Source organism: Adiantum capillus-veneris, chromosome 2 (assembly GCF_014529385.1).
Source record: "Adiantum capillus-veneris isolate H3 chromosome 2, ASM1452938v2, whole genome shotgun sequence".
Lineage (NCBI taxonomy): Eukaryota > Viridiplantae > Streptophyta > Polypodiopsida > Polypodiales > Pteridaceae > Adiantum > Adiantum capillus-veneris.
In genome coordinates this window covers 103,767,240-103,882,168 of record NC_140932.1, presented here as the reverse complement: position 1 = coordinate 103,882,168, position 114,929 = coordinate 103,767,240, and the positions used below count along the sequence as shown (strand labels likewise).

The window sequence follows — 114,929 nt, the reverse complement described above, 5'->3', positions numbered from 1 at the left end:
ACCTACCATATCTGGTCAAAACACGAAGGGACTAAACTTAGTCACAACATGCTTTGCCTCATGGTAAGCAAACTCCAACTAGAGAGATAACCTTTCCAATTGGATTGCCAGGTGCTAACATACGCTTGGCATATCCTTTAGCACTGTCAAGATTAACACTTGTAATCTGTCTATCCTATCTAGATGAGTGGTAGTATTGAGGTGTGTTTCTCCGTCGTTTACAAACATCCAAAATGACTAGTAAACAGGGATATTCCTTGCAACATTGTTGAGTAATCAACGATGTTATGAACAACCAACTTGGTTAAGTTACTTTAGAGATTGAAAAAGTGGATTGAATAAACCATAGAAAGTTTAGTCAACTTATCTATCACCACCAAATTGAGCCATGACCTCAATTGGTGATTGGTAGGAGCTACTAATGTCATGAATGTACATGCCACTTCAAATCAACCTTTGCTAAACACTAGGGCCCATAACACCTAGTGTGCATGCAAAAATAGATCCGAACCTGCATATCTATTACTATATTAGCCAATGCTTATGGCTTACGTTATGCTCACAACTCACAAGCTGGAAAGAACCAAACACTTTCCCCTACAATAATGTGAAAGTCATGCTAACATATTTGGACCATAATAGAATCTAAAAATCAATCACATCCAGGAACCAAATGAAACATGTTCATTAACGGAACATAGCTTACGACATGCGAAAGCAACTATCCATTCAAGTTGCTTAGCAATACTTATAACCTTAACAAGTCTTACTAGCTATCCAACAGTTTTTGGCCACTAAATTTTTTTTTATACGATGTGCTCAGAGTGTTCCAACAAACGGATCCGATCAACACCTAGGAACTCTATCACGACACATAATTGGAATAATGGGTGCCGGTGTTAGTCCCAAAGACTCATATTCTCCACATGTGAAAGATGTACTTATGTGTGGAGTAAATTGTAAACACTCAACGGCATGAGTGAGAGGGGCCCTCATAACTCTTGTTCCACACTGGCTAAACCGAACTCCATGAGTTTCTAGACCATGTCATATCACTTGTGACAACATGTGCCAAACAAAACCCTATCATGTATGTCCATAACTGTAGGGCACAGACGTGTATTTGGTACACTTATGTCCCAAACATCTTTGCTCGTCCATGACTATGTCATGTGTTTGAAGAGAAAAACGGATAAAAGCATTCTAGCTTATACATCCTACTTGGAAAACTCAATCAAAGCATATGCAAAAATGAATAAAACCAAGTCATAGACTTACCTGGAGGTGGAAAACCTACCCCGAGTAAAGTGCACTATCCAAACATGAAAGGTAAAATCTAGAAGGTACGTTAGCAAAAATCTAGCCTAAAAGACTTAGTATGACGTGTGAAACACCAAATAAAAGATTAGTGAAAATCAAGCAATATTAAATCGGTAACCCTGGGTGTTGCTTTAGCAATCCAAAACCCCTTGTTTAGATTCTACAATGTCCAACCCCTTGGTTAGATTCTGCATAGAAACTGCTTAAAGTAGTAGTTAACGGTGACCAACACCGCGCATGTGTCCAATAAGGATTGTAATCAACTTGTGAATCTGTTGAACTTATCCACTACCTCTTGGCAAATTGAGGACTTCTTTCCTTGAAACTACAATTGTGAAGAGATCAATCAATGACCATTAACACTCATGGAGTACAATTATGAAGAGATCAATCAATGACCATCAACACTCATGGAGTGATTTGGCATTAGCTAGGTCATACCCCTGAAAATACCATCGCTATAGCCACAGTCAGTGCTATAAATTAACAGCAAATCCTCTCAAGTTGGAATCTTATTCACAACTAGAAGAGAAAGGTTTCCAAGCCCCCAAAGAAGGTAGTCGTACTAGATTTTCTTTATTGTTCAAATAAGAAATTACTTACTATGAGGCTCTCTTAGTTTATTCATTTTATCCCATGAATTAATTGCTTGATAGCAAGGCCATGCTTATCTTGCTAACAAAGATCATCATCTATATTGGATGCACCTTGTGCATAGAGCCAAAAGTGCTCATCATCATAGTCATATGTAATGATCTCAAGCAAATATACCACCTGCAACGGGCAACCCTTTAAACAACATAAAGAAGATAAGTTTCAAGAAAAATCATCAAAACAAATAAGATCTTATCTTGCCTTAAAAATTGAGCGAGTCTAGTGCATGTGGACATCACAACGAGTGGAATCTACTATGACTATAAAGTGTATAAGGATGTCCTTGACAGATTATTTGGTGTTATAGCGGACACATAAACAATGAACTAGTGGAATTGGTCCCACCATATTGGTATGCCATTCATCCATATCAAAAACATAGAGTGATAAGTCCTTGGCTTCAATGATAGTCTCAACAATTTGAGCTGATGCCCTACGTGCCTTGCACAATTTTTACCAGCATGGATACATCAGAGTTCCTTGTAGACAAATGTAAATTATGAGCTTATATCCTCTTATTGTTGCCTATTTTCCAAACATGTGCATTATCCACAATCCTATGTCAAGTGGTGGGTACAACTAACACGGAGTAGAAGCTTTGCTTCACGTTAAATATGTCAAAGTACTTTGCTTTGCACAATAGGAAAATCTTTTCCAAATAAAAGGTTAAAACACAAAAAAACAAGAAAAACTTGAAATTATCTAACCTTGTTGCCGTCCTGGGCCAGTTGCCGTTGCCTGAATCTGGTTCATAGCTAGGTAAACAGAGAAAAGAGAGTGTTATCGTATGAACCATGCATGCCCCCGTGGCCTAGTTCATATCAACCTCTAACGCGAAAAAACATTTAGACGTGTTGCAAAGTCTCCTGGTATTTTGTATACTGATAGCATATTTTAAATCTTGAAAGCTTCTATGCAATATGCCTAAAATTGAGGCTTTACTTTGCATACATCAAGAGATAAGACAAGAGGGATCCCGTGGTCATAGCCAACAGATGCTCCTACTGACAACAAGATGTCAACACAGAAGAGAATCGCGTATTGCTAGGTAACCTTGCTTGCCTACATCAGCTCAACGTAAGTCCCGATAAAGAAGTTTCACTTTGCCACATTTGAGCCCTTGTACCATCTAATCCTAATGCAGAATTGTATTCCACCACCATAGTGAAAATAGAAGATGTGGCCCTGGTATTGTATGAAAATATGCTCAAACGAGCCTTGCTTCAAGACCTGACAAGATCTAACAATTATTGGAATACCATCGGCCTTGCTGAATTCAAACCCATGCACTTGAAGTCCATGACCATAATTTTTGGTCTCTTGTTGACGGCCTTGCCTGAACCGCAACCCATCTCAAGGCTTTTCCTCGGCCTACACCAGCCATCGATGTTTGTACCCGCTATTGTGTGTGGCTAACCTGAAATCGTCGCAAATTTGAGGTAGCTAGCACTTGTGGAGCTCTTGCCAACTCTATTAGAGACCATGTTGCGATTGACCATGGGATGGGTCCCTTGGGTTGCCCCTTGGGCACCCAAAAAAGAATCAAATAATGTGAACAAAAAGATCCATGTAAGCCATGGCATTGGTGCCGAAGACAAATAGAGAGAACATGGTCAATGGCGGGCTTGACAATAGATGTCGTAGAGTCGAGCAATAATCCCTATGCCCCTATGCACCTAAAGATCCTGGTCTTGTTCGTTTTGGAATAGCACAAATTCTCCCCCCTTCTGGACTAGGAGGTAGTTTCTGCACCGCCCTTGGCCTTGCCAAGTTCTTCCATGGAAGGAACTGCTCCAGTTAGCCTGTCTGTTGTCAAACATGGAACCTTCAGAGAGAGAGAGAGAGAGAGAGAGAGAGAGAGAGAGAGACCATGCCAAGAATCTCCAAGCTTCTTCCCCCTCCTCCATGGATGCCATGTTGTCATAAAATCTAATATCTAGCTTTACCCAAATGATTTTCTCATGTTAAGCTGATCATTTAATATGGGAAGGCAAAAGGGAAACAAGAGCTAGAACATGGATATGTGTTTTTAAGCCAAACTCAGCACGGGGCCAAAAGGAGATGGTTTCATCTTAGCAAGTTCTCACAAGGAGATGGTCTACTGAAGAGCAATGTGTGCATATTAAAGCTTAAAAGACCTTATGGTTAGATTCATTAAAGACCTCCAAAGGTTAGTGTTAAAAGTTCTTAGACCTTAGGTTAAGCTAGGCATATGCTTGAGATGCTTGATGACAAAGGTGCTTGGTCAAGCTAGGCATGTGCTTGAAGTCAAAACCAATCCCTACAAGGAGGGGCGAGCCCTTGAAGCTAGGGACATGTGTGTGTGTGTGTGTGTGTGTGTGTGTGTGTGTGTGTGTGTGTGTGTGTGTGAGTGAGAGAGAGAGAGAGAGAGAGAGAGAGAGAGAGAGAGAGAGCTCATGCTCTTGCTAACCCCATGCATGATGACTAAGATTCTTGAGGTGCTTAAGCCACTAGAGGGCCAAGATGCTTGAGGTTCTTGAAAGTCAACAAGTGCCCTACAAAGATGGGGGCGATTCCCAAGAGTAGGAGGGTGGGTTGAATGCCTCCTCCTTCAGCCAAAGGGCACCCCTTGCTCAAAGAGGCAAATGGGACACATGTCAAGCCTAGCTAGGTTGCCCTCATAGTGTTCCTAAAGCCTATTGGTTGATCCCTAGAGGGGTCCAATGATAATTTAGCCAATTGAATTAATTATTTATGCATTATTCAAGCTCTCTCTCTCAAAGGGAAAATGAGGACACTTGTCCAAAGGCTACCTCTATTGCTAGTTGTGACCAAGGCTTGTGATTGGCTAAGCTTGAGAGAGCCGATGAGCCACAAGCATGAGCTAGAAAAGGGGATCCACCATGCAAGTAGAGGGCTAGCTTGAGGGGCTCCCACACACACACACACTCTCATTGTGTGAAGTGCTAAGTGTAAGGACTTCATATCCTTCTCCAAGTTTGTTGAGAAGTTTCCAACACTCTTGGCTATGGAATGCAAATCCAACCAAGATCCATGCTTCAATGCTTAAGCTTGCCATCTTCTTCATCATCATTACTATGCTATTATGCTATCCTAAGCAAGAAGAGTGATGATAAGTGAGGAACTATTTCTTTATTGTAAGAATGCTTCTTCTTACTCTTCCCTACTCTCATTCCCTGCTAACTCTTTCCACTTGTGAAGGTGTTTGAGGTCTTGGGACTGAGGCCGCTTGGGACAAGTTAAAGCTTTCATTTAGCTAAGTTACGGGCATAATTGTGGTGCATGAAGCTCTCTATCTTCATTGCACCATCAAGCTTTCAAGGAACACAAAGCTTGTATTCTACCAAGTCTCTCTTCATGGGAGAAATTATAATACAAAAGCCTTTTGGAGGGGGGACCGGCTCCACATAAATCCGATCCTCAACTGTTGTCAAGTTCTCTAATTCTCTCTCTTGCAAAGTATTGTTCATGCCAAGTTAATTAAGTATAATGGTTATGTTGCTACATCTAATTAAGTTCACCCTCTATTTTCTCAAAGTAGTCTCATAAAAATGCTCACTACAGTTTTCTTAATTTCGTTATTCTCAATGTTCATAGGCCATTTCCATTACATTTGTATCAGAGCTATTTGTTTCTCTTTTCTTGCTTAAGAAGAGAGGTCCTTAAGTTTTCCATGAAAGGTTGGACCTATTCATTCCAAGAGGGTAAGTGGGACAAGAATCTATTATCCTGATTGAAAAGGACTAAGTTCTAGGTATACCATTGGAAACTATAAACTTAATAATGGAGTTTCTCGTGGCTTGCCTTTGGCTTAGCCATTATTGAGCTACTAGCAAGCTCAACGGGAACCATTATCAACCGGGCAATATTAGACCCTCTCTACTATTCTTTGCAATCAACAGTCTCTAAACCACGGGTGTGGCTACTTGAGAATTAATTAAAGAAGAGTAGAACTAAGATTTTTGAGGGTACCAAAGCACAAATGTTTGTGAACTATCTTGTTACTAGGTTGCAACAAGCTATGGGTAACCCTACCTTGCAAGCCAAAGTTACCCAACAACTTTGTGCTTATGGGATTTCCATGCCTCTCCAAGAAGAGAGAGAGCTTAGGAAGCCTTTGGTTGAGACTTCCAAAAGAAGACTCTCTCCGATAATAGAGGAGGAGGAATCCAATGAAGGAGAAGGAAGTGAATCTCTGAATTCCTCTAGAGATGTGGCTCCACAGAGAGGGCGGTCTTGACAATCCCCAACTCCTCCCAAGAGGAAAAGATCATTTTATAGTCCTTCTCCTCGTCACTCCAAAAGGGAAGAGAGGAAAAAAAGGAAGAAAAAGGCAAGAAAGAGGTCACCCTATTCTCCTTCTTCTTCACTACTCTTCCGACGAAAACAACGGTTATTCTCCTAGAGAAAACAAGAGGAGAGGACATCGCAAATCCTACCCACCCTTCTTGGAAAATGTCCCAAAAGCTTAAGAAGTTCAAAGAGGGAGGAAAGAGTATCTCTTTTCTCACCTATGATGGCACCTTTGGTGCTACTGAGACAAAGTATTGGCCTTCATCCAGCAATTTGACGTGGCCTTTGGAGACAAGGGCTTCACAGAGTCCTCCAAGCTACACCATGTAGTTGTGCACTTTCAAAAGTTTTGCTCGTCAATGGTGGGCTAGTCTCCGCGGGAATGGCGAAGCCACAAGGTACCATGTTAGCCGAGCCCAAAATGAAGAGATTATGAACCGAGAGATGTCACAACAGAAAGAGGCGGTGTTCAACCTGAAGGAAGGTGGTTCATTGTGAAGTTGATGTGAGGTGGTGAGAGTGAAGCAAAGCAATTCCTTGCAAGTGACCATTACATGACTTAACAAAGAAGAACGTTAAGTACTCATGAACTACTAAAGAGCAAAATGCTTTTGAAAAGCTCAAGAGAAGCTTACCTCCTAACCAGTGCTTATGCTTCCGGATCTCTCAAAGCCATTTGAGGTCCAATGTGATGCTTGTGGTGATTGTCTTGAAGCAGTCTTGCTTCAAGAAGGGCATGCCAAAGCATATGAGAACCGATCAAGGCTCAATGCCGATGAACGGGTCTTGGGCATATATGAAAAAGTGCTTTTAGCTATTCTACATGCCCTAGACACATGGAAGCACTATCTATTCAGGACTCCATTTATTTTGCAAACGGACCACCAAAGTCTCAAGTACTTCATGGCGCAAACCAAGCTCTCCGAAAAACAAATGAGGTGGGAAAATTTTCTTTCGCAATTTTATTTTCATATTGCTCACATTGCTGGTAAGCATAATCTAGTGGTCGATGCACTATCGCGGCTACCGAGGGTAAATGCGACGTCTATAGCAACGCACAATGATCTATCTTCCATGAAGATGAGTACGATACACACCCTCATTTTAAAGACATAATGTCAGCCCTTGCCTTAGGGAAGAAAGAGGAACCATTCACCTTGTAGGATAGTTATCTTCTCTATGGCAATAGGCTATGTGTTACTCACTCCCTTCGTGAGAAAGTCATGTATGAATCCCATGCTCCTCCCTATGCAGGGCATCGAGGGATTAAACCTACTCTTCGAGGAGTAGAAACATACTTCTATTGGCCTACCATGAAAGTGGACATACAAGAGTATGTTTCCAAATGTTTGGTATGCCAAAAGACCAAGTATGATAGAGGGAAGCAACTTAAATTACTCCAACCATTGCCCATCCCTAATTTTCCATGGAAAAGTATATCCATGGATTTTATCTTTGGATTACCCAAGTCTATCCATGGGAATATGGGAATATGGACAATAATTGACACAAGCAAGCACACTTTATTCCTGTCAAAAAGACTATTCAAGCACACCAAATGGCAACCCTCTTCATATCACATATTTTCAAACACCATGGATTGCCAACATCCATCGTATTAGATAGAGATCCTAGAGTGACTAGTACCTTCTGGAAAGGTCTCTTTGAAAATTTAGGCACAAGATTGAATTTCTTTTCAGTCTATCACCCACAAACGGATGGCTAAAGTGAGATAGCCAATCTTATGATTCTTTTTCTACTAAAGACTTATGTTACAAAAGTAGATCAATGCTCACAATGGGAGAAGTACTTACCCCTTGTAGAGTATGCGTACAATAATATTGTCCATATGTACTACGAGAAAGACACCTTTTGTAATCATAGAGGGAAGACCAAAAAGTCCCTTGCTACTTAAAGTACATGGGAAGATCTTCCCTGCCGATGAGTGTAGCCGTTGTGAGCGGGATGAAAACACACACAGCGCCTCTATAACAACCCGACACACACTCTTGGAAGGATACACACACACACACACACACACACACACACACACACACACACACACACTATGGGGCACCACTCGGCTTACACAACACACCTGGCCGAGACAGGGAACACACCTCTGGAGTGAGAGGAGAGAAACTATCCACTTGTCCACTCCACACAGAGACACACACACACACACACACACACACACACACCCAAAAAACTCAGCTCAAAAGAGGAGAACTTCTGATGTTTAGATACAAATGAGCTTGGGCCAACACCAATGGGCAAATAGCTCACACAAAATGGGTAAAATATACCAGATACAATCACAAATTGGAGCAGAAGCTTCGCTCATAGGAGAAACTTACACAGCAAAAACAACAGAAAAAGATTGAGGAATTTGGCAAAATGGACAGCGCCATCGCGTCCGGAACGGCCCAAAACCCCAGTCTACAATGTCAAAGTGCTCAAATCCGACCTCGGATGAGCAGTTTACGGCCAAAACAGGCTCCAAAAACACCAAAAACACACCTGCGGCTGTTCCTCCTCTTCTCTCCACGTTTTTTCTGGTCTTCTCTCTTGTTTTTCAGTTCCCACACTTAGCTTTATTAGTTGGGCACCCTTGTCCTTTTAGATGACCTCAAACGGACCCCGAACAGGCCAAAAATTGACCTCGCAGTGCATAGTTGTCACCTTTTTGCATCATCCGCACACCTGGCACTCAGTTTTTCCCAATAATGCATCCCGCCACCACGTGAAGTGGCCCCAAAGTATGGTCCTCATGATGAATTTTTTGCATAAGTATCACAAGAAAACACCCACGTCGTGTCCGTCCTTATCCACGTGCAACTATTGACCCCATTCGGCCTCCTGACGCCACTAGATGCCATCTGACGCACCTGCTTACCTCATGTCGTCGGCCCGCGGATATCTTTCTTGAGAAGTTTTACGCACTACCAACTCCTCATTATTGTAGAAAAAACACACTAGTACTGGTAACGATGAAAATCGATGCACTATGTACATGATGTCCTACCTGTACACATGTGGGCCCCACATAACCACCTGGCTCTGGAAAATGGGCAATTCTTTATTTGATGCACCATGCATGTGTATGTACATATGCGCAATTCCTTGCTCCAAAAAACTCCTGACATAATTTGCCCACCCCCTAGCCTGCTAGAGCATTCATGCTCAGCAGCAGCACTAGTAGATGCTCATTCCACCTGGATCAAAAGGCCAAAGGCATATTGCCTGATTCACAAGAAGCATCATAACACCACACATATATTTGTCACCAATCAACCAAAATGCACCTAAGGCATATCCAACTAACACATCCGCCCTGTCTGGAGTGCCAAAAGCATAAATATTGCATGCCACATTCAACCCAACCGATAGAGACAACTCAAGTGACTCATCACCTGGCATCTTGGCTTCACCAGCCATAGCAACAACTTGCAAATCTGCACCCAAGTAGCTAAAATCATTGCGTGAAGGTAGAGTTGTTGATATCCAAAGCACAAAAGTATCCCCGCAGCACACATATCCCTAGCATAGGCATCCACATAGCTGAGATTGGACGCATATATGCCAAACCCCTTCTCATCATCATAAGCATACTCATCATCACACATAACTTTATCCACATCATAATCATGGCTAGCACAACTATCCATAGCTTCTAGCATGGGTTCATCAGTCTCCAAGTATACAGATCCCTGCTCTAAACCACAATCATGCTCATAAATCGGTTCAATCACTGCACATACATCAAAATATGGCTTCAAAACAGGCTCCACATCCAACAAATCCACAAAATGGCTCTCAACCTTGCCCTCTTCCCTAATTTCCAAGGAACTAGTATCCAAAGATACGTGCTCATCATCAATAACCTCGACCTCACACTCACACCCAGAATCACAAGGTACACAAGTAGCCAATGCATCCTCTTCAAGACTTTTCAATCTTGTATCCAAAGCATTACTCACCTCTTTAGGCTCTTCCATAAACCTGTCAACCTACAAGACCTCTTTACGCTTCACAATAGACCTTGGGAAGAAACGAGAAACATCATAGGATAGGCTACTTTTCACCTGCTTAGGCTTAACTTCATCTTCCATGTCAAATCCATCTTGCACATGCATACTTGTACTGATACCATGTTCCTCAAGACGCTTAAACTTCCATTCCTTGTGCTTTGCAATGCATACTGCATCTTCAAAAGACTCGGGCCTCTTCAACTCAACCTCGAACCGCAACCAAGGTGACAAACCATCAACAAAAAAACTTTTCTTCAATGAACAAGGGGGGGTCTCATCCTTAAGAGCAACACACCAACGAGTCCATAAATCTGTAATACCTTGTACATATGCATCGACACCTTGACAAAAACCTTGCTTAAGAGCATTGAGCTCATTCCATACTGCATTTGCATCTTCAAAAACTTGGAAACGCTCTAAAAAAGCTTCTATAAACTTGTCAAGACTCAAACCATAAGAAGAAGCCACTGCTTCTTTAGCTTCCAAATCCATGAACCAAACACAGGACTCATCTTTCAAAAGCAATCCAAATAGCCTCAAAATCTTGTCCTCATCACACATATTGTTGCTTATGCATGCCACCTCGACTTGCTCCAGAAAGTCTTCCGCATCTTCACCACTTCTTCCATGAAATTCCGGATAAGAGAAAGCCATGGCTACCCAAGTTACAATGTTTTGAGAACCCCTTCGAACACACGTGTAAGAACCCAAAACTTTTCACTACTCAATCCCCAGAAACTTCAATGGAGCTTGTCTTTAGATAAGGAAAAACACATGCACATCAAATGAGTTTTCATAGTTGATCATCGGAATTACAACAGGCAAAGGACATTCCAGGATCTCTCTTAATCTTCTTGGCCCGAACATAAAGACTATGCACTGCTGGAAAAAAATCTTCTTGGACACATGAACATTTATCTGGATTCTTTGAGTTAAATGAAAAGGAGTGAATTGAGGTCTGTTTTGATCATCCATCATTAAAGCCAACCATGAAGCTCCCAAGAAAGCACACCTGTCTTATCCTTTGATTTTGCCAAAATTTCAGCAGCATAACATCATAAATGCCTTAAAAGAACAAAAAACCAGCCATCATAACTTGGAAAAATTTTGACAGAGTTTTCCCAGAAGTAGAGCAGTAGGAACCCAAAATATAGATTGTATATGTATGCATAAACTGTCAACAATAGAACCCGAGCATCAAATAGGACTCACTAGTACATAGCCTATGGCGAGGTCACGAAAAGGGTGCTCCAGCTACCTGTATCACGAAAAGGATCTCCACATTTGAGAATCCCCCAGCTCAATAAAACCTCACGCTATCAACCCTCACACGAAGGCTAATGCAAATCGCGTATAGTCAAGTCTCAGAAATGACTATCTTCCAGACCAAGTCTCAGAAATAGTTGGGACTGCCAAATAAAACCCAAGTATGGCTCCACAAATGCGTACAATGGCAGTTTCCACAAGTAACGTACAATCCAGCAGACAATGCGCTCAAATAGGCGCCAAGTGATGCATACCCACAACAACTGCAAGTGACATCACTGCTAGTATATCACTGTACTCCAGCTACCTGTACCTGTGTGAATCACCTGTACCTGTACCTGTACCTGTACTTGTCCCTCTAACCTATAACATGTAACCTATAGTCTGCAACCGGTAATCCTGAATCTCAAAGCTTGAATCTCGAAGCAGAAGGTACTCAAAGAAGATACTCCGTGGGGGCGCCAAAAGAATGTGAGCGGGAGGAAACACACAGAACGCCTCTATAACGACCCGACAAACACTCTTGGAAGGATACACACACACACTAGGGGGCACCACTTGGCTTACACAACACACCTGGCCGAGACAGAGAAAACACCGATGGAGTGCGAGGAGAGAGACTATCCACTTGCCCACTCCACACAGACACACACACACACACACACACACACACCCAAAAACTCAGCTCAAAAGAGGAGAAATTCTGATATTTAGATACAAATGAGATTGGGCCAACACCAATGGGGCAAACAGCTCACACAATATGGGTAAAATGTACCAGATACAATCACAAACTGGAGCAACAGCTTCGCTCATAGGAGAAACTTACACAGCAAAAACAGCAGAAAAAGAGTGAGAAATTTGGAAAAATGGACAGCGCCATCGCGTCCGGAACGGCCCAAAACTCCAGTCTACAATGTCAAAGTGCTCAAATCCGACCTCGGATGAGCAGTTTACAGCCAAAACAGGCTCCAAAAACCCCCAAAAACACACCTACGGCCGTTCCTCCTCTCTTCTCCACGTTTTTTCTGGTCTTCTCTCAGTTTTTTCAGCTTCCACACTTAGCTTTATTACTTGGGCACCCTTGGCCTTTTAGATGACCTCAAACGGACCCCGAAGAGGCCAAAAACTGACCTCGTAGTGCATAGTTGTCACCCTGCTGCATCCATACGCACACCTGGCACTCGATTTTTTTCAATAATGCCTCCCGCCACCATGTGAAGTGGCCCCAACATATGGTCCTCATGATGACCTTTCTGCATAATTATCACAAGAAAACATCCACGTTGTGCCCGTACTTCTCCGCGTGCAAGTATTGACCCCATTCGCCGTCCTGACGCCACTAGATGCCATATGACGCACCTGCTTTCCTCATGTCGTCGGCCCGCGGATAGCTTCCTCGAGAAGTTTTACCGGCTACCAACTCCTTATTATTATAGAAAAAACACACTGGTACTAGTAATAGTGAAAATCGATGCACTATGTACATGATGTCCTATCTGTACACATGTGGGCCCCATGTAACCACCTGGATCTGGAAAATGGGCAATTCTTTATTTGATGCACCATGCATGTGTATGTACATATGCGCAATTCCTTGCTCCAAAAAACTCCTGACACCGTGACCTACAAGAATCTTTCAAAAGATTAAGGAAGCTATATCCATCTCTCAACAAATGCAAAAAACTACTATTGATAAGCATAGAAGGGCCTTAATGTTCAAAGAAAATTATTGCCCGAGGCTCGATTTAGAAAAACGACGGGTAAAAGTCTTACGGGCCATCAAATGTATTATGCTAAACTAGCAAAAAGGTACTATGTTCCCTTTCAAATCTTGAAGCCAATCAATGACATGGCTTATCAACTCAAGTTGTCCAACCATTGGCTCATACACAACGCTTTTCATGTGAGGCCACCAACAAACTCAATTATTGAAGACCCCCCCAAAATCGAAGATCAAGAAGAGGTGCTACAACTTGAAGCTATCCTTTGACATGAGGACAAGGTACTATGACATGGTAAGATTATCCAATGGTATCTTATTAAGTTCAAAAATTATCCTTTTGAAGATGTTAGATGGATGCAAGGAATACAACTTAAGGATAATATGAACCTTGTCAATGCTTACAATGCTACATTAGAGTAAGCAAATGTAAATGTTTCTTTTAAATGATGAATGTTTTTGTCTTATAAGACTAATTCACTTTTTATTATGCACAAATTTAAGTAGTATGCATGCTTAAGGTCATGTTTGTGGTGACGATGTCTCTCAAACGCCAAGTAGAATTTGTCACTCTGCTTTGGAACTATGATATGGACTAAAGAGCAGACATGCTTGCGGAAACTACATCTCCGAAACACCAAATGGACTAGTCATCCATTCTAGAGTGATGCCGTAGGGTAAAAAGGTATCTTCTATCCGCTATGAAAAATGGACTAATGACCAATACTTTATCTTCTCTACCTCATAGTCAAGGATGACTATGGTTTCAAGGGAGAGGTAATGTCATAAAATCTAATATCTAGCTTTACCCAAATAAGTTTATCATGTTAAACTGATCATGTAATATGGGAAGGTAAAAGGGAAACAAGAGCTAGAACATGGATATGTGTTTTTAGGCCAAACTCAGCATGGGGGCAAAAGGAGATGGTTTCATCTCAGCAAGGGCTCACAAGGAGATGGTCTATTGAAGAACAATGTGTGCATATTGAAGCTTAAAAGACCTTAGTGTTAGCTTTATTAAATACCCCCAAAGGTTAGTGTTAAAAGTCCTTAGACCTTAGGTTAAGCTAGGCCTATGCTTGAGATGCTTGATGACTAAGGTGCTTGGTCAAGCTAGACAAGTGCTTGAAGTCAAAACCAATCCCTACAAGGAGGGGGCAAGCCCTTGAAGCTAGAGGCATGAGAGAGAGAGAGAGCCCCAAGCATGATGACTAAGATTCTTGAGGTGCTTAAGCCACTAGAGGGCCAAGATGCTTGAGATTCTTGAAAGTCAACAAGTGCCCTACAAAGATGGGGGCGATTCCCAAGAGTAGGGGGGTGGGTTGAATGGCTCCTCCCTCACCCAAAGGGCACCCCTTTCTCAAAGAGGCAAATGGGACACATGTCAAGCTCCTAGCTAGGTTGATCTCATAGTGTGCCTAAAGCCTATTGGTTGATCCCTAGAGGGGTCCCATGATAATTTATCCAATTGAATTAATTATTTATGCATTGTTCAAGCTCTCTCTCTCCAATGGAAAATGAGGACACTTGTCCAAAGGCTACCTCTATTGCTAGTTGTGACCAAGGCTTATGATTGGCTAGGCTTGAGAGAGCCAATGAGCCATAAGCATGAGCTAGAAAAGGGGATCCACCATGCAAGTAGAGGGCTAGCTTGAGGGGTATACTCTCTCCCACACACTCCACACACTCTCATCGTGTGAAATACTAAGTGTAAGAACGATATGTGCATAACAATGCAAAATTGTTGGATACGATTGAATATGTACTTTTAATTTTTTGGCATAATCAGTTAATAAATTGTATATTGCACGTGTGATTAATAAACAAGATTAATTTACAAATTACAATTGTCTATTTTTTACAGATCTCTTTTGTGCATCATGGTTTCGTGGTCATGAATGGACGTAAGTGCATGAAATAGTGCCAGGACAAACTGCATCTCGATTGAAGTGCAAGTCTTGTCACCATGTGTTTAGTGGAAATGCTATGAGGATCAAAGAGCATTTGCTCAAAGTGCCAGGCAATGTCGGGCATTGTACCTTGCCTCCACAAGACATATATGAAATATTTCCGGATTATGTATGAAAAGTAAAGGCTGCCCTCGAGGACAAAAGTAAACGGGTAAGCAAAAATGATCGTACTATGGGAAGAGTAGATTCAATGGATGAAGAAGCTATTATGAATGAGGAGAGGAATCCGATGGAGACTGAGTATAGAGAGCAGAATTCCTTTAATCCTTTTTTTCGGAGTGGAGTGCACGGTACACCATCCTTTGACGTCGGGTCATCTAGTAACGCATCTAATCCAAAGAGAAATTGTATCGATGGTATTGAAAGAGGGTTATCTATGGATCAAACACTCCATCAAGCTTTTGATAAATAGTGGCTATACATGCTACATTTGAAGTGGACGCAAGAATTTCTCGCATGTGGTATTCCATTCAATGTAGTGTGGAATCCTATCTTCAAAGATGCATTGATGAGCACCACCAAAAAAGAATTTGTGATGTTAGATTATAATAAAATGCGCACAAAGTATGTTGAAAAAGTCAAAGATGAGGTAGAAAGAACGCTCAAACGTGCAATGTTGGAATATGTTCCTACTTTTGGATGCATTATAGCTTTGGATGGATGGACCAATTGTAAAAAATGTGTTGACTATGCCAATAGGGTTGGTATGTTTGGTGATCCTTGGCACACTGACGTCATAAATAAAGTAATTACAATGTGGTGGAGAAAAGATAGAACTGCAACACGTAGCTGTCAGAGTATGATTGATTGCTGCTTCAAGTGGAAGCTGCGAGAGAAATTGGTGTGCATTTGACTTCTTACACAGTAAGAAGAGAAATAGATTAAAACCAAAACAAGCTGAGGCTCTGATACATGTGTTTCATAATATGAGATTGTTGCATGCTCCAACCACAATTGCGATGAGAGCAACTGAACATTGTTTTGGTATAAAGCAAATGCATAAGGCACTTGTTGTTGAGGTGCAAAGTGATGGTGAGTCAAAGTGGGAGGTGGCTTCAGAATGTTCAGACATGGAAGAAGTTGATGACATGGTTCCGGTGTTTGATTGTGACGACATTGTTTAAAAACACCTTTGGTACAACGTACTTGTAATCAACTTGAGTTTGTTGGCCATATCTTATGATCTCTCTCTTTTTGCCATGTTACTTTGTGTTGTATGATTGTAAATTTTATTTTATACTTATTGTATAGAATTTATAACCAGGATGAACAAGAGACAAAGCGTTTAATATCAGAGTTGATTATGTAAAATGATTACACAAAGCTGGCTTGGATGATTACAGCAATAGAACATATAGCTTTTACAACTCAGCATAATGAGTGAGATCTTCCAAAATCTCATTCAAGAGAAATTCATCAGACCCGACAAATGTAGAGTTGGTTGGTGTAGCCAAAAATGCGTCGAGATTGGCTATAGCAGCTCTAACATCATCTTTTGCAAGGGGACCAAACTTCTTGTTGTACTTTGCAAGCTTGCTTTGAGCTAGTGTAAGCTCTCTTCTGGTGGCATCAAAGCTATGTCTCAAGCTCTAACACCTTCAACCTCAAAGCCTGTAGGACTTTCACCTTGGCTTGCTAGGTCAACTCCCTGGCTTGCCATCTCCACAATGATTTCATGCTCCTCTGGTAGAAGAACGATAGGACGTTTTCATGATGGCTGGGGTCTTTGCTCGTTTTGCATTGAAACCTTGTCAGCAATGCGGCCAAGCCCAATGCCAGTGTTAGGAGATTTATCATCCCAGTTGACTCTCTTGTCCACTATGTAATGTGCATAGCACTGCTGAATGAAGTATATGGAACTTTGATTATTTTTGGGGATAGCTCGTTGTTGCCGAATTAATTATTGGAGAAGAAATCAAGCTAAGCCTACATGTCGATTCAATACCAACCAAAAAAAGCAAGCATAGTAGCAGATGCCTTAAGTAGACAACTTCATGATGTGAATGAAACTTTTGTTACTCATTTTGTGTATTTTACAAAATAAAGCATGTTTACTTGAATCATATTTCAGTAGGTGAAGTGCAATTGTTCAATTCCATGTGTGACATGTATGTTGAGGATCCTTATTTTGCACGTGCATGGTCCAAAATACATGAACATAATGGTTTCCCCTTTGAGATTTACACTTTAGCAAATGATTTTCTATATTTTCAACAAAATCTATGCATCATCATAGCACCATTTGGGGAATTAGCATTGAATGAAATGCATGCACCACTCTACATGGGCCATTGAGGAATTCAATCTACACTTGCTACATGTAGAGATCACTTCTTTTGCAGTGATGAAGCATGATGTGATTAAATTGTTTCAGAATGTTTAACATGTCAACAAGTGAAGCGTAAACATGGCAAGTCTTATGGTCTTTTGATACAGCTTCCTATACCTAGTGATCCTTGGGAGAAAATCTTAATGGACTTCATCACACGACTCCCCACTATTTCCTCGCAGAATGATATGATATGGACATTGTTGACTGTTTTACCAAGCAATCATATTTTGTACCTTGCAAGAAGATCTTGCCTACACTGCAGGATACAAAACCCTTTCTCAAGGCCGTTTTTTCTTATCATAGCTTTCCCAAAGTCATTCTTTCTTATCGAGATGACTACTTTTTGTAATCACTTTTAGATTGCACTAGCTAAGGATCTCAAAAGAACTTCACTTCTATCTTTCACCCTAAAAGTAATGGTCAAAGAAAAGCAACCAATAGCACTATCATGGACCTCCTTAAATCATACACGACTAAGAACAATGCAACTTGGGATCACACCTCCCTATGCTTCAATTTGCTTGCAATAACACACCTCATTTTGCCACACGTCAAGCACCTTTTGAGATTGGTTATGTCTAGAAAATCCCCATCCCAGACTCTACCATTAGCAATGATGTCACAATAGACGCTTTGGAAAGAGACTACCATTTTACAAGCAGAGACTATATTAAACGAGCACAACAAAGGTACACATCACATGCAAACAATAAAAAAAGACTTGCACCTTCTAAAGAAAATGAACTTGTCTAGATTAGTATAGAAAAATGAAGATTGAAAAGCATAGAAAAACACTCTAAAGTAAAATTGGCCCCTAGCTTTTTATGGCCTATTTAGAATCCTTGAAAAGATCAGTGACAATGTGTTTTGCCGGGACATTCCCTCACATTAGAAAATGCATAATTTCTTCCACATTAGTTTTGGTAAGACCACACAAGGGAAATATTCCCGATACTCCTCTTGCCAATGACCCCCTTGATTGAGGACTGAACTCAGGATGATTGGACCATGATCTCCTCTCTCATCTATGGGTAGCACTCCGTTCTAGGAGGTGTCTTTGTACATACTCTCATGGTCTCCCTCACTCTTTCTACCTCCTACTCTGTCATGGATGTTGTACCAAAGTTGATAGTTGAGTGCAATCGGTAGTTTGTACATACTTATTGTGTTCTTTTTCAGGGCTGCTACGCTCCGACGACCCTGCAAAGATTAAAACAATATTCTATGAGCGATAAAACCAACCAATTTTCATACTTGATGAATTGTACAAATACACAATTGATAGAGAGTGAGGGAGAGCGTGACATGCGCACCTCCTAGAGTGGAGTGATATGCGCACCTAGAGAGTGACATGCGCACCTCCTAGAGTGGAGTGATATGCGCTCATGCAAGAGTGAGAAGGGGAAAGAGGAGAGTAGTGGAGAAGACAAAGGCATTGGGTACAATCTCCCCCATGCAAGAGTGAGCATTTCCCTTTTCAATGCTCAAATTATTACAATTGTCCAAACATAAAAATTACCATTGCTTATAAAGGGTTCTCATCGCATAAAAATGTCCATAAATCATACCACTGCTACAGACGGATAGCAAGGCATTCTTACAAATATACAAAACCATGCTAAAAGCAATAAAACCAACGAATTTGCATACCTAATGAAACTTACATGGACACAATCAAAGTTGTACACAATTTAAGAGAGATGGAGAGAGTGGCATGCACACCTCCTAGAGCATAGTGCTACATGTGCACGTGAGAGTGAGAAGGGGATAGAGGAGAGAAAAGGAAAAGAAAAAAATGAGCATTGGATAAAATCTTCGGCCGTGCAAGAGTGAGCAATTTCCCTCTTGTAGATGTTTGCTTATAGATTTCATTCAATGCTAAAAATTGATTACAATTGTTCGCATGCACATAAAATAATAGTTCTCCAATAATAAGGTGTCCATAGAGGCTACTGCTCAACCCAAAAATCAACTATGTTTTAGCACTGTCAGTGTTAGCAAATAGTTGTTGGTGCATCATAATTAAATCTCATTACGATAGTACCCAAAGCAACCCATTGTGAATCATTAAATGTGAGAATTCAAAAGCACTCAATGAGGGACATGGCCACATGCAACACCTCTCATAACTATTTTTGATGGCGCTTCTCACCTATACATCCATTGGTTCTCGTTTTCATCACCAATTGCTTGCCAACTATCTTAAGGGGGAGGGGGGAAGTGGGGACAGGGGAGGGGCGGCCGGGGAGGGGGGGATCACTATATATAAACCCGCTATATCACGTGTGTTCAAGGACAATGAAAAAAACCCTTTACCTATAGATTTTCGATGAATAAAATGCTCCCTTTTCCTTCAATTTGTGTAAATCTCCTTTACGGCATACCCTTTTGTATGTTAAATAAGGGTAAAATCTATGGTTAAAAAACCCTTTACGTTGAACTCATGTGCTATATAAACATATTTATGGGTGACCCCCCGAGCCAGCTATAGCTATTGTTGCTACGTGTGATCACGACCATGGTTCGTGCTACCTACTCTGAGCTTAGTTGCACACAATTATGCATAGTTATCAAGTGTAGCTTTTGCAAAGACACAAACATTATCAGGTAATTAAATTTTTGGCGTGACTCAAAGCACCATGCCAAAATGTCATGCTTCTAGATCATATGCTCCATACACACAAATTTTACGGACAAAGAGGTTCTAGTGGGCTCAAGGAGCTAATTAGGGAATGGACAAGTTGTTTGTACTCCAAAATAGCAAGCCGGGAAATGACATTGATTAGCAAAGAAATAGTGATGTAGTATACTACTACTAAAGGATTACTCTACTGTATCAAACATTGATGAACATCAACCTGCACCATCAATGCAGTAAAGAATATGAAACATCACAATTATGTCCTCTATGATAGTGGAAAATTTGCTAATAGGCAAAAATACTTTTTCCATGATTCAAATGGCAATAGTTGAGTGGCTTGAAAACCTTTGCTAGAAATAGGAAGGGATGAAGCAGAGGCCATTGGCATGATAGATGGTGCATCTCTCTCTCTCTCTCTCTCTCTCTCTCTCTCTCTCTCTCTCTCTCTCTCTCTCTCTCTCCATGTGTACCTTTGCAACTCTCCCTCGTTTTTTAGTAGTTGAGGATGTGTGTGTGTGTGTGGATGGTCAGGGTATGGGAGAGGCGAATGGAGGGGATCAGGGCGCTGTAAGACCGGGTTAGAAGCTGAAAAATATTTTCTGGGATCAGTGGCAACTATTGAATTGTAGTTGTTGCCATTATGTATGTGTGAAAATTGACAAAAGGGCTGCATAACAAAAGGTGTGGACTTTATACATGATTTTGAATTATTTCTCTCTTTTTGTTGTACTCACTCATAATATTGAATATTCTCTTTCGGTAGCAAAAGGGGTCTCACTCTCCAACGCTAACTTCTGACAATGGCTCGTTGTTCTTTTGATATCATGAGGGCTTTGGGGGATGATTTATTGTGGACAGGTATAGAACACTATTTCTCTTTGGTTTTTCTTTCTCGTCATTTTTTGCTCTCTCTCTCTCTCTCTCACACACACACACACACACACACACACACACAAAATTATTTTTCTATTATTCATTGATGAATTTCTTGTAAGCGTCATGAGTTTGGGGTCAGTGATAGAGAATCCACCTACAAATGCAGGGAAGAAGCATTATTTGCACAAGTCAAGCATAGATAGGAAGAGCACGATGATGAGTCAAAAGCAGCATGTTTTCTTTTTTGTCCGACTAAAAGCTTGTGCTTAGAAGAAGGATATGTACCAAGTCAATAGGATACACATTGAGTTGGGTTACTTCAAGAAGAAACATACTTAGAGACAATATTGTTGGTGTGTATGCTTGCAAGTGTGGCATCCTCACAAAAGCACGAGAAGTCTTCATGTCCAAAATATCATCAATTTTGAATGTGTTGATTGCAAGATATGCCCAACATGGTGTTGGAAAGGAAGCACTTTGCTACTTTCATGAGATATAAAAGAAAGGCCTCTCTTTTGATGCAATAAGCTATGCTTGCACCTTGAAGGCCTATGGCCTTACATAAGACATGAGAGAATTAGTGATGTATTGTTAGTTAGAGGAGATTATTGCAGAAAGAAGTGCTTGGTGATGCTTTGGTTAATATGTATGGAAAATGTGGTGCCCTCACCAAAGCATGAAACAAGGAAGCCCTTGAATGCTTTAACCAGATCTAAAGTGACGGTTTCTCAAATGAAGTCTTTTGGAGTGCTCTTATAGAAGAATATGTTGAGCAAGGGTTGGTTGAGGAAGCTCTAAATTCTTTTTATTCAATGCAAAGCGAGGGCACCTTGGAAACAAAAGGGTACATAAAAGTGTCCAAATTATTTTCTCACACCAACAATTCAGTGAAACAAATGCACTAAACATATCACACTGCGTTGGAATGGGACGTTCCCAAGTTGTATACAAACTGGAAAAAATTGTGCAAACTCCTTCATGCGAGGAAACTTGCAGGCTTTCTTTTGTTCCAAATATAAAAAGGGAACAATATTTCATTCAAAGATTGCATTAAAATTGGCCTGGATCATTGATCTAGATAAATTCTAAATCTTTACATGCTCAAATACATTCTATCCCATACATGTGCCCTTCAATTAGCTAACTTCTCACAACCATTCGTTGTGGTTGTCACCAATTCTATTGGTTCAGGCATAGTAGCTGTTAAAATGACTACCTTATTTCTTCTGAAAGCAAATATTGAAACCATCTAAAATCAAATACAACTTTTATGACAAAGAACTATTGGCAATAGTACATGGTTTGGATATTTCAAGAAACATCATCTCATGGAATGGAAAGTCTTAATGAAAATCGATCACGTTTAGCGTTTTAGATTGTCACATAAAATGGTCTGAGTTTATTCAAAACTTTCACCCAATGATTTCTTTTTTGCAGAACTCACAACGGTGAGTATATTATATTAGCATAACCAAAAAAATTACAAATTTAAGCTATGCTTGTATGAAGCAATGGCATCTCACAAATGGCATAGATGCATCGGCAATACATCCACTAATAAGGGGGCCACCCCACTACATGAGAGAGACATCGAAGCAATGACTGGTTGCACCGAGAGCAACCCTCAACATGAACAAGAGCCTATACACTCAAACATGTATGTCAATCATTTCTGCGTCAATTGCCCTCTTCCACTCTTTAAATTTCTTTAGTTTCCAAGTGGCAACAATCGCTTCCTTGCTTTCTTGAATAATATACATGAAACTAGCTATTTCCAAGATGTTCTCAAAGACCCGACGGTTCTTGTCCTTCCACACGTGCTTAGAATAGCAGAATCTGATAGTTTGTGTACAAATAAGCACGGATTGACTTTTCAACACCTTTCCTCCGAAGAAGAGATCATTCTTGAAGAACCCTATCTTCCATGTTTTTTGAATGCATTTGATAGATCTTTTTATTGTTCTTTGTGAGGTACATGTATCAAAATCAAGAAATTACAATCATAATGTATTGAACATGGTACAAAGTTACACAAAAAGGTAACGTGCTTTGATAAAAAAAACCACAAGCTCTCTCTCTCTCTCTCTCTCTCTCTCTTTGTGTCTCTTCAAGCTTTTCATTCACAGATGGATACTCTTGTTGAATGACACAACCACAAATTATTTAGCACATTCTTAAACAAAAAATGCACACAATAGAATGAGATTGAATGAGAGAAATAATGCTTCCACAAGCTGACAATAAATTTTATAAGATCTTTTCTTTTCTAATTCATTTGGCTTGGAACTAATGAAGCACTCTAATTTTTCCATTTTGTATGTATAAAATAAATACCTTGGTGACAAAAGGGTTGCATGTGAGGCCAAAGGGCTAGTAGGTACTAACCGGCATGGGGGCTGCCTTTAAGATAGAGCAAGAAGGCTCGATGGATCATGGGTCTCCATACCCTTTGGCCACTAGTATCAGAGCATCAATCCACATGGGGAAAGGGGAGCGTTTTCACATGGCATGCAAGGGTGTGGAGAGGACAAAATGGGAAGCCAAGCTCCCATGTGGGTAAGCATCCCCAGCACACACACCACATGCCATGGTGACCTTTATGAAATCAATCGTGCACGGGCTTGCTGAGATTACACGAGCATGAGCACCAAATCTTGTTCCATAGAGGAGCGCGGAAGCTCCTTGTTGCTCTCTTCCTCTCTCTTTCCTTCTCTCACTCATCATTTTTTGTTGGTGTTGCACCATGGTGGCCATTGGGTTCACGTTCATAATTACTTGGGTCCACCATTTGAGACTTTACCTTGGCCAAGGGGTCATTCCCCAACAACACAGGGCAAGCTTCTTTGAATGCATTTTCCACTTTTCAAGCTTAATCATACAGTCAAGCTGGGATACTCGTTAGGGACAATTTAGGAATTCCAATTACGTAATGGATTTGTCCCATCGGCAAGGTTAAGTCAGTTGTCATCATGCAAGGAATTTCTATCGGCATTGTTTCTAATTGGAGGCTACTATCACTTCTAATTGCTATCCGAAGAGGATTTCTGGAGTTGGTATTGTTTTCAATAAATTATTTTGTCGAGTGTTGTTTTGGCATGACTAATCGATGTCTCCTTTGCAATTGCTCATCCACAATTTGAAAAGCCTCACACGATGCTTGTGATACAAGATATTCATTTAGGTTCATTTCTTTTCTTACCATAGTACCGCACTATGGATTCAAGAATATACATGCATCATGCTTTTGACTTTGAGACACCTACACCTGTTAGGCCTGCTATTGTGCCACAACCATCTATTCTCATGGAGGGTGCTCGCACGACAATTAGCACGGATGACATCATTGAATTTCTTGATTTGTAGGAATGTAGAGCATTACAATCACGCATGTCTGTTATGAAAACAATTTTTGCACATTTGAATGAGAATGTCACTAACCTGTCTAATCTGGTCGTGCAATATATGCATTAGGATTTAATAGGCCAAGGGCCCATCAAGTGAGTAGATTGGGGTTTTGTTGGGCATCATGCCTACAAATTCTACTCCTTGCATGCTGGAGCAAGGCTCCAATCTAGATTCGCTGGCAATTATCACTCAAAAAGAGGTCGAGACGAGTTATTGAAAAACACAAAACCATCGACCTTTCAAGGGGAGGAGAAAGAACGTAACAAGGATGCACTAAGTATCTTCCTAAGTAAATGGGATGGTATTCATTAGTTGCGTCAGACTCCAAAATGCAGTCAACACACTGGAAACTAGTTTAACACTAGAAGGTAAAGCCTATAAATGGTAGATGTGGCTCAAGGAGAAGGGCATTGTGCCGTGCTCATGGGATGCCTTCGAGAATGTGTTTAGAAAGGAATTTACACCTACTAATGAGAAGGAGAGAAATTGGATTGCATGAGATAAGTACTCTATGCATAAGCAAAGAGCATTGCTTCAATATATATCGCATTATAGAGATGTCATCCTCAAGCTGGAGGGTTTAAATGCCTTCCAGTAGGTACATGGGTTCATCCGTGGGTTAACTCCTGAGCTTAAGAAGCATGTTAAAACCTAGGATCCCAAAACGCTTGAGGAATCTATCGTACAGAATCATATCCATGATGATTTAGAGGAGAAACTATTGCAAAGCACACACATGCTTGACACTTCAAATGCACATGCATCACATTGTTAATAAAAGGAAATTTGTGGTAGCTTCATTTGATGCGTCCAAAAAGACCAAGAGGCCTAGAGGCCAGTTGTCAAGTGAGGAATTTGAAAAGGCAAAGAAGGATAAATTATGTTTTAATTGCTTGGGAAGTGGAAATGTCAAAAAGAATTGTCCCAAGGAAAAATTTGTGTACATGGTGCATTGCTTCCCCTAGAATCCTCGTCTCACTATTCCAATGTGGAAGTAACACATATCGAAGCAGTTCATGAGTGTTGTACTATGACCTCTATGTGGCAACCAAAATTTGGACGACATGATCTTGTACTGAGAATGCATGGGTCTATCCAAAGTCACAAGTTGAGAATCCTAGTAGATGATGGAGCCTCTCACAATTTCATTAATTACAAGTTAGTGAAAAAACTCAATCTGCCCTAGATGGAGTATTGTACTACGACCTCTATGTGGCAATCGACATTTGGACGACATGATCTTGTACTGAGAATGCATGGGTCCATCCAAAGTCACAAGTTGAGAATCCTAGTAGATGATGGAGCCTCTCACAATTTCATTAACTATAAGTTAGTGAAAAATCTCAATATGCCCTAGATGTCTAGTTCCCACCACTACATGATAACTATGATAAATGCACATGATGCTGAAGTGTGGGATACACAAGTTAAGAGGGTACCTCTTGAGATTCAAGGGTATTTCAGAAAGCTTTGGATTTTCAAGTAATGAATATGGATAGAGTAGATGTGGTATTAAGTTGGCAGTGATTGCATGGGTTAGGATCATCATCATAATATGGATTTTCTAGTGATGAATATGGATAGAGCATATGTGATTGAATAGAGAAAATGTGGTGTTAAGTTGAGAGATTGCATAGGCTAGGGTTATCATCACATCTTAAGTATGAGCATAATAGTCTTATGTTTGAATCCAATGGTATGCACATGCTGCTATTGGGGGAAAATGTTGTGTCTTCTTCACCACTTATTTGTACGGATGAGCTTATGAAGCTCTCTTTGAATGATGAAATAAAGGAACTCTTTTTATGATACTCTTTGTGTCATATTTTATCAAATGTTAATAAGAATTCAATTATGGTTGATGATTCCTCAACGCTGCATGTTGCTACTTCTTCTTCTTCTTCTCCTTCTCTTGCTACTACTCTATCACTCCAACAAGCAAATGTTGCTAGTCAATTAAAAAAAAATTTAATTGAATACAAAGATGTATTTTGAAAAGATTTACCCCTTGGATTACCACCGACACGTTTTGTGCAACATGGTGTAGATGTGATTGCAGGTAGTAAGCCCATTAGTAAACCACCCTATAGAATGAGTCATTATGAGGCTATTGAGGTGGAATTTCAGTTTGTTGACTACCTTAGTAGGGGGTTTATTCAACCTAGCTCTTCACCATGGGAATTTCACATTCAAATGGTGAAGAAAAAGGATCATAGTATATGCATGTGCATAGGTTATCGTGGGTTGAATACGGTTACCAATGAGAATAAGTATCCATTTCCATGGGTGGAAGAGTGGTTTGATAAACTCATCCAGCTCGTAATTTTACGAAAATAGATCCGCGCTTAGGATATCATCGCCGAATTTAAATTCAGCTTGCTAATATACCTAACACTGCTTTGCGAACAAGGTCTGGACATTATGAGTTCTAACTTATGCATTTTGGCTTAACCAGTGTACCAGCTACTTTCATGACACTCATCACTAGTGTTTTGAAGCCATAATTGGGCATGTTTGTTGTTGTTTTTCTCAATGACATTCTAGTATAGTGCATCCCCAATGCATATGAAGAAGCGCACTCACAACATATGCAGTAGGTGTTTGAACTACCATGAAAACATAAACTATATGTTAAGGAATCCAAGTGTGGTTTTTGAAAAGCAAAACTTCACTATCTGGGGCCTGTAATTTCTTATGCCAGCCTACATTTGGATCAATCCAAGTGGATGCCATTTGTAAGTGGCCTTCTCCCAAAAATTTGAAAGAGATCTAGGTTTTCTTGGGATTTGCAGGTTTTTTATCGTATATTCGTTAAAGACTATGCTAAAATTGTTGTTCCTATGATAGACCAAGTGAAAGTCGAGGGAGAATCATTTCATTGGGGAGAAACGCAAGAGCAAAGCTTCAATGCATTTAAGGTTACTCTAGCTACTGCATGAATTTTAGCTATTGTGGATCCAATGAAACCTTTTGTACTAGAGACAGATGCTAGTGATTGAGCTATTGGAAAATTTCTTCTATAAGAAGAAATACCAATTGCGTTTGTAAGAAAAAAACTCAATTTTGATAGCAGAAGTGTTCTGCTTATGAAAGAGAACTTTATGCAACAATGTTTCCTCTGAAAACCTAGCGATATTAATTGTATGGTGATCAAAATGAAATAGTGTCTAGCCATGAAAGTATCAAGTGATCTATATAACAATCTGATTTGAAGGGTCGAAAATCTAGGGGATTGAGATTCTTCAAGACTATGATGCAAAGCTTGGGTATCGTAAAGGACGATACGATGTGGTAGTTTATGCTCCTAGTAGAATGCCTAAGATCAACTCTCTTCTCTTCACGGAACTTAAAAGTGAGTTTTTGTAATCTGTGAAGGGTATTTTTGTGAGCATGATGATGCACACTCCAAGGTGTAGAGCCATGTCAAAAAAAGGGGTTCTTCTCACTCCATTATTGGAAGTGTCTTTATATCCTCCACATATGAGTCTCCTCTTTTGAGTGATGAGCTAACTAGATGGAAGAATTTTTCTATAGATGATGGGTACCTACTCCAAGGGGAGAGCTTGTGTACCGACGAATGTAGACATTCGGCACCAAATTCATTATGAATGTCATGAAAGTCCCAGTGTAGGAGGGCACATAGACATAAAGAAGACTTATGCACTCATACAATGATAATTCTATTGGCCAAGCTTGCATGGCTATGTTCAAAACTATGTCTTAAAGCAAAGCGCCCGAAGGCAAGAGGTTTCTTGCATCCTTTGGAGATTCCCAACGGTAAATGAAAGAGTATCTTTATGGATTTCATTGTGGGTCTACCAACCATTATATGAGGTCATGAATCGATATGGGTGATTGTAGATAAATTGACTAAACTTTGTAAGTTTATTCCGATCAAGTTTACTATTAAAACTCCATAGTTAGCCAAGTTGTTTGTTACCAATTTTTACAGGTTATATGGATTGCTCAACAACATTGTGAGTGACCGAGATCCCAAGTTTAACAATCATTTTTGGAGGGCTGTGTTTAAACGGTGTGGAACACAACTCATATCAGTACTGCAGATCACCCAAAGATGGATGGACAAATTGAACGTGTTAATCAAGTGCTAGAGGATACGCTACGAGCATACATTAGCAAAAAGAAATCAGATTGGGAAGAGTATCTTTCTATTTTGGAGTTTGCTTTTAAAAGTGAAAAGCATATATCAACTAGGTTTAGTCCCTTCTTGCTTATGTATGGTTTTTGACATCGATCACAGATGGGGAGGCAATAGAAAAAGGGGACGGGGCGTGGTAGAACATCGGTGCTCAGTGATTGGAGCAAAAAGAAGTTTTGGAGTTCCTCACCCACCACCCGATGGGCGAGTCCTCCCCTCGAAAGAGAAAACGTTCCACCCAACTTTTCAACGTGAAACGTGGGGATGGTAGTTGATCTTTGATGCACTGGATGGAAGCCTTTGGTTCTTCCCCCATGCCATCACCCATAGCTATTTTGAATGTTTGTGCTGCCGCTCTATGTGAACGAAGAGGACGGAGGTAGAACTTTTAGCGAGGGATATAGTCGAACTTGTGTGAACCCAACCTATGATTCAGCGGGTCTCCACACTCTCTCACCTCTCATTAGAGAACAAAAAGTGTATATTTGTGGTGGTCGCTTTTTTAAAACATGCCACGTGGATCAATTTGGGGCAGCTACCACCTTTGGTATCTCTTGTGTCTGAGAGAGCGCGCTGCGCGATTGTGTTGGGGAATAGACACACAGAGAGAGAGAGAGAGAGAGAGAGAGAGAGAGATGGGGGCAGAAGCTGCGAATGCTGAAGGTGAAAATGTGTCGCCTCCCGTGTCTCTTTTTGTGGCAGGAGCTCCAGCACTTGCAACAGAACCCTCGCCACCCCCCACCGAGTCATCATCACCCTTCTCTTCCACAAGGAGCAATCCATCCGTAAAGAAGGCAAACGCGTCATCTCCAAATGAACAGGCCAACCCTAAAAAGCCAAGGCGGGGTGCTCGAATTGTTCTCACGAACCCTCCCTCTGCATTCCACCCAGATATTCACCCTCCATCTCTTGTTCGCGTCCAACGGGCCCTCCGTGCACACAACAAAGAAGAGCATCCCAGGAAACTTCATCAGCTAGCTCATCGTGCTCTTCCCGTTTCCCCATTTTGCGATGCACAGGGTCATTTTATCTTGCAAGGCAACTCTGGAGGTTTTTACATTGGCGACATGCTTGGTGGCCTACCGCATGGCCTGGGTCAACACCACATACCTCACCCTGTCTCTGGAAAAATGCACATGGTTTACAATGGCGAATGGTCATATGGTAGCAAGACTGGATTTGGGTCCGTTTTTTACACGAATGGTGAGGTACGATTGAAAACAAATCAGCAGATGATGATGATTATTTATCAAAAAAATGTAGCTTTTGAAGGCACCTAGTTTTCTGGTTGCTGTCAGGATTTGTTGAGGGTTTTAAAAGGAACTGGATTTTTTTCTTGAGTCTTTTTCATATCTACTCAGCAAAGTGTGTTTGTTTCGTGCATGAACAGGAATATAGAGGTGAGTTAAGAAACAATCAGCGGCGGGGCCGTGGCTGGATGAAGTACAAGGACGGCTCTTTTTATTGTGGAGACTGGCTGCGAGGTCGAAGACATGGAATTGGTTTGCATGTACGTTTTCCCCTCATCAAATGTTTCTCTCGTACTATAGGAGGCATGGGTCTCTTGTCATTTATAGGTAAGCCTAGGGCAGTATTTTTGCAATAGAGATGATCTCTGTAAACCTCCACAGATGGAGAAGGATGCAGACACAGACACAGGTATTCACAAATCCTGGTAAACCTTGGAGTATGTGCCAATTTCACACTAATACGTTAAACTGTATTGCATACAATATCATTTTGTGGTTTTGTTTGATTGAGGTAGTTTAGACGATGTGTTGAGTGAACCTATCCAGAGTAATCCATCACCAGCTTTGCCTATAATGGGTTTTGCAGTAAGCATAGAGACCCCTTGGTCTTCAAAATGTTGATTTTGATCATCACTTTGCTCTTTTGCAACTTGTTGAATGTGATGTAGTTTTAGGGACCTAGAGATTTCAAAGTTGAAGCTCGCTTTATATTTGGAGAATTGCACCATGGTGATCGATAACCATATCTCAGGATGCGTCATAGTTCAAGAAGAGAGAGTTTTGCATATCTCTCACCTTGAGACTCGAGGAGCGTTGAGAGCCACTCTCTCTATGGTGGATTTTAGGCATTCTGGTCTCTCTGTCTAGACTGGGCAGGTAATTGATCATTCTATATTTATGGAGACACAGACTCTCTTATAGAAAGGATGGTCCCTCCCAAAGTCCAAGTCATAGCAAGAATCTTCCGAGCCGCACAATGACTTTCTCTATAGATTCTCTCTTCTTTCACTACAGGGTGCTGATTCTCTCTTTGTAAAACCTAAAATTTACCTCTTTAACTTTCTCTCTTCCCTCGTAGAATTTTCTCTCTCTAAAAATCTATCCTGTTTTTTTCTCTAGAATTTACAACTCTCTCTCTCTCTCTCTCTCTCTCTCTCTCTCTCTCTCTCTCTCTCTCTCTCTCTATCCAAGAGTATGTGAATCAATCTGTCCTTGAAAAATTTCAACCATAACATTCACACATCTAAAGTCAGTCGGCAGAGTTTTGTCACCTTGTCAGCATCCCAAAAATGTCGAAGAGAAATTGGTTGACTCTATTTCATATGAGAGCACGCGTGTGTGGAAGAGAGAGAGAGAGAGAGAGAGAGAGAGAGAGAGAGAGAGAGAGAGAGAGAGAGAGAGAGAGAGAGAGAGAGAGAATAGACACAAACACTGGTATGGGGAAGAGGGGGCGATCAGGCCCCCCACTGACTACCGGAGCAAGAGATCCGTGCTATGATCAGATGATATATGAAATGTGTACCCCCTGGCCCCATATATATGAGTGCCCAAGGTGGGTGTCCAACTCAAGTGGGCGGCCAACCCCAAACTCGGGTGGTTGGACAAGGTACAACCTATGCTATGGGTGGCCAGCCCGGAGACACTAGCCGTACAATGAAGTGCCCTAGACCTGTGTGAAGCAGTAAAGTGGTGTAAATTTAACACATACGCCACCTTGGGTTGTGAGTGCGCGCATGTGCGGAAGAGAGAGAGAGAGAGAGAGAGAGAGAGAGAGAGAGAGAGAGAGAGAGAGAGAGAGACGCTGGTATGGGGAAGAGGGGGCGATGAACCCCCCATTGACTACCAGAGCAAGAGACCCGTACTATGATCAGATGATATATGAAATGTGTACCCCCCTGGTCCCATATATATGAGTGCCAAAGGTGGGCGCCCAACTAAGTGGACGGCCGGCCCCAAACTCGGGCGGCCGGACAAGGTACAACCTATGCTATGGGTGGCTAGCCCGGAGACACTAGCCATACAAGGAAGTGCCCTAGACTTGTGAGAAGCAGTAGAGTATAAATACTTGGCAAAGTTTAGAAACTATCCTGCTCTTGATGCAAAGTGGAGAGAGGAGAAGGACTTGGTAGATACTCCTCAGATACCACCGCTTTACCTTGCCAGATTTGGTTTAGCACCAATTATTCCAAAAATGCACGTCAAATAAGTAGGTTGAATCTGGGGCAGTGCATGCTACACAAGAGGGGAGCCACTCTACTCCTTTGTCACAGTTTGCGTAGAATGAAATGTTAGATTTACTTGGACTAGCCTTCCCTTCTCTTTCCTTTCCTTGTGTGCTAGGACCTGCTCATGTAAAAGAATCTCCTTACCTTTGGTTGCTCCTCTTGCTCCTTGTCCTCTGGCACTTCACCTTTGATAGGTCTCAATAGACTCACATGAACTGCATTGTGAATCTTCCAAGTATCTGACGTCTAAAGACTACATTGTTGATCTTTTTTGAAATCTGGGAGGGCCCATAGTATTGCATACTTAGATGTGGAAAAAAACTCCTTACCTACTTTTTCTAAGGCGTGCCTTTTCAAACATAAGAAACACCAGTCATCTTCCTTCGACTGCAAGTCACGGTGAAGCTTGTTTGCTGCCTTATACTATTCTTGAGACTTTTGTTGCAAAGCCTCCTTAACCTTGGCAGCAATTTCTTGATCCTGTACAAAACGATTTGCCCATAATATTTTGTCTTTGGTGCACAAGATAGGAACCTTCTTGCCACCCTTGATAATCTGAAATGGTGTCTTCCTCTTTGAATTATGAATAGTTTTGTTGCAAGCAAACTCAAATATTACTTCCATTAAGACTTATTTTTAGAGATGTAGCATTTCAACGAGGCTAACTGTCACAAATTGTTGACGTGTCAAGCCACTGAAGAACGGAGCTGACTTGCAGATCCCGGCCAAGGGGCCTAAACCCTAGAAGAAGCAGAAGCAGCAGAAGAAGTTTCACCAACACACAGAATGGCGTAAAGATTGATGTTGTGGCAGAGCTACACGGAATCCCGCATTTTATGCTGACATGATGACGTGGCAACTGTATGGATGCCTGAATTTCAAGCTGATAGGTGCTGACTTAGCAGTGTATGGATTTCCGCGTTTTGCATTGACATGTGCTGACGTGGCACTGTACAGATTTTCGTAATTTACGTTGGGAAACTTTTTGAGCACCTTCTTTTGGGCGACTTGCTTTTGAGTTAGAAAGATTTTCATGTAACTGCTTTTTATGGCCAAAGGCCTTTTGGAAATTTTATTAAAGAATCTTTCTGTCCTGACCCCAAACTTATTAGCCACTCCCACCCTTACTTCATCGTGCATCGGGCGTGCTCCTGTCTTCAACGCTCTATCTTACAGGGCATAAGCCATAAAGATCACTTGCAAAGAAGGATCAAGGATTTTTTGTTTTTTTTCAAGCCGCTGTTCTTCTCAGAGGTAGTGCCATGCAGTGGTGGATGTCTATAGCTACCAAGCCGCACACTCCAAGGACTTGGCAAGCTTTCAAGAAAATTTTTGCCTAAAGTTATATGGTTTCTAGCAGCTTCTGGCAGAGGGGGGTATCCTAAAATGCTTGCCGCGGAAACCCTAGTAGATTACAACTTGCAGTCTTTAGACATCTCTCAAGAGGTCTCTTTTTGATTACCTTGAAGGCCTGGTGTGATTGGTATATGTCACAAACTGGTGACGTGGCAGGCTTCCAAACACACACACACGGTGACTGCGGTAGAAATGCCACGTGGCAGCAGTACGGACCCCTGCAAAATGCGCTGGCAGGCTGACGTGGAAAACCCTACGGAATCCCACTTTTCACAGCGTTGATGACGTGGCAGCCTATATGGATTTCCGTAAATTGCGTTGGCTGATTTTTATGGCAGCTTTTGGGCAAATTGCTTTTGAGATGAAGAAGATTTTCGGTGTAGAGATTTTTGGGGCTCTGCTTTTGGGCATCCCTTGTACTAATAAATAAGTAGGCAGGGCCTCACTTCTCAGAGCATCTGGACGCAAAGTCTGAGAGTGAGCACTTGCCTACTCTCTTGTACTTTGAACTCAGATTAATACAAAAAGAAATACCGAAAGGGGCGCCAATCTTTGGGGCCAATACCTTTGGGCATGGAACTACTCCGGGCTGTGTCAATTTTGTGAACTATTTTGAAGCGATTCTCTATTGTGTCGCGGTAGAATCTTGACTTGGGGTGTCCAAGTTTGTTACAGTGGTATCAAAGCGCGACCGGGAAATCTGATCCTTTTCTCATGGCACTTATGGATTCCAACCAGAAATAGTCGACTTCTTCTGCATCTGCGAATGCGGGAGGAGATCACGAAGAAGATTCTCATGAGCAATCAGAAGAAGAGTACGGCCCACCTTGGCCTACTCAGTTCGAGATTGAAGAAATGGAACGTCAACAATTAGTTAACGAGGCAACAAAGCAAACGATTAAAATTGCAAAGGATCCAAAATTTGCAAATTTTTTGTCTCAGCAATCCCTCGCAGAAGTACACACCAGCCTTTACGCAGAAGTTCACACCCATTAAAGAGGCCATAGAACCACCCATTAAATCGGCAATCAAGAAACCTCCTTCTCCGAGGATGTTTACAGAGCAAGAATTACAAGAGGTGGTTTAGACACAGATGACCCGGCTTTTGGACGCAAACAACAAATCCAATAAGCACGATAAAAAGCACAAGAAAGGGACGGGTTATTTGGGCCATCAATCTTCTTTTGCATTGGCAAGAAAGCAAAAGAAGCGTGTACGATTTGAAGGACTACCCAGTTCTTCTTCTTCTTCTTCTTCTTCTTCTGGCAGTTCTTCTAGCTCTTCTCACTCGAGTGAAGAAGACAGAAAAGGCAAAAAGCGAAGCAAAAAGCAAAGCTTCGGAAAGGGCAAGAAAAGGCAAAGAAGCCTAAATTTTGCCCAGTTCTGACAGTTCTACAGAGGTGTCATCCTCAGACAGTTTGGACTCCGAAGATCACATGTTTTATGCAAAGAAGAAGCATTTGTACTAAGCCAACCAATTAGACTTCCTCGAAGATAAAAGCAAGAAAGTAAAAGAATTCAAAGAAGGTGGACAGTCAATTAAGTTTGACTCTTTTTCTGGATTCCGGGACGCTCTGAGGGCTTTGGCCTTCATACAGCAGTGTGACATAGCTTTCTCTCGAGGGCATTACTCAAAGCACTCCAAGATTAGGAGGGCTACATCTTTCTTCAAGGGAAATGCTCGAACATGGTGGTCCACCCTTCTTCTAAGAAAGGAAGCTCCAATTAAATTGTTGAAATTCAAAAGGCTTTTTATTTCTTCTTAGCTGATTCGGGAGTACGAACGAGATATACGATCTTCTCGGAATCATCTTCAGATGACCAAGGGAGATTCTTTGGACGTTATTGCGAGAGATTTTGGAACTCTTTTCTACCAGCCTCTTCATTTAAGAAGGTCTCATTTAAAGAACAGATTGAGCGGTTTTGCTGCGGACTTCCTACAGAGATCCGAGACTACTGCTTGGAACAAAAGTCAAATTCTATTCAAGAATTATGGGTCATGCGAAACAGGGTTTTGCGATACATTTGAGCAATTTGACTTACCCCACTGATGAGATTTTGACTCAAAGAACCCAACAGACTTCCAAAATGAACGTAGAAAGAGAAAAAGTTCCCAAGAAAAGAAAGACAAGGATTCATGACCCCGGCTCACTCTTCGAGAGAGGGCCAACTACATCAAAGAGGGGAAGTGTTTTGGATGTGGGGAACATGGGCACGTCTCCGCGAAGTGCCCTAAAAAGGAACAGCAAGAACAGAATGAAGACAAGCGAGAGAGTTTGAGAGCAACAGAGGAACGTGGCACAAAAGGCAAGAGGATTGGTTCCAGATTGCATGGATACTGACCCAAGCACGATTAATCAAAATATAGAACTTTGCCGAGCTTGGGGCAAAGTGAAAGATCAAGAAGCCCTGATTTTCTTTGATGGAGGAGCCAAGGCCAACTTCATTTCACCTGAATTGGCGGCTTGGCTCGAGATTACATCCGATCGGATGGGACCACAAGCAGAGGCAGCTCTAGCGGCACTCGGACGGGACATAGCCATTACACTTGTCATTGGCAAACTTCGGTTGCATTGTCAGGGTATTTGGCATATTTATAGAGGACGGAGGGGACGGGGCCTAGGGACGCATAACGGTTGTAACCGGGCCGGGGACGGAGGGGAATGGCAGGGAACGTATGGATTTTCATCCGACCGGCGGGAACGCAGGCTGCCGCGGACCGGGGACGGATGGGGACGGCCGGGAACGGGCAGATTTTTAAATGTTGAAAAAAAGACCGTTTTTAAAGGACAGAGGCAGCCAACGTCTATTTTTTTGGGGGGGCTTTGGCCCTCGGGAGGCTATAAAAGCACCCTTGGGCCTTTGGGTCTCTCAAGTTCCATGAAGGCTCAAGTGACAAGCCTCTCCTCTCTACCGTCTACTATCTAGACTCTACGCCATACGGTCTACCTTCGGGCGCTCAAGCTCTACCCTTGACTCTTGAGTCTCTCTACCCACTCTCTCCCTCTTCTACCTCTCAACTTTGAAGCTCTCCTCTACTCTGTCTCCACACAAGCTCTCCTCTTAGCTCTACTCTCTCTCCACCATCATGTCATCTCAAGCTAATTCCACTTCTCAAGCCGGCTCTTCTCGAAGGAGGTCCGCCGTGCAAACATGGTCGTGGTGTGATGAAGTCGACTCTAACGCGTGTGGTAAAGGTGGTGGTGCAAGACCATGGACGTGCAAGCTATGCCCATACAGGAGAATGGGTGGTGCAAACAAAGTGCGAGCCCATCTTCTTCATGAACCCATCACGAGGTGAAGTTTACCCTCGAGTGTCTCCCGAGAAGAGGTTGGAGCTTCTTGAGAAGCTCGCGGTGTATGAGGTCGCGGAAGCGGCCAAGAGGGGCCGTTTTGTTGCCATTGATCCCTCCGCCACGGGCCACGGCGACACCGCGAGAGCAAAGGGAGGCAAACCTTGACTCCACCTCTCAAGCGTTCAAGACAAATGCATCTACACCGTTCTCTTCCATTGCGCATCGCCAAAGCACCCTCAACGAAAATTGGAATCCTAAATTGAAAGAAGAGGTAGATAGGTCAGTTGCCCGATTCTTCTTCCACGACCACATTGCCTTCCATGCTTCGCGGTGAGTTTCCCTTGGCATATGCACATTGCAATTTCCCATTTTGTATTCATTATGGGGTCTGGACTCCGACTCTCCATACTAACACAACATGCTCATTTTGTGTGGATAGGTCTCCATACTTTCAAACCATGGTTACGAAATAGGGGAATATGGCTCCTCTTATGTGCCACCTTCATCGGAGAGGCTTCGCACCACCCTCCTTGACAAAGAGAAGCTTGCCATGGAGCAAGCAACCCAAGCAACAAAGGAGTTCTGGGAGACCAATGGTGTCTCTCTCCTTGTAGATGGATGGAGCGACACCCGTAAGCGGTCCACCATCCACGGAGTGGTGGCCTACTCTCGGGGGGAGATGTACTTTGTGGAGTCACATGATGCATCTGATAGTGGCAAGGCCGCGGAGATGCTTGCTGCGGAGTGGACAAGCACCATAGAGATCACCGGCCTGGAGAATGTCCTTTCTATAAATGCAGATGGAGAGGCGTCAAATAGGGCAGCCGGGGCTATCATTGAGGGCATGTATCCTAGCATCCATGTCACATTTTGCATGGTGCATTGCCTCAAAAACCTCCTCAAGGACATAGGGGGCTTGTCATGGATTTCACCCACCCATTGATGACGCCTCTCAAATTGTCTCCTTTGTGCTCAACCATCAAAAAGTGCGCCATGAGTTCTCAAAGAGGAGCCACTTGTCCTTGCTCAAATATTCAAAGACAAGATTTGCATTCAATTGGCTTATGCCAGGCCGCTTGTCTACATGTGGTGGAGCCTCAAGGGGCCTCTTTCTCAGTGATGAGTTCCAGGCCATGCCGGAGTCTACATCAGCAATAGGATTGAAATGCCGAGAATGGGCCAACGACGCCACTTGGTGAGAGGAGGTGAAGACTCTTGACGCCATGGTCAAGCCTATTCTACACCTACTTCGAGTTGTGGATGGGCTTGCAGCCATGCATCGACAAAGTCTACGAAGCCATGGATTGGATGATAGAGACACTTGAGAAGCTTGTGCCTGACTCTGTTCAGTATGCAGAGATTCATGGCTTGTGTGAGTCGAGGTGGAATGGATACTACTCTCCACTTCATGTGGCAGCTTATGTGCTTGACCCTGAGTTTCAAGGAAGGCGTCAAGAGACCGACAAGGAGGTGAGCAAAGGATGGCGGCTTGCATTGTTGCGCCTTGGGCCTAGCAGTGAGACTAGGCGCAAGATTAGAGACGAGCTACTCAACTACAGGCAAAATAAGGGCTCCTATGGATTTGTAGATGCACAGGTTGATCGCAACAAGATTGGCTCGGTTTTGTGGTGGGAGGACTATGGAGGAGATGTCCCACATTTGTAGCGCTTGGCTGTTCGTGTCCTTAGCCAAGCATTACCACTAGTTGCATGGAGCAACTATGGAGTGTGTACAGCCACATTGCCTCTAAGAAGAGGAATCACCTTGGGGTTCAGAGGGCCAATGATTTGGTGTTTGTGAGCGCTAACTTGCACATGCTTGCCAAGAGCGTCACACACAAGGCAGATCCCTTCACTGAGTGGGAGATGGCACAAGAGAATCCATCTATGGCCGAGACACTTTTGGAGGAGCTAGAGGAGGACTTCGAGACTCAATGCGAGCCTCGCGAGGCCTCATATGTCGCTGATGACCTTGACTACGACAATGATATGGAGATTCAGTAGGCGAGCACTTCTTGAGTTTGATGATCATTGGTCACTCTCGAGTCTAGAGTCTACTCCTCTAGAGTCTACCTAGCCCTTTGTACTTTTTGTTATCCTTGAGGCTTGTCCTAAGTCCTTTTTGAGCCCTTGTGGTACGCACTTTTCATTTTGTATCCATCGATGTTTTATTAGCACATTTGCCTATATGATTCGTGCTCTTTGGTCTATTTAGTGTAAATTTGTGGTCAAAGTGATGCTCTATGTGTGTTGCATGTGTGTAGGTCAAAAAATGCATTAAAAACTCTGTTTTTTTTTTTTCGTTCCGACCCCGGTCCCCGTTTCGTGACTTTTGCCGTCCCATCCCCGTCCCCGTCCCTGTCCCCGTTCTTGACCCCGACTCGCTGTCCCATGTAACTCTGGTATTTCGAGCACGAGGCCTTTTATATAATGCCCTTGGAAGGTTGTGATGTCCTCCTTGGAGTCCCTTGGTATCATAAGAACAACGCTCTGGTCGATTATCAGGCGAAGAAAGCGATGTTGGCAAATGAAAAGGGCCAAAAAATTGTACTTAATGTGAAATTGAAGGGCGAATCTATCCCTATTGTATCGACTTCGGCCGTTTCCAAATTAAGGAATCCAGTTTGTCTGTTTACTCGATCTATTTGAAAGCGTTAAATGATGAACACAGGACGAATATGCCTGAACTTGATAAAGAACGCCAAGATTTTCTCCACACTCATGCCGATTGCTTTTCTGAGGGCCTGCCAGGCGAGTTGCCACCATCTCGTCCTGAGGATCATACTATTGATTTGATACCTGGAAGCACACCACCGAACTGGCCATCTCACTGTGTGAGCCGAGCCCAGAATGAATAGATTATGAACCAAGTGAAAGACCTTTTGGAAAGGGGTCTTATCCAGCCGAGTACTTCACCCTATTTCTCTCCGGCGTTGTTGGTTTTAAAGAAAGAAGGATCTTGGAGAATGTGCATTGATTATAGAGCTCTCTATAAAATCACCATCAAGAACAGATTTCCGATTCCAAGGATCGATGATATTCTTGACAGATTACAGGGACCCTCTTGTTTCAGCAGGATTGATTTGAAAAGTGGATATCATCAGATCCGAATCACGCCGGGAGATGTCTACAAGACAGCTTTTCGGACGAGCTTCGGTTTATATGAATTTTTGGTGATGCCTTTTGGCCTTACCAATGCTCCGGCGACTTTTAACCGAATGATGGATAGGATTTTCAGAGAGTACAGATATTAGTTGGCACTTTCTTTGATGACATTATAGTCTTCTCCAAGGATGAGGGAGAACATAGACAACATCTGCTACAAGTCTTTCAGATTTGCGAGATCACAAGTTAGTAATCAATGTCAAGAAGAGTGAATTTTTCTTACCGGAGATACACTTTTTGGGACACATTGTCTCAGCGGCAGGAGTACAAATGGACCCAGCAGATTGGCCCGATTTGAAGAATGTTCATGAAGTTACAAGCTTCTTGGGCTTATGTTCTTACTACTGGCGGTTCATTAGAAAATTTACAGAGGTTGCTTCCCCTTTGCATATTTTGACACAGAAAGGAGTCCCTTTCTCGTAGGGACCCATAGAGGTGACTGCCTTTCAGACTTTGAAAGAGAAATTGACTACAGGACCAGTTTTGACTTTGTCGGATTTGCAAAAGTCGTTTGAAGTATATTGTGACTCTTATGGTCGTAGTCTGGGTTCGGTCTTAATGCAAGAAGGCCATGTCATTGCCTACGAGAGCCAATTGTTTTCAAGGCTGGAATTGACAACACAAATTTATGAGAAAGAGCTTTTGGCGGTTATCCGTGCTCTTACTCAGTGGCGACATTACCTACTCGGAGCCGATTTTACGGTCTTCAGTGATCATCAGAGTTTACGCTACTTCTTGTCACAGAAGCAGCTTTCAGAAAAGCAGATGGAGTGGGCTAACATCTTGTCACAATTTCACTTCCAGATTGTCCATGTACAGGGACAAAAGAACTTGGTGGCAGATGCTTTGTCCCGGAAGCCGTTGGTCTTGTCTATTTCTGCGATTCATCATAGAAGCTTCGAGGACATGGTCGATCAGTATGCCATAGATCCAAATTTTTCGGATATATTCAGTCGAATACAGAATGGGGAGGTAGTAGCAGGATATTTCATACGGGATGGCTCCTTGATGAAGAAAACGATGTTGTGCGTTACACGGCCGTTGAGGGAAAAAGGTTTAAACCGAATGCCACTGTCCACCATTTACGGGTCACCGTGGCATTGATACCACCTTGAAAGGTGTGGAGCGTTACTTCTTTTGGCCGAGACTCAAGAAGGACGTGGATGATTTTGTACGCAGTTGCTTGGTATACCAAAAGGTCAAGTTTGGCAAGCATAAAGCACAGGTATTGTTACAGCCTTTTCGAAGGCGATTACAATTCTTTCAAGAGGGGGGTATGTTACAAACTCGTGACGTGGCAGGCTTCCACACACACACACACACACACGGTGACTGCAGCAGAAATGCCATGTGGCAGCAGTACGGACCCCGCAAAATGCACTGGAAGGCTGACGTAGAAAACCGTACGGAATCCCGCTTTTTACGGCGCCGATGACGTGGTAGCCTATACGGATTTTCGTAAATTGCGCTGGCTGACTTTTATGGCAGCTTTTGGGCAAATTACTTTTGAGATTAAAAAGCTTTTACGTTTAGAGATTTTTTGGGCTCTGCTCTTGGGCATCCCTTGTATTTATAAATAAGTGGGCAGGCCCTCACTTCTCAGAGCATCTGGACGCAGAGTCTGAGAGTGAGCACCTGCCTACTCTCTTGTACTTTGAACTCAGATTAATACAAAATGAAATACCGAAAGAGGCGGTAGTCTTTGGGGCCAATACCTCTGGGCACGGAACTACACTGGGCCGTGTCAATTTTGTGAACTGTTTTGAAGTGAATCTGTGTTATGTCGTGGTAGAATCTTGATTCGGGGTATCCAAGTTTGTTATCTTGCGGCTATCATCACTGCCACAAGAACACTGTCTGTCGTGGTTTGTTTTGACTATTCAAGTGCTTATGGACCATGCTGCGGTCAGCTACGACCTTATGGAAGGAACCTAACCCTAATTTTTCGTGTAGGTTTTAGGATGGAAAGTCGGTCGACTTTTCGAGTTCGACTGATGTCGAGATTGCTTTTTACGTTTGAGTTTTGTTTGAGAACTTGTTTGGTGATCCTATTTGGAATTTGGTTGAAATAGATGGTATTTGTTTTAAACCTGTCTTGGTGCCAATTCGAATCGTTTGACTTTGGTTTTAATAATGGTTTCAATGATTGGTGATTTTACTTCCGGGTGGAGTAGTGAGAAATGATATTTGAGAATGCTTGTTCATACTCATGGCCCGAACCCTTGTGGTTATTTGCGGGGGGAGTATTTGTAACAAACTTGGACACCCCAAGTCAAGATTCTACCGCGACACAGCAGAGATTCACTTCAAGACACTTCACAAATCAAAAGAGAGTCGACACGGCCCGGTGTAGTTCCGTGCCAAGAGATATTGGTCCCAAAGACTGGCGCCCCTTTCGGTATTTCTTTTTATATTAATCTTTGAGCAAAGTACAACCGGCCCGCGGGTGCTCGTTTTCAGACTCTACGTCCAGATGCTCTGAGAAGTGAGCCCCCTTGGGTCACTTATAAAGGTTTTACAAGGGTTTATAAAAGGAGAGCCCCAAAAGCATTAAACTTCAAAAGCAATGTTTCCCAAAAGCTAGCGCTGCCAAAAGCAGCCACCGTAAATCGTGGAAATCCGTACAGCAGCCATCTTAGCATGCTCTCGGCTTCTTATTAATGGCACCTACGCCCCTCGGCAAAGGTCCATAAGTTGGACATGCCATGTCCGAAAAGTGCTCAAAGTTTACTGCCTGTCCTCCCTCTTTGAATTCTTTGGGCTTTTTGCCCTTTGTCGTCCAGGAAATCATATTGATTTGCTCTGTAAAAGTGCTTTCTTTTTGCATAAAACAGATGATCTTTCCATCGTTTCTTGCCCTTTTTGTTCTCATCACTTGAGTCAGAAGAAGAGAGTTGTCCGAGCTGTCAAAAGATGAGGACAAACTGGGAAATCCTTCGAAGCGTATATGCTTCTTTTGCTTTCTGGCGTTTTCAAAAGCGGATTTTTGACCCAAGTAACCAGGGAAATTAGTTCCCTTGTTACGTTTCTTTAGTTGCTTTTCCGACGGCTTCTTCGTCTCCAAAAGCTGATTGATTTGGGCATGGACTGCATCATGGAGTTCTTCTTCAGTAAACATCCTCGAAGAAGGAGGTTTCTTGATTGCTGGTTTGATTGGTGGTTTGGTGGCTTTCTACCACTGAGTATGCACTTCAGCCATGGATTGCTGAGACAAGAATTTTGCAAACAGAGGATCTTTAGCAAATTGAGGCATCTGCTTTGTGCACTCGTCAACCTGTTGTCGACGTTACATCTCTTGGAGTTCATACTGTGTAGGCCGAGGTGGCTGTAACAAACTTGGACACTCCAAGTCAAGATTCTACTGTGAGAGGACAGGAATTCACTTTAAAACAGTTCACAATTCACAATTGATTCTACACGGCCCGACGGAGTTCCGTGCCTAGAGATATTGGCCCCAAAGACTGGCGCCCCTTTCGGTATTTCTTTTTGTATTAAAATCTGTGTTCAAAGTACAAGGGAGTGATTGGGTCTCTCTCTCAGACTCTGCATCCAGATGCTCTGAGAAGTGGGAGCCCAAACCACACTTATAAAGAGTTACAAGGGATGCCAAAACCAGAGCCGAAAACCATACATCATAGCAGTCGCTCGCTGCTGCTGCTGCCGCACACCCCCCCCCCCCTCTCGCCATCGTTGCCCCCCCTGCCCTCGCGCGCCCTTTGCCTTCAACTGTTGCGCGCAGCCCCCCAGCGCGCCCCCCGCCCCACCCGCTGCCCAGCCCGCGCCTGCTCGCTACCACCCAGCCTGCCCGCTGCCTGCCTGCTACTTGCCCCACTGCCCACCCAGCCCGCTACCCACCCGTCCTTCGCCGCTATCCCACTCGCCTGCCGCCCCGCCATTCGCCTCAACCCACTAGCCCCGCCTCCCAATACCTCCTATCCCGCCAGCCCCGCCTCGCATCTCCGGTTTTCTGCGCTCGTCTTCTTCCTCGACGTACTTGGGTGCAGAAGGCCTCCTCTCGTCAACGACTTCGCCTTCTCTTCACAGTAGCAGACATAGATGGAGGCTTAAGGTCCGCCACAGAGGGACTCCTTCGAAGTCCCCTCGCCCGACCTCGCTGAGCCCACCATTCGACTTGCTCTTTCACCGACGGAGCAAGCGAGCCTAGCCGCAGAGGTAGAGCGCTTGCAGACGACTTCTGTCATCTGCAAGATTCTCGGCACCAGACCTAGCAGAGGAGAGCTGCGTGACCTTCTCCAAGCCCGCCTTCTTGCAGAGGTGGGCAAGATCTTTGACGTTTAGATCCTTGGACGAGTGTCACAAAGTGATGACGTGGCGGACATCAGAAACCCTAATTTTTGCCAAAAACCCTAAAATTCCTGCAAATCCTAATTTCTGCCAGAAACCCTAATTTCCGGAAATCGCGAAGGTTGAAATTTTTATTTTATTTTTATAAAAATGATGAGCGAAGCAAATTTTGCTTTTTTCTCTACGCAATGAGAAAGAGAGAGAATGCTTTTGCTTTCAAGTTTTGACTCTCTGTGAGAGAGAGAGAGCAATTGTTTTTGATTTGAAGCTTTTGGGGCTCTGCTTTTGGGCATCCCTTGTAACCTTTAAATTAGTGGTGAGACCCTCACTTCTCAGAGCATTTGGACGCAGAGTCTGAGAGTGAATCCCAACCCACTCTTTTGTACTTTGAACTGAGTGATATAAAAAGAAATACCGAAAAGGGGCGCCAGTCTTTGGGGCCAATATCTCTAGGCACGGAACTCCGCCGGGCCAGTGCAAATCTATTGTGATCTGTGAATTTTTTTGAAGTGGTTGTTTGGTGCTATCGCGGTTGATTCTTGACTTGGAGTGTCCAAGTCTGTTACAGTGGTATCAGAGCACGGCCGATTTCTCTTCTACAGGAAATCCATCCCCAATTTTTTTCCATGGCACCTATGGCTTCACGCAAGGATTAGTCAACTCCCTCTGCATCTGGAGATGTGGGTAGGGATCACAACGAAGATTCAGACAGAGTATGGCCCGCCTCGGCCTACTCAGGCGGAGCAAAGAGAGATGAAGTGTCGTCAATTGATCGGCGATGCAACAAAGATGATGCTCAATTTTGCGAAGGATCAGAAATTGGCAAAATATATAACCGAGACTTCTTTTCAGGAAGTGCATGCACAGTGGCAGAAAACCACTACACCACCCTTGAAACCCGCTCTCAACAGTGTACAGAGAAGGAATTACAAGAGGTAGTTGATGCACGGATTGCTCAGCGTTTTGACGCGCAAAAGAAAGGCAAAAAGCACAGCAAAAAGCAGAAGAAAAGCACTGACTTCCCAGGATATTTGGGTCGTCAGTCGACTTTTGACAAGGCAAAGAAACGGAAGAAGCGTGTTCGATTTGAAGGAGTACCCAATTCTTCTTCTTCTTCTTCCTATTCTGACAGTTCTTCTAGCTCTTCAGATTCGAGCGAAGAAGACAGAAAACGTAAAAAGTGAAGCAAGAAACAAAGCTTCGGAAAGGGCAAGAAAAAGGAAAAGAAGACTAAATCTCACCTAGAGACTGATAGTTCTACTGAGGACTCGTCTACAGACAGCTCAGATTCTGATGATGGAAACTTCTATGCGAACAAGAAGAATTTTTACAAAGCCAACCAGTGTGACTTTCTTGAAGATAAAAGCAAGAAAGTCCGAGAGTTTAAGGAAGGTGTCCACTTCATCAAGTTTGATACTTTTTCAGGATACTCAGATGCTTCGAAGGCTTTGTCTTTTATACAGCAGTTTGACATTGTTGTCGTGGGAGGACGCTATTCAGAGCACTCTAAGATTCGGAGAGCTGCCTCTTACTCTAAGGGGAATGCTCGTACTTGGTGGTCCACGCTTCTTTTAAACAAGACTGCGCCAGTTAAATGGCTGAAATTTAAAAAGCTTTTTATTTCTTCTTGGTTGACGCAAGAATATGAACGAGATATACGAGCTACTTGGAACCATCTTCGGATGACCAAGAAAGATACAATCAATGCTTATTGTGAAAGATTCTGGAGCTCTTTTCTACCCGCCTCTTCATTCAAGAAGATCTCGTTCAGAGAACAGATTGAGCGGTTCACCTTGGGTCTACCTACAGAGATCCGAGATCACTGCTTGGAACAGAAGTCAGCTTCTATTCAAGAGTTGATGAGTCATGAGAAGCGGGGCTTTGCCATTCACTCTCGCAGTCTGACCTACCTCACAGATGAGGCCATGACACAACGAGCCGAACAGACTTCTGGGAATGAAAGTAGAAAGAAAAAGAGCAACCCAGAGAAAAAGGATGCACGACCCAAGCTTACTCCTGAGGAGAGAGCTCGCTTCATCAGAGAGGGGAAGTGCTTTGGATGCGGGGAACAGGGACATATCTCCGCGAAGTGCCCTATAAAGGCGCAGAAAGAACAGAATGATAAAGACGACGATAGGCCTGAGAGTTCGAGAGCAGCTGAGGAACGTGGCAGAAAAGGCAGATAGAAAAGCAGAACTGGTATCACATGGCGTGGGACCTGCACCGAATCTAATGAATGAAAGTACAAACTTTGCCGCTTTGGGGCAAAGTGAAGGATCAGTAATCTCTTTTGAAGGAGCCAAGGACAACTTCTTTTCACTTGGAATTGGCGGCTCGATTTGGAATTACGCCCGATAGACTGACGCCACAGGCGGAGGTAGTTCGACTGGCACCCGGATGGGATGTTGCCATTACACCGAGCATTGGCAAACTTCGTTTGCAATGACACGGGTGTTCAGGGCACGCGAGTGACGTTCTACTCAGGATCCCTTGGTACCACAAGAACTATGCCGTGGTTGACTACCGGGCCGAGAAAGCGACTTTGATAAATGAAGGGCTTAGAGATTGTACTTGATGAACTTCAGTTTCTTACTCATTCTTTTGGGAGAGAACTGAACAATGGATAAAGGTTGAATATGTTTTGACCTGATCAAAAGAAAGCCAAGATTTCTCCACACTCATGCGAATTGCTTTTTAGAGGGCCTGAAGATCAAACTATTGATCTGATACCTGGAAGCGCGCCAGCGAACCGGCCACCTTACTGTGTGAGCCGAGTACAGAATGAAAAGATTATGAACCCAGTGAAAGACCTCTTGGAAAAGGGTCTTGTCCAGCATAGTACTTCACCGTATTGCTCTCCACTGTTGTTGGATTTGAAGAAAGACGGATCTTGGAGAATGTGTATCGATTATAGTGCTCTCAATGAAATCACCATCAAGAACAGATTTCCGATTCCTAGGATCGATGATATACTCGACAGGTTACAGGGATCCTCGTGCTTTAGCAGGATTGACTTGAAGAGTGGATATCATCAGATCCGAATTGCGCCGGGAGATGTCTACAAGACGGCCTTTCGGACGACTTTTGGGTTATTTGAGTTTTGGTGATGCCTTTTGGCTTAACCAATGCTCCTACGACATTTAATCGGATGATGGAGAGGATTTTTTCAAGAGTACAGGCTATTTGTTGGCTCTTTCTTTGATGATATCATTGTTTTCTCCAAGAATGAAGCAGAACACAGAGATCATATGCTTCAGAGATACATTTTTTTTGGGACACTTTGTCTCAGCAACAGGAGTGCAAATGGATCCGGCCAAGATAGTAACCATTTGTGATTGGCCCGATTTGAAGAATGTCCATGAAGTTGAAAGCTTCTTGGGACTGTGTTCGTACTACAGACGGTTCATTCGAAAGTTTGCAGAGGTTGCTTCCCCTTTGCATATCTTGATACAGAAAGGAGTCCCTTTCTCGTGGGGATCCACAGAGGTGACTGCCTTTCAGACATTGAAAGAGAAATTGACTACACGACCAGATTTGACTTTGCCGGACTTGCAGAAGTCATTTGAAGTATTTTGTGATGCTTATGGTCGTAGTCTGGGTGCGGTCTTGATGCAAGAAGGCCATGTCATTGCTTACGAGAGCCGATTGTTCTCTAGGCCGGAGATGACAACACAAATTTATGAGAGAGCTTTTGGTGGTTATCCATGCTCTTACTCAGTGGTGGCATAACCTACTCGGAGCGGATTTTACTGTCTTTACAGACCATCAGAGTTTGCGTTATTTCTTGCCACAGAAGCAGCCTTCGGAAAAGCAGATGCGGTGGGCGAACATCTTGTCACAGTTTCACTTCCGGATTGTCCATGTGCAGGGAGGGACAGAAGAATGTGGTGGTAGATGCTTTGTCTCAGAAGCCGTTGGTACTAGCTATTTCCGCGATACATCATAGGAGCTTCGAGGATATGGTCGATCAGTATGCCACATATACAGATTTTGCAGATATTTTCACACGGATACGGGATGGGGAGACAGTAGCTGGATACTCCCTTCGGGAAGGCTACTTGATGAGAAAGACTATGTTGTGCGTTACACAGCCGTTGCGGGAAAAGGTTATGACTGAATGCCACTGTCCACCTTTTACGGGTCACCGCGGCATTGCTACCACCACGAAGGGGTAGAGAGATACTTCTTGTGGCTGCGACTCAAAAAAGGATGTGGAAGAGTTTGTGTGCAGTATGCCAGAAGGTCAAGTTTGACAGGCATAAGGCACAGGAATTGTTACAGCGTTTACCCATACCCACCTGCCCCTGGGAAAATATTGAAATGGATTTCATTTTTGATCTCCCGAGAACACAGAATGATCACGATGATTTTCCGATTACATGGCACGTCTGAGACGATTGTCTCCGACAGAGACCCCAAAATTATGAGTTTGTTTTGGAAGGCAATTTGGGAGAACATTGGCACGCGGTTGCGGTTCTCGTCATCGTTCCACTTGCTGACTGACGGGCAATCTGATATTGCCAATTCAGTGGTTTTAGATTTATTGAAGTCTTGTATCTCGGATCAGAAGACTCAATGGGAAAAGAACTTACGTTTGGTGGAATTTGCCTACAATAACAAGATACACTCTTCGACGGGGAAAACGCCATTTGAGATTGTTGAAAGTGCTGCGAAGGTTCCATCCTTCCTGAGCACGAAAGATTAGATATTTGAAGCGGATGAATATTCGCAAGATTTGGATACAGCTTTTGCCAAGGTTCGCGAGACTTTGCAGAAGTCTCAAGAACGACAGAAAAAGGCAGCGGATCGCCATCGTAGCAACTTGAAACTGAAGGAGGATGATTGGGTGCTCTTACGTTTTGAGAAGGCACGCCTAAGAAAGAAAAAAGGGAAAGGAGAGGCTTTTTCCAAAGCTTAGTATGCGATACTACGGACCTTTCCAGATTACTGAAAAGATAAATGATGTCTCTTTCCGATTGAAACTGCCAGATACTTGGAGGATTCACAATGCATTGCATGTGAGACTCTTGAAACCTGTTAAGGGTGATGTGCTTGATGATGGGGAGCCTGATGAGCAACCCGAAGTGGAAGAAAACGAGGAGATCCTTGTTCCTGAACAGATTTGGCACATAAGGATACGAAGACTAAAGGTAAAGTCCGAAGGCGGTTCTTGGTTAAGTTCAAGAACTTTCCTGCATTTGATGCGAAGTGGATGGAGGAGGACCTAGCAGATACTCCTCGGATTGTGAAACTTTACCTCGATGTTTTGGTTTGGCATAGTCTACTCCAAACGGAACCCAAAAATTCAGCTTGGCCGGAGATCTGGTGCAGTGGGATGCACAAGAGGGGAGTCACGCCACTCCTTTGTCAACAGATGCCTCGATTTTGATACTTAAAGTCACTGATGTCTCTTTGAGCTTCAGGGATACTGAGAGCTTACAGTAGTTTGCTGGATGACTTTATGAAATGGAATTCCTGATTATGATACTGATTTGTTCTTGACTTCTTGTGAGTGCAGGAACTGATAGACGAAATGACTGCAGCATTTTGGTCTACTTGATCTCGAATAGACATGGTTGCAATAGGGGTTAGCCAATCGGACATCGATGAGGTCCCGATTGGACCTAGATGTGATTGCTAGCTACATTGCCGATAAATCATGGTCTAAGATCCGAATGAATGTTGAATGTCCTGTGATGTCTGGTGATGTCCTGTGATGTCGTGTGATGTGACTGTCGATTTTGTACATGTGCTAGATGTGTGTTCCTAGTACGTAGGTACTAATAGTCAGTGTCTGCTAAGACGGTTTATGGCTATTGTCGGTTTTGCAGGCGTAATCGGGGTCGATTACAATGCTTTCAAGAGGGGGGAATGTCACAAAGTGATGACGTGGCGGACAGCAAAAACCCTAATTTCTGCCCAAAACCCTAAAATTCCTGCAAACCCTAATTTCACCAGAAACCCTAATTTCCGAAAATCGTGGAGGCTAATTTTTTTAAATTTTTTTTGATGAGCGACGCAAATTTTGCTTTTTCTCTACGCAATGAGAAAGAGAGAGAATGCTTTTGCTTTCAAGTTTGACTCTCTATGAGAGAGAGAGAGCAATTGTTTTTTATTTAAAGCTCTTGGGGCGCTGCTTTTGGGCATCCCTTGTAACCTTTAAATTAGTGGTGAGGGCCTCACTTCTCAGAGCATCTGGACACAGAGTCTGAGAGTGAATCCCGACCCACTCTCTTGTACTTTGAACTGATTAATATAAAAAGAAATACCGGAAGGGGCGCCCGTCTTTGGGGCCAATATCTCTAGGCACGGAACTCCGCCGGGCGAGTGCAAATCTATTGTGATCTGTGAATTGTTTTGAAGTGGTTATTTGATGCTGTCGCGGTCGATTCTTGACTTGGAGTGTCCAAGTCTGTTACAACGAGGCTACTATTAGATCGGTTTGAGACCTCCGAGATGGCGTCCAAGGTCATCGCCATGAGCCCCTTCACCATCCGAGCAGTTCGAGCCCACTTTCGACAGTGGAGACATGGTTTTGGCCCTGCTTCAAATCTGTTGGTAGAGAAGGCAGACATTCCCATCTCCGTCTGCTTTCTTGGTTTGCGGAGGGAGTACCTACCACTTTTGTTTAGGATAGGCTCAGTGATTAGGACTGTCTTGGAGACACCTCGCACACAACCTCGGTAGCTGCCAAGGCGCCCAGCATTCCCTCAGTTCGCGTTTTGGTTAGGGATACTCACACTCTCCCGAAGGTCATCCTCCCTCCTCAAAATGAGTGGGGGTTGGTTTAGACAGAGCGTGGAGTATTCGGGCCTCCCAAACCAGTGCTTCATTTGTCGACAGATGGGCCATCTTGCGAAGGCCTGCCCATAGAGGAGGCCCCGACCTACACCACAGACTCAGCCCCAGCCTGCAAGGGCTGGCTAGCAGCCACATGCAGAGACGCAGGGGCTCCATTGGAGGAGGGATGATAGTAGGTTCGTGGTCGACGCCGGTAGGGGCCACAACGACAGCCTGACACTCAGAGTGATCCTCAGGCGTCTTCCCAACAGCAATGGGTTCCCACGGGAAACCAATTCGGTCCACTTGAGCAGGACGAGGTCCCTGCTCCAGCCCCCACCTCAGCTTCACCCTCGACAGCCCCTCCCCCCCCCGAGTTCCCCCCCTCCTCATCAGCCTCCCCCCCGCCTCCTGTTCCCGCCGCCTCTCCCCCTCGCCCCTCTACCTTTTCCGGTCCCCGCCGCCCCTCTTCTCCCCCACCTCCCCTTTCTCCTTCACCCCTCCCTCCCGCTCCAGTTCCACAGTCGACTTAGGGGGCAAGGCCATCTCCGGCTCCTAGGAGATCTCTTGGCAGCGCCTTTGCCATGAGTCGCTTGGTGAGAGAGGGACAGCCTTTCTTGCGACCCCCTTTATAGGTATAGACGTCTCCCTTTGTAGCAGTTTCTCGAGGTCTGACGAGCTTTGACATTCAGCGCCGATGGGACTTCTTTGCCTACGACTTTACACGCTCTCTCGGCGACTCTTCATCAGACCTTGAGGCAGCCTGCTTCAGGGTTCATGTGCTCTTCCTTGCAGCCAGGGGGATAGAGGCCTTGAACTGCTTATCTTTTCCTCTTTGCGGCAGGGACCAGACTGAGTGGACCCTTGACTCAGTGTTGGAGTGGCTGCATACACAGGCCCTAGAGTTCTCTCACCACATGGGATACCTAGGAGTTACAGACATGCTTTTGACTCTATGGCCATTGGCCAAGTTTGCGGTGACTCCCCCAGATGCAGCAGGATGTAGACACATTGTGGTTCACTTCTTTGCTGATACTCAGTGCTTGCCATGCTATGTATACATTCATGAGGACTCCTGGACAAAGGAGGTTGCTTTACGTATGGCTCGGGCTACTTGGGCGCAGTCACGCCTATCTAGAGGACGCTCGAATGCGGAATACTCCCCATCCAAGCCAGCCTCGAAGATAGCACGTTTAGCTGTTGCGGCAGCATCTGTTCTTTCTCGCTCCCCATGAGGATCGTCTCATGGAACGTGTAGGGACTAGGTGGCCCTAGTTTCAGCGTCAGAGGGGCCGACTACGTCAGGAGCTTCAGCTTTGCCTTGTGGGAGGAGAGATTGATCTCCTTATGCTACAGGAGCATCATCTGTGTGAGAGCCGAATTAGACGTTGTGGTCACTCTAGCTTTTGGACCTGGAGGCATCCTGTCACAAAGTGATGACGTGGCGGACAGCAGAAACCCTAATTTCTGCCAAAAACCCTAAAATTCCTGCAAACCCTAATTTTTGCCAGAAACCCTAATTTCCGGAAATCGCGGAGGCTATTAAATTTTTTTTTTTTTGGAAAATGATGAGCGACGCGAATGTTGCTTTTTTTTATAAAAAAGAGAAAAGACTCTCTAAGAGAGAGAGAGAACTGATGCTTTTTATTTTAAAAGCTTTTTGGGGCTCTGCTTTTGGGCATCCCTTGTAACCTTTAAATTAGTGGTGAGGGCCTCACTTCTCAGAGCATCTGGACGCAGAGTCGAGAGTGAAACCCTAACCACTCTCTTGTACTTTGATCTGATTAATATAAAAAGAAATACCAAAAGGGGCGCCAGTCTTTGGGGCCAATATCTCTAGGCACGGAACTCTGCCGGGCCAGTGCAAATCTATTGTGATCTGTGAATTGTTTTGAAGTGGTTATTTGGTGCTATTGCGGTCGATTCTTGACTTGGAGTGTCCAAGTCTGTTACAGTGGTATCAGAGCACGGCCGATTTCTCTTCTACGGGAAATCTGATCCCCGATTTTTTTTTTCCCCGCGGCACCTATGGCTTCAGGCAATGATCAGTCGACTCCCTCTGCATTTGGAGATGCGGGCAGGGATCACAACGAAGATTCCGGTAGAGAGTATGGCCTGCCTTGGCCTACTTAGGCGGAGCGGCGAGAGATGGAGCGTCGCCAGTTGATCGGCGATGCAACAAAGATGATGCTCGATTTTGCCAAGGACCCGAAGATGGAAAAATATATGAACTAGACCTCTTTGGAAGAGGTACAGATGGAGTGGCAGAGAACCACAACACCACTCCCGAAACCCGCTCTCAAGAAACCTTCTGCCTCCAAGAAAATATACGGAGAAGGAACTGGAGAACGTGGTTGATGCACGGATTGCTCAGCTTTTCGACGTGCAAAAGAAAGGCAAAAAGCACGGCAAAAAGCAGAAGAAAGGCACTGACTTCCCGGGATATTTGGGTCATCGGTGGACATTTGACAAGGCAAAGAAACAGAAGAAGCGTGTTCGATTTGAAGGAGTACCCAGTTCTTCTTCTTCTTCTTCTGACAGTTCTTCTAGCTCTTCAGACTCGAGCGAAGAAGACAAGAAAAGCAAAAAAGCGAAGCAAGAAACACTCGGAAAGGGCAAGAAAAAGGCAAAGAAGGCTACATCTCACCCAGAGACTGACAGTTCTACCAAGGACTCGTCTACAGACAGCTCAGATTCCGATGACGGAAACTTTTATGCGAACAAGAAGAATTTTTTTAACAAAGCTAACCAGTATGACTTTCTCGAAGATAAAAGCAAGAAAGTCCGAGAGTTTAAGGAAGGTGACCACTCGATCAAGTTTGATACTTTTCCAGGATACTCAGATGCTTCGAAGGCTTTGTCTTTTATACAACAGTTTGACATTCGCTTTCGCAGGAGGACGCTATTCAGAGCACTCCAAGATTCGGAGAGCTGCCTCTTATTTTAAGGGGAATGCTCGCACTTGGTGGTCCACGCTTCTATTAAGCAAGACTATGCCAGTTACATGGCTGAAATTCAAGAGGCTTTTTATTTCTTCTTGGTTGACTCAAGAGTTTGAGTGAGATATACGAGCTGCTTGGAACCATCTCCGGATGACCAAGAGCGATACAGTGAATTCTTACTGTGAAAGATTTTGGAGCTCTTTTCTACCCGCCTCTTCATTCAAGAAGATCTCGTTCAGAGAACAGATTGAGCGGTTTACCTTGGGTCTACCTACAGAGATCCGAGACCACTGCTTGGAACAGAAGTCAGCTTCTATTCAGGAGTTGATGAGTCATGCGAAGCGGGGCTTTGCCATTCACTCTGGCAGTCTGACGTACCCCACAGATGAGGCCATGACACAACGAGCCGAACAGACTTCTGGGAATGAAAGTAGAAAGAAAAAGAGCAAACCAGAGAAAAAGGATGCACGACCCAAGCTTTACTCTTGAGGAGAGAGCTCGCTTCATCAGAGAGGGGAAGTGCTTTGGATGCGGGGAACATGGACATATCTCCGCGAAGTGCCCTAAAAAGGGAGAGAAAGAACAGAATGATAAAGATGACGACAGGTCTGAGATTTCGAGAGCAGCTGAGGAATGTGGCAGAAAAGGCAGATGGAAAAGCAGAACTGATACCACATGGCGTGGGACCTGCACGGAATCTAATGAATGAAAGTACAAACTTTGCCGCTTTTTGGGGCAAAGTGAAGGATCAGGAAGCCCTTTTGAAGGAGGCAAGGCCAACTTCTTTTCACTTGGAATTGGCGGCTCGATTTGGAATTACGCCCGACAGACTGGCGCCACAGGCGGAGGTAGTTCGACTAGCACCCGGATGGGATGTTGCCATTACACCGAGCATTGGCAAACTTCGTTTGCAATGACAGGGGTGTTCAAGGCACGCGAGTGACGTTCTACTCAGGATCCCTTGGTACCACAAGAACTACGCCGTGGTTTGACTTCCGGGCCGAGAAAGCGACTTTGATAAATGAAGGGCTTAGAGATTGTACTTGATGAACTTCAGTTTTCTTACTCATTCTTTTGGGAGAACTGAACGATGGATAAAGGTTGAATATGTTTTGACCTGAAGAAAAGAACGCCAAGATTTTTTCTCCACGCTGATGCCGATTGCTTTTGAGAGGGCCTGAAGATCATACCATTGATTTGATATCTGGAAGCACGCCACCGAATCGGCCACCTTATCGTGTGAGCCGAGTACAGAATGAAAAGATTATGAACCAAGTGAAAGACCTCTTGGAAAAGGGTCTTGTCCAGCCTAGTACTTCACCGTATTGCTCTCCAGTGTTGTTGGTTTTTGAAGAAAGACGGATCTTGGAGAATGTGCATCGATTATAGCACTCTCAACGAAATCACCATCAAGAGCAGATTTCCGATTCTTAGGATCGATGATATACTCGACAAGTTACAGGGATCCTCGTGCTTTAGCAGGATTGACTTGAAGAGTGGATATCATCAGATCAGGATAGCGCCAGGAGATGTCTACAAGACAGCTTTTCGGATGACTTTTGGGTTATTTGAGTTTTTGGTGATGCCTTTTGGCTTAACCAATGCTCCTACGACATTTAACCGGATGATGGACACAATTTTTCGAGAGTACAGGCTATTTGTTGGCACTTTCTTTGACGACATCATTGTTTTCTCCAAGAATGAGGCAGAACACAGAGATCATCTGCTTCAAGTCTTTCAGGCATTACGAGATCACACACTAGTGATTAATGCAAAGAAAATTGAATTTTTCCTACCAGAGATACACTTTTTGGGACACAGTGTCAGCAGTAGGAGTGCAAATGGACCCGGCCAAGATAGCGACTATCTGCTATTGGCACGATTTGAGGAATGTCCATGAAGTTAGAAGCTTCTTGGGACTGTGTTCGTACTACAGGCGGTTCATACGAAAGTTGCAGAGGTTGCATCCCGTTGGCATACCTTGACACAGAAAGGAGTACCTTTTTCGTGGGGACCCACAGAGGTGACTGCGTTTCAGACATTGAAAGAGAAATTCACTACAGGATCAGATTTGACTTTGCCGGACTTGCAGAAGTCATCTGAAGTATTATTGTGATGCTTGTGGTCGTAGTCTGGGTGCGGTCTTGATGCAAGAAGGCCATGTCATAGCTTACGAGAGCCGTTTGTTCTCTAGGCCGGAGATGACAACATAGATCTATGAGAAAGAGCTTTTGCGGTTATCCATGCTCTTACTCAGTGGCGGCATTACCTACTCGGAGCGGATTTTACTGTCTTTACAGACCATCAGAGTTTGCGCTACTTCTTGTCACAGAAGCAGCTTTCGGAAAAGCAGATGCGGTGGGTGAACATCTTGTCACAGTTCCACTTCGAGATTGTCCATGTGCAGGGACAGAAGAATGTGGTGGCAGATGCTTTGTCTCGGAAACCGTTGGTTCTGGCTATTTCCGCGATACATCATAAGAGCTTCGAGGATATGGTCGATCAGTATGCCACAGATACAGATTTTGCAGATAATTTTACACGGATACGGGATGGGGAGACAGTAGCTGGATACTCCCTTCGAGAAGGCTACTTGATGAAAAAGACTATGTTGTGCGTTACACAGCCGTTGAGGGAAAAGGTTATGATTGAATGCCACTGTCCACCTTTTATGGGTCACTGCGGCATTGCTACCACCATGAAAGGGGTAGAGAGATATTTCTATTGGCGGAGACTCAAGAAGGATGTGGAAGAGTTTCTGGGCAGTTGCTTGGTATGCCAGAAGGTCAAGTTTGACAGGCATAAGGGAGAGGGATTGTTACAGCGTTTACCCATACCCACCCGCCCCTGGGAGAATATTGAAATGGATTTCATTTTTTTTGATCTCCCGAGAACACAAAATGATCACGATGATTTTCCGATTACATGGCACGTGTGAGACGATTGTCTCCGACAGAGACCCCAGATTTATGAGTTTGTTTTGGAAGGCAATTTGGGAGAACATTGGCACGCGGTTGCAGTTCTCGTCATCGTTCCACTTGCAGACTGACGAGCAATTTGAGATTGCCAACTCAGTGATTTTAGATTTATTGAAGTCTTGTATCTTGGATCAGAAGACTCAATGGGAAAAGAACTTACCTTTGGTGGAATTTGCCTACAATAACACGATACACTCTTCGACGGAGAAGACGCCATGTGAGATTGTTGAAAGTGCTGCGAAGGTTCCATCCTTCCTGAGCACGAAAGATTAGAAATTTGAAGCGGATGAATATTCGCGAGATTTGGATACGGCTTTTGCCAAGGTTCACGAGACTTTGCAGGAGTCTCAAGAACGACAGAAAAAGGCAGCGGATCGCCATCGTCGCGACTTGAAATTGAAGGAGGATGATTGGGTACTCTTACGTTTTGAGAAGGCACGCCTACGAAAGAAAAAGGGAAAGGAGAGGCTTTTTCCAAAGCTTAGTATGCGATACTACGGACCTTTCCAGATCACTGTCAAGATAAATGATGTCTCCTTCCAATTGAAACTGCCAGATACTTGGAGGATTCATAATGCATTGCATGTGAGTCTCTTGAGCCCTGTTAAGGGTGATGTGCCTGATGATGGGGAGCCTGATGAGCAACCCGAAGTGGAAGAAAACGAGGAGATCCTTGTTCCTGAACAGATTTTGGCACATCACGATACGAAGAAAGGTAAAGTCCGAAGGCGGTTCTTGGTTTAGTTCAAGAACTTTCCTGCATTTGATGCGAAGTGGATGGAGGAGGAGGACCTAGCAGATACTCCTCGGATTGTGAAACTTTACCTCGATGTTTTGGTTTAGCATAGTCTACTCCAAACGGAACCCAGAAACTCAGCTTGGCCGAAGATCTGGTGCAGTGGGATGCACAAGAGGGGAGTTACTCCGCTCCTTTGTCAACAGATGCCTCGATTTTGATACTTAAGTCACTGATGTCTCTTTGAGCTTCAGGGATACTGAGAGCTTACAGTATTCTGCTGGATGACTTTATGAAATGGAATCTTGATTATGATACTGATTTGTTCTTGACTTCTTGTGAGTGTAGGAACTGATAGACGAAATGACTGCAGCATTTTGGTCTGATTGATCTCGAATAGACATGGTTGCAATAGGTTAGTCAATCGGACATCGATGAGGTCCCGATTGGACCTAGATCTGATTGCTAGCTACATTGCCGATAAATAATGGTCTAAGATCCGAATGAATGTTGAATGTCATGTGATGTCCTGTGATGTCTAGTGATGTCCTGTGATGTGACTGTCGATTTTGTACATGTGCTAGATGTGTGTTCCTAGTATGTAGGTACTAACAGTCGGTGTCTGCTAAGACGGTTTATGGCTTTTGTCGGTTTTGCAGGCGTAATCGCGGTCGATTACAATGCTTTCAAGAGGGGGGTATGTCACAAAGTGATGACGTGGCGGACAGCAGAAACCCTAATTTTTGCTAGAAACCCTAATTTCCGGAAATCGCGGAGGCTATTAATTTTTTTTTTTTGTTTTTGGAAAATGATGAGCGACGCGAATGCTTCTTTTTTTAATAAAAAAGAGAAAAGACTCTCTAAGAGAGAGAGAGAACTGATGCTTTTGATTTTAAAAGCTTTTGGGGCTCTGCTTTTGGGCATCCCTTGTAACCTTTAAATTAGTGGTGAGGGCCTCACTTCTCAGAGCATCTGGACGCAGAGTCGAGAGTGAAACCCTAACCACTCTCTTGTACTTTGATCTGATTAATATAAAAAGAAATACCGAAAGGGGTGCCAGTCTTTGGGGCCAATATCTCTAGGCACGGAACTCCGCCGGGCCAGTGCAAATCTATTGTGATCTGTGAATTGTTTTGAAGTGGTTATTTGGTGCTGTCGCGGTCGATTCTTGACTTGGAGTGTCCAAGTCTGTTACACATCCAGGGTGGGGTATGTATGACTATTGCGGATTCTTTGCAGCAGGCCATTGTGGACAGAGGGATTATTTGCCAGGCAGGGTTTAATGGATCACTATGCAGGTTCAGGGTTGCCTTGTGGGCTTTCTTAACATATATGCGCCCAATGTGGCGAGTGCACCAGCAGAGTTTTGGTCAGAGATTGTTGAGTCTTTGCCGCAGGCAGAGCAGTGGTGCATAGGAGGTGACATCAACATGTTGAAGGACCCTTCTGACAGGATTGGTGTTAACCATGCTACTGTGCATGGAGTTGAGCTAGCAGCTTGGGAGAGGTTTTGTACGACTCTGAGGGTTTCGGATGTGTGGCAGCACTCTAGCTTTGTGAGGCCCCCAGACAGCCTGGCCTTCTCTTGTTTTGACCGCAGAGTGGGAGGAGTGAATCTATCGCAGATAGATCGCTTCTACACTAGTGACCATTTTTGTGACTTGGGTGGGACAGTTGGCATTCTGGCAAGGACTTCCTTCTCGGATCTTGTACCTGTGATCCTCATAGTGGCAGATAGACAGAGGAGGGGGAGCACGATGCTTCGCATCCTTGAGAGGGTCTTGCTGGACTCTGCACTTAGAGAGCGAGTAGAGGCTCTCTGGATAGAGAGCTTGTACATGTAGGATTCTCCTGCTGACAGAGTGGCCTCAGGACTAGCTCAGCTTAGTCGCTTCTTTCTCGAGGAGTCTTTGGCTCGCCTGGCTGCAGCGAGAGAAGAGAAGCAGCGTCTTAGACGAGGCGCTGCTTCCTTGCAGAGGATGCAGGAGTAGCATCTAGACAATCCTTGGTTGGAGGAGCAGTTACAGCAGGCTCTCCAGGAGCTGGTTAGCACAGAGGAGTGGCGCCATGAGTTTGCTTTCCATCGACAGGTCTGAGACGCTGTTTCCTTGCAGAGGATGCAGGAGCAGCATCTAGACAATCCTTGGTTGGAGGAGCAGTTACAGCAGGCTCTCCAGGAGCTGGTTAGCACAGAGGAGTGGCGCCATGAGTTTGCTTTCCATCGACAGGCATCTCAGTGGACGCAGGTGGGTGACAAAGTGACTGGTGCTTTCTTTGAGGCAGTGGGACCTCGGCATACGCATGCCAAGGTCAGTCAGCTGAGGAGGGTCTTTCTTGAGATTTCTGCAAAGCCTCCTGGACCTTGGCAAAAGCCGTGTCCAACTCCCCGTGTACTGGTCGGCTTCAAAAATCTTATCTTTCGTGCTTAGGAAGGGTGGAACCTTCGTAGCACCTTCAATAATCTCAAATGGCGCCTTCCCCGTCGAATATGTATTGTGTTATTGTAGGCATATTCCACCAAAGGTAAATAATTTTCCCATTGAGTCTTCTGATCCGAGATGTAATACTTCAATAAATCTAGTACCATTGAATTAGCAATCTGTGATTGCCCATCAGTCTGCGGGTGGAACGATGAAGAGAAATGCAACCGCGTGCCAATGTTCTCCCAAATAGTCTTCCAAAAGAAACTCGTGTATCTGGGGTCTCTGTTGGAGACAAACGTCTCAGGCATGCCATGTAATCTGAAGATCTGGGCCACAAATAGTCTCGCTAAGTGATCTGGCTTGACTGTTTTCTTCACTGGAATGAAATGAGCTTGCTTGCTAAATCTGTCAATAACAATCCAGATACCATTGTGACCACTCTGTGGGGATATCAAAAATGAAATCTATTGCAATACTTTCCCAGGGGCGGGTGGGTATGGGTAAAGGCTGTAACAATCCCTGTGCTTTATGCCTGTCAAACTTGACCTTCTGGCATACCAAGTAGCTGCATACAAAATCGTCCACATCCTTCTTGAGTCCCGGCCAAAAGAAGTATCTCTCCACACCTTTCAAGGTGGTAGCAATACCGCGGTGACCCATAAAAGGTGGACAGTGGAATTTGGTTAAAACCTTTTCCCTCAACGGTTGTGTAACGCAGAACATCGTTTTCCTCATCAAGTAGCCATCCCGAATGGAATACCTCGCAACTATCTCCCCATTCTGTATCTGAGTGAAAATATATGCAAAATCTGTATCTGTGGCATACTGATAGACCATATCCTTGAAGCTCCTATGATGTATCGCGGAAATAGCCAGAACCAACGGCTTCCGAGACAAAGCATCTGCCACCAAGTTCTTCTGTCCCTGCACATAGACAATCTGGAAGTGAAACTGTGACAAAATGTTCACCCACCGCATCTGCTTTTCCGAAAGCTAATTCTGTGACAAGAAGTAGCGTAAACTCTGATGGTCTATGAAGACAGTAAAATCTGCTCCGAGTAGGTAATGTCGCCATTGAGTAAGAGCATGGATAACCGCCAAAAGCTCTTTCTCATAAATCTGTGCTATCAATTCCGGCCTTGAGAACAATCGGCTCTTGTAGGCAATGACATGGCCTTCTTGCATTAAGACCGCACCTAGACTACGACCACAAGCATCACAATATACTTCGAATGACTTCTGCAAATCCGGCAAAGTCAAAACTGGTCCTGTAGTCAATTTCTCTTTCAATGTCTGAAAGGCAGTCACCTTTGTGGGTCCCCACGAGAAAGGGGCTCCTTTCTTTGTCAAGATATGCAAAGGGGAAGCAACCTCTGCAAACTTTCTAATGAACCGCCTGTAGTATGAACACAAGCCCAAGAAGCTTCTAACTTCATGGACGTTCTTCAAATCGGGCCAATCACTGATAGTCTCTATCTTGGCCGGGTCCATCTGCACTCCTGCTGCTGAGACAATATGTCTCAAAAAGTGTATCTCGAGTAGGAAAAATTCACTTTTCTTTCCATTAATCACCAACTTGTGATCTCGTAATGCCTGAAAGACCTGTAGCAGATGATCTCTATGTTCTGCCTCATCCTTGGAGAAAACAATGATGTCGTCAAAGAAAGTGCCAACAAATAGTCTGTACTCTCGAAAAATCCTGTCCATCATCCGGTTAAATGTCGCTGGAGCATTGGTTAGGCCAAAAGGCATCACCAAAAACTCAAATAGCCCAAAAGTCGTCCGAAAAGCTGTCTTGTAGACATCTCCCAGCTCGATTCGGATCTAATGATAACCGCTCTTCAAATCGATCCTGCTAAAACACGAGGATCCCTGTAGTCGGTCAAGAATATCATCGATCCTAGGAATCGGAAATTTGTTCGTGATGGTGATTTTGTTGAGAGCTCTATAATCGATGAACATTCTCCAAGATCCGTCTTTCTTCAAAAACAACAACATTGGAGAGCAGTACGGTGAAGTACTAGGCTCTTTTCCAAGATGTCTTTCACTTAGTTCATAATTTCTTCATTCTGGGCTCGGCTCACACGGTAAGGTGGCCGGTTTGGTGGTGTGCTTCCAGGTATCAGATCAATGGTATGATCCTCAGGACGAGCGGGTGGTAACTCGCCTGGTAGGCCCTCTGAAAGGCAATCAGCATGAGTGTGGAGAAAATCTTGGCGTTCTTTATTAAGTTCAGACATATTTTTCCTATTCTCATTATTCAACTCTTTCAAAAAGATCAAGTAAACAAACAAACTGGATTTCATTAATTTTGAAACAGCTGAAGCGGATACAATAGGGACAGACTCGCCCTTAAGTTTTACATCAAGTATATTAGTTCGGCCCTTCTCTGTAGTCAAAGTTGCTTTTCTCACCCGATAGTTGACCACGGCGTTGTTCTTATGGTACCAGGGAATTTCCAGGAGGATATCACAACCTTCCAAGGGCATTATGTAGAAGTCCTCGTGCCCCAAATATCCCTGACAATGGAACCGAAGTTTGCCAATGACAGGTGTAATGGCTACGTCCCTGCCGGGTGCCGCTAGAACTGCCTCTGCTAGTGGTCCCATCCGATCGGTTGTGATCTCGAGCCGCGCCGCCAATTCAGGTGAAATGAAGTTGGCCTTGGCTCCTCCATCAAAGAAAATCAGGGCTTCTTGGTCTTTTACTTTGCCTCAAGCTCGACAAAGTTCTGTACTCTCATCTATCGTGCTTGGGTCAGTATCCATGCAATCTGGAACCAGTCATGCTTTCATCTTGCCTTTTCGTCCACGTTCCTCACCTGCTTTTGAACCCTCAGGCCTTTCTTCATCTTTGTCATGCTGTTCTTTCGGTGCCTTTTTAGGGCATTTCGCGGAGATGTGCCCAGTTTCCCCGCATCCAAAGCACTTCCCTTCTTTGATGTAGTTAGCCCTCTCTCGAAGAGTGAGCTTGGGTCATGCATCCTTTTCTTTCTTTTCTTGGTTGCTCTTCTTCTTTCTACTTTCATTGTTCGAAGTCTGTTCGGTCCTTTGCGTCATGATTTCATCTGTGGGATAGGTCAAATTGCGTGAATGGTTAGCAAAACCCTGTTTCATCAGTTCCTGGATGGAATCTGACTTTTGCTCTAAGCAGTGATCTCGGATCTCTGTAGGAAGTCCCAAGTTAAACTGCTCAATCTGTTCTTTGAATGAGATCTTCTTAAATGAAGAAGCTGGTAGAAAAAAGCTCCAGAATCTCTCACAATATGCGTCCAATGAATCTTTCTTGGTCATTGGAAGATGGTTCCAAGCAGTTCGTATGTCGTGTTCGTACTCCCGAGTCAACCAAGAAGAATAAAAAGCCTCTTAAATTTCATCCATTTAACTAGCGCTTTCTTGTTCAACAGAAGCGTGGACCACCAAGTTCGAGCATTTCCCTTGAAGAAAGAGGTAGCCCTCCGAATCTTGGAGTGCTCTGAGCAATGCCCTCCAGAGAAAGTTATGTCAAACTGCTGTATGAAGGCCAAAGCCTTTGAAGCATCTCGAAATCCAAAAAACGTGTCAAATTTAATTGATTGTCCACCTTCTTTAAACTCTCGGACTTTCTTGCTTTTATCCTCCAGAAAGTCATACTGGTTGGCTTTATAGAAATTCTTCTTCTTTGTATAGAATCTGTGATCATCGGAGTCCGAGCTGTCTAAAGACGAGTCCTTTGTAGAACTGTCAGAAACTGGGTGAAATCTAGGCTTCTTTGCCTCCTTCTTGCCCTTTCCGAAGCTTTTCTTTTTGCTTCGCTTTTTTCCTTTTCTGTCTTCTTCGCTCGAGTCAGAAGAGCTTGAAGGACTGTCAAAAGAAGAAGAAGAAGAACTGGATACTCCTTCAAATCTGACATGCTTTTTCTGCTTTCTTGCCAAGGCAAAAGAAGATTGACGACCCAAATAACCCGGGAAGTCAGTTCCTTTCTTCTGCTTTTTGTCGTGTTTTTTGGCTTTGTCCGGCGCATCAAAAAGCTAGCTAATCCGTGCAATCAACCACTTCTTCTAATTCTTGCTCTGTAAACATCCTTGGAGTAGGTGGTTTCTTGAGTGCCGGTTTGAGGGGTGGCTCCGTGGTTTGCTGCCACTGTGAGTGCACCTCGTCGAAGGAGGTCTGGGTGAAAAATTTTGCAAGTTTAGGGTCCTTCGCAAAATTCATCATCAGCTTTGTCGCATCATCGACCAATCTCCGATGTTCCATCCCTTCAAGCTCCGCCTGAGTAGGCCGAGGCGGACGCGTGAATCTTCTTTGTGATCTCTTCCCGCATCTTTGGATGCAGAGGAAGTCAACTGTCCTTTGCTTGAATCCATAAGTGCCGCGGAAAAAGGATCAGATTTCTCAGTAGAGGAGAAATTAGCCGCGCTTAGATACCACTGTAACAAACTTGGACACTCCAAGGCAAGATTCTACTGTGACTCGACAGGAATTCACTTCAAAACAGTTCATAGTTCACAATTGATTCGACATGGCCCGGTAGAGTTCCGTGCCTAGAGATATTGGCCCCAAAGACTGGTGCCCCTTTTGGTATTTCTTTTTGTATTAAAATTTGTGTTCAAAGTACAAGGGAGTGATTGGGTCTCACTCTCAAACTCTGCGTCTAGATGCTCTGAGAAGTGGGAGCCCAAACCACACTTATGAAGAGTTACAAGGGATGCCAAAAGCAGAGCCCCAAAAGCTGTCAATTAAAAGCATTCCCAAAAATAAAGCAGTTCATCTCACAAGCTTAGTAAAATAAAGCAATGAATCCCCAAAGCTTTCACTTCCGTAGAGAAAATCAACGTAGCTCAAAAGCTGTTGTACGCTACTGCCTCTGTGAAACACGCTGTAAAATGCGGAATTCTGTACATGTCACAAAGTGATGACGTGGCGGACAACAGAAACCCTAATTTCTGCCAGAAACCCTAAAATTCTTGCAAACCCTAATTTTTGCCAGAAACCCTAAATTCCGGAAATCGCGGAGGCGGATTATTTTATTATTATTATTTTTTTTTGGAAAATGATGAGCGACGCGAATTTTGCTTTTGCTTTTTTTTATAAAAAAAAGAGAAAAGAGTCTCTAAGAGAGAGAGAACTGATGCTTTTGATTTTAAAAGCTTTTGGGGCTCTGCTTTTGGGCATCCCTTGTAACCTTTAAATTAGTGGTGAGGGCCTCACTTCTCAGGGCATCTGGACGCAGAGTCTGAGAGTGAAACCCTAACCGCTCTCTTGTACTTTGATGATTGATTAATATAAAAAGAAATACCGAAAGGGGCGCCAGTCTTTGGGGCCAATATCTCTAGGCACGGAACTCCGCCGGGCCAGTGCAAATCTATTGTGATCTGTGAATCGTTTTGAAGTGGTTATTTGGTGCTGTCGCGGTTGATTCTTGACTTGGAGTGTCCAAGTCTGTTACAGTGGTATCAGAGCACGGCCGATTTCTCTTCTACGGGAAATCCGATCCCCGAATTTTTTTTCCGCGGCACCTATGGCTTCAAGCAATGATCAGTCGACTCCCTCTGCATTTGGAGATGCGGGCTGGGATCACAACGAAGATTCAGACAGAGAGTATGGCCCGCCTCGGCCTACTCAGGCGGAACAAAGAGAGATGGAGCGTCGTCAATTGATTGGCGATGCAACAAAGATGATGCTCAATTTTGCGAAGGACCCAAAGATGGCAAAATATATGAACCAGACCTCTTTGAAAGAGGTACAGATGGAGTGGCAGAGAACCACCACCACTCCCGAAACCCGCTCTCAAGAAACCTTCTGCCTCCAAGAAATATACGGAGAAGGAACTAGAGAACGTGGTTGATGCACGGATTGCTCAGCTTTTTGACACGCAAAAGAAAGCCAAAAAGCACGGCAAAAAGCAGAAGAAAGGCACTGACTTCCCGGGATATTTGGGTCGTCGGTCGACATTTGACAAGGCAAAGAAATTGAAGAAGCGCGTCAAGTTTGAAGACCTACCCAGTTCTTCTTCTTCTTCTTCTGACAATTCTTCTAGCTCCTCGGATTCGAGCGAAGAAGACAGAAAAGGTAAAAAGCGAAGCAAGAAGCAACGCTTTGGAAAGGGCAAGAAAAAGGCAAAGAAGGCTACATCTCACCCAGAGATTGACCGTTCTACTGAGGACTCGTCTACAGACAGCTCAGATTCCGATGACGGAAAGTCTTATGCGAACAAGAAGAATTTTTACAAAGACAACCAGTATGACTTTCTCGAAGATAAAAGCAAGAAAGTCCGAGAGTTTAAGGAAGGTGGCCACTCGATCAAGTTTGATACTTTTTCAGGATATTCGGATGCTTCAAAGGCTTTGTCTTTTATACAACAGTTTGACATCGCTTTCGCGGGAGGACGCTATTCAGAGCACTCCAAGATTCGGAGAGCTGCCTCTTATTTTAAGGGGAATGCTCGCACTTGGTGGTCCACGCTTCTATTAAGCAAGACTGTGCCAATTACATGGCTGAAATTCAAGAGGTTTTTTATTTCTTCTTGGTTGACTCAAGAGTTTGAGCGAGATATACGAGCTGCTTGGAACCATCTCTGGATGACCAAGAGCGATACAGTGAATTCTTACTGTGAAAGATTTTGGAACTCTTTTCTACCTGCCTCTTCATTCAAGAAGATCTCGTTCAGAGAACAGATTGAGCGGTTTACATTGGGTCTACCTACAGAGATCCGAGACCACTGCTTGGAACAGAAGTCAGCTTCTATTCAGGAGTTGATGAGTCATGCGAAGCGGGGCTTTGCAATTCACTCTGGCAGTGTGACCTACCCCACAGATGAGGTCACGACACAACGAACCGGACAGACTTTTGGGAATGAAAGTAGAAAAAGAAAGAGCAACCCAGAGAAAAAGGATGCACGACCCAGACTTACTCCTCAGGAGCGGACTCGCTACATCAGGGAGGGGAAGTGCTTTGGATGTGGGGAAACTGGACATATCTCCGCGAAGTGCCCTAAAAAGGCACAGAAAGAACAAAATGACAAGGACGATGAAAGGCCTGAGAGTTCGAGAGCAGCCGAGTATCGTGTACGAAAAGGCAAGATGAAAACAGGACTGGTTCCAGATTGTGTGGGTACTGATCCCGACACCATGGATGAGAGTACAGAACTTTGCTGAGCTTGGGGCAAAGTGAAAGATCAAGAGGCCCTGATTTTCTTTGATGGAGGAGCCAAGGCCAACTTCATTTCACCGGAATTGGCGGCGCGGCTCGAGATTACTCCCGATCGGATGGGACCACTTGCAGAGGCAGTTTTAGCGGCACCCGGTAGGGACGTAGCCATTACACCTGTCATTGGCAAACTTCGGTTGCATTGTCAGGGGTATTTGGTGCATGAGGACTTCTTCATAATGCCTTTGGAGGGTTGTGATGTTCTCTTAGGGATTCCCTGGTACCACAAGAACAACGCCGTGGTCGATTATCGGGCGAGAAAAGCGACTTTGACTACAGAAAAGGGTAGAACAATTGTACTTGATATTAAACTGAAGGGCGAGTCTGTCCCTATTATATCGGCTTCGGCCATTTCAAAATTAATGAAATCCAGTCTGTTTGTTTACTCGATCTTTATGAAAGAGTTGAGTGATGATGATAGGACAAATATGTCTAAACTTGATAAAGAACGCCAAGATTTTCTACACTCTCACGCCGATTGCTTCTCAGAAGGCCTGCCAGGAGAGTTACCACCTGCTCGTCCTGAAGATCATACCATTGATCTGATACCTGGTAGTACACCACCGAATCGGCCACCCTACCGTGTGAGCCGAGCACAGAATGAAGAGATTATGAACCAAGTGAAAGACCTCTTGGAAAAGGGTCTTGTCCAGCCTAGTACTTCACCGTATTACTCTCCAGTATTGTTGGTTTTGAAGAAAGACGGATCTTGGAGAATGTGCATCGATTATAGAGCTCTCAACAAAATCACCATCAAGAACAGATTTCCGATTCCTAGGATCGTTGATATACTCGACAGGTTACAGGGATCCTCATGCTTTAGCAGGATTGACTTGAAGAGTGGATATCATCAGATCAGAATAGCACCGGGAGACGTCTACAAGACAGCTTTTCGGACGACTTTTGGGTTATTTGAGTTTTTGGTGATGCCTTTTGGCTTAACCAATGCTCCTGCGACATTTAACCGGATGATGGATAGGATTTTTCGAGAGTACAGGCTATTTGTTGGCACTTTCTTTGACGACATCATTGTTTTCTCCAAGAATGAGGCAGAACACAGAGATCATCTGCTTCAGGTCTTTCAGGCATTACGAGATCACAAGTTAGTGATTAATGCAAAGAAAAGTGATTTTTTTCTACCAGAGATACACTTTTGGGACACATTGTGTCAACAGCAGGAGTGCAAATGAACCCGGCCAAGATAGAGACTATCCGTGATTGGCCCGATTTGAGGAATGTCCATGAAGTTAGAAGCTTCTTGGGACTGTGTTCGTACTACAAGCGGTTCATACGAAAGTTTGCAGAGGTTGCTTCCCCTTTGCATACCTTGACACAGAAAGGAGTACCTTTTTCGTGGGGACCCACAGAGGTGACTGCCTTTCAGACATTGAAAGAGAAATTCACTACAGGATCAGATTTGACTTTGCCGGACTTGCAGAAGTCATTTGAAGTATTTTGTGATGCTTGTGGTCGTAGTCTGGGTGCGGTCTTGATGCAAGAAGGCCATGTCATAGCTTACGAGAGGCGTTTGTTCTCTAGGCCGGAGATGACAACACAGATCTATGAGAAAGAGCTTTTGGCGGTTATCCATGCTCTTACTCAGTGGCGGCATTACCTACTCGGAGCGGATTTTACTGTCTTTACAGACCAGCAGAGTTTGCGCTACTTCTTGTCACAGAAGCAGCTTTCGGAAAAATAGATGCGGTGGGTGAACATCTTGTCACAGTTCCACTTCCAGATTGTCCATGTGCAGGGACAGAAGAATGTGGTGGCAGATGCTTTGTCTCGAAAACCGTTGGTTCTGGCTATTTCCGCGATACATCATAGGAGCTTCGAGGATATGGTCGATCAGTGTGCCACAGATACAGATTTTGCACATATTTTCACACGGATACGGGATGGGGAGAGAGTAGCTGGATACTCCCTTCGGGAAGGCTACTTGATGAAAAAGACTATGTTGTGCGTTACACAGCCGTTGAGGGAAAAGGTTATGACTGATTGCCACTGTCCACCTTTTACGGGTCACCGCGGCATTGCTACCACCATGAAAGGGGTAGAGAGAGATTTCTTTTGGCGGAGAATGAAGAAGGATGTGGAAGTGTTTGTGCGCAGTTGCTTGGTATGCCCGAAGGTCAAGTTTGACAGGCATAAGGCACAGGGATTGTTACAGCCTTTACCCATACCCACCTGCCCCTGGGAAAATATTGAAATGGATTTCATTTTTTTTAATCTCCCGAGAATACAGAATGATCACGATGATTTTCCGATTACATGGCACGTCTGAGACGATTGTCTCCGACAGAGACCCCAGATTTATGAGTTTGTTTTGGAGGGCAATTTGGGAGAACATTGGCACGTGGTTGCAGTTCTGGTCATCGTTCCACTTGCAGACTGACGGGCAATCTGAGATTGCCAATTCAGTGATTTTAGATTTATTGAAGTCTTGTATCTCGCATCAGAAGACTCAATGGGAAAAGAACTTACCTTTGGTGGAATTTGCCTACAATAACACGATACACTCTTCGACGGGGAAGACACCATGTGAGATTGTTGAAACTGCTGCGAAGGTTCCATCCTTCCTGAGCACGAAAGATTAGAAATTTGAAGCGGATGAATATTCGCGAGATTTGGATACGTCTTTTGCCAAGGTTCGCGAGACTTTGCAGGAGTCTCAAGAACGACAGAAAAAGGCAGCGGATCGCCATCGTCGCGACTTGAAACTGAAGGAGGATGATTGGGTGCTCTTACGTTTTGAGAAGGCACGCCTACGAAAGAACAAGGGAAAGGAGAGGCTTTTTCCAAAGCTTAGTATGCGATACTACGGCTCTTTCCAGATTATTGAAAAGATAAATGAAGTCTCCTTCCGATTGAAACTGCCAGATACTTGGAGGATTCACAATGCATTGCATGTGAGTCTCTTGAAACCTGTTAAGGGTGATGTGCCTGATGATGGGGAGCCTGATGAGCAACCCAAAGTGGAAGAAAACGAGGAGATCCTTGTTCCTGAACAGATTTTGGCACATAATGATACGAAGAAAGGTAAAGTCCGAAGGCGGGTTCTTGGTTAAGTTCAAGAATTTTCCTGCATTTGATGCGAAGTGGATGGAGGAGGAGGACCTAGCAGATACTCCTCGGATTGTGAAACTTTACCTCGATGTTTTGGTTTAGCATAGTCTACTCCAAACGGAACCCAGAATTCAGCTTGGCCGGAGATCTGGTGCAGTGGGATGCACAAGAGGGGAGTCACGCCACTCCTTTGTCAACAGATGCCTCGATTTTGATACTTAAAGTCACTGATGTCTCTTTGAGCTTCAGGGATACTGAGAGCTTACAGTAGTTTGCTGGATGACTTTATGAAATGGAATTCCTGATTATGATACTGATTTGTTCTTGACTTCTTGTGAGTGCAGGAACTGATAGACGAAATGACTGCAGCATTTTGGTCTACTTGATCTCGAATAGACATGGTTGCAATAGGGGTTAGTCAATCGGACATCGATGAGGTCCCGATTGGACCTAGATGTGATTGCTAGCTACATTGCCGATAAATCATGGTCTAAGATCCGAATGAATGTTGAATGTCATGTGATGTCCTGTGATGTTTGGTGATGTCCTGTGATGTCGTGTGATGTGACTGTTGATTTTGTACATGTGCTAGATGTGCGTTCCTAGTACGTAGGTACTAACAGTCAGTGTCTGCTAAGACGGTTTATGGTTTTTGTCGGTTTTGCAGGCGTAATCGCGGTCGATTACAATGCTTTCAAGAGGGGGGTATGTCACAAAGTGATGACGTGGCGGACAGCAGAAACCCTAATTTCTGCCAAAAACCCTAAAATTCCTGCAAACCCTAATTTTTGCCAGAAACCCTAAATTCTGGAAATCGCAGAGGCGGATTATTTATTTATTTATTTATTTATTTTTTGGAAAATGATGAGCGACGCGAATTTTGCTTTTGCTTTTTTTTATAAAAAAAAGAGAAAAGACTCTCTAAGAGAGAGAGAGAACTGATGCTTTTGATTTTAAAAGCTTTTGGGGCTCTGCCTTTGGGCATCCCTTGTAACCTTTAAATTAGTGGTGAGGGCCTCACTTCTCAGGGCATCTGGACGCAGAGTCTGAGAGTGAAACCCTAACCGCTCTCTTGTACTTTGATGATTGATTAATATAAAAAGAAATACCGAAAGGGGCGCCAGTCTTTGGGGCCAATATCTCTAGGCACGGAACTCCGCCGGGCCAGTGCAAATGTATTGTGATCTGTGAATTGTTTTGAAGTGGTTATTTGGTGCTGTCGCGGTTGATTCTTGACTTGGAGTGTCCAAGTCTGTTACAGTACATCGTGTCTGTACACTGCTGGCATGTCAGCACTACAACGCGTTCTGCGGCGGAATTTCCGGAACTGTCCATGCCAAGGGAGGGTTTGTGTGTGTATGTACTGGCTGCCACGTCACAGGTTTGTGATAGTGGCTTGTACTCTTCTCTTCTTAAGTCGTTTGATATGAGCACCTCTCTCTGTAATCAAATCCTCGTCTCTCTACACTCATCATATCAATTGTTCTGGCTGTGGGGACATGCCTTTAATGCTGCATCATGTAGCGTCTTTGTCAGAATCTGGGTGAGCTCATCTAGTGGTCATCCTGGCTCCTGAGTGCATAGCTGCCTGTATATCTCATTAGTGTACACGTGATCCGTCTCCCTCGTGAAGGTATACCGAGTATGTGTGGAGGCCTCTCCCAATGGAGCTGTGTTGAACTGGAACGATAGAGTGAAAGACAAGATAGCACGATCAACTGCTACCCCAACTGGCCTAGTTCCCACCACAAAATCTTGAAAGGAAGGAAAGAGTCCTGGCGGAGCCATAACATAATCCACTCATGCCGATGTGGAAAGCATGTAAAACCACCAGCTGCTTGCAGGGAATCTCTGTAGGCCATTCAAAATGGCCAATCCATGTGCAGTCCCCATATCAATCAAGTATCTGCCATACTCAGTGTGCTCCTCATCCTGTGATAATCTAGACAGGCCCATTTCTGTAATATCAAGCTCTCGCATCAACTCATCTGAGGTATCATAGAATACTGCCTTGTGATGGGTAGTCCTAGCATTGAAATCCCCCAAGATAATAATGTCGCCATCTCTGGAAAACTCCCATATATCATCATCTAAGATAGAGAAGGGGGACTGTCCTCTAGGTGATGCATATACTGACGTACTAGGAGGGAAATAGCAAATAGCGATGTAGAGATATCTGCTTGTCTCTGCCTTCAGTCTCACCCACATGTACCTAGCATGCTCATCACTCCGAGCTATATGTATCAGAGACTGTAACTCCTCCTTGAATAAGACTGCCACTCCTCCTGGACCTCGTCCTCTGCGCTCTGATCGGGTCTCCTGTCTGAAGGTTGTCTCCCATTTGTATCCGCTCACATGGGGCATGGAATGCCCCGGGGCCTGATGCGTCTCAGAGTAGAAAATGATGTATCTCCCTGTGAAACTATCCTCAAAGGCCCCTACATCAAGGCGCAAAGATCCATTACAATTCCATCTAGCCACTCTGAGTGTGGTCCCACAGGTCTCGCACCGTCATGCGGGATGCTTCTCCAGAATAACCACTCGTCCATCCTTGTAGAAGGCCACTTTCCCTTTGTCTGGAGCTCTCATTATCTCGGGCATAACTTCTTGCATATGAGCAAGCTATGTGAGTGTGAGGTCATCTCCAAGGAATATGCCCGTTTTCTTTACTGTAGGACGCTTCATTTCAAGAAGTCCTTTGCCTCCATGGATGGGAAGCGCATGATTAGGGCTCTTTCTTTTGAAGTCTCCCCATTTCCTTGTGTCTTGTTCCCTACCCTCCATGCCTTTGTATGAGTAGCCTCACTACCCATCATGTGGAGAAGTTCTTTGACTTCCCCTTCCACATCATCTCGGTCTTTTAGACTTGTTATTCGTATGTGCAAAGCTCTAGTCTTCCTTCCCTGCTCTTCTTCTAAAGTCATTTTGATGATTGTAGGAGTAGGGATAGATGCGGTTTCTTTCCCTTTCCCTTTCTTAGCGACTTCTATCCATTTCTCGGCCTCATCCGCCTTCTTCTGTGTCTTCGTGATTACATCCACCCACGAAGACGTCTTTGCCCCATTCTGTTTCTCTTCCTCTTTGATCATCCGTACCTGTTCCTTGATTACCTTGATTTCCTCTATCATCGAGGGTTGGAATTCCCTTCCTCTAGTCCATTGCTTCCTCTATCAGCAAGTTCTCACTTGAGGGCTGAGACCTCTTCTTTGAGTGCTTGTGGATCCGCCTTAAGTGCTTGTATCTCTATGTGCAGGTCCTCTTTCTCCTCCTTCCATTGCGTGCCTTCGTTGAGGAACATTTGAAGAAGGTTGGCCTTCTCCTTCCACCATCCTTCCATCTCTGATTTCCATTCCTTCATCTCCCTTTCCACGTGTTATCCGCTTGTTTGTAAGCATGAAGGTTGCCTTCGTACAGGACTTGCAAATTGGTGAAGCGCTCATGACCTCCATAGGAATGGCCCCTGTTATGCAGGCCCTCGGTTCTGCTCGTGTTTAGTAAGGTTGCTGAGTACTGATGGTGTTCTGTTGCTCCAACTCGCACTGGCTAAACGCGATGGTGACCTAGCTCTGTTGCAAATAGACCCACCTTGTCGCGACCCGCTGCGCAAACTGTCCCACGTCTGCTGCAAAGCCCCGTACACCACTCACACTGTACAGCGTGTGCTGTCTGCTTCACGGAGAGAGAGAGAGAGAGAGAGAGAGAGAGAGAGAGAGAGAGAGAGAGAGAGAGAGAGAGAGAGAGAGAGAGAGAGAGAGAGAAATGAAATGATATATTAACGTCTACAAGAGGCCAAAATGACCTATGAGACCAACTGATTACACTGATGAGTCTAGTACCAAGTCTGGGTACAAACAAGAAAACTACAAACAAAGAACTGATAGGAGTGCTACCGACTCCTATGGGTGGCTGGTAGGCTGAGCAATGGTATCATGCCATAAAGGTACAAAGTGGGGATAAGTGTCACCATGATACAATATAGCAGTAGCATGAAGCCTATCTCGATCGACATTCTGGGTGTCGTGCTAGAATCCTGTGGATCCTCTGCCGCAATCTCCGCCGGTGCTGCGTGGCTCCCCTCCTCAGTCGCGGTCGTCTCGATCTCCCTAACTCTATAGCTCGATCAATGAGAGTACCGCTGATGTGTGTATGGGTGGGAACTGAGCTCTCTGGTGGTGGTGTCCCCTCTGACTCTGTGGTACTCAGACTGAAGAAATCTGAGATGCGTCTCTGGGACTGTCTCTGTCTTTGCCCATTCAATAGAGCGTCTCTATGTCTCTGAATCTCAAGTAGGAATAATCTGAGACATCTTTGATCCTGATATCTCATGACTCTGTCTAACGAGTCAAAACCATCTCTGAATAGACAATGAAAGCATCCCCGTATCTCATAGTAGACTGTGCAGCAACATATGTAGTGAAACTCTGTCTCTGGTTCTGCATGGCATAACTGACATATCCTACTGTATGCTGGTATGCCTCTGAATCTACCTGTCTCAATCCCAAGCTGGTGTGAAGATGTGCGAATCTGGCCAATAGCACATGTAACTGGGCCGTGTGGCAAATCCGTCTGTCGTGAGTTGAAGAAGATGTTCTCTATAGAAAACCCTCTTCGTACCCAACTCCCGTGATGGTTCTATCCATGTCCTCTTGCTATCAAGCTGGATAAGATCCTGCCGAATGAGTCTAGTAGTCTCCATCCGTGTAAGAGCCAAGGATGGTGCATCAATAGAATACTGGAAAGGGGGCAGCCTGTCCATGCTGAAACCATGCCTCTGAAACCATGAGCTCATCTGTGCATACCAACATGATGTATCTCCCTGTAATGCCAGCTGTCTGGATGACTCGAGAGCAAGCCTGGCATACCTGTCCCTGGTGGTGTCCCATAAGCTGTGTACAAATGATACTGATCTGGTGAGTGCCTCAACCTCCATAGGTGGGGCAGCCAGCTCCGCTCGTATGATGTCATGTGGGACTGAGGCCTTGGCTCTAATCAGCCTAGAAATCATAGATATCAGGGGTCTCTCCATATTAGTCCATCCAGCACTGTCAATAGACGGTCCCCAAACCTGAACCGCGTAGTGCATAACTGAAGCGACCAAAGTATCGAAAAGCCAGAGCTTTGTTCGAGGTTCCTGGAACTGAACTTGCGAACAAATCCTCTCTAAACCACCTAGGGCTGCATAGGCACGAGTCAATCTAGTGTCTGCTGCCACTTTCAGTGTGAACCTCGGTCCACTAAAGACCACCCCAAGATATGTGTATGCATCAGTGTACTCCATACTGTCCTGTCCATATGTGAAAGTAGGTGCTGATCTCCTAACCCACTGTGGCGTGGTATTAAATACCATGACCTTGGTTTTACGAAGGTTGAGAGACAATCCACTATCCTCTGCAAAACTATGCAATGCGTCCAAATGTCTCTGCATACCCTCTGGCGATTCTGATATCAACACGATATCGTCAGCATACAATAAAAGAGGGATCCATGTCCCTGCAAGCTGAGCACCTCTATCTCCTCCTCTGTCAATATAATCAGAGACCCCATCAACATACATACCAAATAAAGTAGAGGACAGTGGGCATCCCTGTTTCACTCCGATGGTGGAGTGAACTATGTCGGATATCCCCTCTGATGTGCGTACATGACCCATCACTGAACTGTACAATGCCATGATCCCCCACATCAGCTCTGTGGGTACCCCCAATTCCATAAGCCGGTGCATCAATCTGGCCCTCGGCACTGTGTCAAAGGCTTTGCAAAAATCCACAAAGCTGCAGTATATCCGTCTACCATGTGCTCGACCCTCCTCAATGATAGCTCTGAGTGTAAAGACATGATCTAGTGTGGAGAAACCCCTTCTGAAACCAGCCTGCCCAGGTGCTCGTATGCCCATAATCTCTGCCCAACTGCTCAGCCTATGCTTGAGGATGGATGCATATAACCGTGCCAATGTGTGTCCTACCATGATAGTACGGTAATTCCCCGGCACTGTGGGGTCACCTGTCTTGAAGATAGGTACAATAGTAGATAATCTCCAAGACTCAGGGAGACCCTCACACATGACACGGTTGAATAGCCGTGCAAGCATCTCTGCCAACAAATCCCCAGCATGTATAATGTGCTCTGCTACCAAACCCTCATGATCCTGTGCCCGTCTGGTCTTCATCCTGTCAATGGCCTCCTTTACCATCTCAGTGGTAAAGAAGGTGCTCGTAGCTGGACATGGCTGTGGTGGGTCTGGTAATGGTGGTTGTCCAGGTACAGTGTATAAAGATGTTGCATACTGCCCCCATATCTCTGTAGAAGTAATCACTGGTGGGGGAGACTTCTCATGGAATAGACGCCAAGCCTCTCCTGAATCTCTACTAAGGAAGAGCTGATATAAATCTTGCTCCATCTGGACCAAGAAAGCTCGCTTCTTCCGCCTCACTAGTCGTCGTGTAGCAATGCGAGACTGTCTATAGGTGATCACTCCCAATGTAAGGTCCCGCTGTATCTGAGCTCTCCTCTGTCTACACTCCTCATCATACCAGTTGTTCTGAGGCATGTGCCCAGAAAGACGTCTCTGCCCCGGCTGAGTGTGTGGATATGCCTCTGTCGCTGCCCCATGTAATGTCACTGTCAGCATAGATGTGATCTCCTCCACTGTGTATACTGGCTCTGATGTGCATAAAAGCCTACGTATCTCCTCTACATAGACTGAGTCAGTCTCTGGTGTAAAAGTATAGCGTGTATGTCCACCACCCCGTGAGGCCTGAGATGTATTGTACTCAAAGGAGACTGATAATGTTAAAAGTGCATGATCTACTGCTATCCCAACTGGCCTGGGCCCCACTGTGAAATCCTGAATGTGAGAGATAAAGCTCGGATGTGTCAGAACATAGTCTACAGTGTTGGACCCATGTCTATGTGGAAAACAAGTAAAACCTGTAGACAATGGGAAAGTCGTTAAGCCATTCAGTATGGCTAAACTGTGAGTAGTCGTCATCTCTCTCAGGTATCTCCCATACTCTGTATGCTCTCTGTCGTGTGAGCATCTCTCAAGTCCCAACTCCTCTGGCTCTAGCTCTCTAAGCATCTCCTCTGATGTGTCATAGAAGACTGTCTGTGAGCTGCCTGTACGGGCATTGAAATCCCCCAGGAGTATGATGTCTCCATCTCTGGAGAACTCCCAGATATCATCATCAAGTGCAGAGTAAGGAGACTGTCCTCTGGGTGAAGCATATACTGAAGTGCTGGGAGGAAAATAGCATATGGCGATGTACAAGAAACGTCCAGTCTCTGCCCTCAGCCTCACCCACAAGTATCTGGCCTGATCATCTCTCCGAACTATGTGCAATAGTGGTTGGAGCTCCTCTCTGAAAAGAACTGCTACACCTCCTGATCCTCTAGTCCCATGTGCAGTTCTGGTGCATGTCCTACAAGCTGTCTCCCATCTGTATCCTGATATGTGCGGCATCAACTGTCCTGGAGCCTGATGAGTCTTTGAGTAGAAAACAATGTCTCTGTCTCTGAAGCTATCCTCAAAGGCCCCCACATCAAGTCTATACGAACCATTACAGTTCCAAACTGCCATCCTGAGAGTGGTCCCATAGGTCTCGCACCGTCATGTAGAGCGGTGCTCTGTAATCACTACTCGTCCATTTCTGTAGAAAGCTAACTTCCCCTTCTCCCTTGCTGCTATAATCTCTGGCATGACCTCTCTCATATGTGCAAGCTGTGAGAGCGTAAGATCATCTCCTAAAAAGATACCTGTTTTCTTGAGGGTTGGCCTCTTCTTTAAAAAGTCTTTCTTTTCTTCCATGGAGGGAAAGCGCAAAATGAGAGCCCGTCCTTTTGAACTCTCCCCATTACCTTCACTCTTCTTGCCCACTCTCCAAGCTTGTGTGTGCGAGGGCTTCTCCACCCCCATCATGGACATGAGGCTCTTCACCTCTTGGTCCACCTTATCTGAATCTTTTAGGCCGGTCACTCTCACGTGTAGAGCGCGTACCCTTCTTCGTTGTTCCTCTTCTAGTGTTTTGTTGATGATGTCGGGTGTAGTCGGAATTTCCTTGCCCTTTCCCTTCTTGACAACTTCAATCCATTTTTCAGCCTCGTCCATTTTCTTTTGCGTTTTGGGGAGAACCTCCACCCATGAGGTCTTCATTTCTCCTTCCTCCTTTATTTCTTTGACTTGTGCTCGTATACTATTCAGCTCGTCAATCATTGATGGCTGAATTTCCCCATCTTCAAGGCGTCTTCCCTCTTTGGTTTCGTCGTGTTCCTCCCGAAGGGCTGAGATGCTACTTTTTAAAGCTTGAATTTCATCCCGGAACTCCTTGCGTTCTAGTTCCCTCGCCTGTTCCTCCCTCTTTTTCCATTCGAGAATTAAATTCTTCTCTTTCTTCCACTCATCCATGTGAGCTTTGCATTCTTTCAACTCCTTTTCAATGGCTGTCATCCTCTTGCTTGTGACCATGTAGTGCGCCGCCATTTGTCTTGCCTTATTTGTTTCACTTTCTGAGAGAGAGGAGAGAGCAACCTATACGCACCGCATTATGCATACATATGTTTCCCCATTCAGCCTACATGGCATATGTTTGCTTTCTGTATGTGTCAATTTGCAATTTCTGTGAGCTTTGCAGTTTTCAAATTCCTTGCAAATAAATCCCTGCAGATTTGATGAACGTTGCAAGCCGGTAAAGCTGGTGGGCACTGCAGAGGGTGACGGCGATGGGAAGTCTAGCACTGTGTTGATAAAGAGAGAGAGAGAGAGAGGGTGCGCCAGTGACCTGCTCCCTTTTCGTTTCTGCAGACCTGTACTTTCAACAACCCCAACCTGCCTTAAAACCTGTGCGCTGTGGTACTGAGGCTGAAAACTTGCGCACTGTGTTGCTGAGGCCGAAATTTGCGCGCTGTGGTGCTGAGGCTGAAACCTGCGCGCTGTGGAGCTGACTGAAACCTGCGCGCTGTGGTGCTGAGGCTGAAGCAACGTTGACAGAGTCTCCCAGTTTCAAGGTTCGCACTTGGGATGGGGCGGTGGAGATTTTGCTACCGCTGGAGAGAGAGAGAGAGAGAGAGAGAGAGAGAGAGAGAGAGAGAGAGAGAGAGAGAGAGAGAGAGAGAGAGAGAGAGAGAGAGAGAGAGAGAGAGAGAGAGAGAGAAATGAAATGAAATGAAACGTCTTCAAAAGGCCAGAATGACCTATGAGACCAAACTGATACAAAAGTGGTGAATCTGTTACAATGTCTAGGTACCTTAGTACTAAAGTACTAAGTTTGAAAAGTGTGAAACTAAATGTGAAAAAACTAAATACAAAGTATTAAATAAACTTCTTAGGAGCATTTTGGGTGTCTGGCTAGAATGCTTCTAATCCTTTGTTGTAGTCTCCTCCGGTGAAGTGTGCTTCTGCATCTTGGTCGTGGTCGTCTCGATTTCCTAAGCTCAATTGCTCCGTCAACTATGGTGCCTTTGGTATGAATGTGGGTACTCCTTTGTGTTGGCTGCTGGCCTCTTGCTTCCCCTTCCACTCCTACTTCTCTGGATCCGAAGAAGTCTGTGATCTGCCTCTGAGGCCGTAGTGCTCTTTGTCTTCTCATTAGATTATCCCTGTGCCGATGTAGTTCCAGTAGGTACAAGCCTAAGCATCTTTGATCTTGGTATTGCATGATTCTATCTAGAGGTCCAAAGCCTTCTTTAAAGAGGCAATGAAAACGCCCACGTATCTCATAGTATACTGTGCAGTGGCATATATAGTGTAATTCTGTCTCCGGCTCCATTCCGCATAACTTGAAAATTCTGCTCTCAGATGGGATTCCCCTAAATCTTCCAAATTCAATTTCCAACTGGTGTGAGGATGTACGAATCTGACCAATAGCACATCTCAAACCATGAGACAGGTGGGTATCCATGTAACTCGGGCGAATCACAAATCCATCTTCAGATAGTTGTAGGAAGTTTTCTTTGTAGTCGGCCATCTTCGTGCCCAATTCTTGTGTAGGGTCTACCCATGTCCTCTTAGTATCCAACTGTATAAGATCCTGTCGGATAATTTTATTAATCTCCGTTTGTGTAATTGCCAGTGATGGAGCCTCAAGAGAGTAGTGGAAAGGGGGTAATCTTTCCATACTGAACCCGTGTCTCTGAAACCACAAGGACAATTGCGCATACCAGCATGATGTATCCCCTTTCATTGCCAATTGTCGAGAGGATTCGAGGGCCAGTCTAGTATATCGGCCATTATTTGTATCCCACAAACCATGTATAAAGGAGACTGATCTGGTAAGAGCTTCAATTTCTATTGGAGGGGCCGCTAGTTCCGCTCGGGTAATCGCGTGTGGTACGGAGGCCTTGGCTCTAATCATGCAGGAAATCATAGATACCAAAGGTCTCTCCATTGACTTCCAACTATCCTGATCCATAGATGGTCCCCAAATCTGGACCCCATAAAGCATAGCCAAAGCCACCACAGTATCAAAGAGCCAAAGTTTTGTTCGTGGTTCCTGAAACTGCACTTGTGAACACATCCTCTCCAACCCTCCCAGGGCTGCAGAGGCTCTGGATAATCTAGCATCCGCTGCTTTCTTAAGAGTAAACTTCGGTCCTGCGAATACCACCCCAAGGTATGTGTATGCATCTGTGTACTCTACTGTATCCTGGCCATATGCAAATGTAGGTCCGATCTCCTAACCCACTGCGGTGTGGTGTTAAACACCATAACTTTGGTTTTACCCAAGTTTACCGACAGTCCACTGTCCTCCGCGAATTTATGTAATGCATCTAGCTGCCTCTGCATTCCATCTGGTGATTTTGCTATCAATACAATATCATCTGCATACAACAACAAAGGGATCCATGACCCTACAAGTTGAGCACCTCTGTCACCTTCTCTATCAATGTAATCTGATACCTCATCTATGTACATACCAAATAAAGTGGGGGACAGTGGGCATCCCTGCTTTACTCCAACGGTGGAGTGAACAATGTCGGAATACCCTTCTGGAGTATGTACATAACCAGTTACTGACCCGTATAAGGCCATGATCCCCCAAATAATCTCTTTGGGGACCCCTAACTCTTGCATCCTGCGCATCAATCTGGCCCTTGGTACGGTATCAAAAGCTTTCCGAAAATCCACAAAGCAACAATACATCCTTCTCCCGTTTGCTCTTCCTTCCGCAATAATGGCTCTGAGCGTAAGAATATGATCTAAAGTGGAATAACCCCTGCTGAATCCAGCTTGTCTTGTTGCCCTTATGCCCTCATTCTCTGCCCATCTACTCAATTTTTGTTCAAGAATGGATGCGTACATTCGGGTCAAAGTGTGACCTACCATAATGGTACGGTAGTTCCCGGGTATCATAGGATCCCCTGACTTGAAAATAGGTACGATAGTAGATAATTTCCAAGATTCAGGTAATCCTTCACACATGACCCGATTAAACAGACGAGCAAGGACTTCTGAAAGTAGATCCCTGGCATGGATCAGATGTTCTGCTACTAAACCATCATGATCATATGCTCTTCTTGTCTTCATCTTATCAATGGCTTTTTCCACCATTTCCGTAGTAAAGAAAGTACTAGTAGCAGGGCATGGCTCTAGCGGATCTGGTATATGGAGGCTGTCCAGATACCATATATAATGATGTTACATATTGACCCCAGATCTCAGGAGAAGTAATCGTCGGAGGCGGTGAGTGCTCGTGAAATAAGCGCTAAGCCTCATGTGAGTCCTGACTCAAGAAGAGCTGATATAAATCCTTCTCCAGTTTGGCTAAAAATGCCCTTTTCTTGCGACGTACTATACGCCGAAGAGCAATCCGAGACTGCTTATATGTGATGATCCCAAGTGTAAGCTCTTTCTGGACCTGGGTTCTCATCTCTCTGCATTCCTCGTCATACCAACTGTTTTGAGGCATGTTCCCAGATCCTCTCTTCTGATCAGGTTGAGTATGTGGGTATGCCTCTTGTGCTGCTCCATGTAGTATCTCTGTTAATTGAGAAGTAATCTCCTCTACAGTATATACTGGCTCGGCTGTCCACATCCTATTATAGATCTCTTCCACATAGACTGAATCAGTTTCTGGCGTGTGAGTATATCTTGTGTGTGTCTTCTTCCTTTGTACTTGAGAGGCATTGTATTGGAAGGAGATTGATAAGGTCAATAGAGCATGATCCACTGCAATCCCAACCGGTCTGGGTCTCACCTTAAATTCCTTGATACTAGAAATAAAGCTTGGTGAAGTCATGACATAATCCACTGTACTGGCCCCATGCCTGTGCGGGAAGCATGTGAATCCCCCAGATAACGGGAAATTCTCTAGACCATTAAGTATGGCCAAACCATGTATAGTTGCCATCTCCATGAGATGTCTCCCATATTCAGTGTGTTCTTTATCCTGTGAGTTTCTAGTAAGCCCCCTCTGTGATAAATCCACTTCTCTGAGCATTTCCTCAGAAGTATCATAGAATACTGCTTGAGAGTTGGCCGTTCTGGCATTAAAGTCTCCTAAGAGAACGATGTCTCCATCTCTAGCGAACTCCCATATATCATTATTCAATATGGAGAAAGGGGATTGTCCTTTAGGTGAGGAGTAGACTGAGGTACTCGAAGGGAAGTAGCATATAGCGATATATAGAAATCTACATGTCTCGGCTCTCATTCTCACCCACATATACCTTGCTTGCTCATCTTTCCTGATAATCTGTAGTAGTGGTTTCAGCTTCTCCTTAAATAAGACTGCTACTCCTCCTGAACCCCGGCTACCCTGTAGAGATCTCTTGTCTGGTCGACCAGCTGTTTCCCATAAATAACCCTTCACATGTGGCATACGCTGTCCCGGTATCTGGTGTGTCTCTGAGTAGAAAACTATGTCTCTGTCCCTAAAGCTGTCTTCAAAGGCACCTACATCTATCCTATATGATCCATTACAATTCCACACCGCTATCCGGAGCGTCACCCCATAGGTCTCGCACCGTCATGCTGAGCGCTTTTCCAGAACCAGTACTTTCCATCCTCTATAAAAGGCGATTTTCCTGTTTTCTCTTGCTTCCCTGATCTCTAGCATCAACTCTTGCATGTGTGTCACTTGTGCCAATGTAAGGTCATCTCCCAGGAAAATACCGGTTTTCTTAAGAGTTGGCCTCTTTTTTAGAAATTCTTTCCTTATTTCTATATTCGGGAATCGGAGAATAAGTGCCCTATCCTTTACGTTTCCCTTCTCATCGATTCCTTCCTTGCCCACTCTCTTTGCACTTGTGTGAGTAGGCTGTGTGATGCCCATGCGTTGTAGCAATTCCTTCACTTCTTCATCTACATTCTCTTTGTCTTTGACTCCTGTGACCCGCACATGCAGAGCCCGAGTCTTCCTTTGCTGCTCTTCCTCAATGGTCATATTAATAATGGTAGAAGTAGGTGTGGTCTCGAGCATCTGGGCCTTCCCTTTCTTCGCATCCTCAATCCATTTCTCTGCTTCATCAACCTTTTCTTGTGTCTTATAGAGAGAGAGAGAGAGAGAGAGAGAGAGAGAGAGAGAGAGAGAGAGAGAGAGAGAGAGAGAGAGAGAGAGAGAGAGAGAGAGAGAGAGAGAGAGAGAGAGAGAGAGAGAGAGAGACCCCTTGCCTTTCGCTACAGATTCGAGCAATGGGAGTCGGGCCATCTCGGTTGTTTGCCGCTTAGATTCCCATCTTTTACTTTAACTCATTCTCTTTAGTGGATGATGATAATGCAAGAAGAAAGCCCCTTTGCGACCTGCAAGTAGAGAAGTAATACAATGAGAAACTGTAGATTCTCATACGATTGAAACCATGTTTCGATCGTAGCACTACCTATGGCGCACAACATATTCTTGTCCTGCTTGAGAGAGAGAGAGAGAGAGAGAGAGAGAGAGAGAGAGAGAGAGAGAGGAAGGCAGAGTTCCTTCCCTAGAAGCGTTGGCCCTCAACACGAGCGTCCCCGAAGGGTATTTCTTTTATATTGCAAAAGATGGTCAATACAAGTTGTTGTCACAAGTGTTTGAGGCTTTCTTGATCTTCACAAGTGCTCAAGCCTTCGTCATCTTCAAGAAATCTCAAAGCCTTGATTGTCTTCACAAATTCTCAAAGAGAGAGATCGCCCAAAAAGTAATGATCTTGTTTTGCAGATGTAATCGTGGACAATTACTCTTCTTTCAAGAAGGGGGGATGTCACAAATTGTTGACGTGTCAAGCCACTGAAGACCTAACGAGTTAGGGTTCCCTGAGCCTAACCCTAGCCAACTTGCAAATCCCGGCCAAGGGGCCTATACCCTAAAACAGAAGGAGGAGTGGTCTTTACCAACCCGGCCAAGGGGCCTATATCCTAGCAGAAACAGAAGAAGAAGTCGTCTTTACCAACTTACAGATCCTTACCGAGTGGCCTAATTATTAAAGAAGGGTAAGGATTAAAATCCTAACCCCCAACCAACTTATGGGACCCCTGTTTGATGGGGCCTCAAATAATAAAGACACACACCACTCATGGTGTCAGCATTGTAAGCTTGCTTATGTGAGTTAGTCAAGTCGCGTGCTGCTCATACACATTGCACTACAGTAGAGAGCACGACACATCATTGCCACTACAACCATTGGCTAGAGTCATGAGATATCAAGATCAGAGATGCCTCGAGTTATTTTTGCTAGAGCTGCGGAGACATAGGGAGAGTGTGTTGAGGAGATCAAGCACTGGGAGACATTCTGAAATTGGCCCGTAGGGCGGTAGACTTTGGCTTTCACCCGAAACGTTACTTTAGACTTTAGGACACAGAGAAACTTTGCAAATAAAACCTGTAACTGGAATTAACACTTCGAACACACACGGCTTGGAAGCTAGAGTGCTCCAAGCAAACGCGGACAAGCTATTGGCCCCAAAGACTGGCACCCCTTTTGGTATTTCTTTATTCTTATCAAAAAGGGAATAAAACCTGCGATTTCCTACGCGCTGTCCTGCATAATCCGGGCTGAAAAAGACCTGTCCTGGCCTGATTTCGGCATCATAATTGTACTAGGAAACTTCACAAACAAAATCCCCACACAATGGATGACTTTCTAGGCGCATACAGACACTTTACAAAACCTGGCAAGAATCTGCAACACGCTGAATTCTCTGTTTTCTGCCCTGAAATTGCGCCAAATCACCTATTTATCGATCCCCTCGCTTCTCCGGACCTCCTGGGGGTATTAGGGACCGATTATGGTCGAAACCCTAGACCTGCAAATTTACACAGCAGGCTGTAATTTCCTGTTTTGGGCTTCGTTTCGTGAGCCGAATGCATCCGTAGAGAGCCCTCATACTCCGGCACCTATTGGGCTACTTGCCCTCTGAATCGGACAAGATTCCTCGCGAGAAATCTCTCCGATTTCACCTGTTCCTGCGGGTGATTAGCAATTAGTTATTACCTGGACAAGAGGCTCTTACCTCGGCATACGCGCATGAACCCACATAACTGTACATATAGATGAGTAGCCCTCGAGCGGGGTATCATGATTCTGTATTCAAAAGGGGAGAGAGTTGCGTGAGAGCGGAATCATCACGCTACATAGTGCAAGGGAGAAGGCAAGCTTTCCATTAAAGCTTCATCACCTGCGCCAACTACTTACACACACTCTGTAGGTCACACTAAGTAAAAATCAGCCTCCTCTCTCATTTTGGGGCCCCCCTCTTCAGCTGGACTTGGCAAAATCATATGGAGCCGCTAAGTGTTCACTTTGCCTCTTTTGAGTTAATTTCCTAGTATCCACCGACTTGTAAGTGTAGCGAGGGGCGTAAATGACTTTGAATTGAGCCTAGACATACTTTTACTGCTTGGATTCTAGTGCCGGTCAGCCCGACCAACTCGTGGCAACAAGGCCTTCCCGTCTGCGGGTGAAACTCTCGGCCGTCCACACTAGCATACAATGTCCGGCCATTTTCAAGTTCAAAAGAGGGTCCCAAAAATTAAATAAAATCATTGGAAAGAAACCAACAACTAATGTTAGCAGTTGCCGTGTCCTCGTGACATACCCCCCTCTTGAAATCGCAAATGTCCTCGATTGCATGCCATTGATGATCTTGTGTTGTTAACACCCTTTAATCATCGCATGTACCCCCAAGAAAGGTCATAACACATATATACAAATGACTTAATGAGACCTTCATACTTTTGTCATTTCCATCTATTATAGAAGTGAACATTGTACCTTTAACACTTGAAGAGTGATGCATACTTCTATTACACTGAATCCATATGTACACTTGATGTGCTAGCTCTACGTGGGTTGGGGCATACATGGGCTGTAACCCAAAGGCCTCAAGGTAAAGTTGCAATACATTTGGTGACTCTGACAGTTCATGCTCTTCCATCCACTTTGCATCCATAGGTGGATAGTTCTTGAACTTCACCAAATAGGGTCTTGCAACCTGTTTATTAACTTTTCTTTCCTTATGTGCCAAAATTTTCTCAGGAACCAAAATCCAACTTCTGGTTGATCCTCTTGTGGCATATCTTCTGGCACATCACCCACAAAGGGTCTTAGAAGACTCACGTGAAACACATTATGAATCTTCCAGGTGTTAGGAAATTTCAGACTATAAGCAACATTGCTCATTTTATCAAGCACTTGAAAAGGCCAATAGTAACGCATACTGAGCTTAGGAAACAACCGTTCCTTGCCCTTCATCTTCTTTAACCTTGCCTTTTCAAGCCTCAATAGAACCCAATCACCAGGTAAAAACAACAATTCGCGTCGATGACTATGAGCAACCCTTTTCTGCTTGGCCCGAGTCTTCTCCAAGGCAACTTTGATTTTCCACCTCAAAGATCTTGTCCTTTGTATGCAAAATGGGAGGAACCTTTTGCCACCTTCAACAAAAAGGTGCCTTGCTTGTGGACGAAGGCACCGTATTGTTGTACGCATACTCAAGCATAGGCAAATACTATTCCCACTTGCCCTTATTATCTGATAGACAACATTTCGGCAGATCCAAGATAGTAGAATTAGCCTCTTCTGACTGTCCATTTGTTTGTGGATGAAACAAAGACGAGAACTTGAGCGTATTGCGCATATTCTCAAACAATCCTCTCCAAAAACAAACTCGTCATGCGAGGATCACGATCATTGACACATATTCTTCCTGACAAGAATGAAATGGGCTTGTTTTCTTAACCTGCAAATAATGGTCTATATACCATCATTCCCTGTTGGCGTTATTGGAAGATCAAAGATAAAATCCATAGCAATACTTTCCCATGGCTTATCCGGAATCGACAATGGCTGTACCAACCTTGGTGCCTTTTGCCGGTCAAATTTGACCTTTTGGCAAATCACGCATGCTTGCACAAAGGCATCCACATCTCTCCTCAAAGTAGACCAATAAAAGAATGTCTCTATCGCTTTCACTGTCGCATCAATTCCACGATGCCTTGCATATGGTGGGACATGACTTTCTACCATGACCTTATGTCGCAATGGCCTAGTGACACATAGTGTGCCATGCATCATCATAAAACGTCTCTAAGGAGGTAGTGCTCATGACGTTGTCCTTCTTGCAACTATTCAAAATTCCTTGTGAAATCTCCATCTGTAGCATATTGCTGCTACTTCATGTCATCAAGCTCATGATGATAAGGACTTGACACAACTGAAATTCGTGGCTTTCTTGATAACACATCAGCCACAACATTCTTCTTGTCTAACACATGCATAATCTGGAAGTGGAACATAGAAAGAATGTTTGCCCATCGCATATGCTTTTCGAACAACTTTGACTGTGTCAAGAAGTATCGCAAGGTGTGATGGTCTGTCTGGACAACAAAATCAGCACCTAAGAGGCAGTGCTTCCAACTAGAAAGCGCATGAATCACGGCCAAAAGCTCTTTCTTGTAGATTTGCATAGTCTTCTTTGGCCCTTGCAAAACCTGCTTTCATAAGCTACTACCCGTCCATCTTGCATTAGCACTGCTCCAATGCTATTGCCACACGCATCACACTGGACCTCAAATGACTTCCTAAGATTTGGTAAAACAATCACTGGATCTGAAGTCAACTTTTCCTTTAAGAGACTAAAAGCTAAAATCTCTTTTTGGGTCCATCTGAAAGTGACCTCTTTCTTTTGCAAAGCGTGAAGAGGTGAAGCTCTCTCTGCAAAGTTCCTGATAAACCTTCTATAATAAGAGCACTGTAGCAGGGCTACAATGTCACGGACATGGGACAGGCCGTTAGTCATAGTTGGCCCGTGTTTCACACTGGACGGTCGGTGACTGTGACACGTGGCAGGGATACGGGTGGTGGTCCAGTCGACACCGTGGCCAGCTCACCACCTCATAGTTCAGAGATAGGCTTAGCTGGAGTGGATATTTTACAGCTGTTTGTGGCTCTTCATGTTTGTATATATCCGCAGCTGTTTGGGGTTTTTATCTACTTTTGTGTGGTCATTTATCTAGAGTCTCTCATTATCTCATCTAGAGTTGTACATAGCGCATCTGCACCATCCCTGCACAGTTGAGCCTCGACACCCCCACTGTACCTATGAGATCTCGACTGGAGCTAACTGTGCTGCCATGCCAGAGTCTATATCGGTTTCTTTGAGTTTGTCGATGTTCATGCTGTTCATGTTCAGGTTCTGCTGAGTCATACTGTTGTTGCTCTGTTGTTCTTTGTCTTCTGTGTTTGCATTTTGTGGAGTGAGATATCACGCACATTGCATTGAGGAGCACCCACTATAGAGGGCACGACACATATCTCCGCTACAGATGCTCTCATTTTTGGCACGCCCGGTGGGACCTCAATTGAAATTTCACTCCACTGTGCCTACAGGTCGAGGAGCTAGCTCGTTTAAGCTCTCGCCTGTGTTAGTCTGGACTAGCTTAGTCCAGCTTGGTCTGTCCAGCTCAATACTAGACCAGCTAGTCTAGTCACTCGTCTTGGTCTAGTCCCTCTCATCCAAGGTCTGGTCTAGCCAGAGTAGGCTGGGTCTAGTCCTCTCTCGTCCAGGTCTAGCCAGAGTAGGTTGGGTCTAGTCCTCTCTCGTCGAGGTCTAGCCAGAGTAGGCAGGGCCTAGTCCTCTCTTGTCTAGGTCTAACCAGGAGGTCTAGTCACTCGCCCTGGTCTAGTGGAGTCTGGTGCAGTAAGTGAAGGTCTTCGTGCTCAAGGCTTGGGTGGGCTTGTGGTTACTGTATGACACATACAAGGCAATCAAAAGAGCGGCAAAGCCCACTACTAAGTCCCTTGAAGTACTACCACAGCGTCAACCCTTTGTGCCAAGCAAAAGTCCACCAGCACCATTACCCTACCTTCTCCCTCAACCAGTTCTATACCTCCCCAGTCATCCCCATCAATAAACTTCTCACCCACTATATTACAGCAAGCTTCGGTGCAACAAGCTCCTGCACAGACAACCATGGAAGAGCTCACAAGTTTCCTAGCTAAGGTGAATATTAAGTTTCCGACTTTCAAAGGTCTCTCCACAGAGGATGCTGACGACCATGCCCGGAGGTTTGTTTCTCTCTGCAGAGGTCGTGGCCTCAACTGAGAAGATGCCTACTTAGTACTCTTCCGATCTACCTTGGATGGATTAGCAGACAAGTGGTACAGTCAGTTTGCAGAGAACCACTTTACTACTTGGGCTACATTAAGACAACAATTTTGTGAAGCTTTCAGACCAGGCGATTTCCAAGAAAAGGTTCTAGATGAGTTGGCCAATCTGTTGCTTCAGCCCAAAGAGACTTTTGCAGAACTCCTGACCCGAACAAAGTCTCTGGTCGCCAAGCTTCCTCAACCACCAGGTGAGTTCATGGTGAAGAAATGGGTAGAGAAGGCTCTTCCAAAGACTTCTCAACAAAAACTGAGAGAGAATCTCCGACCTGATGCCACCTTGGAGGAGTTTGTTGCGGTTGCTACTAGGATAGAGGGGGCAAGGAAGCTGTTTACCAACTCTTTTCAGGTAGAGACTACCTCTGTACCCTTGGAGAGTCCATCTGACCCTTTGACTTCTCTACATAGGGAACTTGAAGCCCTGAAACTACAACGCGCTCTTCAAGAGGAGAAATCAATCTCTCTTAGACAGGAGAAGCCCCCGTATCACGAGGCTTTGGATCAAATCAAGAGAGAGCTAGAAGAGCTTAGGTCTCAGCAGGAGACTAAGGCTATGGTATGGTGCAGCTCATGCCGCTCTCCAGGACACCCTCCACAGGACTGTTCCCTTCGTGCTTATTGCCACTTCTACGAAAAGTCTAGACATGAAGACAAGGATTGCTACTATATCAAGGGATTGCGGCAAATACAACAAAGTCTCGGTCCTTCTCTCCAACAAGGGCTAGCACCAACATCCAATATGGTTTCCCCCTATGGCCATCCATATTACATGCCACCTTTGCTCAATACCACTACTGTCCAAGGTATGTCAAGTACTTTTCCGTCTCAAAATTTTTATACCCATGCTGCCTCAGCCCCTTAGAGCTTCTACACATTAGCCTCCAACTCCATGCAACAAGAGCAAAGACCACCTCGTCCCCCGTTTCGTCCATCAAATCGGCCCATCTTATGCTACATATATGGAGAATATGGGCATTACCAAAGCAAGTGTCCTTTACCTGAAGGGTCCCCTCCTTGCCATCATTGCCCGGAGTCTAAGGACCACTACAGTAAGGATTGTCCCAAGCAAAGGGCATCCTCATCTTTAGTCCCAACTTAGAACCAACAAGAATTCACATTCTCGAAGATCAATCTTGATTGCAGTGAACACCATCCCTCAACCATCACCTGCTACTCATACGGTTAGGCCACAACAAGTGGGGGAGTCTGCTGGCGTCCTCACTCGGGCACAAAGAGCAGCTCTTGGTCTCAGCTTGCCAATAGGTCCATCTCGTCCATCTCCACTTCCACAACCCGACCCTACTGACGAGCCCTTCATTGGTGCTCAGAGCAGGGCAGTCTCTATGCTATCGGACAGTGATGGAGCCTTCTTGGAAGCAGTGGCTGACTTGGAACAGGTCAAAGTTCCAGAGGAAGCCCAAATTAGAAGCTACGCCCACAGCGGAAGCAATCTTGAAGAACACATTTCAGCAAGTATCCCTTTACGATATGCTCCAGCTCGATGCAACCCTCAGAAGTGAAACCCTCTCAGTCATTCAATCTCTGTACCTATTCTTGGGCATCAATTCTCCGGCGTCATAGTCGATGGTGGATCTGGGATCAATCTGATGCCAGTGTTCCCTATGTTGGCTTTAGGGTTGCAGTCTACTCGCCTTGCTCCATTCACTGTTACATTGGACAACCAGAGGACAGTCTATCCAGTGGGCATGATAGACGAGGTGCCTCTGAAGGTACAAGACTTCACCTTTAGCTGGTGGTCAGTCTTCCCCAGGTGGAGGGGGGATTTCCTTTGCTTATTGGTAGACCATGGTTGCGGCATACTAAGGCACTTCATGATTGGGGAAACGGCGCCATGTGGATACATACTCTTGGCTCCCCCATGCAACCAATTCGACTCGAAGGAGGTATGGATCCAGTAGTTCATCACAGCTTGTTGTCAGTACAGTCCAACCTCGCCGACCTCGAGCAGCCTTCCCCACCTGACGGGTCTGACGAAGACCTGCTGCAGTGGTTGGAAGCTACCACATCAATGCCGTGCTATGTGGTCTCTATTCAAGCCTCACCTGTGAATACACTCTCTCCCTTGGATCCTCAGGCTGACACTAGTGACCCAAGTCGTACAACAGAAAGTGTGCCAGTCCCAGAAGCAAGTGTGTTAGTCTCTGATGACCATGATTCAAGTGTTTCTCTGATGGAAGTCGTCGGCCTTGGTGAACCTATAACACACCACCAAAGGGGAAAGAAATCTCCTCTGCATGAGTTCACCAACGTTCCACCTCTTCCTTTAAGATCCCCCGCCGGGTCTGACGCCCCGCCCACTCAAAAGCACTCTACTGTGTCTGAAGACCTACCCTTCAATGAGCTTCCACCAGGATGGTTACAAGAGGAGTATGCAGAGTTTCCAATCGATCAAACACCAGCCCATGATGTCTCGAAGCTCCAAGAGGCAGCTCACTCTTCATCTTCTGAGGCGCCCTCTCCAGCTACCCCTCTTGACCCGGTCAAAGAAGTCAACCTAGGCGACCCTGACAACCCTCAGGACATCCTCTTAGCAGCTTGGTTATTGGAGAATCCCGCGCTACTCGATCAGGTAGTCTCTTTCATGCACTCTTTTAAAGATGTTTTTGCTTGGTCCTACAAGGATTTGGAAGGGATCCCACCAGAATTGGGTGTCCATACTATCCCTCTGGTTGAAGGGACTAAGCCTGTCAAAGGCCGAGCTTATAAGCTCAACCCAAAGTATGCAGAAGCTGTCAAGTCAGAGCTAGAAAAAATGCAACAGGCAGGGATCATTATACCTATGGAGCACTCTGAGTGGTTATCACCCATGGTGATAGCGCCTAAGAAGCAGTCCAATAAAATCCGTGTGTGCGTAGATTACCGTGTTCTGAACAAGGTAACTATCCTAGATGGTTTTCCCACACTTTTCACTGAGCGTGTGCTAGAAGATGTAGCACGGCATGTATTGTACAATTTCATGGATGGGTTCAGTGGATACAATCAGTTGGGCATCCATCCAAGGGATCAGATTAAAACAGCTTTCGTTACTCGCTGGGGTATTTTTATTTACACTAGAATGTCGTTTGGGTTGAAAAATGCTCCACCTTTCTTCAATCGCACAATATATCTCATATTCTGTCCTTGCTTACGTAGACAATTTTTCAACCTTCTCGGGTGCTCAGTGTCAACCCCAGTGGAGAATCTAGAGGAGCACCTCGCTCAGCTCTCTGTGTCTTTCTCAGGTGCAGAGAGGCACGCCTGAAGCTCAATCCGAACAAATGTCATTTTTTGGTCACTGAAGGTACACTTCTAGGCCATGTAGTGTCTGCTAAAGGTTTAGCGCCAGACCTAAAGAAGATAGTAACAATCTTGAAGTTACCGCCTCCAATCAACCCTAAAGGTGTTCAGAGCTTTGTAGGCCATACAGGGTATCATCGCAGGTTTATATGCATGTATGCACAGGTGGCTCAACCACTTACCTGACTCACTAGTGTTACTGTACCCTTCCAATGGTCCAAACCTGAAGCTGAAGCATTTGCATATCTCAAAAAACGCCTCACTGAAGCACCTATTCTAGTGGCTCCTGATTGGTCTCTTCCTTTTCATGTGCATAGTGATGCCAGTCAATTGGCTGTGGGTGCTGTGCTGATTCAGCATAGTAAGGAGTACAACTTGGATCGCCCTGTTTACTATGCAAGTCGCCTGCTCACCAAAGCAGAGCGCAACTATAGCACCACAAAAAGGAAAGGTTTGGCTATTGTGCATGCCTTACAAAAATTTCGCCATTATTTATTAGGGGTCCACTTCACAACTATTACTGATCACCATGCCCTGCGCTATCTGCTTAATAAGCCGCAAGTTGCAGGTCGAGTATGGCGATGGCTACTCTTGTTTGATTTCGAAGTGGTACTCAAACCCGGCAAACATCATGTTCTTGCTGACCACCTCTCTCGCATTCACACAGGTGAAGAAGCACAGGGGTTGCATATGACTTTCCGGATAGCAATCTCTCTAAGGTGGATACCACTCCGGAATGGTACGGCGATGTCTTGCATTTGCTATCTACTGGTCTATACCCTGAGAATGCGTCTCCACTACAGAAAAGAAGATTGCTTTTAAAGTCTAGGCCATTCACTTTGATTGGAGGCCAGATCTACAAGTCAGGACGAGATGGTGTTCTGAGACGGTGTGTCTCTCCTCATGAGGTTGAGAATATTCTCGAAGATGCCCACAGTGGTCCCACTGGTGGCCATTACCTGGTCACATCACCGCCCAGAAGATTCTACAGAGTGGTCTATGGTGGCCCTATGTTTTTCGGGATGCAATTGCCTATGTGAAAGTATGTGATGTGTGTCAGCATTGTGGACCTAAACCAAGCAAGCAGTCCAACCGTCCTCTGCAAGTCTCTATGTTATGGCTGCCCTTTGAGCGATGGGGCATGGATTTTGTGGGTCCAATTGCTCCTCCGGCCCAACCAGGTAACCGAAAATATCTACTGGTGGCTATAGATTATGCAACCAAGTGGGCTGACGTACTGGCGATAACTGATTGCACTAGCAATACTATAGCCAAGTTCTTGTATGAAAATGTTTTGTGCAGGTTTGGATGTCCCCTAGAGATCACTAGTGATAGGGGCAGTCACTTTGTTAACGAAATGGTTTCAACCTTGCTCGCCAACTATAAGATTTTTCATCGTAAGTCTTTCTCTTATTACCTAGAGCAAAAGGGCAGGCCGAGAGCACCAACAAGGTTCTGATAGCCCTTCTACGGAAAGCATGTCATCTCCATCCGGCGTCTTGGGCTCAAGCTATCCACGGCACCCTTTGGGCATATTGCATTTTCTCCAAAGCTACAACCCAATCACACCCCATTTGAGTTAGCCTTCGGTTTGGAAGCAATAGCACCCTTCAAATTCAACTCTGGATCTCCGCGAGTTGGCAGTCTGCGTGCCAATGGGGGTTTGGGGTCTGCCTCTCTATCTCGTCTCAACCTATTGGAAGAAATCCGCCGTTTGGCTTCTCAGGCTCTTGAAGTAGAGCAGCTTCATCGCAAGGCATGGCATGATCGCCATCTTCACAAGCCAAAAATAATGACAGGACCACTAGTGTTGTTGTACCAAGCTAGATATCAGAAAAAAGCAAAGAAGTTGGTCCCCGCTTGGCAAGGACCATTCATAGTACAAGAAATTCTACCACACGAGGCAGTACAGTTAGTGACTCTGGAAGGTATTTCCTTGCCGTTGGTAAATGGCTCTAGGATTAAATGCTACTACCCTTCACCATAAGCCTTAAGTCACCATAAGCCTTAAGTCGTCGTCTCTTCTTCTAAGGTGTCCTCCATTGTGTCCCCACTAGTTGTGTGTCCTACCTATTCAGCTCACATCTTTAACTTGCCTTCTCAGAGTCCTTCCTCACCCTCAACGCTGTTCTTTTCGACTATGTTCCAGTTTTTCCATGGATTGCTCACCTTAAACATTGTTCTTCCGACCTATGTCTATCTTCTGATTCAGTTTTTTTTTTTTTTTTTAAATCACTCTGCTATGTCTACTTCATGATATACTTTCATAAAGCATTCTTCTATTGGTGTGTAATCCTTACAGTGTAATCTGTAAAGCTATTGGAGCTGTTGGATGCATGAGTCTCCATATCTTTAGTTGCAAATCTCTTCCAGCCAAAGGGTCCCAACACAATTTTCAAGCCCCCTACCTCCCCTATCTAGCAAATAATCCCTTTGCCCCTACATAACCCGGCTTGCCCTTCAATCCCCTTGCCCTCCCTACCCACATGAGAACCTACTCCCAATTCGCCCATTCCCCCCCCCCCCCCCCCCCCCCCCCCCCCCCCCCCCCCAAACTTGCCCCCCTTCCCAATTCGTCCCCCTCACAACTCGGCCCCCCCCTCACAACTCGTCCCCCTCCCCAACTCGCCCCTCCCCCTTTCCAGTTTCGTTTCCTATCCCCAACTTGCCCCTCCCCTTACCCATTCCACCCCTTCCCAGTTCGTCCCCCTCCCCCACTCGCCCCTCCCCCTTCCCAGTTTCGTCCCCTATCCCCAACTTGCCCCTCCCCTTACCCAATCCGCCCCTGCCCTTCACAACCCAGCCTTCCCTAATTCGCCCCTTCCCCCTTCGCAATTCGTCCCCTTGCCCTTCCCAATTCGTCAACCCCAATTTGACCCCTACCCCTTCAATTTTCGCCTTTCCTTCAAATTGCCCCTTTCCAAATTCTTCCATTACCCTTCTTTATTCGCCGCTACCTAAAGAATCCACTTTCCCTCCAAAGCAACCCTAATTACAACCATCTCTCGCCTCTCTACCCAATTCGCTCGCTCTGCCCTCCCTTCGGCTTCTTCCGCTTCGGCTCCTTCCGCTGCGATAAATATAGACAATTATCTAGAGGGTGAAATTGAAATTGAGGAGTTGCCAATCTGTATGCATGCATAGAAAAATTGCAGAATTGATAATATGTATGCAATTGTGGATTGTGGATCTGTACTGTACAAACATGTATGCAATTGAGGACTAACTTCTTTTTAGCTTTTGAGTGTATGAACGTTTTTCTGTGCTTTTGAATTTGGGAACAACCTCAGTCAGTGAGCGTGTGGCCTATACACATCAGTTACTACGTCAGAAGTTTTACAATTCCCATGGCGGGTAGCAGCAAACATTCCAGAAAGGCAGGATTAATAAATAAGCCACCATTGCAACCGTTGAGTTCTGCTGAGGAGGAGGATGACGTAGAAACTAGTTGCCATGATCTGGATGACTTCACTTCTAGTAATCCCAGCGGCGAAAGTTACAAAGCCTCGCCAAACTCGAAGCCGGATTGTGAAGCTACCTTTGAATGGGACGCTTCCAAAGAAACAAATATGAAAGTAGCAGGTAAAAAGAAACGCAATCATTAAATCATCAGTCATGAGATCAATCGGCCAGCTACATCTAAAAATCGCACATCATTCTCTTTGGCTGTTTATCTATAGCGCCTCGACCATCTCTAAGCGAAATCCTCTCCAAGGCCCAGCTACAGACTTTGGGTCTCACAACACTGGCTGATGGCGATCTACGAACTACTGTTCCTGTTGAGATGGTATATGATCTTTTGAACAATTTTCCAAGGTCAAGGGCCACAAACTCACTGCTACACGGCTAGGCCATGCTATGGGTATGACCACTTTTCCATCTGTGAAGCCTGCTACCTGTCACAAACGGGAGCGCATAGCAATATAAAATATACTCGGATAAATAAAATTTATCACTTAATATTGAAGCCAGAGGATATAGAGAGAAATAGATAGAGAGAGAGAGAGAGATAGAGTGAAAAGATCGACACAGTACTGGGGACCAGAAGATGGGCTGGTCCCCCCCTCGTAATAGTATCTTTATTACTGAGGAGAAGTCTACACAAGCACTTGAACCGAACGTATTGCCACGTTCGTTCTAGAATAAGACTTGATGGTTCCCGGAAGCCTCAGCTTCCGATTCCTAGGGCAAAACCCTATTCCAAGGAACTTCCGTTCCTAATTCCAATTCCTCGAGAATCAAGGTTCTCGCCTCTGGATCCCACCTTCCAGACTCAGGGCATGACATCCCTGCAACTCTTTTCTAACTCTGTTTCCAGAGTCCTCTTCCTGCAGAACAACTCTGCTTTCCCGGACACGAAGTCCTTACTTGGGAATCCCAACTTCCGGATCACAACTTCAGAGACTACCTCTCTCTGATCCGTGGATCTACTTCCCAAACTCGGGTACGAAACCCTTGGGCTGATCTGGCTCTAGTTCCTCAGAGCGCTTTTCTCCTGCAGAGGCTCATGCCTTCCTCTGCTCCTACTCCCTCACGAAGAGGAAGTACACTTGCAATCAAATACTCAAAGATCATAACATGAAAATCGTTACCTTCAAAGTCTCGACGCTCGAAACGCAACTCGATTCTCGAAAAGCAATTCCCCGGAAGAGATCTCTACATAGAAAATTCCTCTCTTCCAATCCTACACACAAAAGAGGTGTGTTCTCGGGTTCCTTCTCGTAAATCAGTCCCGTCTACGATGTTTATGGATTGAAAACAAAGAAAAACAGAAGCTTGTCGCGATGGAAACACGCTCCGTAGGCACTTCTTTGCGAGGGAACTTGCGCACTGAGTCTTGGCGACATCTGGTACATTTGGGGCAGCCATGGGCATCACCGGCAACGTCTTCTTTACGGCTTAAATCTGCAACAACATCTTCTTCTTGCAAAGATTGGTCTTCCTCTCTGAGTGAGGGCATGTGATGCTTATATAGCTCCTAGCCACGGGCACGAATAGCTGCTCGCGTAGAGATCACGGCCGTTTTTTTATTATTTTAATTATTATTTTTTTTTCCATTTTTTTTTTCTGTTCTGCCAGAAAAAGAGAGAGAGAAAACGCTGGCTGATCTGTTGTCTTATTTATCAGATGGCTGCCCACTTATTAAGTGGACGGCTCGCGTATTTTAAAAAATAGTCTGAACCTGCCCAAAAACTCAATAAAACCTTAAGTTAAAAACAATGCTTTCACAGCACTTCCCAGGCGTCCCTGGATGCAATCACATGCACAGTTGCAATGCAGACATAGACTTCCTCGCGGGAAAGCATTTGCTTTCCCGAAAAGCAATCCCGCTTTCTCAAAAAGCATCTGTTTTTCCTCAAAGTTTCCTCTGAACCCATCTTCATTCAAGTGCTTTCCTTGTGCACAATTCTAACACAGTTCGGAATTTCCTCCCGACTATGGATATTCCCTTTCCGATGCACCCGTCACCCACCTTGTGACGCATCAAGAATACCCATCACCTAGTCCTTTCCTACCGAACTTACGGTACAATCTCCTTCACGATGCTCTATGTCACCCATCCTATGACGCATCAGAGATGTCCGTTCCCGGATGGTCGGATACTTCTTTCCGATGCTCCCTGTCACCCATCCGATGTGACGCATCAGAAGTACCCGTTCCTGGTGGCCTTACAGATATTCTCGTTCTCAGTGTTCCCGTCATTACTTTAAATGACGCACTAGGAATACTTTGTACTCGGATGTCTCCAGTGAGAAAAGCCCTCTCACTTAAAATTCCAATAATTCATTTAGAATTATTTTTTCCTTGGTGTTCCAAGCGAGAAAACCCTCTCACTTATAAATCCAATAATTCATTTAGAATTATTTTTCTATAAGATAAAGCCAATTTAGCAACACTACCCGAACCTTCTCTCAACTTTCCAAGGATGCTACAATTCAGGCATGTTAGGAGATGCTCAGTACGGATCACCCAGATCACGAAAGAAACAAAGAGCTCTTTAGATACTACTTTTTGGCTAGAGATGCCAAAGAAGATAAGGGAAAATGTGAACTGCCCACTACATTTTCACATTGGGACGGCCTTTACTGTTTGATCCACATCCAACCATGTGGATTCCACCAGATTCTTTTTTCATCATTACAGTCTAGGGCCAAAAGGTTTTGGGCCCAGGTGAGGTCTGTGTAGTTCACCTTCAAATGTTTCGTAGCACCTCTCTTGACGTGGGTCATAAATATACATGTTACACCTGACGAAGTGGATGAGGATACACGAAGTGTGCAAGGGAAAAGGAAATCTTTAAACATTCAGGTTGATCCTAAAATCACGAAGAAAAAGAAGATCAAAGCAAAGGTGGCGAAAGATACAGCAGAGTCTCTACTCTCTTTGCCAATATCTGAGAGCCAACAGACTAAGGTGACACATCTTCCGCGGCGCTCTCTGTCTGCTTCCACCCCTCTCTCTACTGGGCCAGTGTCTACTTCCAAACTTCATGACAAGTCGGTGGCTTCTCCCTCGGAGATTCCTCTCCCTTCTTCCCCAATATTCACCCATACTAACGCCAATATATCACTGACTCCACCTGTGGCAACCATCTCAGCTCCCACTCCACCAGTGGTATCTACTCCTAGCGAGCCAGCTGTGCCACTTCAGAGTCCTCCAGTATCATCTTCAGGGGTGACCGACTCTACTTCTCTGCTATACCTTTCGGAGAAAATATTACAGGACTCCAGGAATGCTATCGCCACCATAGAGCTTGGAGCAAAAAGTTAGCTGCCACGCACCAATGCCACTCTGCCTTATACGCAGCTATGGAGGGATCTCTGAAGGTCGCCGAGAGTGCCACCTCGGATCAGGATGCTACGATTTTCGCATTGCAACAAGCTTTGAAAATAAAGTCAGACATCATTGAAGACCTTAAAGCACAAGTACAAGGATTTCGAGATAGGTCCACCCAGTCTCAGGTTCGATTGGCGTGGGGTTTGGATGGATTGGATCAGGGCCAACAATGCAGACTGCAGCAACAGGTCAGACTCAGGCTCAGGCTCAGGCTCCGGTTGACGTGGGGTTTGGATGGACTGGATCCGGGCCACCAATGCATACTGCAATTCTTCAGCAATTTATGGGACTCTACACACAGCCTCCAGTTCAGTACTACAACGTTTCTTGCTGCAACGGTGTTGCTGGTGCACACCGCCATGGCTGTGTCACTTGACGTCTTCAGTACACTACCGGACAGGTGCTACCCTCTGCCCTGCAGCAGGTGGCGGCTCCTTTCACAGGCGGCCAGGTTATGGACAGCAGAGCCCAGCAGCCTCTAGTCTAGCAGCGAAGTTTCACCATTGATTTGATGGCTCCACCTCCAGAGACTGATCCTTCGGGTGCGGCTGTGGCGACTACTCTTTCTCTGGGATGACAGCATGACCGTCTTTTTACCATGGCAGTACAATAGTAATTTATTATTGCAGTTTCAGTTGTTTTCTCACCGAGACGGTGAGTGGTTTTGTGGTGGGAAACCTGTAACAGGGCTACATTGTCACGGGCACGCGACAAGCCGTTAGTCACAGTTGGCCCGGGTTTCACACTGGTTGGTGACTGTGACTCGTGGCAGGGATATGGGTGGTCGTTCAGTCGACACCGTGGCTAGTGCACCACCTCACAGTTCAGAGATAGGCTTAGCTGGAGTGGATATTTTACAGCCGTTGGTGGCTCTTCATGTTTGTATATATCTACAGCTGTTTAGGGTTTTTATCTACTTTGTGTGGTGAGTTATCTAGAGTCTCTCATTCTATCATCTAGAGTTGTACACAGCACGTCTGCACCATCCCTGCACATTTGAGCCTCGACACCCCAACTGTACCTATGAGATCTGGGCTGGAGCTGAGTGTGCTGCCATGCCAGAGTCTGTATCGGTTTCTTTGAGTTTGTCAATGTTCATGTTGTTTATGTTTAGGTTCTCCTGAGTCGTAGTGTTGTTGCTCTGTTGTTCTTTGTCTTCTGTGTTTGCATTCTGTGGAGTGAGATATCACGCACATTGCACTGAGGAGCACCCACTATAGAGGGCATGACACATTATCTCCACTACAAGCACAATCCCAAGAAGCTTCGGACATCGTGCACGGTCTTTAAATCGGGCCATGTCTTGATGGCTTGAACCTTAGCGGGATCCATTTGAACACCATCCTTTGACACTATGTGGCCAAGAAAGTGGATCTCTTCCAATAAGAATTCACTTTTCTTAGGATTGACAAGTAACCTATGACTACGCAGCTCTTCGAACACAATGGTCAAGTGACGCCTATGCTCCTCTTCATTCTTCAAATAGACTATTATGTCATCAAAGAATGTGCCAACAAACTTTTAATGTGAGCGGAAAATCCAGTCCGTCATCCTATTGAACGTAGCAAGAGCATTTGTAAGACCAAATGGCATCACTAAAAACTCATAGAAACCAAACGTTGTCCTAAACGCAGTCTTGTGCACATCCTCTGGCCTTATACGAATTTGATGGTACGCGCTCTTAAGGTCTATTTCGCTAAAAATTTCACTACCCTCTAAACGGTCAAGAATATCATCAATCCTTGTAATAGGAAACCTGCTTCTTGATGGTATTCTTATTCAATGCACGGTCGTCAATACACATGCGCCAAGAGCCATCCTTCTTCTGCACTAGGAGCACTCGGGAGCAAAAAGGCGAAGAACTAGGCTGAATCAGCCCCTTCTCTAAAAGCTCCTCAACCTGGCTCATAATCTCTTTTTGCTGAGCCGCACTAACCTTGTAGGGAGGTCTGCAGCGGCCTTCATCTTTTCCTCGAAACCACTGCTTTTCCAATACTCCCAAATTGTTGTAGGAAGTGTCTGCAACATGGGCCTTGGCCATTGACATTTGGAGTCGTTGGTGCGACATCTGGCTGCTGTCCAGAAAAACCAGCCATGCCAAAATTGCCCTGTGGCATCCCAAACTGGCCTTGATTGCACTGAAACCCTTGTTGCATGCCAATATTACCATACATGGGGTTCGGCATCATGCCTTGCATACCCCCAAAGACTGTTCCTGGCATATATTATTGGTTTCCAGGCGCATAACCAGCCATACTTTGGAACACAGATCCACCCCGAAATAGCGAGGATGTATCGTGGGTGGTGGAAAAACCTGATGCACGGCCTGGAAACTGTTCCTTGTCCATTTAATGCAACATGTGGACTCTGAAAGGTGGCAAGCTGATCTGGAAAAACCTATGGAATCGGCGTCCTAACCACCTGTTTATGGACGGAAGAAACCTGCCTAGGAGCCCCAATAGACTCCGCAACGTACGAGTGCTCCCTGTCTTGTTGGGACGCATGAAGGACCTGGGCTTGAGCCTCAACGGGCTCTACTGGCTGTGTGAGTTGCCTTGTCTGCTGTGGCACTGGTGACCTTGCAAAAACTCCATAAACCTTGGGTTCTACACCAGTTGAGTGAAAACATTCACAACGGCAACCAACTGAGTTCTGAATGCATCATCTTCAAGTTGCCCAGTCATAAAGCCCTGCACTAGTGGAGCATTCACATCAACAAAAAGTACAGATAGGGGTGGCCTAAAACTCTCGCCAACCTCAAATACTGTAGGATTTACCTGCCTGTCCTGCGAAGAAAAACCCTCTTCCATAATGCCTTTCCCTTTGTCGGCCATATTGTAATCCCGCATTTCTATACTCGTGTCTTCACCAAAAACCAACTGAGGCTCACTTCTTGAGGAAAAAGTGGTTCTTTCTTGGCGACGGAACCATGAAATCGGCCCGTAGGGCAGTAGGGTTTGGCTTTCACCCGAAACTTTACTTTAGACTCTAGGACAGAGAGAAACTTTGCAAATAAAACTTGTAATAGGAATTAACACTTCGAACACACGGCTTGGAAGCTAGAGCGCTCCAAGCAAACGCAGACAACCTGTTGGCCCCAAAGATTGGCGCCCTTTTCGGTATTTCTTTATTCTTATCAAAAAGGGAATAAAACTTGCGATTTCCTATGAGCTGTCCCGCATAATCCGCGCTGAAAAAGACCTGTTCTGGCTCTATTTCGGCAGCATAACTGTGCTAGGAAACCTCACAGACAAAATCCTCACACAATGAATGACTTTCCCGGCGCATACGGACACTTTACAGAACCTGGCAAGGATCTGCAGCACGCTGAATTCTCTGTTTTCTGCCTTGAAATTGCGCCAAATCACCTATTTAATGATCCCCTCGCTTCCCCGGACCTCCTGGGGGTATTAGAGACCGATTAGGGCTGAAACCCTAAACCTACAAATCTACACAGCAGGCAGTAATTTCTTGTTTTGGGCTTCGTTTCGTGAGCCGAACGCATCCGTAGCGAGCCCTTGTACTCCCACACCTGTTGGGCTACTTGCCCTCTGAATCGGACGAGATTTCTCACGAGAAATCTCTACGATTTCACATGTACCTGGGGGGATTAGTTATTAGCTAATCCAGTACCTGGACAAGAGGCTCTTGCCTCGGCATACGCGCATGAACCCACATGACTGGACATACATATGAGTAGCCCTCGAGAGAGGCATCACGGTTTTGTATTAAAAAGGGGAGAGAGGTGCGCGAGAGGTATAACGTGTCCAACATTTTTCAATAAAAACTATTTCATTTACCTTGCAAAAATGTTTGAAGTCCGCATTTTGCTAAATCTTAGAGCGTTCTAACGGAACGATCGGATTGTAAATGGGACACTGGAACTATTAATTATGACCTTTATTCACTTGGAAACAATAGGTTGATGGGAAACTTGATCCTCAAGACTATATTTAAAGATAAGACTTGACCCTCAAAAAAGGAGTAATTTTCGGAAAGAGAGTAATTTTAGGAAAGGAGGAGTATTTTTAGAAGCGAAGTAGGAGGAGTACTTTTAGGAATGAAGGAGTATTTTTAGAGAAGAGAGAGAAGAAAGAGAAGTAAGTCAAGTTTAGAGCTTCTTTTGTTGAAAACCAAGCTTCTCCTAAACTTAGAGACTCAAATCACGCATCGAGATCCGTGTCCGCACAAAATTATTATTATTATTATTATATATATATATATATTTATTTATTCAATATAGATGCGAATGCTCGTGAATTTATCTCTCTGCTTTTCACTATTCTTAGCTTTTGATTTTGACCTTGAGAGCTTATATAAAGATCCCTTTCCCTTCACTTTCAATATACACACAGAAGTTCTCGGAAGCGGAAGCTCTCTTGCCATAACGCCCGAGTTACCTTCTCTCCCTCAACCTCTCACCCTCAACCCATCTCCATCTCTACCACCATCGTGTTGTTCCTCGGATTGTTGAGTTCGCTTTCTCTCTCTTTTACAATCTTTTCGGCAAGCAAGGAAGCCATAACTCTGCTTTTCACGACGAAGATTTCTTTTTATCTTTCGTGATATGATGGCCCCAAAACGAGTGACTCAAAAATTAAATAAAAATCATCAGAAAGAAACCAACAGCTAAGGTTAGTAGTTGCGACGTCCTCGTGACACATTCACTGAGGGAGATCACTGACTTCTTTAGAGTAGAAACTCGGACGTCAGATGAGCAAGCTTTATAGCAGAGTTCAGAGTCCACCTATACTAGAGGTGTATTAGTTGATAAAGCCATTGAGCTCGGGAGAGCTAGACGGCCACGTCTACGAGGACGTCCACAACATCGACGGAGGCTCCACCAGAGGATCAAGACTATTCTAGCACGACATGGGAGACGTCCAACACGACTATTTACAGAGGTAAACATTGATGATGCTCTTCAGCGATGAATACAATACATGCTCGGACAACGCCCGATGCCAGGCATCCTCGGGCATTGATGATGATGATGATGATCTTAGTTTTTACTTTATTTTCATTTTTGTACCCAGACATTATATTAGATCCAGCAAGATTGTATCAGTTTGATCTCATAGGTAATTTTGGCCCTTGAAGACGTTTAATATAACATTTCATTTCATTTCTCTCTTCAAGTGCAGTTGTTATAGTTTTTGTTCGTGTGTTGCTATTGATTTCTCGCTTGCGTGTCCAAGCTTGTCACTACTTTGTGCGGACATTGTCATGCAAACTCTTTCAATGTTTTGTCATGACGGACGTGTTTATTTGAATGAGTTTGGTGAGATGAATGACCGCAAAATTCTCTCTAAGTGCCATTTCATTGGTACATCTGGATACCTTTGATGTGAAATGTCAAACCGGGGTGAAATACTAGTCTTGAACCTATGAACAAGTCTAATGTGAATTTTGAACCATGAGATGAAAATGTCATTTTAGTGAGACTGCTGAAAATGACCCAAATGACATTATGACCTCTACTCATATGAGGTAATCCAATAACGAAGTCCATAAAAAATGTTCATCCATTTTTGATCCGTGATCTGCAATGGATGTAAGAGGTCTACGTGTTTTGGACATCCAGCCTTATTAAGATAGCATTCCGCTTACTCTCACTTATCGCTTTCATGTGCGACCAATAAAAAGACCAGCTCACCAAGGCTGAAGTTTTGTGTATGCCAGGGTCTCCTATACTAAGTGCATCATGACACTCCTATAAAACTTGACAATGATGATGCACTCCTATAAGATATGGCAGCAGGTATTTATCATGGGGCACACATACTTTATGTTATTTAAAAGGTAGACATCATTAATGGAATAAGTGCATCGTGACACTCTTATTGAATTTTATAGCGGATATCTAATCATTTGGCAGGCACACTTTGCCTTGTTTGAAAATAGACCACCTTAAATAGAAGGTTTTTCCACTATATCTGTGTCTAGCCGACCGTTGGGCATTGAGAACGACATACCTTTCCTGGCTACTTAGTCCTTCTTGGACTCGCTGTTTGCAATCTAAGTTGCCTTAGTTTGGCAGAGAGGAATGACTTTGTCAGAGGCCTCATAGATCAGACTCACACTTTGTTCTTCCATCAAGACACGCATTTCCACGAGTGTATCTTATTGTTTCACCAGATCTGCAACGAGTCAGCAATTGCAAGAATAATGACCTTGCCAGATAGAGCCACTATGACATAGTGAGCTAAAGTAAAAGAACAATATTTCTCCAGGAGGGAAGATGTTCACCCAGAGAGCATACCAGGTAATGAGTATCATTGATTAGTTACTTTTCAGAAAACTTTATCAAGCCCAGCAAGAGGTATGCACGCATTCATGCCAGAGTTGTAATCTGTTTTTTTTCTTATGCATCATTGGCCCAAAGGAGATAGTGTGTCTGCTACTGAAACATGACAAGCTTAATTTATTTGGCTGTCCAATCATCCCATTATTACGTAGATGCCTGCTGATCAGTTAGCAAATGAGTTTCGTTTTAAACGTTGAAAGGGAGTCAATAGGTTTAATGTATGTCTCATTTAAATTCATTATAATTGGGCTTTTAGTTACAGCTAAGGAGTTATGTACTGATTAATCTTTTTCTTGATGTGAGCAGTATTTGAAGACTGGGAATTACTATCATGGTGCTTTTTGTAAGGACTCACAAGATGGTTGGGGAATATTTTACTGGCCATCTGCAAAGCGCAGGTTTGAAGGAGAATGGGTGGCAAACCAGCCCTACAGTGGCTACTATTCGCCCATGAAAGCGGGAGATCTGGAGTTTGTGGGAGGAATGCTGCTTCAGTTTTGTCCTGAATTAAGCTTCTGCCCCTTGCTTGAGAAAGCCTCTTCCAAAGATAGAAAGGTCAAGGGTTTTGCTAAGAATTTTATTCAGTAATCACTTTGACAAATACCTGCTTAAAACTTCCTTTGTGGAATATTGGCCTAGTGGATTCCTACTAACTAAACTGAAAACAGCAGAAACGGGCATCGAAAGTTTACTATCACGAGGTCTATTTATGGCAGTCCTACAAGTGTGTAAGGGTACCTGGGTAAGGGTAGGTTTTTTTTTTGGAGGGGCAGGGATTTGGGTCGGGGATAGAGCACGTCAGTCTAGTAAATCTTTTTCCCTGTTTGTGATCACCAGGTGTCCACTGTCAAGTATACATAACAATGATGAATTGGAAAGCATCCCCCCTCCCATTAACACGAAAATCTTGTGGTCAACAGATGTCAAAATTACATCTCCAGAATCCAATCTTGCCCATCTTCAATGTTATATCAGCACTGCGTGCCCTCAGAACTGGTGAACATGGTCCAAAAGCTTTATTCAAAACAGTAAGACTTTTTATGATACGATGCTGAAGTTTTGCTTGGTAGTTAGGATGCCACAGACATATACATGTAAGTTTGTTAAGTGTGGGAAAAGATGTTAATGGTTGTTAGCTTATGAGTGTCTTTTAACTGGATTGCAGCAAGTGGGAAGGAAAGAGAATTTGGCAGCTTCACAGCTGCAAATTTTAAAGAAATTGTTTGAAGTGATGGTTCCCATGGTTGATAACCAAGCTCAGCTACATGCAACGCACATTCGCAGGATGCTTCTTCTTGGTCGAATAGACCCTGACATTGGTCAGGTATGTTTGACTATGTCTCATACATCAGTGTAGCCACTTAATCTCTCTTACAAGTAGCTACAGAGCGATGCTGAAAGTCTGCACCATGCCTTCCCGCCACCCAATCTCACCGATTGCTGTGGTGCGACGATTATGCCCATCGTCTAGACTAGTCAAAATTCTGATAGATTTGAGGGGTTTCTTGAGCTTCAGTTTTGCATCGTCTCTCGCAAGTTCTTGCTGTAGATTACCTTGTTTAAGTTCATGGCAATGTTCTCATTTCCAATTTCCGTTTGTTTTAAAGTTGAGGTAGCGCACACATGAAGCACTTAAATGGATGATCAACTGATGCCCCTCTTGTATCTCTCTCTCTGGAGCCTCAGTGGACCATTGGAATATTTGTCACAAAGTTGGGAGTCCTGCACCTTGGTTTACAAGTCAATCGGTCACAAACTTGGGGTCCTGTTTCTTAGTGTACAACAAGTGATTGGATGCAGACTACTGCGTGAGGCTCTTTAACACTGTATTGATTTTGGCTTCCATTTTAAGACTGTCTATGTCTTTGTATTGGGGGGAGGATGCTTTGGGAAAGGTTGAGACTCCTTGGTCCTAGCATGGAGCCCTAGATGCTCCTAGAGCTGCAGGTTTTTGCTGATCAACACAATGTATGGACCTCTTTGGCTTGGTTGGCGGACCTGCAGTCAGCGTCAGGTTTCGAAGGCTTCTGGAGTACACTCCACTTGTTTGGTAGATTCATCAGTCCTCAACTCGTTGACCTTCCAGGGTGAAATTGCAGTAAGGGTTTTTTGCATTTTGGTTACTATACTGATGTTTTTGGTCCTTACGAGTAAAATATAAATGTATCTTTGCTTCACTAGGGAGTCTCTGTGGGTTGTCAATGGATAGAGATGCTGAGTCGTATTGAAGAGCCTACAATGCGTGATTAGCAACTCCTTGGAGTCTTAAGGGATTGTATACAAGTGCCAAATGCAGCTGTTAAATAGATGAAATTTTTGCTTTCTATTCTTAGGGACTTCTGGATCATGGTTCTCAAGATGTGTTTGATAAAGGGCTAGCAAAGTTTTAGGATGAGCCTTGTAATATGTTGGTTGGTCATACAGGGCATATACTTTGACGAACTTTTTGTTGGGGCAAGCGCAACTTGTGACCTGTAATAAGTGGTGCCTAACGAAGTTTTTGGGGTCTAGATGGCTAGAACCAATTTGTGGCAACCTCATGTGCAGGAACAGTAGTGGGATGGGTGACCTACCGGGAAGGTGCTTCTCTCATGCCATATCAATTTTTTGATAAAATGACGTGGGGGTGCGGTTGATCCTTCTTTGTTAGCCTCCAAAATTGAAAGAGGTGTGTGGTTAGGCACTCCCTTTTTGACGAGTAAATGTGTCTTCCTCTTATGCTTTTGAGTTCATTGCACCACCTATCTTGCCCGTCTTAGAAACAAAGGTGAACATTTAAGATGTTGAATATTTAGATAAGAAACTGATAATTTAAGATGAATAATGCTGAGGATGTATTTCAATAGGGAGAGAGGCTACTTGCTCACCTACAAACATGCGTGTCTGGAAGAGAAAGCATTGGGTATGATGAATTGTTGCTGAGCATCCTTCAGTTTCACCATCCATAAGCAGTCCCGCAGGAAGGTAGCCTCGTGCACTTCATAAAGGTCTTCAAAGGAGCAATGCCTGAAGGATACGAAGGAGCCTCTTGTGACAGGTATATATACTGATGTTGCTCAGAAAATGCTGTTGGGAAAATTAATAAAATCCCTTAAATTTATGGAAATTCCCAAAATACCCATCTTGTACCAAATTTGGATCAATTGCTCTAATTTTTGCATCGTTTATTCTTTTTGACAACAGAAATCTCCATGTAAGTGTTTTTATAAAAAAAATTCGCTAATGAGCTTAGAAATAAAGGCATCTGTGTGTACAAATAATGAACCATTTCATCTCAAGAGCCCACAATACCATCTAAAATCCCAGTTCTATCATCTTCCACTGAAAAGAAAGCAGTCAAATCTTTCTATGAAAAGTTGCAAAAAAAAGAGCCTCTGGAGATTCTTGCAAGATTAACAAGGGGTATTTTGGGGAAAAAATGGAAGGGCATTTTGGGATTTTTTTGATACATATATGTGGAGTATTTTGGGAATCCTGACAAATTTCAGGGGTATTTTGCTAAATCTCCCCTGCTTTTAGCGTCATCTTGCAATTTGTGATTCTTAATGTGAGGGTCTCTTGATGCAGGAGAAACTTTTACCAGGATCTTCCATTCGGGCAAATGTGCGTGCGTTCTATTTTCAATTCACTATCTGTCAAATCGTTATGCTCTCATACTTGGACAGGTTTTCTCTACTAAAAATCAAGGGCTTGCTGCTATACAACTTTTTTGCACCTCATTCATGTTCAATTCATTGAAACTCCCTCCCAAAGGTAAAGGAAAGTGCTTGCAACAAGCAAAAAATATTGGGCTTCCTCCCGAAGAAGGCACAGATTTGAGTAATAGATTGAATGATGAAGTTAAATGTTGCTCTTTGATTATAACGAATGTACTTTGTGTCATTGTGGCCTAACTTGCAAGTGGTATAATTGTCTTCACATCTCACTTGTGTTGATAAAGGTTGTGAAAAAATGGGAATGTCCTTTGATTCAAAATAGTTGCTAGTGTTCATTACTAAACTTTCCAAGTATTTATTTGTGAAATCACATAGATTACTTTTAGTGATCCACTTACTATATAAGGTTGGTTTTGTGAATGATTTTTGGATTTGTTAGTAGTTTGTTGTGTCCATTCGCCTCGATATATGGTAAGAACACTACTATCCCACTTTCATCTCAAAAGAGGAACCTCAAGCTAGGCCAAAACCAATGCTACCTTGCATGGCGCTTTATGGTAAATAATTATAAAATAGGGAATTGGACTCTGCCAATTAAGCCATGGTAGGATGATTTCGGAGTAAAGCAAGCCCATTGAACTAAAGGTGTACGTTGAGAAAAACTATTGGACATTGACAACATCCTTATCATTCAAGATAGTGTTGACTTGGGGGGGGGGGGGGGGGGGGGGGGGGGGGGGTCACGGATTCTAGAGAGAATCTACTAGTTGAGCTAATTCAAGAAGGGGTCAATCGGTGGCAAAGTTTCCTAAGCAGGTCTCCACCTAGGCTCCAGTTTCACTCTCCAAGTAACATAGTTAGTGCTGAAAGACCCAAAGTAGACCAAATGTTTTGGAACATAAACTTGTAGATTGGTATCAAATGAGGCGCATAGTTTCATTTAATGAGGGTTTGCACTTGTACATTGAAGATAATTCAAACTCCTCTTACTCAAGAATAGCCAAATGCCTACTAAGGATGAAGCACTGAAGTGTCCCATTGTGTGCAAGCATTGCATGTGACTAATGGTTGAGCATGAACTTTATCGTCCTTGAAGTGGAAATAAAGTCTGTTTAGTCACTCCTATCTTGATAAAGAGCCCAATGAGAATAAAATGCATCTGGAAGCCTTGAACCAAGCAAACTCATGGTTCATGAAAGAGCATGTGACATAGCCCAAACCCCCACCTAGGTCATCACCTCCAAAATTGTCTTCCAAATGATTGAGAAAAGAGTTGCATCAACAATGATGGAGCCCTTGTCATAGAGCTGAAGGAGGATAGTGAAGTTTAAACAAGTTAGAAGGCTAGATGCACTTCGTGCTTTGTGGCGAAATTTGTAGTCTCATGAAAAAAAAAGTAGACTAGGGTACACCACAATGTTCTTCTAATTTCTCAACATGCCTCTTTTGAAAAACGCACTAATCAAGATGTGACAAGTGAAGCGGGTATACTTAAAGGGCATGAGGAAAATCACGTGGAGAATTTTGTGGCCAATGCAAGTTAGTAACTATTCAAAGAGGGACAAAGTGTTTCACAACAAAAGTGGGAAAAGCAAGGCAGCATCACTACTCTAACCACAAGCAATCCCATTCCAAGCGTTCGTGACAGACCATCTCGTGTGCCTCCTCTTATAGGGCTTTTGGACTACTATCTTTAAAAGATCCCGAAGCTTAGCACTTACCCCTTGGCTTAGGACCCTATTCCACTAGCTACCCTAGGCCTAACGTTACCTCACCCCCTTGAAAGAGAGTTTTCTTCCTCAAAAACACTAGTGCGAAATCTTTTCTTAAAAACTCCTATGTCTTACTTAATAAGCCAATGTCTAGATAGATAACAAAGGTTGAATAGTATGATCGTGTTTGATTGCAATAAGACTATCAACTAAAAACTATCCCTTTGGCCAAAAGGGATTCATGATTGGATCTCATACTAATAGAAGGGCCTACCTCAATCAAGATGCTTGAACTGCACAAAAATTTATGGTTTCTACTTTTGAAGCAATTTCTCTAGAAACATGGGTTGCTTAAATACTAGAAACATGGGTTGCTTAAATACTAGTGGAGATAAGTCAAGCAAAGGATCATCAGTTCAACTTGCATATGTGCTAGATAAAATTTTGGCGCCTTGTGTTTAAGTCCACGACTATATTTACTCTCCACATGCACAACAAATCCCAAAATTGATGTTCTCCTGAAAAGAAATAGAGTCCGGTGTGTAGTGCCTCTTCTGAGTTGGATGGGATCGAATCTCAAAACTTGCGAATTTAAAAAAAGTAGAGGCTGGTGTGGAGTGCCTCTTTTGAGTTGAAGGGGATAGGATCCGAAAAATTGCTAGCTCCACAATCGGGTGGATGTTACACTATGCTCAGTCATCTTGCACAACATTTGAACTTGCATCCTTGTACTTACTACACACTTGTAGTGTCTTGATATAGTGAGTGGATCTTTGTTTGCACATTGCCCAAGGAATTACACTCATGAAATACCATATCATCTCGTAGAGACATTGAAAAAAGATGCAAGAGAACTAGGGATGAGAAAAAACATGAAACTAGAAGCATTTGTCGTACTAATTCTTAGTTGTATACACGTAAAACTACTAGAAAATTTTGAAAAAGTTATACTTCGACTGAAACACATTTGGTGTTCCATGCCACCAAATATGATACACACAATAAACACTTTAACAAACATCTGCTCTCCTTCCAACAACCTTACACAAATTTGGCATCTCTTATTGTCAAAAGTGCATAATTTGGCACTTAAATGTCTTTGATCTTCAATGAAAAAATATAATGCAAGATATCCCTTAGTAGAAATACTTTGCCGAGAAATCATAAAAGAAGCACTTTGATGTTGAAGCAACACCATACTACCAGCTCACCATGCAAGTATTTAGATTTTTATGCACCCTCTTATAGGATGTTTTGAAATGGATCTTGCCTAACACTATCGTGACATGTAGGCATGTCTGCCACTTGCATAAGACCATCATGTGGCCAGCTTAGCCATAAACCGTCACTTCTTGCAAAAAGTAACATATTTGAAAACATAGCTTGTCCATACTAGATCCGATGGTAAAAGTAATGGCAAGGATGGTCAAAATGATGGCCAATGCTAATAAATTATCTGTCTTGCCTTCAATATAGCACCCATCACCATCCCAAAAACATCAACATGTACATGATCATGTGCTTGAGTGTGAAGCTTAATCTCAAAAGGCATCAATTGCGAAGGCAATGTCATGTAGGATTTCTCAAAACTATTGAGAAGCTAACCACCTCTGCTTGCATCTAGAAATTTATATTAATAATTTGCAAACATTGCATGTCTTCATTGTGGAAACAAATTAATTCGTATAGCTTCAAGGCTCATTGTAGATGCACTTTGGTGTCAACTTCATATCTCATCAATGATCAACGATAATTAGAGAAAATAGCCCTATAGAAGGACGATCATCAGAAAAAATAGCCCTATAGTAGCTATAGAAGCTCCATCCTTGGCATCGTCCTTAACAGAAGAGACAAAGAAGACATGAAAAGAAGAAGAATATGAAACCTCTTTGCAATTAAGAAGAGTTGCCTCTTTGCAACTCCCTTAGTAGCCAGCACAACCAGCTTTTATAGTAATGCCACAAATTATGTGCTTTCTCACTATACAAAAAAAAAAGAAACTCAAAGAATGAGATCAGAAGCCTATAACTTGCTAAAATTCTCAACCCTCAAAAGTATCAAACCTTGCTTGCTAAAGGATTTAGAATATTCAAGGGTTTTTCACCTGTGTGAGAACTCCCCTCGAACTCCCCTAGTACGTATGGGTGCCGCTTGACTTGGCTATGGCATCAATGGCATCAATCGTTATGTAGAAGTGTACTTGCTACTGACCAACACCACAAGCACACTTATACACACTAATTGCTGCCATTGATGCCATAGCCAAGCTAGGCGGCACCCATATTTTGGGCTTACCTGCCACTCTCGCACCAACCCGAGGAGGTTCGACTTTCTCCCTTGCTTAGAGGCTAGCTCCACAAAAAAATTGTTGGAAATATTATGGCATCAATGACTTTCCCACACCCAAATGAGATCTTAAATTGCTCTAGTACCACTGAGAGACCAAGGGAAGTGGCATGCTACTCTCCTCTAAACCACTAGACCCCTAAGCTTTAGCACTTATCCCTTGGCCTAGGACCATGTCGCATCCCTTGGCTTAGGACTATGTCCCACTAACTACACTAGCCTTGAAAATTTGCATTCTTGAAAAGAAGGTCGTCATGAAATTTCCTTGTATTAAAAAAACAACTTGCATTATGCCACATGCATAAATGGAGAGAAGCCTTACCTTTGCTTCCTCATTGTGTATCCGAGAGTGCCCCAATTGGACATATTGTGCGCACAATGCATTCCAAGCAATCACGTTGTAGAAAAACTTGCTAACACTAGTCTTGTAGTTGGACACAAGTGTCCTGAGACACTAAAGTGTCATATTTTCCTACCAAGTTTTGGCAATTTATTTGTCAATCTAGAAAGAAGTTTTTTACACATTGCTTCTACAATAGGTTGGTTATGAGGGAAAGAAAACACTGGATTTGTTTTCATGTCAAAATACAATCCCTATGGAGAGAATTATGGTAAGTTCTAAGGTATAGATTTGAGTAAAATTTCAAGCTGTTTTGCCAAAAAAATCATAAAATTCTTATATGTTTTTGTAGATATGGTCTTTTCTATGTTTATAAAAGCCTATTGTTAATACTTAGTGTTACAAAACAATGGAACTCCCTTCCAAGACTAGTTTCCAAGTCACACACAAATTATAGACATAATTTGATACTTTGTTGGACCTAGGGTTGTAGGAAAACACACAC

At 44.2% G+C, this 114,929-nt stretch overlaps 1 protein-coding gene and 1 pseudogene across 4 annotated transcripts; both read left to right on the top strand.

The window, feature by feature from the left end:
* Positions 1–29,207: 29,207 nt before the first annotated feature.
* Positions 29,208–110,234, top strand: LOC147463309 (uncharacterized). 4 transcript variants are annotated; one of them, XM_086528441.1, is made up of 7 exons: positions 29,211–29,860; positions 30,043–30,162; positions 106,677–106,925; positions 107,291–107,398; positions 107,536–107,694; positions 108,918–109,038; positions 109,217–109,352. In XM_086528441.1, the coding sequence occupies exons 1-6, from the start codon at positions 29,288–29,290 to the stop codon at positions 108,924–108,926; spliced, it is 1,218 nt and encodes a 405-aa protein (XP_086384567.1). In that variant the 5' UTR covers positions 29,211–29,287; the 3' UTR covers positions 108,927–109,038; positions 109,217–109,352. The 4 variants fall into 4 exon arrangements, with proteins under 4 accessions (XP_086384575.1, XP_086384567.1, XP_086384559.1 ...); XM_086528425.1 differs by lacking the exon at positions 108,918–109,038 and adding an exon at positions 109,938–110,234 and having other exon boundaries at positions 29,213–29,860; positions 109,217–109,407; XM_086528449.1 differs by lacking the exons at positions 108,918–109,038; positions 109,217–109,352 and adding an exon at positions 107,042–107,112 and having other exon boundaries at positions 29,208–29,860; positions 107,208–107,398; positions 107,536–107,674.
* LOC147463310 (uncharacterized) lies at positions 89,736–91,449 on the top strand (annotated as a pseudogene).
* Positions 110,235–114,929: the final 4,695 nt, after the last annotated feature.

What these genes read in the sequence shown, in the direction of transcription:
- LOC147463309 (XM_086528425.1), top strand. Translation starts at nt 29,288, where the DNA reads ATGGGGGCAGAAGCTGCGAATGCTGAAGGTGAAAATGTGTCGCCTCCC. An exon ending in TTTTTTACACGAATGGTGAG is followed by an intron (nt 29,861 to 30,042) that starts GTACGATTGAAA and finishes GTGCATGAACAG; the next exon opens with GAATATAGAGGTGAGTTAAG. An exon ending in GACATGGAATTGGTTTGCAT is followed by an intron (nt 30,163 to 106,676) that starts GTACGTTTTCCC and finishes TGATGTGAGCAG; the next exon opens with TATTTGAAGACTGGGAATTA.